The 144,179-nt window shown below is 36.8% G+C and overlaps 12 protein-coding genes and 1 pseudogene across 15 annotated transcripts; 9 read left to right on the forward strand and 4 right to left on the reverse strand.

Annotated features, from left to right (window-relative positions):
* Positions 1-3,000: 3,000 nt before the first annotated feature.
* LOC114936359 (uncharacterized) lies at positions 3,001-6,666 on the forward strand. The gene has a single exon (XM_085481303.1). It carries the CDS (start codon positions 3,001-3,003, stop codon positions 6,664-6,666), a length of 3,666 nt encoding a protein of 1,221 aa, XP_085337429.1.
* A 459-nt stretch (positions 6,667-7,125) lies between these two features.
* On the forward strand, positions 7,126-8,292 carry LOC146723715 (uncharacterized). Its single transcript, XM_085481304.1, has one exon. It carries the CDS (start codon positions 7,126-7,128, stop codon positions 8,290-8,292), a length of 1,167 nt encoding a protein of 388 aa, XP_085337430.1.
* A 28,400-nt stretch (positions 8,293-36,692) lies between these two features.
* Positions 36,693-38,339, forward strand: LOC146723716 (uncharacterized). The gene has a single exon (XM_085481305.1). The coding sequence runs from the start codon at positions 36,693-36,695 to the stop codon at positions 38,337-38,339; it is 1,647 nt and encodes a 548-aa protein (XP_085337431.1).
* A 409-nt stretch (positions 38,340-38,748) lies between these two features.
* LOC146723717 (uncharacterized) lies at positions 38,749-48,462 on the forward strand. Its single transcript, XM_085481306.1, has 5 exons — positions 38,749-40,248; positions 40,443-40,736; positions 44,041-44,394; positions 47,707-47,752; positions 48,248-48,462. Exons 1-5 carry the CDS (start codon positions 38,749-38,751, stop codon positions 48,460-48,462), a joined length of 2,409 nt encoding a protein of 802 aa, XP_085337432.1.
* A 5,679-nt stretch (positions 48,463-54,141) lies between these two features.
* On the forward strand, positions 54,142-57,224 carry LOC114936365 (uncharacterized). 3 transcript variants are annotated; one of them, XM_029309541.2, is made up of 3 exons: positions 54,142-54,341; positions 56,285-56,626; positions 56,945-57,224. In XM_029309541.2, coding segments are annotated over exons 1-3 (486 nt in total). In that variant the 5' UTR covers positions 54,142-54,199; the 3' UTR covers positions 56,947-57,224. The 3 variants fall into 3 exon arrangements, 1 of the variants encoding a protein (XP_029165374.1); XR_014924422.1 differs by lacking the exon at positions 56,945-57,224 and adding an exon at positions 55,574-55,677 and having other exon boundaries at positions 54,282-54,341; positions 56,285-56,350; XR_014924421.1 differs by lacking the exons at positions 54,142-54,341; positions 56,945-57,224 and adding an exon at positions 55,277-55,677 and having other exon boundaries at positions 56,285-56,350.
* Mocs2B (Molybdenum cofactor synthesis 2B) lies at positions 56,733-92,306 on the reverse strand. Of its 2 annotated transcripts, none has more exons than XM_029309540.2 (9): positions 92,166-92,306; positions 91,507-91,810; positions 90,876-91,062; positions 82,586-82,668; positions 80,774-81,021; positions 74,741-74,791; positions 74,520-74,601; positions 57,226-57,306; positions 56,733-57,119 (listed from the first exon to the last, which is right to left on the reverse strand). In XM_029309540.2, exons 1-7 carry the CDS (start codon positions 92,304-92,306, stop codon positions 74,530-74,532), a joined length of 1,086 nt encoding a protein of 361 aa, XP_029165373.1. In that variant the 3' UTR covers positions 56,733-57,119; positions 57,226-57,306; positions 74,520-74,529. The 2 variants fall into 2 exon arrangements, with proteins under 2 accessions (XP_029165373.1, XP_029165372.1); XM_029309539.2 differs by having other exon boundaries at positions 56,733-57,132.
* LOC114936360 (uncharacterized) lies at positions 60,120-62,939 on the reverse strand. The gene has a single exon (XM_085481307.1). The coding sequence runs from the start codon at positions 62,937-62,939 to the stop codon at positions 60,120-60,122; it is 2,820 nt and encodes a 939-aa protein (XP_085337433.1).
* LOC146723718 (uncharacterized) lies at positions 63,016-64,239 on the reverse strand. The gene has a single exon (XM_085481308.1). It carries the CDS (start codon positions 64,237-64,239, stop codon positions 63,016-63,018), a length of 1,224 nt encoding a protein of 407 aa, XP_085337434.1.
* Positions 67,075-69,852, forward strand: LOC146723719 (uncharacterized). The gene is given in 1 exon segment (XM_085481299.1): positions 67,075-69,852. A coding segment is annotated over 1 exon segment (2,448 nt). The 5' UTR covers positions 67,075-67,278; the 3' UTR covers positions 69,727-69,852.
* Mocs2A (Molybdenum cofactor synthesis 2A) lies at positions 92,247-92,828 on the reverse strand. The gene is made up of 2 exons (XM_085481300.1): positions 92,517-92,828; positions 92,247-92,312 (listed from the first exon to the last, which is right to left on the reverse strand). The coding sequence occupies exons 1-2, from the start codon at positions 92,794-92,796 to the stop codon at positions 92,308-92,310; spliced, it is 285 nt and encodes a 94-aa protein (XP_085337426.1). The 5' UTR covers positions 92,797-92,828; the 3' UTR covers positions 92,247-92,307.
* A 17,174-nt stretch (positions 92,829-110,002) lies between these two features.
* On the forward strand, positions 110,003-110,398 carry LOC114946428 (uncharacterized). The gene has a single exon (XM_029322907.1). The coding sequence runs from the start codon at positions 110,003-110,005 to the stop codon at positions 110,396-110,398; it is 396 nt and encodes a 131-aa protein (XP_029178740.1).
* Positions 110,399-120,217: 9,819 nt separating this feature from the next.
* On the forward strand, positions 120,218-121,063 carry LOC146723721 (uncharacterized; annotated as a pseudogene).
* A 7,146-nt stretch (positions 121,064-128,209) lies between these two features.
* On the forward strand, positions 128,210-128,614 carry LOC146723722 (uncharacterized protein F54H12.2-like). Its single transcript, XM_085481309.1, has one exon. It carries the CDS (start codon positions 128,210-128,212, stop codon positions 128,612-128,614), a length of 405 nt encoding a protein of 134 aa, XP_085337435.1.
* The last annotated feature ends 15,565 nt before the right edge of the window (positions 128,615-144,179 follow it).

Genomic DNA, 144,179 nt, shown 5'->3' on the forward strand with positions numbered 1-144,179 from the left:
AGGAAGTATTTATTGAGGAAACTATTAATCTAAAAGGAATATTTTCCTTATGGACCTTGGGAAGCCTATAGGCTTTGGGCTGGAGAAGGGAATCACTAAAAAATAAATAATAATATTCCTTCTTGTTTATGATGTCTTTTTTCAACCATTTTTTAAAAAAATTATTAAGTTCTTTTTCTATTTTCGTTGATAGATTATTTTTGACTATGTTATACGTAGAATCGTCTTTTAAAAGACTCTCAACTTTTTTTTATATAAAATTCTTTGTCTAATGCGACTGTAATACTGCCTTTATCTGCTCTAGTAAATAAAATGTTAGGGTTTTGATTGCAGAATTTAATTGTCTTTATGCATGAGAAGTAATTTCTCTTGTGTGTACGTTTTTTTGTCATTATTTTTTAAAAATAAAGAAAATTGTGGAATGGCAGCATTACGAATCGAAGTAAGATTTCTGATCCCGTTAGAATTACTCTCTATATCTTTAATGTATTCGTGTATGGCTACTTTTTTATTTATGTTAACTGGAAGACTAAAATCACCTCCCAATTGTAATAGATTAGTTACATTAGGAGGGATATCCTTATCAGTTAAATTAATAAACCATTTCTGGTTAGTTTGTTGTAAAGAATTATGTGTGGCATCACGAAAACTTTTAGCAGAAACAGTATTGTCAACAATATTTGTCGACAATCTTGTTGTTTTTAATTCAATAGGATCAATATTATTAATGTACTCTGTTTCATGTGATTTACGTAGCCATAGAAATTTTTTCTTATATATGAGATATAACTTTTGGTTGAACAAAGAAAAAGAATTGCAGTGATAATTAAAAATCTCCTGCCAGATATAAGATGGTAAATGATTTTGGAGAATTTGGAATTGCCTTGACCGTTTTTTATTGAGTGAGTTTAATGTTCTATATAAATCAAATATCTCTATGTTAAGAATTTCAGTTCTGATATTATGCAGCAAACCACGCATCTTATTTTTTGATTTATAGTGGTAGAAAACAAATTTATTGTTACAAAAATTACGCAAATGGTTGGAAAACAGACCATATCTCTTACATTCCTTTAAAAACTTCAACTTTGACATTGCTCTAATTATCGCATAATTAAAATTTAGCCAAGATTTTAAGTGTTTTAACGTTTCTAAACCAAAGCAATGATAAATAAAACTAAAATTAAACCGGTGGTATTTGAACGGATAATAAATCCTACGCATTATAAGGCCAGCGTTTATTAAAATTATTAAAATTCAATCCTTTAAATTATTAAATGTTAATTTGTGAACTTCAAAGTTTTTATACAAAAATTAAAATCATTATTATAATTATCAAGATTATAATTATTATCATTATTGTCATCTGTTTAGGATTGAGAAAAATTCGCCGCGCTCGATTAAACGAAAATTCACGGATCAGTCGAGAATTTAGGTAAAAGCAATTGCCGCGGGCCTAACACGGCAGCACCTCGCGGCACGCACCGCGGGAAGCGCCGCGGAAGCAAATTTTCGGCCAATTAGCGCGTTCCGCGTGTACCTCTCGCGATCAGGCGGTCGATAGCGTGATCGATGAGGGTAGCATTCCGTCGGAGACAGTCGTCGCGGAGAGAGAGCCGGCGTTGGTCGCAAGTCAGACTAAAGAATTCGCGTTACGGTGTAATAAGTGCGTGAATGTATTATCGCGACAAATACGAACAGATTTGCGCGGTATTTTGTGACATATCGAGAGTGAAGAGTTAACGGGTAATCGGATCTCGTTCGCGACGCAACATACACGTTCTCGCGACGAATTCGCCATTGTCTCGTGCATGCTACGTGCACGTGATCGAACATAACGAGTATTCGGATCCTGCTGGAGGATTCACTGCGATATTCGCGTATAGGTGAATGCATGTCGTGCATTCTCTCTCTCGCTCTTTCTCTCTCTCTCTCTCTCTCTCTCTCTCTCTCTCTCTCTCTCTCTCTCACTCTCTCTCTCTCTCCCGCGCTCTCTCTCACAATTGTCGTAGTACGCCGTCGCGACGAATTCGCCGTCGTATTGTGCACGCTGCGTACACGTGATCGACTCCTGCGAATATTTGAATCCTTCTGGAGGATTCTGTGTGATAGTTAATTGCATATAAATGCACGTGATCGAACATTACGAATATTCGGATCCTGCTGGAGGATGGAATGTCACATAATTGAAGACAATTATTAAGTCGCGTCAAATCATATGTGCGCGTGTTCGATAAATTATAACGGTCGTCCACAAGAGGACAAATTTGTTGTTGTACGATTCGCGATCGTGACTTTCAAATAAGACATTGTTTTTTCTTGCGACAAAAGACATTGGTGTCGATATCGAACAAACAGTTTTTTCTTTTGTGATCGCGAGCTTCGAAACGCGTACAGCAAACGCTTTCGATTCTCATATCGAGTTTTTGTTTTTTTTTTCTTTGATTTGTTTGTGTCAAGTCCAGGTGACTTTCTGACGTGTGAAATAATAAATTGATCTGTTTTTGTTCATCAACTTCAAGACTTCTTTTCAATTCGGCTTCCTGCGTAAATCATCAATCTCAGCGCACACATGGGTGCGCGATCACCCTATTAAGATACAGTCCACTCAACAATTATCCTATTGTCCATCCATCACATCTCTCATGAGATTCCTATGATTTCTCTCCAAAAAAAAAAGGGTGAAGGATTTGAAAGGCGGCGCGCGAGACGCGGCCCTAAAAAGGCCGAGCATGCTCGTTCGTCGCAGCTTCGCGTCGGACCACGGTTCAAGCCGCGCGTTCGCAACATTTGGTCCTTCGAGCCGGATTTGAGATTGGTGACAAATTGAAAAGTGAAAAACTCAAGTAAAAAACACAGTGACATTGCAAATACATTCAAAATCGGACATCATCAAACGCTATCAGTGCATTCAAAGAGAGTGACAGCTCGGTTCGTAAAAGACTAATTTGATTAAATTCAGTGTCGTTGAAACCTCAGTTGATTAAATTCAGTGTCAAAATGGAAGAAGCTCTCGCAAATCAACAAACTGCTTGCTATTCAGTTGCTCGAGCTCTCGACAATTTTAAGAAGATCGGTCGGTCAAATCTGACGGCCGCCAAAATTCGCTCGCGAATGACGAGCTTACAAGACACGTGGACACAATGTGTACGCAATCACGCGACACTGCTGCAGCTTGTTCCTGACGAGAAGCAATTTTCAATTCACTACTTCAAAAAGGAGACCTTCGCCTTCCACGAGGACCTCTATCAGGCAGCTATGGACTACATGAACGAGTGCTTGGAGGAGCTGGTTCCTGTCGTAAGTCGTGAGACCTCTTTCAACGCTTCGTTCGCGCATACAGACTCTGCGTCATTATCGGTCAAACATCTTCCTCCCATCAAACTGCCGCCGTTCACCGGTAAGATTGAGGAGTGGGAGACTTTTCGCGATCGGTTTCAATCGCTTATTATAGACAATCGCGAATTATCGAACTTCAGTCGCATGCATTTTTTAGTGTCAAGTTTAACAGGCTCAGCTCGCGATGCGATATCAGGTATTAAAGTCACCGCGGATAACTTCTCGGTTGCGTGGAAAGCATTAACAGCGCGTTTTGAAAATAAGCGCCGATTAATTGAGACTCACATTTCGAACTTGTACAATCTTCCGAAAATGACTCGTGAGTCAGCTGTCGAGCTTCACGCCTTACGCGATAAAGCCGAACAAGCGATCTCAACATTGCAACGTCTTAATCGTTCGCCGGACGATATAGTCAGCGACATGTTAGTTTATTTTCTCTCTCAGAAGTTTGATCCTGCCACGCGCCGTGCGTGGAAGTTAAAAACGAGCGATAACGAAAATCCGCCAACATACAAAGAAGTATTAAAATTTATTTTGTCGCGCGCTCTCGCGTTAGAGGAACTTCACCCTCGCGATAACGACAAGACCAAGTCACATGCGAAAGTGACTAGCGCAACAGCGACTGCGTCATCTAATACAGTGTGTTCAATGTGCAAGCAATCGCACATTCTCTCAAAATGTCCGCAATTTGTAGCAAAGAGTCCGATTCAGCGACGCGAATTGGTTAAGAAATTTCGACGCTGTTTTAATTGTTTGAGTGATAAACACATGTCGATCAATTGTCAAAGTAATTTCACATGTCGAACATGTAATAAACGACATCATTCTATGATTCATCTCGATTCGGACTCATTGCAACAAGTTACAAATGCGAACAATACGTCAAACGCGAATGACGTCATCGACAACGTGCCTAACGTTACGGCACTCTCATCAGTTACAATGACAACTGCGCCGACTCCTGTTGTCTTATCTACTGCAAAGGTGAATTTGCAGGCGCCTTCTGGACGCTCATTGGTTGTCAGAGCCTTGATTGACGGTGGATCAGAGCTCACGTTTGTGACGGAGCGCGTTGCTCAAATATTACGTCTCAAGCGTATACGAACGCTTACTTCAACGTCGGGAATAAGCTGCGCTGACACCGGTACATGCCGATCTGCGGCTCTGATTCACATCACTCCTCGCAAAAAATCGAAACCAAGGTTCACAACGGTTGCCTATATTATGAAGGCATTAACGAGGTATGCTCCCAGAAACGCTTCGCAATCGCAAAATTGGAAACATATTTCCAATCTGGAATTGGCTGACGATGATCCTACCGGATCAACACCGATTGATCTCATAATAGGATCCGATTTATATAACCACGTACTCGTTCACGTACGTAACGGACCGCTCGGTCAACCAGGTGCAATTGAATCGCATTTCGGATGGATCCTATCCGGAACAACCTCTATCCCGAATCACGTGACACAACCCTCTCATGTGGTAACTTCAACTCTCGTAATTCCGCCTGTTGAGAATGCGAGTCGCGTCGTGCAATCAGCTCAGTTAAATCAACGTTACAGTGTTGTCGCTCATTGTTGTTCTCTCGAAAATCAATTGTCTAAATTCTGGGAGGCAGAAGAAACACCTCAATCAATTGAAATGTCTCCAGATGACGAACAATGCGAAGAACATTTCAAACAAACGCATTCGAGAACATCGGATGGGAGATATATCGTGCGTCTGCCGTTTCGAAACGGCCCACCCATCGAAATCGGTGAATCTCGCGAAATAGCCGCGCGTCGGCTTTCGTCGTTACTTCGGAGAATTAATAATCAACCTGCGATTAAGCAGGAGTATTCTGAGTTCATGAGCGAATACGCACAGTTGAATCATATGAAAGTAATCGCACCGGTGGATTCAGTAAATTCACAAGTCGTGTACATCCCTCATCATCCGGTCATTCGAGAGACTAGTTCGACAACTCGGTTGAGAGTCGTATTTGACGCCTCATGCACAACCTCTAACGGTACCTCGCTCAATTCTCACATGTTTACTGGGCCTAAACTACAGTTAGATCTGCAATCGGTTTTATTACGTTGGCGACAGCACAAATACGTTTACTCCGCAGACATAGCGAAAATGTATAGACAAATATTGGTCGACTCGCGAGATAGAGATTATCAACGCATCCTATGGATAGATGAAAATTCGAATATTCAAGAACATCAACTCCTTACGGTAACATACGGTACGGCTTCAGCACCGTTTTTAGCTCTTCGAGTCATTAATCAGTTAAACGATGAAGGAAACTCGTTTCCACTAGCATCTGCAGTTTTAAGTGAGAACGTCTATGTGGACGACGTGCTGTTTGGGGCCGAAGATATGCCTCTCCTTAAACAGACTCGAGATCAAGTTTGCAAATTGTTGAAACGCGGTGGATTCGATCTTCGCAAATGGGCGAGTAACAAACCGGAGTTGCTCTCAGATATTTCATCGGATCATCACGGGCTCGCACAGCTTAAATTATTCGAGACTGACAACAATCTGAAGGTTCTCGGTATTTTTTGGAATCCGACACACGATTGTTTCCAGTTTCAAATTGAATTACCACAGACTCTCCCTTCTACAAAACGAACGATTCTCTCTACCATAGCCAGAATATTCGATCCACTTGGATGGGTCACACCCGTGGTTCTCAAAGCGAAAGTTTTTATGCAGAAATTATGGCGACACAAGGTAGGCTGGGACGACAATCTCTCAGAAGATCTCCTTTTACAATGGAGAGTGATTTATAAATCATTTCCTTATATCAAAAGCATAAAACTTAGTCGCTGGATTGGATGCGATTCAGATACCAAGAGCATCGAGTTACACGGTTTCGCGGATGCTTCCCAAGTAGCTTACGCCGCAGTAGTTTTCTTGAGAGTCACAACATTATCCGGTCATACAACTGTTTCGCTCCTCGCTGGGCGATCCAAAGTCGCGCCTATCAAACCGCTGAAAATCCCTCGACTAGAATTGTCAGCTGCGGTTTTATTAGCGCGCCTAATCGAATTCATAAGAAAATCTCTTCATTTCACGAAAATGCCAGTCCATTGTTGGACAGATTCGAGTATTGTGCTTGCTTGGTTAAACAAGCACCCATCTCACTGGAAAACTTTTGTCTCGCATCGCGTAACAGAGATTCAAACACGAGTATCTGATGGCATTTGGCATCATGTCAGTACACATGAAAATCCCGCTGACTGTGCATCTCGCGGTTTACTCGGCACAGAATTGAGCGCCTTCGACATTTGGTGGCGCGGATCTTCCTGGTTGAGTCTTAAGCAGGATGATTGACCCACATTCACAATAACGCCGATAGACGAAACACAGTTAGAAGAAAAATCGTGTCAAGTGCATCAAGTTAACGCTAATGAACCGTGGAATCTCACTACTCGATATTCATGGTGGCCGAAATTAATACGTATTACCGCCTACATTTACCGTTTCATAAAGAAGTGTAGAAAGAAACACACAATAGAATCGAACAACAAGTCTCAATCTCACGCTCTTACTACAGTTGAATTCAACGAAGCACGAAACTTCTGGCTGAACTTCATTCAGTTAGAACTTTTCGAAAACGAGCTCCATAATTTAAAGTCAAACAAACCGTTGCCTACTCACAGTCCAATTCTCTCATTAAATCCGTTCCTGGATTCTGACGGTCTAATTCGCGTTGGGGGGCGATTAGAACACTCGTCATTATCTTTCCAGTCCAAGCATCCAATCTTATTAGCCAACCATACGATCACTACCATGATCATCCGTTATACGCATGTTGTATCTCTCCATGCCGGTTTTCAATCCACTCTTTCAAAACTTAGACAAGAGTTTTGGATTTTGAGAGCAAGAAGTCTAGTAAAGTCGGTTATTTATAAATGTGTTCCGTGTACAAGAGAAAAGGCTCAAGTAGCTAGTCAGCTGATAGGCCAGCTACCTACAAGTCGTGTTTCGGCGCCCTCTCGAGCGTTTCTACATAGCGGTGTCGACTACGCCGGACCAGTCTTCACACGTGCTTCAGCCGGCCGAGGAATTACCTCGCGAAAGGCCTACATAGCACTCTTTATTTGTTTAGCCACACGCGCTATTCATCTCGAACTGGTTAGTAATTACTCGACTGCTGCCTTTCTTAACGCTTTTCAAAGATTTTGTGCGCGACGTGGATTACCAGAGGTCATGTACTCGGACAATGGCACTACGTTCGCAGGAGCAGACAAGGAGTTGTCGCAAGCGTATCGAGACGCTCAAAGCGATGTTAACTTTCTCAACTTCATCGTGTCAGATAACATCACATGGAGTTTTATCCCTCCCCATGCTCCACACTTCGGTGGATTGTGGGAGGCAGGGGTCAAAAGCGTTAAATACCACCTTCGTAGGATATTAGGAAATCACACCCTCACTTTCGAGGAACTTACTACCGTGCTTTATAAAGTTGAAGCATGCTTAAATTCAAGGCCCCTGTGTCCATTGACTGATTCGATTGACGATTTTGAAGTTCTCACTCCGGGTCACTTTTTGATTGGATCGGCAATCACAATCAATCCAGAACCTTCTGTTCTGCAAATCAATGAAAACAGACTGTCACGGTGGCAGTTGTTGCGACAGATCATGGAGCGTTTTTGGAAGCATTGGCACGCCGATTATATTAACACGCTTCAACAGCGAACTAAGTGGCGAAAAGCAAAGTCACTTATCCATATCGGTTCCATGGTTCTGATTCAAAATCCTCTTCTTCCTCCTTGCAAATGGGAACTCGGACGCGTAATCCACTGTCAACCAGGCTCTGACGGATTAATTCGAGTAGTTTCCGTCAAAACAGCGAACTCGGAATATAAGCGTCCCATAACTAAGTTATGTGTGCTTCCAATCGACGTTGATTCTGACGATTCCATCGAGGATCAGCCTCGAGTGTCAAGCAATTAACGATAATTCTAGTGTAAGTTAATTATACGATTCTAATTCTAATTACGTTATAATTTATGTAGCAAGTAAGTCAAGTTTATGTTCATTAGTTAAGTCAAAGCGTGCAAGTAAAGTCGCCAAGGCGGGCGGCGCTTGCAATCCTAATTTTAAGGTCGTGCGAATTAGTACGAACAGCGGATACTGTTGTTTACGCGATATGCGTTAAATGTTAAAATCCGTCTGCGATAACAACAGTGATCTTTAGAAGTCAACTTTAAGTCAATATTGTCAGCCGTTTCAGGTCTACAATTTCACTTTAGTGCGATCTGAGCGTAATCAGAAGTTACATCTCAGTATCTTATATATTGCATGGGATCAATCGTGACGAACAATCACACGCAATTAGTTTTCATTTAGCAAACCTCACTCACACGGGAGTGAACGATGCATCCTTGTGTAAGGTATACCGCGAGATCGAGTGGTTTCGAAATTCAAATTTCGAGGCGGGCGGTATGTTTAGGATTGAGAAAAATTCGCCGCGCTCGATTAAACGAAAATTCACGGATCAGTCGAGAATTTAGGTAAAAGCAATTGCCGCGGGCCTAACACGGCAGCACCTCGCGGCACGCACCGCGGGAAGCGCCGCGGAAGCAAATTTTCGGCCAATTAGCGCGTTCCGCGTGTACCCCTCGCGATCAGGCGGTCGATAGCGTGATCGATGAGGGTAGCATTCCGTCGGAGACAGTCGTCGCGGAGAGAGAGCCGGCGTTGGTCGCAAGTCAGACTAAAGAATTCGCGTTACGGTGTAATAAGTGCGTGAATGTATTATCGCGACAAATACGAACAGATTTGCGCGGTATTTTGTGACATATCGAGAGTGAAGAGTTAACGGGTAATCGGATCTCGTTCGCAACGCAACATACACGTTCTCGCGACGAATTCGCCATTGTCTCGTGCATGCTACGTGCACGTGATCGAACATAACGAGTATTCGGATCCTGCTGGAGGATTCACTGCGATATTCGCGTATAGGTGAATGCATGTCGTGCATTCTCTCTCTCGCTCTTTCTCTCTCTCTCTCTCTCTCTCTCTCTCTCTCTCTCTCTCTCTCTCTCTCTCCCGCGCTCTCTCTCACAATTGTCGTAATACGCCGTCGCGACGAATTCGCCGTCGTATTGTGCACGCTGCGTACACGTGATCGACTCCTGCGAATATTTGAATCCTTCTGGAGGATTCTGTGTGATAGTTAATTGCATATAAATGCACGTGATCGAACATTACGAATATTCGGATCCTGCTGGAGAATGGAATGTCACATAATTGAAGACAATTATTAAGTCGCGTCAAATCATATGTGCGCGTGTTCGATAAATTATAACGGTCGTCCACAAGAGGACAAATTTGTTGTTGTACGATTCGCGATCGTGACTTTCAAATAAGACATTGTTTTTTCTTGCGACAAAAGATATTGGTGTCGATATCGAACAAACAGTTTTTTCTTTTGTGATCGCGAGCTTCGAAACGCGTACAGCAAACGCTTTCGATTCTCATATCGAGTTTTTGTTTTTTTTTCTTTGATTTGTTTGTGTCAAGTCCAGGTGACTTTCTGACGTGTGAAATAATAAATTGATCTGTTTTTGTTCATCAACTTCAAGACTTCTTTTCAATTCGGCTTCCTGCGTAAATCATCAATCTCAGCGCACACATGGGTGCGCGATCACCCTATTAAGATACAGTCCACTCAACAATTATCCTATTGTCCATCCATCACATCTCTCATGAGATTCCTATGATTTCTCTCCAAAAAAAAAAGGGTGAAGGATTTGAGAGGCGGCGCGCGAGACGCGGCCCTAAAAAGGCCGAGCATGCTCGTTCGTCGCAGCTTCGCGTCGGACCACGGTTCAAGCCGCACGTTCGCAACATCATCATTATTATCATCATAATCATAATCATTATCATCATTATCATTATAATCAATATTATCATTATCATCATTGTTATCATCATCATCATTATCATCATTGTCATTATTGTCATTATTATTTATTTATAAATAATTATAAATACAAATTTATATTAATGTACAGTATAAATATATTATATTATAATATAATTATATATTAATAGGCGATATTAATTAATAAATATTAATTAGTTTATATGTTATTAAGTTAAATTAAATTAAAATAAATTAATCAAATTAAATTAAATTAAATTAAAATTAATTAATCAAACTAAATTAAATTAAATTAATTAATAAATAAATTAAATTAAATTAAATTAAATAATATTAAATAACATGTTAAATAATTAGTTAAATAACATATATTAAACTATTAAGTAACTATTAAATAACAGTGAATCATGAAATAATTTATACTAATAATATATATATAGGTATAATATTATTAATAATATTTATTAATTGTAATTAATATTTTTTTATTTTTCTTTTAGTTCCTTTTTATTTATATATTTTTCGTTTTCTTTCTTCTTCTCTCTTTTTCTTCCTATCTCTTCCTTATATTTTTCTTATATTTCGTTCGTTTTAACTGTAAATAAAAATGTTTACATATACATATTAATTTTATATATACAGGTTATTATTTTAGAACAAAAAGTGATAAATGCAAGGCCAACTTATCGAGCTGAATATTCGAGTTGTTCAATGAAATAACATTTATTTCATGTATAAATTATAAAGCTACAATGATTGAATATTAAAACTAACGCAAAAATACAGTCATTCTAAAATAAACGTTTCAACCGCACGCGGTCTTCTTCAGTATATTATTAAAATATAAAATCATAAAAAAATTCATATAATGTCGAAAATTAATTTTAGTTCTTCAGAGTCGAGAGTTTATGAGCAGTTAACGCGTGTTTCAGTCCATCATGTGTAGGAAAAATGTCGAACCAATGTTTGCCTCGTTATGATCTTTGATTTTATTCAGATCTCAAAAAGTTTCGTCGTTAATAAGCGAGAAATTAAAACGTTCCGTAGGCGCTGCGATTAATAAAAAATTTTTTTGTTCTTTAATATGTAGCATCTCAGAAATAAGTCTTTTATAATAATTATTTTCGTTGTCCAGAATCTTTACATTATCCCAATTAAATGTATGGTGTTCATTTCTTATGTGTTCAGAAATTACTGAATATTTCGTTGAGTCCAACCTAATATTATTTTTATGTTCTTTTAGTCTCGTCTGTAATTGCCTCTTCGTTTGGCCTACATAAGATGCATTACAATTATTGCAACTGATCTTATAAACCACATTCGAATTGCATGGATGTTTAGTTTTATCTTTCTGTGCTTTAATAATATTATCAAGTTTGTTGAGACATCTATATCCTACAATAGACTCTGTACTTTTTACCGAGAAAACAATCATTTCTGAGATTCTATTTATATACGGAATGACAAAGAATTTTTTATTAACTGAGTCCTTTTCTATAATTTGCCAAACGAAGAGGCAATTACAGACGAGACTAAAAGAACATAAAAATAATATCAGGTTGGACTCAACGAAATATTCAGTAATTTCTGAACACATAAGAAATAAACACCATACATTTAATTGGGATAATGTAAAGATTCTGGACAACGAAAATAATTATTATAAAAGACTCATTTCTGAGATGCTACATATTAAAGAACAAAAAAATGGGCTAAATTTATTAGAGTGTTTTAGAAAGCTCTCGTGGTAAACTATGGTATAAGAATATGTAATAAAAAATAGTAGGTTCCATTTAAGAAAGTGAAGGAGACCTTTACGTGACCTTCAAATAACTATTTAAACCAATAGTACCATCTTATGGCCCCCTCGAAACCATACAACTATATATATATATATATATATATATAATTTATTTACCTAAAATATATTTACCTAATATCATACACCTTCTTCATTCCTTCTCTTTCTTCTTTTCTCTATTTTTTCCGAATCCTCTTTTCTTCTTTTTCTTTCTTCTTCTTTTCTATGAATCTCCTTTTTCCTTTCTCTCTTTTTTTTAATTATTCTCCGTCACTTTTTTCTTTCTGTTATATATATAATTTATAAAATATAAATTAACATATATATATATATATATATATATGGAGCATTCCATACGACACAAATAGACAACTTTTTTCCCTGAACATTTTTTATTTGCTTTATTTTTTTTAATATTTTTGCACTTATTAAAAGTAGTTTCCAATAGTAGTTTCCATGATTTTTTTTAGATTTTTATTTTTATTCATACTTGAGTTATGTATTTCAAAACAATTTTATTATTTTTTTTCGCTTAATGAGATCCCTTCGATTTTTTTCCAAAAAATTGATAACATTTGAAACTTACATACAAAATTTTTGAGTCATAAGTGAAAAGGGGATTCAAATAACTTCGATTTTTTAACACCATTTTTTGCAATTTTTTTCCAAAAATCACATTCTTTAATTTTTTACATTACTCCAATAAAAAAGAAAGAGTTTACAAAGATAATAATACTTATTTTAAAGTATTAATAATCGAGAAAAAATTCTAATATTATTTAAAACTATTTTTTTGCTATTTTGCTAAAAAAATAATGTTTGTTAATTTCTTAGACGACTGGTATCAAAAAGAAAACTGTGCAAATAAAAGACATTAATTAAATAAAACATATTTTATTAGAAATTATAACATAACATTTATTTTTTAATAATTTAAATAATTTATTAAAATAAATTATTTTTTAATTATTTTCTTTTTCTCTGTTATAATTTTTAATAAAATGTATTATATTTAATTAATGTCTTTTATTTGCAAAGTTTTTTTTTCGATACGAGTCGTCTAAGAAATTAACAAACATTATTTCGACCAAAATAGCAAAAAATAGTCAGAAATAATATTAAAATTTTTTCTCGAGTACTAACATTTTAAACTATGTAATTATTATCTTTGTAAACTTTTTCTGTTTTATTTGAGTAATATAAAAAATTAAAGAATGTAATTGTCAAAAAAAAATTTCAAAAAATGGTATTAAAAAATTTAAATTATTTAAATTCCCTCTTTGTTTATGGCTCAAAAATTTTGTATTTAAGTCGCAAATGTTATCAATTTTTTAGAAAAAAATTGAAGGGGTCTCATTGAGGGAAAAAAAATAAATTCGATTAAATTGACTAAAACATTATTAAATTATTTTTAAAAATTTTTTCAATATTTGTTTAAAAAAATAATTTAAAAATAAAAAAATAACCATCTTTTCAATAGCAACATCTTTATTCTTCTTAGAGTAATAAATATTTGAAAATTTTTAATTTCATTTTTTTTAATTTTTTTTAGAAATTCATAACTCAAGTATAAATATAGAGATAAAAATCTAAAAAAATCATGGAAACTACTTTCAATAAGTGCAAAAACAAAAAAAATGAAGCAAATAAAAAATGGTCGATTTGTGTGGTATGAAATACCCCCCCATATAAATATAAATATATACATATATATATATATATATATATATATATATATATATATATACACAATATATATACACTTATTAAATTGATAAAAAATATAAATTTATTTACCTAATATTGTATATTTCCTTTTTCTTTCTTTCTGTTTTTCTCTTTCTCTATTTTTTTCAAATCCTTTTTCTCTTCTTTCTCTTTCTTTTTCTTTTCTATGATCCTCCTTTTTCCTTTCTCTCTTCCTCTCGATTATTCTCCGTCACTTTCTTTCTTTCTATTATATATATAATTTATAACACATGATCGTTACGATGGTATGAGATTGTAAAATACTACTATTTAAGAATGTCTAAATGTTTTCAAATCATGAAAACTACTTCCAATAAGTGCAAAAACAAAAAAATGAAGCAAATAAAAAAGTGGTCGATTTGTGTGTAGTATGAAATAGCCCATATAAATATAAATATATATATATATATATATACAATATACACTTATTAAATTTATAAAAAATAAATTTATTTACCTAATATTGTATATCTCCTTCTTCCTTCCTTTTGTTTTTTTCTTTTTTTATTTTTTCCGAATCCTCTTTTCTCTTCTTTCTCTTTCTTTTTCTTTTCTATGGTCCTCCTTTTTCCTTTCTCTCTTTTTCTCGATTAATCTCCGTCACTTTCTTTCTTTCTATTATATGCAATATAATTTATAACATGATCGTTACGGTATGAAATTGTAAAATACTACTATTCAAGAATGTCTAAATATTTTCATAAAAAGGCAGATTGTATAATATATAAATGTAGATAATAAAGAAAATATATAATAAAATATATATAAAGACAGATTTTATAATATATATATAAATATGATCCGCCGCTGGTTGCAAGAACCGCAATCGGAACGACCACAAAGTTTGCTAGGAATCGCTTAATCATCTGCCCCATCAGTAGCACATGTAAAGGTTTCTGGAAATGGATACAAATTCAACTTTTAATCTGCGACGGATTAAACATTTTGGCGCCCCTAGGCAGCGTACATTTTGCCGCCCTAGGCAAATGCCTATGTTTGCCTCTAGTGTTAATCCGCCGCTGAATATAGACAAAATAGAAAATATATAATAGAGAGATTGTAAAATTATATTACTACATAACGAATAGAAATGTATATAATATATTACATACATACTTTCCTATTTTCTTCTTTCTCTGTATTTTTTTTTAAACTTACACACACTATCTTTTATATATCTTTATATATAAGCACCGTCTGTCTGTATGTATGTACGCGAACTACTTCCGCATTTGTGAACCGATTTTCGTGAAACTGGTACCAAAATGTTGCAAATTTTTCGGGGGTGGCTGCTGTGAGGTTTTTTTTTTAAATTTTTTAATTTTTTTTTTCTCAGAGAAGGGTATGTATGTTTCTTTTTTTGCAATATTTCTGAATACATGGTATCAAAATGTTGCAAATTTTTTGGAGATAGCGACGATGCGGTTTTTTCAAGTGTTACACCTCCACCCACGCATTCACCCACACGCATGCGCATTTATGGACCAATTTTCACGAAATTGGTACCCAAATTTTGCAAATTTTTCTGAGAAAGCTGCTGTGTGGTTTTTTTAAGTTTTATCCCACTCACGCATCCACCTACGCATTCACACATTTATTCACAGACTTTTTTGAAATTTGTACTCAAATTTTGTCGGGGATGGCTACTATGATTTTAACAAATTTTTATCACCTTATTTATCCACCCACGCATCCATGCACTAATGTGCATACGCATTTATTGACTTGGTCACACCAAGAAGTAATTTATAAAAAATTTGTGTACGTGTTTGTGATTATGTGTGCAATTCGTGTAAATAAATCTTTAATTTGTATGCCTTGACCATAGTAACATTTAAATTCAATATTCTTATTTTATACATACATTTCCTTCAACTTTTTTTAAATGAATGTGACACATAATACGGTTTAACCAAGATGTTTAAAGAGAGCAGCGAAAATGCGTGCAGCTCAAATCAGCATAATGTAAGTAGATTTTAATTTTAGAGAGAGAGATAGAGAGAGAGAGAAAGGGAGAGTGAGAGAGAAAGAGAGAGAGAGAGAGAGCGTGTGTCTTAGAGAAAGAGAGAGAGAGGGGGGGAAAGAGAGAAAGAAAGAGAGAGAGAGAGAGCGTGTGTCTTAAAGAAAGAAAGAGGAAGAGAGAGAGAGAGTGTGTGTCTTAAAGAGAGAAAGAGAGAGATCGTGTGTCTTAAAGAAAGAGAGAGAAGGAGAGAGAGAGAGAGAGAAAGAGAGAGAGCGTGTGTCTTAGAGAAAGAGAGAGAGAGGGGAAGAGAGAGAGCATGTGTCTTAGAGAGAGAGAGAGAGAGAGAGAGAGAGAGATTATTAATTTAATTGTAGATATATATTTTATGTATTTTTTTAGAATAACATAAGTAGTGAAGCCGTTACAATATCAATGAACTGAATCATTATGATGAGCAAGACAGCACGGATAAAATGTCAACAAGGTAAAGAGAAATGGAAGAATTTAGAAACGGTAAATAAAAATTAATAATAATTAATTTAAAATTTTTTAAATCTTTTAATAAATATTTTGATTGCATAATATCTTTTAATTATATCTATATAAATCTACATTATACATATAGATATCTAATTAAATTTTTTTAAATTTTAGTGCTTGAAGATGGGCTCGATGACATTTTATTACAAGCAATAATTGAATTTGAAAATCAGGAGATAAAGAAAGAAGAATTGAAAGAAGAGGGGAAAAAAGATAAGAAACAAAAAAATATAAGTAATGATGAGAAGAATAAGAAAAATAAAAAAAAATAAAATTTGATATGTAAAAATATGAATTCATAATGATTCATTTCATTGATTTTTTTTCATAATAATTTATATTAATATCTATTTCTAATGTATGATTTAATATGTAATTTTTATATTTAAATTATACGTAATTATGTATTTACTATTATATATATCTATTTAATAAAAATATATTTCTATATATATATTAATTTATAGATATTTATCTAAAAAAGTAAAGTGTGAGAGTGAGAGAGAGAGAGAGAGAGAGACAGAGAGTGAGAGAGAGAGACAGAGAGTGAGAGAGAGAGTGAGTAAGTGAGAGAGAGAGAGAGAGAAAGAGAGAGAGAGAGGGGGGGAGGAGAGCGTGCGTGTGCGTGTGTGTGTTTTAAAGAAAGAAATAAATAAAAATTATTAATTTATTACAGATATATTCTATATATTTTTTTAAAATAACCTAAGTAGCGAAGCACTTTTTGCCGAAAATAATTTATTTAAGACTGGAGAAAGAAATAGATAACATAGTAGTCATCCACAAAAAAAATTAAACATTTATTTTGGTATAAATTTCGTGAAAGTCCGACAACAAATGTGGAAGTAGTTCGCGGTAATACAAAAAAAGAATTAATTATTTGTGTTAAAACGGATTTAATATAGGCTATATGAGGACCGCGCGAGGCGCGGTCCGAATAGAAAGTCCGAAAAGCTAGTCTATATATATAAGTACCGTCTGTCTGTCTGTATGTACGCGAACTACTTCCGCATTTGTGGACCGATTTTCGTGAAATTGATACCAAAATGTTGCAAATTTTTCGGGGGTGGCTGCTGTGGGGGTTTTTTTAAATTTTTATTTTTTTTCCTCAGAAGAGGGTGTTTTGCGAAAAATATTTTTTTTTTTCAAATTTTGTACGCCAATGTGTTTAGAATGTTCAGAAATATTGCAAAAAAAGATTTTTTTAAGTTTAATGATTCTTTTTATACCTTCACTTACCCACCCACGCACTTTCACATTAATGGATCGATTCCCTAGAAATTATTAATTTAGTATTAAATTTTTCTGAGAAGCCTGCTATTTTCTTTAATTAAATTTTACACTCACTCATGCATCTACCCATGCGCGCGCGTATTTATGGATTGATTTGCACGAAATCGGGACCAATATTTTATAAACTTTTATAAAAATGGACCTATTTTCATTAAATTGGTATCAAAATGTTGTAACTTTTTGGGGATGGCGAGGATTTGGTTTTTTGTTTTACACTCCCATTAACCCACCCTCGCATCTATCCACGCGTGCGCGTATTTAAAAAATGTTATTTTATGTAAAAATGTATGTAGTTATGAAAAAGTTTCTTTCAATTGTAAAAATTTTTTAATTACTTTTAGTGAGTTTTTATAAAAATCACCCCTTAGGTGGTGATATGAATTCTTTTAACATGTCATTTTATAAATAACTATCTATATATATAGTAGCTGGTTTTATATATTAAATGTCATCATTGATTAAACGAATATAAATCAATTTAAAAATACAATTATGGAAAAAAATAATATACCAAAAGAAATAGAAAAAGAAATTGAAGAATTTCAAAATGGTAAATATAAACAATAAGTTATTTATTTAAATAAAATAATATTTTTTATTTATAAATTTGTTAATCGTTTTATTTATATTATATTATCATATATAATATATAACCTAATATATTTTTAATTGAAAAATTTTAGTATTTGAAGATGATCAAATGAATATAAATCAATTTGAAAATACAATTATCGAAGAAAATAATATATCAAAGGAAATAGAAAATGTTATTATAAATAAAGCAAATGGATTTGAAATTACAAGTATATGATACATTTAATATATCTACAGAAATTGAAGAAAGGCTTTGAGGACCGCGCTTCGCGCGGTCCGAAAAACTAGTTTATATATATGATGTATTTTATTCTCTGTATTTTTTTTCTTAACTTACACGCACTATTACATATACGCAGCCAGTATGACAGTTTGACAGTCGTATCGTATAACCAACGTACGAGAATACAAGTAAAGCAAGTCATAGCGCACGAAATGCTCGACAACCAACAACCAATCGGCATCACAATAAAAAGGCAACAATACATTCGAAATATTGCGAGAATACATAACATGCACTTTTTAGAAAGGGATAAGGGGCTGCATACAATACACAATAAAAGGAACCGAATATAAGGAACAGAAAACAAGAGAAAAGAATAAAGAACAGTTCAATATGAAACATACGTAATGTAGTAACGCAAAATAGAAAAATTTTTGGTCTATTTATCCCTTTCGCTTACTCCTATATTGTGCACAGCCTTTAAACAGCACTTTTGTTATTACGATTATACATATTATTATTATTAAAAATGTTTTATTATTAAAAATTTTATTAAGAAAAATGATTCTCTGAGTAACATTGTTTCCTTGCATTGAACCAATATTTGCTGCTTGTCACATTTAAAGATGTCTTTTATTATCCATCCTAGATGATATCTTAACATCGCTGTTACAAGGTATATTTCATTACATTTATTTCAATTCTTTTTATCTGTTTAAATTGTTTGAAATAATGATAATTTGTTATTGTAATTTATTTAGTTTCTTATTTATTTTAATCCACAGAAAAGATCTTGCACTTTCACAAGTAGTTTTTTATACGTATCTTCTCTCTATTCGTATCATACAAGTTTGAACAGTATGTAATGGATTATTTGTTCCAAATAAATTCAGATTCCTATTTTAAAAATTCTACGTTTGCAAACATAGTGGTAAGTGTACATTAATAGATTTTATTTATATATGTTTTTCAATTTTTATTTATTCGCATTACTTTGTTAAATATATTCTTTGTGATGTATGTATATAATGTGACATATAAAATTATAACTTATTATTAACAATTTTTTAAATACTAATATTATATAAATAGAGTACATTTTCCAATAAATTTATTCACTAATATAAATGTATATATATTATCTACAGGGGCTGTGACTCATGCAAAAAAAAGAACACCTGATTGCTCCATTGCATTGTGTGACGTCCCGCCATTGGTCGAAACCCTAATTTTTTCGCGCTAACATCATTTCTTGCGAGAAACTATATAACCAACTATTTTGCGAATAATCTAACTTAGAATTAGACGTTTTTATCATTTATCGTTAGTAATACCAGCATAGGGAATCTTCTAGTTGTAACTAGTCTAGGGACTAGCAACGCGACCAATCCAACACAACAAGCGCATACCTATAAATTACTAGCCGTCGCCATCTAACGATTAGAACGATTGTGACGTCCCGCCATTGGTCGAAACCCTAATTTTTTCGCGCTAACATCATTTCTTGCGAGAGCCCATATAATTAACTATTTTGAGAATGATTTAACTTAGAGTTAGACGTTTTTATTATTTATTGTTAGTAATACCGGCATAGGGAATCTTCTAGTTGTAACTAGTCTAGGGACTAGCAATGCGACCAATCCAACACAACAAGCATATATCTATAAATTACTAGACGTCGCCATCTCTTACAACCCTAACGGTATGAACGATAAATGCAAAATATAATCAATGTGTGCAAATCTATTAATCAATGTGTGAATCCTATAATCAACATGTTTGAAATTGTATAATCTTATTTGTCATAAAATATTCCATAAAATCTTTTCTTTAAATTATAAGATAAAGAAAACGATGCGCCTCAATTGTAATTATATTTATGAAACCTTATTATTGATTCTTGCAACTTAGTATCAGAGATGTTATTCTCCTTTTTTTCAATATATTTACATAAATAAGGACATAAGATTTACATAAATTCCATGAATATAACAACATTTCACCGTAACTATATAAGAATATACCACGTTCTGAAATCATAACTATATAATTTAGCAATTATAACTTCGTTTCATTATATTGAAATTGCAACAACTAGAATATAGCAGAGAATTATATAGAGAACGATTTCAGAAACGTATAGAAGCTAGCAAGCGAACAATAGAACCTCAACGTGCGGCTACCGCTTGAACTTTTTTTGTCGGCCGGACCGCCCCCAATCTTGATACGATAAGCAACCCCGCGTCTTTCGGGATGCTAACACCTGCACGTCACGAACCTCGAGAATCAACAAATCATAGACTTTTACGACTTATTCTCTCTTAGATTTTCTCGTCGTCTATCACCTTATATGGTCATGATAGACTCTCTTGACTATATTTGGTCATAAGAAGAGCTCACTCGTTGCCTTCTCAGGACCCCCAAACCACTCCTTCTTTTATAAGAAAATGTATTATGATATCTTCCTAGAAAAGCGTTTTTCGTGGGAATCCTCCCACCCAAAAATTTGCACGCGACACCAAGATTTTTCGGTTTTAAGGGGTATATAAACCCTAGAAAATCTGGCCGGACGACGGCATTTCATTATAATCACGGGACCGCATTTCATCATAGAAAGTTACAGTGTACATTTTAAATTGTCGCTAGCCAAGAATTGCAGCAACAATTTCGTACCATCCTAAAATCATCATAACGATCTATAACGCGAATCTCGGAACATATAATTTTGTCAACGACGCCTAATCGTTGTAACCCCGCGTAAATTTGTAACTTAGTACATTGTTCAAGTCACGGGTTAGCCGTCGAACTCGCTGACTTCTTAACTTTTAAATCACGCACAATTTGTAACCGGATTAAAAGACGAATAAAGAACTTCAGAGCATCGTACGACCGAGCGTTTGATTTCGCCATAAGCACCCCACGACCGAGGTCCTTGCGAGGGAGCGAAGCTGGCCAGGCACATCACAGGTCCACGAAGAGTTCGTCGTCTTAAAGGTAGGAATCTGTTAAATACACAGATCATCCAACACTCCGACATTACATAAAAATTCGAACGAGTTTCGAAGGTCACGTAGATTTCCTTTAATCATTATCCAATCTTCTTCCAGTCATCCTATACATCAATATTAGATAATAGATTCTTACATAAATGCAAAATTCTCTAATCAATCCCCCGATTATTTTATACCCCCGAGCACTGAATAATGCACCGGAGAAAATTCTCTTATCAATCCCCCGATTATTTCATACCCCCGAGCACTGAATAGTGCACCGGGGAAAATTCTCTTATCAATCCCCCGATTATTTCCTACCCCCGAGCACTGAATAGTACACCGGAGAAAATTCTCTTATCAATACCCCAATTATTTCCTACCCCCGAGCACTGAATAGTGCACCGGAGAAAATTTTCTTATCAATCCCCCGATTATTTCATACCCCCGAGCACTGAATAGTGCACCGGAGAAAATTCTCTTATCAATCCTCCCCAAGAAAACTCGAGCTAACAAAATTGCATCTACTCTACTTTGGCCCAAGCGACAATCACCAGAAAATAAACCTCGTGTCAAATCGTGTGAAAAAGTTACCTTTTCTCCGGAGACCATAAAAAGATTGAAGACTTCATCTATTCAACTAAATCTTGACAATAAGCCCATAGCGAACAAAGGAACTTTCCCTCATACTGAGACCGAAACCTCGATCAACCAACCTCTTAATTCCCTTGATTTCACTACTCCTGAACTACCGAGTTCAATCGATTCTTTAATAGAAGAAACACTTAATTATTTTGATCTCGGACCCAACTTCCAAGAGTTATCACCAATCACAGACAAAGGAATTTCCCTTGACTCCGGAATAGAATCCTTGCCAAAAGAATCATCATTATTTACAGAACTGTGCGATTTAATGTCGGAAATAGAGGAGAAATCTCCCTGGACCTAATAAAATTCTTAGGAGAACAATGTCCGGATATCTCATTTAAAATCAATCAATATGCTAGTTATTTTAATTTTTTTGAACCATTTCTCAAATATCATCAGAATCTACTATTGAAGAAAATCGGAAATTAATTAACGAAGAAATTCATACGATAATAAGTATAATTATCGCTTTACTAACAGACGTTTTAGAGGGAAACATCGATCTAGACCAACTTCTCATCTGTTTAGATAACATTCCTGATCCATTACACACGATAAACGCGAGACTTCATGAAAACCGATAATTGTATAATTTAAATAATTGTCTAATAATAGGACCCCATGAGCGATTCTCAAGACCTTAGATTTGAGAGTTATATTATATTTTCGCTATTGAATCTACTAATTAACAACTATTTAAACGGGGAAATTACAGTCGATCAATTGATAAATTCATTAGATAGTTTAGAAAGAATTGCTAGTAGAAATCCTTTTTTCACTAGTAATTAGAATTCCCCATCCCCAACGTCCCAACACTCGGTCCCTAGTTCCACAGTATAGTCCGTGCTCTCGGCGTCCCTGAGGTATAGCCGGTGTAAGCAGGTTGCCTCATAAAAAATAGAAAGCGCCCCATTTTTTCTAGCCTAGAAATAGAGAGAGTAGGAAGGTCACTAAGACGTGACAACGATAAATGCAAAATATAATCAATGTGTGCAAATCTATTAATCAATGTGTGAACCCTATAATCAACGTGTTTGAAATTGAATAATATTATTTATGGAATAGTTCAAATGATGAATCGTCGAAATAAATATCTTAATCACACAATAGAGAATGAATTATAAAAATTAATAAATTCTTATGACCGATTATTTGTCATAGAATATTCCATAAAATCTTTTTCTTTAATTTATAAGATAACGTAATTCTATCCTACAGACGAAGTACAAATATTAAAAGATCAATCCTCCGAACAATTACTAATTGCAGAATTGTGTGATTTAGTATCACAAATAGAGGAGAATACCTCTCGGGAACAACTTCATTGTAAGGACTTAAAACAATCATTAAAGAATCAGTGTCCAGACAATTTACTTGAAATTGATCAATATGCTAATTATCTAGATATTTAAATATTTAAAGTATTTCTCCAATGTCATCAGAATGTACTATTGAAGAAAACCAGAAATTAATTAATAAAAAAATTCATACAATAATAAACATAATTATCGTTTTACTAACAGACGTTTTAGAGAGAAACATCGATTTAGACCAATTTTTCGTTTGTTTAAATAACATTCCAGATCCATCGAACACGATAAACGCGAGACTTCTTAGAAATCGATAATTTATATAATCTAAATAATTGTTCAATAACAGGACCCAATGAGGAATTCTCAAGATTCTAAATTCGAAAATTATATAATATTTTCGTTACTTAATTTATTAATTAATAACTATTTAAATGGAGAAATTACAGTCGATGAATTAATCAATTCATTGGACAGTTTAGAAAGAATTGCTAGTAGAAATACTGTTTAAAAACGCACTAGTACAAGTTAAATTTAGGCAAAATTACCGCGGATTATCTTTGCGAATCGCAACACCGCGCGTACACAATCCAAAGCGCCTATAGCAAGCGCTAATATGAGAACTGTAAATAACAACATTCTCGCTACGAAAAATAAGACGCTAATGTCCTTCGAGACAATTCTAAAATAATAACATGAAATTCTAGAAACATTTAGAAACTTCTCGGAAAACGTTGCTATAAAAGACGCACCCCAGAGCGACCGAGCGTATTGTCGCTCTCGCAATCAGACGCGTATCTGTCGCAAGTAGCTAGTACGATTTCGGCGCGTTTCTGACTTTACGTAGCTCGCGTATAGCCAGCAGCAACGCAACTTCTTCTCCGTAGCTCGCGGGATCAAAAATTAAACTACGGTTTATTTAACCAGTGTAAATAGCCTGTAAATAGTGTCCGTCTTAAATATACATTGTATGCGTCAAAAAATTCATTCTCATCAATCGCTTTCGCATAAACGTCCTTTTCCTTGTCGCGCTCTTCTCTCTTGAAACTTATCGCTCGCGCTTTTGCTCTGCTATCGAACAAATACTTTTCTCACTAGTAACTAGAATTCCCCATCCCCAACGTCCCAATACTCGATTCCTAGTTCCATAGTATAGTCCTCTCGGCGTCCCTGAGGTATAGCCACAGTATAACCATACCCAGTAGCGACAGTGAGCGTCGGCACCTTTGATGTAGTATGTCTCAACTCAGCAACGTCACGTGGTATGCCGCCATATTGCTAAGGGTAACGGGCGCTACGATTCAAATGTATGTACACACGAGAATAGGAATGCTTTTTTGAAGTTACACGCATATTGGGCATAATCCGACATGCTTCGATATTTTGATATTCATGTTATGACTATAGATATTCGATAACGCTGTCTCAGTAAAATATTAAAATAATATATAAAGATATAATATATAAATAAAATATTATAAACAAATATAAATATATTAAGCTGTGAAGCACGTAATCAAGTTATGTCCGATATATGTGTAACTTTATATGTAGAGGCATTCTTCCATTTCTTGTATATATGTAATATGTAATAAATATATGTAAACATATGTAATAAAAAATAATATCTTTTAATATGTAATTCAAATTTTATAATTCAAGTTATATTCAAAGAATTTATTAAAGAAAAAATATTTCTGCATAGATTCCTTCCTAAAAAAATTTACTTATCAAATAAGATAACGAATAAGTAAAGAGGAAACAATTAAATTTCAAGCGAGATTTATCGAGCTAATTATCTTATTACGCGATTTCTAGCACTATACAACATATAATAACCCGCTTACAGCAGCTGATGGCAGCCATGTTGCTAAGGGTATAAGTTCGCACATGCGCACTCAGATTTGAGACACGTTTAAATGGCCCACTGTCGCTACTGGGTATGATTATACTGTGGTATAGCCGGTATATGCAGATTGCCTCATAAAAAATAGAGAGCGCCCTGTTCTTTCTAGCCTAGAAATTGAGAGAGTAGGAAGGTCACTAGGACGTGACACTTGATTGTAAAACATATAAGGAATTGGTTGCAACATGCAGGTGATAAAATGCAATATCGGATGAAAAAGATGCAAAAAGAAGAAAGAAACAATGAAAATCAGCATTAATATTAGATAGCTTAAATATTAAGGGTCGACAGGCGACATGGTGGAGACGCCTATCGGCCGGCCGGGAATTACGGATTCGTTCATTTCAGATATTAGCCAAAATACTTAATGAATCTTATTAAATTTACGATATTCTTAATTAGTAGGATTGTCCGCAGGAAAAGAAAGATTGATTTTTTGGAAAAAAGAATATAAAATTCATAATATAACTTGGGGAGATGCGCAGCTAGCAGCGGGTAAAGTTGGGTTAGCCACGAGATCGTATTTAATTTATTATAAATTTTTAAGAGCAATAATGCAAAATTCGACTCTTTGTCTCCTTGCTTTATTATATAAAGAATATATTAAAAAATATTTCACGAAGCTACGTAACTTCTTTTTATGTATTATTTGGGATGAACAAATCTCACTAGATCTATACTCATGGGGAAATTTTCGTGATAACATACTGACAGCTTGACAAGGAGAGAGTATCATTTTATCTTTGTCTCTCTTGCATTTGATATGTGTAAAATCAGTATAAATACAAAAACCAATATATTACGCACACGAATGAGAAATATTTTACATCTGCTCATTATATATGAAAATATAAAAGTAATGCAAATTAAATTTCACATTTATTTATAATAGTATTGTGAGGTAGTAACACTATATAATAGTATTGTGAGGTAGTAACACATGGAAATCTTATAAGATGAATGCTGTACATCGATTAGCGTAATATTATGATTACAAGTCGCAATAAATAATTTTGCTAATATATTATTTTGAATAAAAATTTTATAAAAACAAATAAAAATAAAATGAATAAATTTTATTCATTCTTTGTTTTTTTCTATTATTTTTTCTATTATTTGAATAAAAGACGTATCGTATGTAATAGATAAATAATAATTTATATATATATGTATATATTGAAATTAATATATATATATTGTATATATATATATGTATATATAAATTTCAAAACGTAATTATATATTTATATAAATTATCTATCTATTTAATCTATTACACACGATACATCTTTTATTCAAATAATAAAAAAAATAATTAATAGAAGAAGAAAACAAAGAGAATGAAGAAAATTTATTAATTTCATTTTTTTTGTTTTTATATTTTTTTAATTTTTATTCAAAATAATATATTAGCAAAATTATTTATTGACTTGTAATCATATTATGCTAATCGATGTACAGAATTCATCTTATATGATTTTCATGTATTAACTACCTCATAATACTATTAGAAATTAATGTAAAATTTAATTTCCATTACTTTTATATTTTTATATATGATGAGCAAATGTAAAATATTTCTTATCCGTGTGCGTAATATATATTAAAATATAATTATTATATAAATAACCCATACACAGATTATTGCAATTACCATATATTGCAGCAACATTGCAATGTTGCAAGTTGCAATGCAACATTATAACGACATTGCAGAGATATAAGTGCACAAAATTCCAGCGCACTTGTAGCAACATGACATTAATATTTCGGAAATATTGCATGTAATCTAAATTCTATAATTTATATATTGTAATATATATAAATTAACTACAACGTATTTTCATTAATGATTTATTTACATTTATATACCTGTATATGCAACATTAGTTTATGGTTGCAATAACAATGCATTATTGCAAACTCATAACATATTGCAATATTCTTGTAATATTTTGTTGCAATCTTCCAAAAAGCGGACATTTTAACATTGCTGCAATTCAACAGCAATGATGTAGTAACATTTTGCAGTGAATTTGCAATATTGCAATATTGCGGTGAAAGATTGTTGTAATGTTTTTGCAATCTATCGATGCTGTATGGGAATTAAATAAAAATATATATAATAAATAATTTATTATATTCATAAAAAAAATTTATGTAATAAATTGTCTGTATAATATTTCACTTATTTATAAAATGTATTTTATAAATATAAATAAAATATAAATAAAATATAAATAAAATATTATATATATATATATATATAATATATAAGTTTATATATATATATATACACAGATATGACAACCGTTATCTTGATTTTTTCCGATTATTGATATTACATTGTATAACTCATTTCTTTCTCTCTGCTACATAAGTATACTTATGACGTGAAAGAACTTACGAATAACGTATGATGGCTCAATGCAAGAATATTTAATCACGTAAAAAACTTGAGTTCAAATATATCAATATCAATTTTTTTTATAATATATTGGAATATAGAAAATCATAGAAATATATTTTTTATATAGGCGATAAACTTAAAAATTTGATATTGAAAATATTTTAATCATTTTACAACTACACACACTATAAATATATAAATGCAAAATAATTCCGTAAATAAATTTCAAGTATAATAATAAATCAATTGCACACATGCACACAGCTGGTATGTAGATTTTTATTAAATTTATTTTTAAATTTATTTTCTGAATTATTTTACACTTATATATATAGTGTATGTAGTAAAAATATTTTCAATATATTAAAAAATTTTTAAATCGCCAAAATATATTTTTTTATCATTTTTCTATATTCCAATATATATATATATTAAAAGAAAAATTGATATTGATATATTTGAACTCTAATTTACTGGATGATATACTGAACATCCTTGCATTGATTAAACATTAATCAACGTTCTTTCACGTTATAAGTATTTGGAGCAAATTATACAATAGCATCAATAATCAAAAAGAAATCAAGAATAATCAACATATCCCTATATATACTATATATACATATATATATATATATAAGAGCGGCAGTGTGGCTCAGTGGTAAAGCGCCAGACTCGTAATTCGCAGATCGCGGGTTCGAGTCCACTGAGTCACGTAAACATGGAATATTTTTCCGCGCTGCGCTCACCACCGGGATCGGGGTTTATCTCGGTGGGAAAACTGGGCTCACGTCTTTCGGAAGAGACGTTAAACAGGGGGTCCAACGGTTGGAGAAGGAGGAGGAAAGGATAAGGTTGGAGAAGTAGCCGGTGCCTGCCAGGAAAAAGGAGAAATGGGAGACAAGAAGGAAGAGGAAGGAAGAGGGGGTAAAGTGGTTTAAAAAGGAGCGTAGAGGTTGGGAACGCTCCTATCAGAAAAAAGCGCCAGGACAAAGGAGGAGAAGGAGAAGTGAGGAAAAAGGAGGGAGGCAAGTTTCGGCAAAAAGGAGAAAAGGGGAAAATGGAAGAAAAAAGGAAGAAGAGGAATTGGAAACAAGGAGGAGGGAAACGGAAAAAGGAGGAAAGGGTGAAGGTGTGAGGGGACCAAAAGAGAACGTAAAGGTTCGGGAACGCTCCTATCAGAAAAAAGCGCCAGGGGAAATAGATTTGAAATTGTAAGGTGGTAGTAGAAGAGGATTGTAAAGGTTCGGGAACGCTCCTATCAGAAAAAAGCGCCACATATGTAACATTGTAACATATGATAGAGGAAGAGAGGAGGAATGTAAAGGTTTGGGTACGCTCCTTAAAAGCGCCTTTAATCCCTAAGGGGGCAAATAAAGCAATGAATGAATATATATATATATATATGTATATATATATTGATAAAATGTTACAAATAAAATTCAGAAAAAGAATAAATAAATGATCTTCAATTAAATAATTATCTTCATAATTTTATCTTATTCAAATTCTGAATTTCTTTCTAGCTAATATGCGACTATAAAAAGTTATTCATTATATTATATTATACTTATATTTTTCAGAGTATTAATAATACAGTCATAAAATATAATTTCTTTCTTTACTTGAATAATGACATAATATGTTATTTCGCTATAATAAAAAAAATTATTTTATTAAAATAAAGAAATGTTTAATTAAATAAAATTAAAATATATAAATTAATAAAAATTTAAAATTATAAGTTATTGCTAAAATTATAATTTTACTATAAATATAAAATTATAAAAACTATCAATATTGGTAATATTTAAAAGACGTATTTTTTGTATTTTACATTCTAAATTGTAGTTAAAATTATATATATAATAATTCTACTTAATTATTTTAGTTGTAATTACGTATAATCAAATTAAATAAATAGTAAATAAATGTGAACAATTATGTGTGTAAAATATGATGTATTTATTGAAAATGCTACAAATCTTTGATAAAAAAATTCCAAAAAATATATAATTAATTTTTAATTAAATAATTATTTATCACACGCGCGTACTTACGCACGCGCACACAAACACACACAAACACATATACACAGACATACACACACATGCACACACATGCACACACATGCACATACACATGTACGTACACACGCGCACTCGCACGCACGCACGCACAGTATAAAATTAAAATATCTATACTGATTCAAATTTTAAGTTATAAATTATTGCTAAAATTATTGATTAAATTATGCTAAAGTCATAAAATTATTATGAATTATTATAAAATTATAAAAAAATGTCAATATTTAAAAAATTTTTTTAAATACTAAAAGATTATCATTTTCTACATTGTTTTTACGTTCTTATTTGTAGTTAAGATTATATAATATCTTATTTGTAGTTAAGATTATATAATAATTATAGTTATAGTTAATTATTTTTAATTCAAAATTGCAAGCTGTCAAACGAACATTGCATCGCTCATCGTCGCGCACTTCACGTCAACTTGCGTCGGGAGATCGATCGCGTCGCCACGACCAATCACGATCGGAATAAAGCGCCAACAATGGGATCGCGATTTTCGGCAAACTTCTTGGTATCACAGAGATTTTACTGTAGGGACTGTAATGTATCTGTAAATCTTAAAATAAGAAATAATTAATTTACTATAATACTACTACTATATAATAACTGGAATATTAATAAAACAATTAACTGGAACATAAATGTATATACCAAAGTATCTTAACATTATTGACATATTATGCAATTTAGCAGCGTCAAGTTTTTTTAACAAAAATGTTTCTATTTTTTTTGGTTAAAATATTTCTAAAGACCAAATGTAACGAGTGATTATATGGTTGACAATAATATCAAATGAGATATATATTTTCTATCATACTCTTTAATCCAAATAAGATATTATTGTCAATCATAAATCGTTCGTCACATTTGATCTTTTTATATAATTTGCTGCGTTACAATATATGAGTCATATGTTTAATTAATTGTTGTTTGTAAAATATTTCTATGAAAAAAATTATTTAATAAAATAATCATAATAAGAAATTTTATAGTATAAAGGTTTTTATTTGTCGCAATTTTTGATATCATTAGTTTTTTTTTTTAATATTTAATCATTTTATACAATAAAAATATATTGTATAAAATTAAAATAACATTATTTTTTAGAGCAGTTTTTTTATAGTAATTTAAAAACACTGCTTTCTTGTATAACACTTTTTCACATGAGCACGTAAACTTGTCGCCTTTTTTTACCTTTGTTTAAAAAAGGTAAGTTTTTTATGGATTAACCTACATACATGTTACATGTCATCAAACCTGACACATAACCTAACATCATGGATCATGGAGCGACATTAATACAATCTAGCGTTGACTGCTCGAACAGTACATTTTCGCACACATGCGCATTGAGAAAGTCGACGACGATGACCAAAATTTTCACTTTTGTAGCAGAATAAGGTTGATAAGTAGATCTACAGTAATTACAAAAACCGCCGTAAGGAAAGCGAGAGCGTTCGAGCAGGGGATGAGTACGCAAATTGGAGAATTCGAAGGAGTATGGTTGTAGCGCGCAGAGAGAGTAGGCATAGTATTTCAAAGTACTCAAGTAATGAAAAGATTAACGAGTGCAAACTATTGTGAGGCATAGGAACGCTAGTGAAGGTGCTGGGTGTTTGATACATGCGAGCGTGCTTCGTGTGGGTGTCGAAATCCGCAAAAAGGAAGTGTATCAAAAAACGGAGCACAACCGGCGAGCGTGTCGGAGCTGTTAGACAAGGGGCGTGCGTGCCTTCTGGAATAATTTCTCGTATAATAAACTTGCTTCCATTACTGTTAAATAAAAGTGTTGTGCAATATCCTGTGGGAGTGTCCTGTAAACATTTCTTTCCCCCATTGGTATCCTACAGAAAATCAGAAGTGGGATCGGAAAAATCGCGCTACTGCGCCGAACAAGCCAGGGCGTGATCACGTGCCTTTAGCGTGCTCCAGGCGTGTTCCAAGAGTGCCGGGAAGAAAACACGGAGAGAAAACAACGCGAAAGAGAAAAAAGGTAAAAGCGAACTATAGACATTACAAAGGACTTATAGTGCGCGATAACATTACTGACCCTGAGGAAAAATGAGTCGTGTTCAACTGAAGTAATTAACCATAGAAGGACTACGCGAGGTGGCGCGTCAGTGTGGTATCGATACGCGGGGAACGCGTCCAGCGGTATTTGACCGACTTACCGACTTCTGAGCGAAACGGGTGGCCGGAACAAATCATGGTGCCGGGCCGAGCACCCTAGGCAACAGAGAGAGGAGGCAGCGAGTCCGGGTCGCCGAAGAATGTGGAGACGCAAGCGAGCGCGCAATTAATGAGCGCAATTACGAATCGCTTTGTTGCAACGCGGAATCATAAAACCGAGCATCTCACCGTATTGTGCGCGCGTGGTTTTAGTAACCAAACGGAACGGGAAAAAACGCATGTGCGTAGATCTGCGACCGTTAAATCAGAGAATATTCCCGCAAAAATATCCATTCCCGATTATTAAAGATCAGTTAGACGCATTACACGAAAAAGAGATTTTTACGAAACTGGATCTTCGGGATGGCTTCCATCAATTGGACGTCCATCCGGAGGATACACAATATTTCTCTTTCTCTACACCGAGCGGGCAATATGAATATGTAAAGATGCCATTCGGTTACTCCGAGGCACCTGCCGAATTTCAAAAGTGAATCCTGCAAATCTTCGCACCACTGATAAATAACGGGAAAATATTAATATATATGGACGATATTTTAATCGCCACCCGTACCATAGAAGAAAATCTTACCGTTCTTGAGGAAGTCTTGATAATATTGAAGCAATATCAATTGGAATTGAATCTGTCCAAGTGTCTGTTTCTAAAACGGGAAATAGAGTACTTGGGATATTTGGTCTCTGGTTGTGGAATCTCGATGAGTAAAAGACACATTCAGGCCATTGTTGATTTTCCGCAACCAAAAAACGTTAGAGAGGTGCGAGGGTTTCTGGGGCTAGCAAGTTATTTCCGAAGGTTCATACAAAATTACGCGATAAAAGTAGAGTCGCTTCAGGCTCTCACGAGAAAAAACGTTGAGTTTGTTTTTGATGGAAAATGTACGCGAGCATTTGAGCTACTGAAAAAAGAGTTAACCTCTCCCCCAATCCTAAGTGTGCATAATCCGTTAGCCAGTGCCGGATTAGGGCATAAGCAAAATAAGCTAAGCTTAGGGCCTCGTGATGCGAGGGGGGCCTCGTCTTCCCGAACGTATCGGTTCTGCAGCGACGCTAGAAGGGGGAGGCCGGGAGAGGCGAGAGGCGAACAACATGCAACGATAGTGGAGGGGATGCGCACAAATGAAAATCGCATGCGTGGAGTCACATGCGATTTTCATTTGTGCGCATCCACTCCTCTATCGTGTTGCTCGCCTTTCACCTCGGCATCACTGGCTCTGAGCTCTGCTTACCGCGGACGCTGTAATACGCGATACGCGCGGTCCCGCTAGGCAGCCCCTATGCTTAACGCGCTGCATAGCGCTATCTACTGCACAAGTGCATGCTCCTCCCGATGTTAGAGTTATAAGCGGCTGGCTTCTTCGCAGGATATCGCACGGTGTCCCCTTTATCTACGAGATTTTTACTTTTCATAAAAAATTACAATTTTTATTAGATTATTACATTTCCAATAATTTTTTTTACTTCTATCCCATATTATATTCACAGATAAAAGAAAACATACGTTATAAAAAATATTAAATACAGTTATAGTTATAGAGTAAGGGTGATTTCACAGGTTTCTTTTTTTTAAAAAAAAGCTTTTTCAATTTTTTTAACGACCTGTGAATCCATCATAAAATAAAGAAATTTAAAAGCGGTTTTCAAAAGAGAAAACAAAAACAAGAACTTGAAATACAGCTAAAAAAATTGTCTAAAGTAGACAGTTATTTTATGGCAATAAGAAAACAATCCCATGAACATACGGTCAAAGCAGTCAAGAAGAATATTCTGGCAGTAGTGCCAGTACATCTTCTGAAACTGTAACTAATGCAGATTTTGAAATTAAAAAACTTTCGGAATCTGATATAAATAAGGTAGAAAATACAGATGAGGACGAAGATATGAAAGAGCTGGAAGTGCAAGAAGTCCTGACGTTGAAACTGAAAAATACACTAAGGCCAATGATACCGGTCTTTGGATAGCATTAAATACTGATGATATCACAGATTTAATTCAAGAAGGTCCGGAAAATTATCAGCATCGAACAGGCCCATTTCTAAAATCAAAACAATCATTTCAAAATCAGATTAGATATTGTTCGGCTGGTCTCTTTCTGTCAACAAAAGCTAATGGAGAAAAATATTATAGAGAATGGCTAACATATTCGCCAACCACTGGTCGAGTTTATTGTTTCTATTGCAAGATCTTTTCATCGTCATCTGTAAAGCTAGCTAATGATGGTTTTAACGATTGGAGAAATCCAGCTGTAATTCGACAACATAAAAACTCAGAAGATCATAGATGTGCTTTACTTACATATTTGACGCGACGGCGAGGACTGAGCTTAAATACGCACCTTGATAAGCAAATAGAAATTGAAAGAAAATATTGGAGACAAGCAGCTGAACGCTTGATCGCAGTTATTTGCACATTGGCGGAACGTGGATTAGCGTTCAGAGGCGATATTGAACGTTTTGGAGCATTGCATAATGGAAACTATCTTGGTCTACTGGAACTTATTGCAAAATTCGATCCTTTTCTTGCAAACCATATAGAACAGTATGGCAACAAGGGTACTGGAAAATCTTCATATTTGTCTAAAACAATATGTAACGAACTCATTCATCTGATGGCTGAAAAAACGAGAACTTCAATTTTGAAAGACTTAAAAGAAGCTGGATATTTCAGCTTATCTGTCGACTCAACACCAGATCTTTCACACGTTGATCAATTAGCGGTTATTGTCAGATATGTTTTACCCGACGACGGTTTCCCAATCGAACGTTTTTTAACGTTGTTCGAAAAAGAGACGATCACAATATAGATAAATTCTCGCTTGATTTATAACTCTTGTTTCAAAGAACCAGTCCTCGGGCAAATAACATTTGCTTCGGATTCTAAGGAATTATTTTCCTTTAGTTTTTCTGACATTACCGTTGCTGCCGAAATCTGACAAACATCTCGGTGGTCGATCGTGATTGGTTGAAGAAATCATACGACCGACACCGAGTATGTTATTGTACTCGACTCGGTAGGAAATATTATCAAGGATTGAGCAGAATCGTCTCTGTGAGACGAACCTTGATAGCGTATGCATCATCCGGATTTTACGCGCGATCAGTACGGAAGCTCGTAGTTCGTACAATTTATCCGGGTCGGCTTTTGATCGGTCTAGAGAGCCTCGTCTTGTTAAATCAATGGTGTTATTCTAGTGTTAAATATATACGTTTGTTAATTAAACTCCATTGACTTATTATTATTATCCCACCCGGGACAAGTGACGAACCGGTAATAAAAAAAAGATATATATTAGTTGTTTTTAAATTAGTGTCTCACGCGTAAATCGAAGGCGGGTGAACATGAAATGGTCCTTCGAGCCGGATTTGGAACTTGTCACGCTAAAAACAGTACTTCGAGAGAACGATAGACGAGTGTGATTGAGACCGCTGCCGCGAGTGATGCAAGAAAGAACCGAAAACCGATCAGGTGATCGAAACTGACACGGTACACAAGTTGACTGTAAACAAGAAGACGCATTTCGTTGTTGCCGTGAAGAGTTCCGTGCTGTATTTTAAGGAAACGTCTTCTCGCGTGGAAAAGTAAAAAGCGAGTGATCGAACAAGACTCTGTGCAGATTGAAACTATCACAGTCAAAGTGCCCCTGGCGCATTAATAACGTTAATGTATTGTGCTCCTCCGCACACCATACACGCGTGTGCTCCACGTGATCCGCAAGACAGCATCGTAAAACTGTTGTCGCGCTCTTTAGTGCTTCACACAACGAAGTGAAATAATCGTGCCCCGTGGATCACGAACTTCTTCTTGGTGACCTGCGTAATCCGCAATGCCACTTTCAAGTATTGTTACCGCGTTCTTTAACGCTTCGCAAATTTAAGGGTGACTATCGCGTTCTTTAGCGCGTAACCTGAATAATTGCGCTCTGCGTAATCCGCCGAGTCACGCTCAAACACTATTTACGAGCTCTTTAGCGTTTTGCACAGCCTAAGTGCGATTGTCGAGCTCCTTAGCCGACTGAAATACGACGGTCAGTCGTCACTTTAACACTCTACCAAATCGCTCTGCGTTTGGTGAAGCTTTAGTGCCCAGCTGAGGCCCTACTTCTCGCTGTTATGTCGAGTGACCTGCAGGAATTGCTCGTCGAGCAATCTGCCACGATCACTTCGATCAAGCGAGTACTTTCCAATTTTAAAAAACTTGGCAAGGCGAACGTCACCTTATACAAGGCGAAGAATCGACTGGAAGGCCTGGAGACCTTATGGGAGAAGTGTCAACAGCTGAACGTCCGGCTTCTCCTCGCAGCATCACCCGAGGAACAACGAACGAACGGATACTTCACCGCAGAGGTCTTTTTCGAGGTTGAGGACGTCTATCAGCCGCGGACTATCTCGCTGATGTAATCGGTAAATTCACTCGATGCGAGTCGAACGCGGCTCAATCGGTAAGCGACACCTCCATACGGGAACCCTCTATTGCGTTGCAATTACCTCGTATATCTCTGCCGAAATTTTCCGGTAATCTAACGGAGTGGGGAAATTTTCGCGGAATCTTCGAGTCACTTGTTGCCTCTAAAGAAACGCTATCGAACACTCAAAAATTACATTACCTAAAGGCGAGTGTTACGGGCGACGCCGCGTTATTGATAAATCATATCCAGATAACAGACACGAGTTACGACTGCGTGGAAATTACTTGTAGATGAGTACGATAACCAATACGCTATCATCTTTGCGCACATTCAAGCCTTTGCAGAGCTGCCGATTATGAAAACCGAAACCGCTGCCGATCTTAAGAGGTTGCGAGATGTTGTTGCCTCGTCATTGGCTGCGTTAGATAATTTAGGCAGACCGGTAGATCAATGGGACGATTTGTTAGTTTTTATAATCTCTCAAAAATTTAGTCCACGCACGCGTAACGAATGGAATCTATTACGCGGAAAAACAAGCGCTTATCCGACTTACGAAAATATTCGTGATTTCATGACGTTGCGAAAACGAGGGTTGACGGATCATTATAAAAATATCGATTCTTCGCAAAATAAAATTAAAGGTTCCAACCGTTGCAGTTATAATCGCGCCTCTGTACACAGCGTGACCGCCGATAAATGTTTAAATTGCCCCGGCAATCATCGGTTAATGCAATGTGATGATTTCAAACGTAAATCAGTTGAACAGAGAATTCAGCTTCTCCGATCAAATAAATGTTGCTTCAATTGTCCAAAGGTCGGCCACTTCCCTAACGATTGTTCGAGTCAAAAACGATGTAATGTGTGCCGACGAGCGCATCATACGCTCCTACACCGGGACGTTAATGCTCAAAAGACGAATGTAAATTCTGTCGTGAATAATGTGACGCTCAACGCTCAACCGTCTGCTACTGCCTCTGAGGCCAAAGACGAGTCCGCTGTCGTCTCTGTTCAAACGATTAGCGCTCCGATAAAAAATCCACCGAATGTACTGTTAGCTACTGCGTGGGTGATTCTTCGCACGGTCGAAGGTCGTAAATTTAAAATACGTGCGTTATTGGATCAGGGTTCTGCCGTTAGTTTTATTTCGGAGTCATTATGCCAAACGCTGCGCACGAAACGTTACCGCGCGAGATTACTGGTACATTGCTTTGGTGAACAATACAGTGGCGTAGCGAAAGCGCAAGTACCGCTCAAGCTCGAGCCGTGTCAAACGCAAGGACCTTCTTTACCTCTAAATGCTTTCGTATATCAAAAAATAACGTCGTATGCGGGTTCTCGAATAAAACCTCTCGATTCTTGGCCTCACTTAAGTGGATTAAATCTCGCGGATCCCGATCCGTTTAGCAATCACCCGATTCATCTGATCCTCGGAGCAGACATATACGGCGCTTTGTTACTGCATGACGTAAAGCAAGGCCCAATCGGAACTCCAACGGCTCAGCTCACTAAACTAAGCTGGGTCTTATCCGGTCCCACCGGAACTTCTTCTCAAAGAACAGAATCGGTTCAAACGCTAAATTGCGTCCTGGACCCTCCGATAGATTCTCTGCTCCGTAAGTTTTGGGAGATCGAGGAGATTTCTTCCGACTCTCCGCTGTCAGAAGAAGATCAAAAATGTGAGTTGCATTTTAAGGAAAGTCATACGCGTGCCAACGACGGCCGTTATATCGTTCGGTTACCGTTCAAAACTGATCCTCCGCTTGAGATCGGTTCTTCATACGAAATTACCGCGCTTCTATATTCTAAATTAGAAAAACGTCTAGATCGAAATTACGATCTTGCCAAACAATATAACGAATTCTTGTCGGAATATGAAACAATGAGTCATATGAAGGCCGTTACGGATGACGATAAGCCACGCTTTTCTCCGGTTTATATCCCGCATCATCCGGTGCTCCGCGAGTCTAGCAGTACAACGAAACTTCGCGTCGTATTTAACTAGTAACGGCTCTACGTTAAATGATTATCTGATGACCGGACCTAAGTTACAACGCGAGTTAGCATCTATTATCCTGCGATAGCGACAATTCCGCTACGTGTATACAGCGGATATTGAAAAAATGTTCCGACAGATTCGTGTTCATCCGGATGATACGGATTTCGTACGGATTCTCTGGCGATCCGCAAATGATAAACCTATTAAAGCCTATCGATTATTAACGGTTACGTACGGCACTGCTCCTGCTCCTTATTTAGCCATGCGAGTTCTTAATCAATTAGCTCTCGATGAAGGACATGCATTTCCGAAAGCTCAATCCATCGTTCAGGAATTTATATACGTCGACGACGTGTTATTCGGCGCCGACGACGTTCCGGAGCTCAAAAAAAGCCGCGATCAACTTCAGTAACTAATGTCGCGTGGCGGTTTTCACTTACGCAAATGGGCTGCTAACGCGACCGAATTATTAGACGATATTCCGGCTGGCGAGCACGAATTAGCTGTCGAACGAAAACTCGGTGAAGACGATATGTTAAAGGTACTTGGTCTCACGTGGAGACCGCAAGAAGATTCGTTTCGCTTCCAAATAGATATACCTACTGCCGACTTTAATACTAAACGAACCATTCTATCATTTATCGCGAAATTCTTTGATCCATTAGGATGGGCATCTCCGATAGTAATTACCTCTAAAATAATGATCCAAGAGCTGTGGATCAGAAAATATGACTGGGATTCTCCTGTATCTGCCGAGTTATTAGAGCCGTGGAAAAAGTATTGCTCGGAATTTTCCAAACTAAATGAAATACGCATCCCGCGCTGGACTGGACGACATCGAGAAAATTTAGCTGTCGAATTACATGGGTTCGCAGACGCGTCGACCCGCGCATACGCTGCTGTCGTTTATTTGAGAATTCGTCACTCGTTCAATAAAATTTCAGTTTTATTAACAGCTAAATCAAAGGTCGCGCCGATTAAGACAATAAGCGTACCGCGAATGGAGTTGAGCGCAATTGTATTATTGACTAAATTACTTGAATGGGTGCAAAATTCGTTGAATTTGCAAAAAGCGCCTGTATACGGATGGACCGACTCGTCTGTCGCCTTAGCCTGGTTACAAGGCCATCCATCGCGATGGAAAACCTTCGTCGCAAATCGCGTATCTGAAGTCCAGACTCGACTCCCTTCGGTTCAATGGAATCACGTCTCATCGAGCGATAACCCCGCGGACTGTGCGTCGCGAGGTGTATCGCCGGCTGCATTTAGGGACTTTACGCTCTGGTGGCACGGCCCTGCTTGGTTGAGTTCTACGGAATCCGTGTGGCCAATTCATAAGCATGATCAAAATCGACCCGACGCTAATCGAGAAATCGTCGAATCTGAAATAAAACTCTCTTCCGTGTGTCATACTCGAGTCTCCTCGGAATGGGAGCTACCGCATATCGTTTCTAGCTGGACGAAATTAATTCGAGTTACCGCGCTCGTGAAACGATTTATTCAAAAATTAAAACGCGAATTTAGTGCGCCCAAAACGACGGAGTTGTCAGCTGTCGAGTTCAAGGAAGCTTCCCTTTTTTGGCTTCGGTACGTACAGCTCCATCAATTTCCGTCGGAAATTAAGGTTTTAAATGCGAAAGGTTCAATTCCGAAATCCAGCTCCTTGTCGACTCTCTGTCCTTTCCTCGGAGAAGACAAACTAATACGCCTGGGCGGACGGATCGAAAACTCGCCGTTGAGTTTTAACGAACGGCATCCCATCATTTTGCCGAAGCATCGCATCTTCGACTTATTAATCGCGCACGCGCATAAAGCCGCCCTTCATGGTGGCACTCAACTTACGCTACGAATTTTACGACAAAACTATTGGATAATTTCCGCTCGCACCAGCGTCAAATCCCACATTCATAATTGCGTAAGATGTGTCCGCGAACGCGCGCGTCCGTCGCAACAGCTGATGGGGAATCTTCCCTTTCATCGAGTCACCCCATCGCCCCCCTTCACGCATACGGGCGTCGATTACGCGGGACCGATGAGTATAATTCCAGTCGTGGGAAGAGGTCAAAAATCGAGAAAGTATTACGTGGTCGTATTTATCTTGCGACTAAGGCTGTTCACTTAGAGTACGTGGGCGACTACACCACTGCCGGATTCCTCGCTGCTTTCAAACGTTTCGCGAGTCGTCGTGGTCTCCCGTCAGACATTTACAGCTTCAACGGCACGAACTTTCAGGGCGCAGATAGGGAATTGTACTCCGTTTTTCAAAGACTTATCGCCGATCCTGAACTTAAAAACACCGTTGCCAACGACAACGTAAAATGGCATTTTATTCCTCCCGCCGCGCCGCATTTTGGCGGACTCTGGGAAACCGGCGTAAAAGGATTGAAGTTTCATCTTAAAAGAGTAACCGGCTCGCGTACATTGTCACAAATCGAGTTCGCTACGCTACTGTGTCAAATTGAGGCGTGTCTAAATTCACGACCTATTTCCGCATTACATGACGATCCGAACGATTTTTCTGCGATTACTCCGGGCCATTTTTTAATCGACCGCCCGTTAATTAGTTTACCGGAAGAGTCGAATTTAGAAATCGACTCTGACCGTCTCTCGCGATGGCAACAAGTACGCGCGATGCTCGAACAGATCTGGCGATCTTGGTCGGCTGATTATCTGCATACGCTTCAGCAACGACAAAAATGGCGCGAGAATCAACCGGATTTAAAGATCGACGAATTAGTGTTATTAAAAAATAGTCTCCTTCCTCCTTCTAAATGGGAACTCGCTCGAATAGTAGCGGTTCATCCAGGAAAGGATAGCCATGTCCGCGTTGTAACGTTACGTACCGCAAAAACAACTCTGAAGCGACCAATAACACAGATCTGTCGACTACCGATAAATGCGAATTATTAGCTCTTAGATTAATGCGCTCCGCGAAATGAAGATTTCGCTTGATTACCGTCTCAAATAAGACTATGTCGCGACGTCAAATTATGATTATGTAAACATAAGTACAATGTAATACTAAATTTCAGCGCCATACTCCGTTATCATCTTCGATCTATAACTATTGTACTTAATCTGTACCATTTCTGCAATCATGCATCATGTAATCAACTGCATATTTCTTTGTTTTGCAATGTTGTCTTAAAACCTCTCTAGATCGCTCAACCCTGAAGGACTGGACTTTAATCTGTTTGAGAAGTAATTATTTCGTTACCTATCCGGTATACGAGGCGAGCGGGATGTTCGAAAAAGAGACGATCACAATATAGATAAATTCTCGCTTGATTTATAACTCTTGTTTCAAAGAACCAGTCCTCGGGCAAATAACATTTGCTTCGGATTCTAAGGAATTATTTTCCTTTAGTTTTTCTGACATTACCGTTGCTGCCGAAATCTGACAAACATCTCGGTGGTCGATCGTGATTGGTTGAAGAAATCATACGACCGACACCGAGTATGTTATTGTACTCGACTCGGTAGGAAATATTATCAAGGATTGAGCAGAATCGTCTCTGTGAGACGAACCTTGATAGCGTACGCATCGTCCGGATTTTACGCGCGATCAGTACGGAAGCTCGTAGTTCGTACAATTTATCCGGGTCGGCTTTTGATCGGTCTAGAGAGCCTCGTCTTGTTAAATCAATGGTGTTATTCTAGTGTTAAATATATACGTTTGTTAATTAAACTCCATTGACTTATTATTATTATCCCACCCGGGACAAGTGACGAACCGGTAATAAAAAAAAGATATATATTAGTTGTTTTTAAATTAGTGTCTCACGCGTAAATCGAAGGCGGGTGAACAAACGTTCTTGCAATTAAATGATCACAGTGGAAAAAATATAGCTAATGTCGTACTTAATTATCTTGAGAATAATTGCAAAATTGACTTTAATAAGTGCAGAGGACAGTCATATGATAACGCTGCCAATATGTCAGGAATGTATAATGGCATGCAGAAAATCCTTCTGGACAAAAATAAATTTGGTGTATACATTCCATGTGGTGGGCATTCACTAAATCTTATTGGTCGTGCCGCAGTTGATTGTTGTTTAGCCGCGGTAAATTTCTTTGCTATTATACAGCAAGTATATACATTTTTCTCTGCTTCTACAAAACGTTGGACTGTTTTAAAATCGTGTTTGGTCTCTGACTCAACGGTATCTAAACGACTTTGTGATACTCGATGGGAGGCACATGCAAAGGCTGTTTCAACTATATCCGATGGTTATGAATCAATTATTGATGCTCTTCATTGCTTGTATACAAACGAGTATGAAAAAGGTGATACACGACGAGAAGCTGGTATTCTTCAGGAAAAAATGGAAGAATTAGAGTTTGTATTCATGTTAGAATTTTGGAATCGTATATTAGATGAGTTTCATAAAACAAGTAAAGCTCTGCAAGATTCAAAAATATCCCTCAGTACCTGTGCAAAGCTCTATTCATCGCTATTACAGTTTTTAAAGAAAAATCGAAAAAGTTTCGATGAATTTGAAGCTAGAGCTAAAGAACGTTTACCTGATGTGGATTACAAAGCTGAAAATCAACGTCAAAGACGTAGGAAACAAGTCGTTAACGATGGAAATGTACCTAATGTTGATGAAGTTCTTTCGACAAGAGATAAATTTTGCATATAAGTGTTTATTGTTATGATGGATATGCTTGAAACAAACTTACAGAAAAGAGCACTAATTTACCAAAATATTGCAGACAAATTTTCTTTCTTAGTTGATTTAGATGTCCGTGACAGTGAACTTCATAAAGGCGTAAAGTGTTTAATGAAAGATTATCCTGAAGATGTAGATATCAACCTTATCGGAGAACTTAAACATTTTCATATTTACGTGAAGATGCACCATGCCGCCAATAATAAAAATTTAAACCACCAGAATCTAAATCAAATAATCTTTAAAGATAAACTTAATTTAGCATTTCCCAATGTAGAAGCAACGCTACGGTTGTTTCTAAGTCTTATGATGACTAATTGTTCAGGAGAATGGTCATTTTCACGGTTAAAACGCTTAAAAAATGAATTATGCACCACCATGCTTCAAGAGAAATTATCAGACCTTGCTATTTTATGTATTGAAGCTGAAAAATTTCGAACTTTATCATTTGACGATATTATTGATGACTTTGCAAAGCTAAAGTCTCGTAAAAAATTTTTCTAAAAGTATTTTTTTTTTTAAATAACAACTAAAAAAAATATTAAAAAAGTAAAAAATAAAAAAATTTAAAAAGTAAAAAAAATTTTAAAAGTAAAAAATAAAAAAATTGTAAAAGTAAAAAAATTTTTTTTAAATTTAAAATTTTTAAAATACAAAAAAAATTTTTTTAAACTCCATCGTTAGATTCTCACCTTGACGCGGTGATGGAGCTTGCTCGACTAAGAGGAATCTTTTAATAGCGATATTTAAAATAGCTTATTATAGGGCTTTGGGACAGGGCCCACCTACCGTCGTAGCTTGGGGCCTCTGTATACCTTAGTCCGGCACTGCCGTTAGCCGAAACCGAACTACATACGGATTCAAGTAGCCACGGGTTTGGTGCGATATTACTGCAGCGGCAAAAATCGGGGCACATGGCACCTATTGCATATTTCAGTAGGGCTACTACTGAGACCGAGAAAGCCTATCATAGCTTTGAACTCGAAACCTTGGCAATTGTAAAGGCAATTGAACGATTTCATGTATATCTACAGGGCATTACTTTCAAGGTAATTACCGATTGTAACTCGTTAGCTTTAGCGATGAAAAAGATAAACATTAATCCAAAAATAGTACGATGGTCGCTGGCCCTGCAGGAGTATCGAATGGAGCTCGTGCACGCACCGTCTGATAGGATGGCGCACGTAGACTGTTTGAGCCGCAACGTCCTTACGATAACTCTAATCACTGCGGAGGATGAACTAATGTTCCGACAGCTAACGGATGTAAGACTAAAAGAGATAGCAGAGCGAGTGGAAATGGGCAGAGACAAGCATTTTTCGATAATTGATGGATTGTTATTTAAAAAGTATCGAGACAAGGACTTATTCGTAGTTCCAGAAGCCATGGTAAGTAGCATCATCCATCTGTACCATGATGACATGGGGCATGTGGGGATTGATAAAACCATGCACGGCCATTAGACCATTATTGGTTCCCCGGTTTAAAAATAAAAATTAAACAATACATCGAGAACTGCGTAAAGTGCTTGTCATATTCGCTAACATCCGGAAAAGGGGAGGGAGAGATGGAAATCTATGGAGGCGTTACGCCTTTTGAGACTCTACATATAGATCATTTCGGACCCCTGGAAGTGACGCGAGGCGGGTACAAAAACATCTTAGTGATCATTGATGCTTTTACAAAATTCGTATGGTTGTTTGCTACCAAATCAACGGGCGCAGAGGAAGCAATTACTTGTTTAAGTTCTTTGTTTAACACCTTCGGATATTCAAACCGAATTGTTAGCGACCGGGGTACGGCTTTCACTTCATCCAAATTCTCGGAATTCCTACGGGAAAAAGAAATTAAGCAGGTATTAACTGCAATGGCCTCCCCTTGGGCGAACGGCCAGGCGGAGTGAGTTAACCGGTTTATGAAAACAACACTAGCTAAAACAGTAGAAAATCCCAACGAGTGGAAAGAAAAGTTAGCGTTAGTACAATACATTATAAATAATACACGTAACAGAGCCATCAACTCTACTCCAAGCAAATTATTATTAGGATTCGAACAGAAGAGAACAGGAAATGAACATTTACACGAACTAATAGAACGACTAAAAAAGATAGATTACAACTTCGAGAAAGAAAGGGGCACCGCTAGAGCAATCGCGCAAACCACTAATAAAAAACTACAGGAATATAATAAAATTAAATACAACGAAAGACATAAAAAAATAACGCAGTATAAGGAGGGAGATCTAGTTTTAATAAAAGTCTTACAACACAAACCAGGGACAAATACAAAGTTAACCCTTAAATATAAAGGAGCGTACAGAATTAAAACTCTACTAAATAAAAACCGTTTCGTCGTTACCCGTGTGAAGCTGGCTCCCCAACATTTAAAAAATTAACTTTCTATAGCTCATTCGATTGCACATTGTTTGCACATGTATGCACATTTCGAATTTTCGTTTGCACACCTCTAATAAAAAAGTTATAACCAAAACAATTTTGGGGGGGCCAATTTCACAATAGCCCCCCCAATATGAGCAAATTTGATCCAAAATAACTTAATCAATAGATTTTCGTTTGCACATTTTGAAACAGGTCGAATTTTCGTTTGCACACCCTTAGTTTAAAAGTTATAAACAATTAAAAATCCGTAAAATGTCAAATACGAGTAAACAAGTTTAAAACGCGAGAATTGGATTCAAAATGGCATTAATCGAAAGATTTTCGTTTGCACATTTCGAAACAGGCCGAATTTTCGTTTGCACACTCTTAGTTTAAAAGTTATAAACAATTAAAAATCCGTAAAATGTCAAATACGAGTAAACAAGTTTAAAACGCGAGAATTGGATTCAAAATGGCATTAATCGAAAGATTTTCGTTTGCACATTTCGAAACAGGTCAAATTTTCGTTTGCACACCCTTAGTTTAAAAGTTATAAACAATTAAAAATCCGTAAAATGTCAAATACGAGTAAACAAGTTTAAAACGCGAGAATTGGGTTCAAAATGGCATTGATCGAAAGATTTTCGTTTGCACATTTCGAAACGAGTCGAATTTTCGTTTGCACATTGGCGTCGCTGGCGATTGTCTTAGGCATCCCCTCCAACGCGCAACGTGTGGAGGCGCGCGCTGCTCCATGCGTTGGAGGGGATGCCTAAGCAATCACCAGCGACGCCGCTTCTCTATATTCCTAGCGCTACGTACGCCCGAACTCGCGCTGTCTGGCAAAAGCGATCGCGCTTTTTTTGAGAACGTTCGCTGTAGAGTCCGAAGACGATCTGAGCGAAAGCGAGACTGAGCCGCAAAGTTGAATAAAATATTGCATTTCGCATTCGTGCGTATAATTATTTTGAACGCCCTACGTTTCGAAATAATATCTTGTTTGTTTAGCACTGTTATTTCAGCGTATTCAGCAGCTAAAAGACTTTCGAAAAGAATTTGAATATATTTCTTTTAAACTTATATCGAGAATTCGTCATTCTCTTTTCTTTTAAAAATTGTTTCTGATAATTAAAATAAAAAATAAATATGCCTCGTAAAGCCTGCGTAACAGATAATGAAATATTTGAAGCCATAAAAGATACGGACTGTTTTACAGTTTCAGGAGATCTTAAATCGCGTTCTGATCCTATATGGGCAGACATTTGCCGATCTTTAGAAAATAAAATAAAAATAATAAATCTATATTTGTACTTAAAGCAAAATAGAAATGACGTTCGTTTAGAGGATTATAAAGGCATTGCCACTGTACAAGATACAGAACATTTACTCTCTTTTGAGTCTCATAATACGAGTATAAATAACTCTAAACAAGACAAAAGTATTGAAAGCGTTAATAGTGATAGTGAACCCGTATACGTTCAAAATAGCAACGAATGTTCGACAATTTTATACAGCATAATTATTGATGCTGAAACATGGCAACGCATAAGTCCAAAAACAGTAACGTATAAAGAGTACGGTAGATATAACAATAAACGAAAATATTCGATATTGCAACGAGGATGGACGGATGTAATATCTAAATTATGTTGGTCCAAGACTAAAATTCCGTGCGTATATATTTTTAAAAGAGCGAAAATATATGATTCAACAAATGGCGCGTACCTTACAATCTTTGGTAAATGTAAAGATTGTTCTGCAACTTTTAACGCGCATTCTATAAAAAAACCCGAAGTAGGAAGCGGTTTAAAATTATTTGTAAAAACAGTGGACACAAGGGGAGTATCACATGAAAAAAAAGAGCATTAAAAGGTACGGAAAGAGCAGCAGTGCAAAAAGATCTTTTGCATAAAAAAGCAATTGTTTGGCGTCGCGAAATGACAAAGGAAATGGAGTATGGCGATCCTGAACCGAGTCATTTATATAAGACCGACGTATTGAGAAAGGCACGTCAAGAAGGCAAAGACAAGGAATTAGGTGTGCACAAAATACAACATGTAATTGATTCTATAAATAATTTAAAATATACTGTCCAGTATGCCGGTGTAATACGCGAAATCGGATTAGACAAATTTTATTGTATGTATTGGTCGCCGTTGCAAATGGATATATAAGGATCTTAAAAAGTTAAATAATCCTATATCCATCGACGCTACCGGCTCTCTCGTGCAAAAGATGAACAGAAGAAATAAAAGATCTGGTGCAATTTTTTTATACCAGGCCGTTATATCTGGAATAAATGGAATTGTGCCATTATTTCAGATGTTATCTGAAAAACATGATGCAAATATCATCCAATATTGGATGAGTGAGTGGTTGCGTTACGGAAAAAAAATACCGCATGAGGTTATAACCGATTTCTCATTTGCACTGTTAAATGCCGTTGCACGTGCCTTTAATAGTTGCAGCCTGGCACAATATATCAAAACATGTATAAAACATCTTAATTATGAGGAAATTAATATGCCAATATGTCGCATACGTATAGATATCGCGCATGTCATAAAAATGATTGCAAGATGGCAATGCTTCCGTGGAAAAGCTCCACAAATCAAAGACTTTTATTTACGATGCGTTGGATTTTTGACCACCATCGATTCAAAAGAACAATTTGAAGATATTCTGCACTCAATATTAATTGTAGCACTTAGTGAATGTGATGATAAGGATACTGCGTGTGCAAATAAACAGGAATTCCTTTTAGAAATAATACGCAATTTTATTATTGATGAAAAAGAAAATCTAGATGAAAAAAATGATTCCAATGACAATGACTCATTAAACGAAATAGATGTTGCAATAGAGAATGATAATTCGTCACATTTTGATAAATTATGCGCTAGTGCAAAAGATTTGGCTGCAAAAACGCATTCAGGTGAACGACCTAACGCATATTATTGTCCAGATTTCGTAACACCATTTATGGGATTTGCAACGTATTACGTTTTGTGGATAAATGTGATGGTGCAGAAAACTGAGAAATATTCTGTAGCTTCGTCGGCTAGATCAGAGGCCTAGTTTAATGATATTAAAAATATCACATTTAGCGACGAAAGCAAGTCGATAAGAGCCGATAAATTTATTATCAAACATATTCGCTCTATTGAAAGTATCTGCAAAATTGAAAGAGCAGCGCTTGATAATCGCGCTAATATACAAAAGAACAATTCCGTGGAAGTAAACAAATTAAAACAAGATATTCATCAAACTAGTGTTGAAACTGATATGTTAAATATTGAGACATATTCAGACACTGAAGAAAATTGGCGTGGTTTGAACCCACCGAAAAAATTAAAAGAAGAAGCCACGATAGACAAAGTTACAAGGAAAAGAGGGAAATATCTAACGGCTTGTCCAGATATAACATTCATTCACAATCGTCCTCTCCGTAAAAAAAGGGCGCTTGCATCCAAAATGGCTCGCTACTTCCACCAATTAAGATTGGCACAAAAAAATTACAAGCTCTCTCCACATGTCCTTTCGATTCTCTAATCGAATTATTAACGACAGCATATGTAGATTCCGTTGTCTATAAACAGACAGTAGATGAAAAATATAAAGATCTGATATTTTTTCAAACAATGCTAAATTACGCTATCAATGGTGTTAGTAATGCATTTTATTTTGAAAGGCTTTCTTATCTACTGACACTTTTTAACGCAGATAAAAGCGTTGTTGATTGTGCTTGCAATATCTCTACTTTCATTGCAAAAGTATTGATCGAAGCACCAAGTGTCACAGAAAAAAACACGTGCGTTCAGTGCCAGTATGAAGAAATAAAAAATATTTCGATAGCCGAGATTAATACAAAACCAATTCTTACGCATGGTCTACACAACGGATTGCAAAAATCTATAGATCTATTTTTCAATAAAGAAATCCTATGCAAAAATTGCGGTAATAAAGTACTCTGTGAAATAAATCCAGAGGCGCATTTTTTAATAGATGTCGAACATGCATATCATAGCACACTATTAGCTGAAATAGGATTTTTAAATGCACCTAAGCAAATACCGCTATCAGAAGTCCCACCGCATCTATACATAAAAAATCAAAAATATCAATTAATAGGATTAATTTCGTACAATGGTTCTACCGAACAACAAGCATTAGGCCATTATATTACTTATTGCCACAGAATTACGTACGCAGGCACATGGGAAGAATATGACAATCTTCGAAATAAGTATGTGTCATTGCAGTCAACAACAGCGACTCGTACACATGTAACACCGAACGTCCTAGCGTAAATAAAGTTAAATACGTAACAATTCTATCCACTCTATTAATAAAAACATCTAATAAACCGGATAAAGTAAATTAACACAAACTGCACACGCACGAATTTGCTGCAATACATATATATACACAGAAAATTTTTAACTTACTTACACACACACATATACGCGCTTCCACTATCTATTGCATGTACACGTATACACACCCGTGCACACACTGCACACACACGCACGCACGCACGCACGCACGCACGCACGCACGCACGCACGCACGCACGCACACAGAAGCGTAAAACCGACCGCGCAACCTCCACGTGGTACGCTTTGGATAATGCTAATGCCGGCGGCAGAGAAAAGAATGAGAGAGACCACGCCGCCGTTTTTCGTCAAACGCTTTTTCTAGGCTGCTCACTAGCGTCACGTACATCCATTTTACGAGCGTCTGGAACTACATGGCCACATCCACTTTCGATGTCGGTAAAAGAGTCAAATTTAGTTCATGTCCGTGCTACATCCACAATTGATAGACCAGAATACGACGAAGATCAGAGTTCAAGACCATATGTTTTCTTTTTTTTTTTTTAATAAATCAGAATTATAAATGAATAAAAAATAAGAAATAATAAATCAATTGTATTTATAAAAGATTTTCAATAATTTTATATTCATTTACAAAAATAACATCCCTGAAAATTAAATTGATTGCACAAAAAATATAAAAAATAAGAAAATAAATATTGAAAATAAAATAAATATATTTGTATAAAAATAACAAAAAATTAACATAATATTATAAAATAAAAATAATAAAAAAAATAAAACTTATGGAAAATAATTTATCATAAAAAAAATTTCTAATAATATATATTTAAATAAAATTAAATGAATAATTGGATAAAGTTCCGAATAGGTGAACCCTCCGATTTTTTTGAAACTACACTATTTTTTGTATTTTTGAACACTGATTACGAATATGATAATGAAAATTTGCGACTAGGTCATTTTCAAGGTCAAAACTCAAAAAAATTGACAAAAATATAACTTTTTAGACATTATTTTGATAAATATTAATGTAAGAAAAAAATGTTTCAAATAAAAGTTGTAGTTCTTGTAAAAATACATCATTTATGTCCTATAAATTTTTTGCGTAAAACTGATAGTTTTCGAAAAAAATTAGATAAGAAAAACCCTCTCAAACATTAATATATTCTTCGTTCTCAGCCGAACCCGGAGTCAACGACGAGGACGTGACGAAGAACTGACTCCATTTTTTTGTTTTTATAATTTTTATATTTTTTTATAATTTTTTTATAATTTTAATATTTTTTATAATTTTTTTATATTTTTTGTATTTTTTTTACATTTTTAATTGTTTTTTTTAACGCTTTTTTATTTTTCAAAACTATTTATAAAACGCTAAATATATTACTCCTTTCCCGGATAACATCTTTTAATATCGATAATCAATTGCTTGAAAGGATCTTGACCCAATCGTCGAAGTCGACGACGCCACATAAATTCACACAAATGATCAGCGATAGAACTCTTTTGAACACCACCGCGAGATAATTCACGACGCATCCAGCGCCAGGACGACTCAATATTCTGAGTGTGAGCATCAGTTTCCGGATCTACAAAAAATTCAGAATGATTCACCGTCTTGTGGACATATCCATGATGTTCCAAATCTATATATCCCTTCCAACAATCCGTATGGATCTCAGTCCCAGGCATCACATGTTTTTTTATTAAAGCTACAAGAGTATCTTTGTCTCTCTTGTTGTCCGGGCAAATTTCGAGCCGATAATTAGTAGCATGTCCACGGTGAATCATTCCGAGAATCCATGATCCCTCAACAACACGTCCTCGTTCGTACTTCCGACGACCAATCTTACACTCGTCAATTTCTATGATTCCACCTCCCAAAAGACCCTCTTCCTGAAACTCCTCATCAAGTGCAGCCATGCAGACTTCTCGACAAAAAGAAAATCTATCGGCTACAGTTTCACGAGATATATACTGCCCATCAATAATACTGCTTCCTCGAATCGTTTGATTAAACGACATATTGACAGAAAAACAGTACGTTATGAGAATACATGCCGCAGGAGAAATATGACACCTCTCGAACCATGTATCCTCTGCAACAGTCGCAGTATGTCGATACTTTCCTTTTTTCATACAAAGGAATCTTCCGCATTCAAGATCAGATTCTAGCAAATTCATGTATTTTTTATGATGACTGCAGAACCTTTGTGTTGGAATCAAACCAACTTCTCTCAACCACTGAAGAGTTGATTAACGATTTTGAAAAATAGACGCCAATAAAAACAAATTGTATGTTTTATCCATTTTTTTCGTAACAAAAAAAATTAAAAGAAACAACCTTATTAATTAGGCTCCAAAACTTTTATTCGAAATTTACGCTTTGCATATAAGTCGCAAAACTATATAAAACTATCTATAATTATAAACCTAGTTTTGCATCCGAAGCACAGAACAATAAGAGGTAGACCTTACTTTGCAAGAAAAGTCGCAAACCCATGTAAAGCAGTGTAATAATAAATTTTGCATCAAACGATGGATGATAAGCATTGCTTTGCATGAAAAGTCGCAAGATATGTGCGCGCAAAGAGTTTATATTTATTAAATCTTTACCTTACTAAAAATATGATGAGTCAACAATATATTAAAAGTATTAGGTACAGAAAATATTAGCAAGACCCCTACGCAACGAAAAATGTATCATGAATCAAAACTAGATAAATAGGTTTCCGTGGAATCTCGCTTCCCATGGAAAAGTGTTTGCGTGGAACCTCGCTCTGCGTGGACAGTTGCAAATCCACGTAGAACCTCGCTTCGCATGGAAAAGTGTATGCGTGGAATCAGTGGGTTCCACCCTCCTGCGGGGGGCTCCACTACCGTAAAACTAGACAAATAGGTTTGCGTGGAACCTCGCTCTGCGTGGAAAGTTGCAAACCCATGTGGAATCTCGCTTCGCGTGGAAAAGTATATGCGTGGAATCAGTGGGTTCCGCCCCCCTGCGGGGGGCTCCACTACCGTAAAACTAGACAAATAGGTTTGCGTGGAACCTCGCTCTGCGTGGAAAGTTGCAAACCCAAGTGGAATCTCGCTTCGCGTGGAAAAGTGTATGCGTGGAAACAGTGCGTTCCGCCCCCCCTGCGAGGGGCTCCACTATCGAAAAACTAGACAAATAGGTTTGCGTGGAACCTCACTCTACGTGGAAAGTTGTAAACCTATGTAGAATCGTATATGTATTGCAAAGTACATGCTTAGATGGGAGAACAGATATAAGATTTAGATTTCATCGTTTTTGTTGAAAACTATCATTCGTACGGTAAAAATTAATAGGACGTAAAATGTTTTTCTCTGTAAGATCTAAAACTTTTGTCTAAAATATTTATCATGATTTGTCGTATTTACTAAAATAACTGTTAAAAACTATAATTTTTATGGGTTTTTCTTGATTTTCACTATGAAAATGAAAGGTGCGCCAATTTTCACTATAATGTTCGTAATCAGTGCATCAAAATACGTAAGAATACTGAGTTTCAAAAAATCAGAGAAGAGCACTTTTTGGAACTTTACCCGCCGTTTTTAGTCTTTAACATCGATTTTCTCAAAAACTTTCAGTTTTACGCAAAAAATGTATATGGCATAAATGATGTATTTTTACAAGAACTACAACTTTTATTTGAAACATTTTTTTCTTACATTAATATTTAACAAAATAATGTCTAAAAAATTATATTTTTGTCAGTTTTTTTGAGTTTTGACCTTGAAAATGACCTAGTCGCAAATTTTCATTATCATATTCGTAATCAGCGTTCAAAAATACAAAAAATAGTGTAGTTTCAAAAAAATCGGAGGGTTCACCTATTCGGAACTCCACCCGAATAATTAAATATACTTTGAACTTTAAATTATACAAAAATTGTTATATAATATAATATATGTATATTAATATTTTTTATTTAATACATATACCACGTGTACAAAAATGTATATATATATATATATATATATATATATATATATAAGGTGTCCCGAATTTTGCGAATTAAAGTACCATAGAAAGAAAGTTTCTCGAAAAAGTAAATTAAGAAAATTGCATGGCAAAATAAATGCTCGTGTACAGATATACACATGCGCATACGCATACACACACTTCGATATTGAGATATCCGTAAGAATCTGTAAGAATTTTCGGAAAGAACATCTGAATGTGTGGTAGGGTAGAGGAGGGAAGAGATCATATTGCGAGCAATTGCGAGTCGACGTATCATTCGCTATCTTGATAACCTCGTGAGAGAAGTATACGCGCTGTTTTGTGTTAGTCGTGCTTCACGATTGTCCGTAAAGGATTTTACACGCAAAATTATCTGTAAAGGATTTTTTGTGTTTGTGTGCGAAGTGCGTTGTTCTGATAAGTGCAAAATTGTTTACGTTTCAATAATATTATAAAAAATAACAATAGTTATAAAAAATAAAGAAAAATGTCTAATCAGTGCCGTTTAGATACTTTTTACGATAAGTGCATGTATAAAAACTGTACGAGTTCAAGATCTCTAGGAAAACGTTTATATAGATTCCCATTGCAGACTGATAACAGATATCATTTATGGATAAGCAACAGCGGTAAATTTTTTATATCATCTTTAATTACATATTCTGCTATATTTTGTACTTGCATTTTTTATTTCTATTCAATTTTGTTTTACTTATATTCAGTTTGTTTTAATAATACAATCATAAGTATCAGAAAATTATAGAACATAAAGTTTATTTTTATATTCTATAAAAAATGTTATATTCTTTTTTTATATATTTTAATATTTAACTCTAGAATAAATATTTAATTTTTTTTATTATTTCGTGATAAATTCCTTTTCTTTCCTTTAAACTGAATAAATAAATAATTGATACTGCTCTTTATATTGCCTACTTTAAAGCTCTTTTGCACTGCCTTTTTACTAAATTTAGACTAAGACAACGATAATAAATAAAAATAAACTAAAATAAATGTAACCTTAATTAAAATAGATCTCAATAATTAAACATTTCATTATTTCGTGATATAATTATGTGCATTTATTTATTGTACTATTATCTGCAACTCGTGATATCTAATTATTTAAAGGTTTTATATGAAATATTCTACAATATATTTTGTATTAATTGATAAATAAATAATGTATTATTTTATATAATTTATATTAAATATGTTTGAGTAAGATTCATTTTGTTTTTGAGATGATATTTTGTATTTATTCACGAATTTCTGCAATTTATTCACACTAATTGCGCGTGTGCGTATACGACTTTTATTTTTGATGTTTAATATAAAACAAATATTATTGTACATAATATAGTTATTTAACATCAAACATAAACATTATACAGAATCGATTACTAAATCTATTAACACACAGTATCTGCATTAATTATACATATGTTACAGAATATTCTTTTTGTAATTTGCCTACAAAATTTGAGATAAGTTTTGGACAAAATTTTCGAATTAATTTCAAATATATAAATTGAATTTTTATGCTCTTGTTTATGATGTTTATGAAAAGTATTAATTTAATTTATTAATATTATTTTATACAATTAATGTTATTATTTTTACAATTATTATTTTACAATATTATTTTATCAAATTAATTTTTTTATTTTTTAATATTTCTATCAAAAGATTTTTAAATAAAATTAAGAACAAAAAAAGTGAAACAATATTGTGTTAAGGCTGTCTTTTTATTGCTCGCGATCTATCGCGCTTGAATTTAATCAGTACTGCGCGTGCGTGACTGACAAAATTATCGGCAACAGTGCGGACATGCTAGCATGCGTAAGTACATGTGCTTCAGTTGTTCAGTTGACGTGAGTCCGTGCCGTCCGTGGTCCGTGTCAGTCCTCAGTCAGTGAGCCTGGTCGGTCTGACAAAATTTGTCTGTTGGGTCATATTGCGATAGTAAGTACGCAACACATATCTAAAAATATTTTTTAATTTTTATGATATAAAAGTTTCACGTCGTGTGGTATAATCTAATGTTAGAATAGTAATTATAGAATTAATATTATAATTTTGAGTAATATTTATAAAAGAAAGCGACAATGAGATAAAAATAAGAGCGAATGAGATAAAACAATATTTTACGAAATCTATTACGTTTCATTCTTTTCGGTTAATAGCCTTCAGATTTGCTTGCTCAAGGAATTACTCGTGATCTTTTATCGAGATACAAGATAATAACATTTTGTAACACTAATTTTTGTAAAACTCTACTAATACTAATGTTTTAATAAATATATTTAATTTTATATAATAATTGCTCGTCAAAGGCCTTATTTAAGATACCGTTAAGATAATAACGTTAAAATCAGAACTCTTTCGAACGAGCGAGCAAGCTTCGATGAAATTTCTATATTCGGAATCTTTTTTCAGCGAGTAGTGTCTCGATATCGAAACATATCTCCTTCTCTCTCACTTTCTATTTATCTTTTTTTTCATTTTCCGACAACCGGCATCCCTGTTTTAAGTATTTATATACAGTATATTTTTTACAATTTTTTTTCAGGAAACTGGAGAGAGAATATTGGAATTCTCTCCGTTGACAAAACAAGTAACACCGATGATGACATCGTTGATGCCGATATCAACGATGTCGGCAGAAACTGTGTCAACAGTGGCATCGGTGACATCGGCATCAACGATGTCATCAACTATGATGTCGGCGGAGGCATCGACATCGACACCGGCATTGGCACCGGCATCGGCATTGACACCGGCGCTAGCACTGGCACCAGTATCAGCACTAGCACTGACATCGGCACCGGCGTCGACATCAATAGAAATACCGGCACCAGAGAAGGCACCGGTACCAGCGTCAACGGAGGCGTCAGCGCTAATAGCATTAAGTGTAAGTTACACATTTTATATAAATACAATTTATATTAAATATAAAATTAATCATATATACAGAATTGTATTTTACATACAATATTATTAGAAAAAATGCAAAATAATCCTTTTAAAACATTTTTTATTAAGTCATTTTATTATCTTTCCGGTTTTAATATAACTTATTATTATTTAATATAATTGTTATATTTATTTTTGTTATATATATATATATAATGTAAAAAAATTAATCTTTTTAAAATAATTATTACAATTATTACAATTTATTACGTTTTTTATTATTATTTACTATATTATATTTACTTTTTTGTTTCAGAGAGAAGATTTAAAAGGTCTTATTGATGCAGCTGTAAAATCTGCCATGAGAGGAGGACGAGGAGGAAAAGGACGCGGGATACGAGGAAGCAGAGGAAGAAGAAGGGGAAGAGGAAGAGGACGAGGACATGGATATCAAAGAACAGGGATTAATATTAATAATTATTATACTGCTCCTAAAACATAAAACTATATATATTTATATACTATACATATAACTCGCTATTTTATCACATATATGTAACTTTATATAAAACACTAATAAAATGTAATAAAATTTACCTTGGTCCATTCTTTAGCTGATTTACACGGCCCACATCCAGCTGTATTTAATATTTCCGTTAATTTTTCCCACAGTTCATCCTATAAACGTTAGAAGTTATTAATCGCAATATCCATTAAATATTATTTTAAGCCATATTACTAAACAAATAAAGTATAAAAAATGTTTAAAACTCATTTAAAACTTATTTTCAAAGATATTTTAAAAATGTGAAAATATTTGGTTCCCCTTTTATTCATTAAAAGAACGTTTATTTTAACGTCAATGTAATATAAATATTTATTTAACGTTTATTAAATATTTATTTTGTTAATATTTTTTGTTAATATTTTATTAATAAAATATTAAATATTTAATAAACCTTAAATAAATATTTATATTACAGTAATGTTAAAATAAATGTTTTTTTTTAATTTTAAAAGAAGGGACTTAATCAATTTTTTCACATTTTTAAAATATCTGAAAATGAGTTCTAAACATTTTGTTTGCTATATTTGTTTGTTACTTAGGAATATTAGTAAAAATATAATAAGGATAAGATATAATAATGAAAATAAGCAAAAAATGGTAAGTATTATAAATAGTAATAATTATTTTCAACCATCCGTTAGTCATAATATTTTCCCTTTATTTTCTTTTGCTTAAAATAATTTTTCTTACACAAAACATAAAATACATAAAAAATAGTAAAAAGACATTGATAAATATAGGATGGTATTAGAATGGATAAAAAAATCGAAATGCTATTTTTTATCCATTCTAATACTATCCTATTTAATTATCTTATCTTATAAGATAAACACTTTAGAGATTGAATATTTCAAGTAAACTAATTGTAAGTAAATTTCACATTAATGCATATAGATGTTTAATCATGAATACTAAATAAGTACACAAGACGAACAGTGAGTGAGTGAGTGAGAATGAGAGAGTGTGTGTGTGTGTGCGTGTGTGTGTGAGAAAGAGAGAGAGAGAGAGAGAGAGAGAGAGAGAGAGAGAGAGAGAGAGAGTTAGCCAACATAACCCCGCACGCTGCCGATCATGAATGTACTAAATAAGTACACAAGACGAACAGTGAGTGAGTGAGTGAGAATGAGAGAGTGTGTGTGTGTGTGCGTGTGTGTGTGAGAAAGAGAGAGAGAGAGAGAAAGAGAGAGAGAGAGAGAGAGAGAGAGTTAGCCAACATAACCCCGCACGCTGCCGATATGGCGGAGCGCCACTATCGCCATCTGTTGTAAAACGTGCGAGATGGACAAAATTACCACTACATGCATCTTGCATGTGTTGTGTACGTGTGATATATGTGTGCGCATGTGTTGTATACGTGTGAATACGTGTAGCACGATACTACTATGTATGCGTGGTCGATGATGATAATGATGATGATAATGATGATAATGATGATAATGATGACGGGGACGTTTCTTAATAGAAATTTTTCATATTTCGACTTTGCATTTATATATCTCTGCTTACAAATCACGTAGAGCAGAAATAAAGACACTTTTATTATATAATTCGAACTCAATCTATCGATTAAGTCTAGTATAAACTCGATTGCTTCAGCCATTATTGAGGATTCGAAATATTATAAAGACTCAAATGTCCGACTCGCGTTAAGATACACGGTGTCTCCGCTACGCCCTTAACTGGTCGCGAGACACTACCGTGTCTCTTGATGCAATTAACTATCACACAGAATCCTCCAGAAAGATTCAAATATTCGCAGGAGTCGATCACGTGTACGCAGCGTGCACAATACGACGGCGAGTTCGTCGCGACGGCGTACTACGACAATTGTGAGAGAGAGCGCGGGAGAGAGAGAGAGAGAGAGAGAGAGAGAGAGAACGAGCGAGAGAGAGAATGCACGACATGCATTCACCGATACGCGAATATCGCAGTGAATCTTCCAGCAGGATCCGAATACTCGTAATGTTCGATCACGTGCACGTAGCATGCACGAGACAATGGCGAATTCGTCGCGAGAACGTGTATGTTGCGTCGCGAACGAGATCCGATTACCCGTTAACTCTTCACTCTCGATATGTCACACAATACCGCGCAAATCTGTTCGTATTTGTCGCGATAATACATTCACGCACTTATTACACCGTAACGCGAATTCTTTGGTCTGACTTGCGACCAACGCCGGCTCTCTCTCCGCGACGACTGTCTCCGACGGAATGCTACCCTCATCGATCACGCTATCGACCGCCTGATCGCGAGGGGTACACGCGGAACGCGCTAATTGGCCGAAAATTTGCTTCCGCGGCGCTTCCCGCGGTGCGTGCCGCGAGGTGCTGCCGTGTTAGGCCCGCGGCAGTTGCTTTTACCTAAATTCTCGACTGATCCGTGAATTTTCGTTCGATCGAGCGCGGCAAATTTTTCTCAATCCTAAACATACCGCCCGCCTCGAAATTTGAATTTCGAAACTACTCGATCTTGCGGTATACCTTACACAAGGATGCATCGTTCACTCCCGTGTGAGTGAGGTTTGCTAAATGAAAACTAATTGCGTGTGATTGTTCGTCACGATTGATCCCATGCAATATATAAGATACTGAGATGTAACTTCTGATTACGCTCAGATCGCACTAAAGTGAAATTGTAGACCTGAAACGGCTGACAATATTGACTTAAAGTTGACTTCTAAAGATCACTGTTGTTATCGCGGACGGATTTTAACATTTAACGCAGATCGTGTAAACAACAGTATCCGCTGTTCGTACTAATTCGCACGACCTTAAACTTAGGATTGCAAGCGCCGCCCGCCTTGGCGATTTTACTTGCACGCTTTGACTTAACTAATGAACATAAACTTGACTTACTTGCTACATAAATTATAACGTAATTAGAATTAGAATCGTATAATTAACTTACACTAGAATTATCGCTAATTGCTTGACACTCGAGGCTGATCCTCGATGGAATCGTCAGAATCAACGTCGATTGGAAGCACACATAACTTAGTTATGGGACGCTTATATTCCGAGTTCGCTGTTTTGACGGAAACTACTCGAATTAATCCGTCAGAGCCTGGTTGACAGTGGATTACGCGTCCGAGTTCCCATTTGCAAGGAGGAAGAAGAGGATTTTGAATCAGAACCATGGAACCGATATGGATAAGTGACTTTGCCTTTCGCCACTTAGTTCGCTGTTGAAGCGTGTTAATATAGTCGGCGTGCCAATGCTTCCAAAAACGCTCCGTGATCTGTCGCAACTGCCACCGTGACAGTCTGTTTTCATTGATTTGCAGAACAGAAGGTTCTGGATTGATTGTGATTGCCGATCCAATCAAAAAGTGACCCGGAGTGAGAACTTCAAAATCGTCAATCGAATCAGTCAATGGACACAGGGGCCTTGAATTTAAGCATGCTTCAACTTTACAAAGCACGGTAGTAAGTTCCTCGAAAGTGAGGGTGTGATTTCCTAATATCCTACGAAGGTGGTATTTAACGCTTTTGACCCCTGCCTCCCACAATCCACCGAAGTGTGGAGCATGGGGAGGGATAAAACTCCATGTGATGTTATCTGACACGATGAAGTTGAGAAAGTTAACATCGCTTTGAGCGTCTCGATACGCTTGCGACAACTCCTTGTCTGCTCCTGCGAACGTAGTGCCATTGTCCGAGTACATGACCTCTGGTAATCCACGTCGCGCACAAAATCTTTGAAAAGCGTTAAGAAAGGCAGCAGTCGAGTAATCACTAACCAGTTCGAGATGAATAGCGCGTGTGGCTAAACAAATAAAGAGTGCTATGTAGGCCTTTCGCGAGGTAATTCCTCGGCCGGCTGAAGCACGTGTGAAGACTGGTCCGGCGTAGTCGACACCGCTATGTAGAAACGCTCGAGAGGGCGCCGAAACACGACTTGTAGGTAGCTGGCCCATCAGTTGACTAGCTACTTGAGCCTTTTCTCTTGTACACGGAACACATTTATAAATAACCGACCTTACTAGACTTCTTGCTCTCAAAATCCAAAACTCTTGTCTAAGTTTTGAAAGAGTGGATTGAAGACTGGCATGGAGAGATACAACATGCGTATAACGGATGATCATAGTAGTGATCGTATGGTTGGCTAATAAGATTGGATGCTTGGACTGGAAAGATAATGACGAGTGTTCTAATCGCCCCCCAACGCGAATTAGACCGTCAGAATCCAGGAACGGATTTAATGAGAGAATTGGACTGTGAGTAGGCAACGGTTTGTTTGACTTTAAATTATGGAGCTCGTTTTCGAATAGTTCTAACTGAATGAAGTTCAGCCAGAAGTTTCGTGCTTCGTTGAATTCAACTGTAGTAAGAGCGTGATATTGAGACTTGTTGTTCGATCCTATTGTGTGTTTCTTTCTACACTTCCTTATGAAACGGTAAATGTAGGCGGTAATACGTATTAATTTCGGCCACCATGAATATCGAGTAGTGAGATTCCATGGTTCATTAGCGTTAACTTGATGCCCTTGACACGATTTTTCTTCTAACTGTGTTTCGTCTATCGGCGTTATTGTGAATGTGGGCCAATCATCCTGCTTAAGACTCAACCAGGAAGGTCCGCGCCACCAAATGTCGAAGGCGCTCAATTCTGTGCCGAGTAAACCGCGAGATGCACAGTCAGCGGGATTTTCATGTGTACTGACATGATGCCAAATGCCATCAGATACTCGTGTTTGAATCTCTGTTACGCGATGCGAGACGAAAGTTTTCCAATGAGATGGGTGCTTGTTTAACAGCACAATACTCGAATCTGTCCAACAATGGACTGGCATTTTCGTGAAATGAAGAGATTTTCTGATAAATTCAATTAGGCGCGCTAATAAGACCGCAGCTGACAATTCTAATCGAGGGATTGTCAGCGGTTTGATAGGCGCGACTTTGGATCGCCCAGCGAGGAGCGAAACAGTTGTATGACCGGATAATGTTGTGACTCTCAAAAGAACTACTGCGGCGTAAGCTACTTGGGAAGCATCCGCGAAACCGTGTAACTCGATGCTCTTGGTATCTGAATCGCATCCAATCCAGCGACTAAGTTTTATGATTTTGATGTAAGGAAGTGATTTATAAATCACGCTCCATTGTAAAAGGAGATCTTCTGAGAGATTGTCGTCCCAGCCTACTTTGTGTCGCCATAATTTCTGCATAAAAACTTTCGCTTTGAGAACCACGAGTGTGACCCATCCAAGTGGATCGAATATTCTGGCTATGGTAGAGAGAATCGTTCGTTTTGTAGAAGGGAGAGTCTGTGGTAATTCAATTTGAAACTGGAAACAATCGTGCGTCGGATTCCAAAAAATACCGAGAACCTTCAGATTGTTGTCAGTCTCGAATAATTTAAGCTGTGCGAGCCCGTGATGATCCGATGAAATATCTGAGAGCAACTCCGGTTTGTTACTCGCCCATTTGCGAAGATCGAATCCACCGCGTTTCAACAATTTGCAAACTTGATCTCGAGTCTGTTTAAGGAGAGGCATATCTTCGGCCCCAAACAGCACGTCGTCCACATAGACGTTCTCGCTTAAAACCGCAGATGCTAGTGGAAACGAGCTTCCTTCCTCATCGTTTAACTGATTAATGACTCGAAGAGCTAAAAACGGTGCGGAAGCCGTACCGTATGTTACCGTAAGGAGTTGATGTTCTTGAATATTCGAATTTTCATCTATCCATAGGATGCGTTGATAATCTCTATCTCGCGAGTCGACCAATATTTGTCTATACATTTTCGCTATGTCTGCGGAGTAAACGTATTTGTGCTGTCGCCAACGTAATAAAACCGATTGCAGATCTAACTGTAGTTTAGGCCCAGTAAACATGTGAGAATTGAGCGAGGATACCGTTAGAGGTTGTGCATGAGGCGTCAAATACGACTCTCAACCGAGTTGTCGAACTAGTCTCTCGAATGACCGGATGATGAGGGATGTACACGACTTGTGAATTTACTGAATCCACCGGTGCGATTACTTTCATATGATTCAACTGTGCGTATTCGCTCATGAACTCAGAATACTCCTGCTTAATCGCAGGTTGATTATTAATTCTCCGAAGTAACGACGAAAGCCGACGCGCGGCTATTTCGCGAGATTCACCGATTTCGATGGGTGGGCCGTTTCGAAACGGCAGACGCACGATATATCTCCCATCCGATGTTCTCGAATGCGTTTGTTTGAAATGTTCTTCGCATTGTTCGTCATCTGGAGACATTTCAATTGATTGAGGTGTTTCTTCTGCCTCCCAGAATTTAGACAATTGATTTTCGAGAGAACAACAATGAGCGACAACACTGTAACGTTGATTTAACTGAGCTGATTGCACGACGCGACTCGCATCCTCAACAGGCGGAATTACGAGAGTTGAAGTTACCACATGAGAGGGTTGTGTCACGTGATTCGGGATAGAGGTTGTTCCGGATAGGATCCATCCGAAATGCGATTCAATTGCACCTGGTTGACCGAGCGGTCCGTTACGTACGTGAACGAGTACGTGATTATATAAATCGGATCCTATTATGAGATCAATCGGTGTTGATCCGGTAGGATCATCGTCAGCCAAATCCAGATTGGAAATATGTTTCCAATCTTGCGATTGCGAAGCGTTTCTGGGAGCATACCTCGTTAATGCCTTCATAATATAGGCAACCGTTGTGAACCTTGGTTTCGATTTTTTGCGAGGAGTGATGTGAATCAGAGCCGCAGATCGGCATGTACCGGTGTCAGCGCAGCTTATTCCCGACGTTGAAGTAAGCGTTCGTATACGCTTGAGACGTAATATTTGAGCAACGCGCTCCGTCACAAACGTGAGCTCTGATCCACCGTCAATCAAGGCTCTGACAACCAATGAGCGTCCAGAAGGCGCCTGCAAATTCACCTTTGCAGTAGATAAGACAACAGGAGTCGGCGCAGTTGTCATTGTAACTGATGAGAGTGCCGTAACGTTAGGCACGTTGTCGATGACGTCATTCGCGTTTGACGTATTGTTCGCATTTGTAACTTGTTGCAATGAGTCCGAATCGAGATGAATCATAGAATGATGTCGTTTATTACATGTTCGACATGTGAAATTACTTTGACAATTGATCGACATGTGTTTATCACTCAAACAATTAAAACATTCGTCGAAATTTCTTAAGCAATTCGCGTCGCTGAATCGGACTCTTTGCTACAAATTGCGGACATTTTGAGAGAATGTGCGATTGCTTGCACATTGAACACACTATATTAGATGACGCAGTCGCTGTTGCGCTAGTCACTTTCGCATGTGACTTGGTCTTGTCGTTATCGCGAGGGTGAAGTTCCTCTAACGCGAGAGCACGCGACGAAATAAATTTTAATACTTCTTTGTATGTTGGCGGATTTTCGATATCGCTCGTTTTTAACTTCCACGCACGGCGCGTGGCGGGATCGAACTTCTGAGAGAGAAAATAAACTAACATGTCGCTGACTATATCGTCCGGCGAACGATTAAGACGTTGCAATGTTGAGATCGCTTGTTCGGCTTTATCGCGTAAGGCGTGAAGCTCGACAGCTGACTCACGAGTCATTTTCGGAAGATTATACAAATTCGAAATGTGAGTCTCAATTAATCGGCGCTTATTTTCAAAACGCGCTGTTAATGCTTTCCACGCAACCGAGAAGTTATCCGCGGTGACTTTAATACCTGATATCGCATCGCGAGCTGAGCCTGTTAAACTTGACACTAAAAAATGCATGCGACTGAAGTTCGATAATTCGCGATTGTCTATAATAAGCGATTGAAACCGATCGCGAAAAGTCTCCCACTCCTCAATCTTACCGGTGAATGGCGGCAATTTGATGGGAGGAAGATGTTTGACCGATAATGACGCAGAGTCTGTATGCGCGAACGAAGCGTTGAAAGAGGTTTCACGACTTACGACTGGAACCAGCTCCTCCAAGCACTCGTTCATGTAGTCCATAGCTGCCTGATAGAGGTCCTCGTGGAAGGCGAAGGTCTCCTTTTTGAAGTAGTGAATTTAAACTTGCTTCTCGTCAGGAACAAGCTGCAGCAGTGTCGCGTCATTGCGTACACATTGTGTCCACGTGTCTTGTAAGCTCGTCATTCGCGAGCGAATTTTGGCGGCCGTCAGATTTGACCGACCGATCTTCTTAAAATTGTCGAGAGCTCGAGCAACTGAATAGCAAGCAGTTTGTTGATTTGCGAGAGCTTCTTCCATTTTGACACTGAATTTAATCAACTGAGGTTTCAACGACACTGAATTTAATCAAATTAGTCTTTTACGAACCGAGCTGTCACTCTCTTTGAATGCACTGATAGCGTTTGATGATGTCCGATTTTGAATGTACTTGCAATGTCACTGCGTTTTTTACTTGAGTTTTTCACTTTTCAATACGTCACCAATCTCAAATCCGGCTCGAAGGACCAAATGTTGGGAACGCGCGGCTTGAACCGTGGTCCGACGCGAAGCTGCGACGAACGAGCATGCTCGGCCTTTTTAGGGCCGCGTCTCGCGCGCCGCCTCTCAAATCCTTCACCCGTTTTTTTTTTTTTTATTGGAAAGAAATCATAGGAATCTCATGAGAGATGTGATGGATGGACAATAGGATAATTGTTGAGTGGACTGTATCTTAATAGGGTGATCGCGCACCCATGTGTGCGCTGAGATTGATGATTTACGTAGGAAGCCGAATTGAAAAGAAGTCTTGAAGTTGATGAACAAAAACAGATCAATTTATTATTTCACATGTCAGAAAGTCACCTGGACTTGACACAAACAAATCAAAGAAAAAAGAACAAAAACTCGATATGAGAATCGAAAGCGTTTGCTGTACACGTTTCGAAGCTCGCGATCACAAAAGAAAAAACTGTTTGTTCGATATCGACACCAATGTTTTTTGTCGCAAGAGAAAACAATGTCTTATTTGAAAGTCACGATCGCGAATCGTACAACAACAAATTTGTCCTCTTGTGGACGACCGTTATAATTTATCGAACACGCGCACATATGATTTGACGCGACTTAATAATTGTCTTCAATTATGTGACATTCAATCCTCCAGCAGGATCCGAATATTCGTAATGTTCGATCACGTGCATTTATATGCAATTAACTATCACACAGAATCCTCCAGAAAGATTCGAATATTCGCAGGAGTCGATCACGTGTACGCAGCGTGCACAATACGACGGCGAGTTCGTCGCGATGGCGTACTACGACAATTGTGAGAGAGAGCGCGGGAGAGAGAGAGAGAGAGAGAGAGAGAGAGAGAGAGAGAGAGAGAGAGAGAGAGAGAACGAGCGAGAGAGAGAATGCACGACATGCATTCACCGATACGCGAATATCGCAGTGAATCCTCCAGCAGGATCCGAATACTCGTAATGTTCGATCACGTGCACGTAGCATGCACGAGACAATGGCGAATTCGTCGCGAGAACGTGTATGTTGCGTCGCGAACGAGATCCGATTACCCGTTAACTCTTCACTCTCGATATGTCACACAATACCGCGCAAATCTGTTCGTATTTGTCGCGATAATACATTCACGCACTTATTACACCGTAACGCGAATTCTTTGGTCTGACTTGCGACCAACGCCGGCTCTCTCTCCGCGACGACTGTCTCCGACGGAATGCTACCCTCATCGATCACACTATCGACCGCCTGATCGCGAGGGGTACACGCGGAACGCGCTAATTGGCCGAAAATTTGCTTCCGCGGCGCTTCCCGCGGTGCGTGCCGCGAGGTGCTGCCGTGTTAGGCCCGCGGCAATTGCTTTTACCTAAATTCTCGACTGATCCGTGAATTTTCGTTCGATCCAGCGCGGCAAATTTTTCTCAATCCTAAACAATAATGAAAATAAGAAAAGAAAAAGTATGCAAATGGAACAAGTGCTTTATTTACAAGAAGAACAAAGTATAAAGAATATTGTATCAACATCTACTACATCATCTACGTCTACTGTTGTTAATGAAAATGTAATAGACGAGCATCCAGAATCACAAACTTTTGAACAACGAACAAATTCATTGCGATGCTATCAGCCACGACATTTAGATTTTAATTCTTCCATAGAAAATGAAGATATAATGGAATGGATGCACATTGAGCCATCTATGCATCAAAGAGTTCTTACGCCTCCTCCGTCTAATAATAATAATAATAATAATAATAACAATACAAATATAATAGAATCGGCGCATCTTGAGCCATCAATGCATGAAAGAGTTCTGTTTCCTCCGTGCAATAATACAAGAAGTACTAAAAATAGTACAGAAACAAATACAAAAAATGAAATAATACATAAGTTATGTGCAAAAGTTAAATATCTAAAATCTGAAAATATACGATTGCGAAGACAAGTAAGATATCTGAAATATCGTTTACGTCATATTCCACAAAAACGTAAAACGTCAAAAAAAGATAAACAAAAGAAAATAATATTAAACAAATTGGTAAACGAACAAGATCTAAATCCTGTTGCGAAGGCGATGATAAATTTGCAACTGCATAAACGCAATGCAGCATATACAGAAGAAGAGAAAAATCTGTCAAGACAACTATATTATTATTCACCTGCTGCTTTCTGCCGCTTAAGAAAAGCAGGTTGCAATTTTCCAGGGCAACGAACTATTAGAAGATGGCTGGAAGAATATGACGTACGGCCAGGATTTTGTGATTTTATTTTTCAAAAATTAAAGGAAAAGATTTCTTATTTACCAGTAGAGGAAAGAGTGTGTGCCTTAAAATGGGACGAAATGGCCATAAAACCTTATGAAAAATATTCGCAAAAATTAGATGAAATAGAAGGTCTTGTCGATCTTGGTCCTCTAGGAAGAAAATCAGAAAGATCTAAATGCGTATTTGTCTTTTGCCTAGACAGTTTAAATGCGCGTCACCCATGGCGACAGCCTTTAGCATATTTCCTTCCGGGAAAATGCATGAAAGCAGAAGAAATAATAATATTATTAAAAGAATGTTTAGACAGATTGAGTACAACGGGTGCTGATGTGCAACTTTTAACATGTGATCAAGGCACATGTAATCAAAGTGCGTATAGTGAACTCGGTATTGATGCACAGAGGCCATGTTTTATACATAATGGAAAAAAATATAACGCATCTTTTGATTTTCCTCATCTGGTAAAAAGATTGGCAAGTTTTCTTAGAACGCACAAAAACATTTATTGTGATGGAAAAATAATCGCATCGTATTCAGATTTTGAAATGACTTGGTATATTGACAATGCCACAAAAGGAGGCTCAAATTTATTATCCCATATAACAGAAGCACATATTCGTCCAAATAATTTCGAAGCGATGAATGTTAAAAGAGCTTTTCAATTATTTAGTCACACATTTGCAGCTGCAATAAGAACAGCTGGTAATGCAAAAGAATTAAATACGAGTACGTGGGAAGCTACAGCTGACTTTGCAACACGCTTAAATAATATTATTGATGCTTGTAACAGTTACAGCCTTAATATTACATTTGGCGGAAAACGACCATTATCCTTCAGAAATTCAGATATTGAAAATCTGTTAACAGATTCTATCGAATGGTGCTCAAGATGGTCAAAATCGGCGGAAAATCTAGTTCAAATTCTTTGTTTCAAAGGTTTTCCATTAACTATACGAGCTATTCTTGCAACTTATAAAAAACTTGCAAATCAATACGAAGGATTTGAACTTGCGACAGGATTGTGTAATCAGGATTCTGTCGAACATTTGTTTTCTAAATTGAGACAACGCGGAGGTTTTAATCCAAATCCAACCGCAAGAATGATCCGATTATCTATCAGACATATACTTTCCACAGGATATATTTAGACTAGCGACAAGGGCAATGTTCAATGTACAGAAAGTGTAACTCTTATTAATCGACCAAGTCGACTTGTTAAGACAATAGAAAATGTCATGAATACGAGCAATGCGACTGTAGAATATATTGAACATGAAAGTGAATTGCTTGACGAAGATGTTAGAATTCTTCTCGAAGAATATAATATCGAACAAATTGATAATATAAATCCGATTGATAGCAATTACAATGAAAATGCCATTGCATTTTTTGCCGGATTTGTGGCACGGCGAAGTATTGCTAAAAGTAACTGTGACGATTGCCGCAACGCAATGATGAAAACACCAATGGATGAACCTGCAGCAAATGAAAAATATATAGAATTTCGTGAATATCCAAATACAGATGAAGATGCTCCAACAGTAACAAAATTAGTACGACCAACAACTCTATACACAAATATTACTAAAACGCAATTAATGGCGTTTAATTGTACATGGCAAAGCCATTGGTCATCCACACAGATGCTTGAAAAAATAGTGATGGAATGTGTACATGCAACGAATCAAATTCATCCAGATTGGTTAGATAAAAATAACGAATGTTATAATCATCGGATGCAAGCATTAAAATACATGATTACTGTAAAAATATATTCCCGTACGAGATATAACAATCGTACTGCCAAAGTAGCTAGTGCATCATACAAAAAAGTTAAGAGGTTTATAAATAAATAAAAGTATATATAAGAAAAGTAAAAAATAAAGGATACTAAATGTAAGATCATCTTGAGCACTATTATATTAATTACAAATAAGAAAAAAATGATATGAAGAAAGAAAAACCACAAAGGTCTAAAATAATATCATTATTAATAATCCATTAAAAAAAAAAATATTTAAGAATTTTATATAAAATTTATTTAATAAATTTTATAAATATTTTATACATTTATTTATTAAATATTTCATATTTATATCTATTTTATATTATTTTATTATTAATTAATAGTAATTAATATTAATATATACATCTTATATTATTTTATATATATATAATAATATATAAATATTTATTAATTTTAATATTTAAAAAAATTAAGGTAAGGAATAGAAAAAACATAAAATAACGTGGAACGTAGTAAAAATTATCTAGAAAAAGAATTATTTTTTAATATGAGTATTTTCTATAAAATAATATAATTTCTTTATTTTGTAATTTTGAAAAAAATTTCTTCATTTTTTTATTGTTATATATATCTTGCATAATTTTGTCATTGAAAAGAAATATTTATACTGTGTATCATGAAATTACATTCATTAAAATATGTTTGCAAATCATGTTACATTTAGTAATGAGTATTATTTTCCTGTAATGAGAAAAATAAGCATGAATTTTTCAATTTCTTAGAAGATTGCAATCACAGTTGAAACAAATTACATAAATCGTTAACTAGCAGGTTTAATCACGGACTAAATAAAATATTTTTATGCAAACATGCTAAGAAATTGTAAAATCATGTATTTTCTGATTACTAATGACATATAACACGAGATATATATAATAATAAAATTTTAAGAAAGTACAGTAACACGGTACAATAAATGAAATCTATCGTATATGTATTTGTTGGCATACGGTATTCTAATATAATCATAGAAGATACATATGAATACCGTTAATAATATAGTATACAGTAAGTGATTTTGACAAATCACTTACAATAATAAGACGCCTTAACAGAAATAGATAACAAAAGACATCAAAATATATAACTGATTCTTTTAGTTATAGAAAATCTATATTATATGTAGATTTCCCGTGATAAGACCTGTTAGTTTGAGCGATTTATGTAATTATTTCAACTGTGATTGCAATCTTTACGTCATGCATATCTAAATGCCAACTAAAATACATATACACATATGTACCTAAATCTTTAATTACAATATATTATTAATTTTTTTAAACATGCATTCCACGTTAACATAATAAATATGATTAAATACAAATTATTTAACAATATCTTTTTTCACAAAATATATGTTTTATAATAATGAATACTTTTAATTACAGCTTTTTTTTTAGAGCGGAGGGTTTTTTAGTGGGTGAGAGTCCCACATACCCCCGTCGGACGGCCGATGGGAAATGCATAATGCATTTTTCCCTTCCTACAAAAAAAAAAAACTGATATATACAGGATTCCGAAATTCGCGAGTCAAAATAGTATAGCAAAAAAGTTCTTTAAAATAAATTAAAAAGTTTAAGCTATTTCTTATTCTAAACAATAAAATTTTTGAGGTAAAAAAATTTTAAATTGGCCAATTATAGATTACGATTTAATGGACACTTGAAGTGCGTAAAGTGCATGGTCACTACCCAAACAGCACACATATCCTAAAAACGTTCAGAGAACATCCTGAGGATGTTCGAATGTCCTCTGGATATCCTCTGAATATCTTTCGGATGTTGTGCTATTAGGATATAACATAATCGACTCACGGATAGGCGTCCGTTTAATCGTATTCTGTAATTGGCCAATTTTAAATCTTTTTACCTCAAAAAATACTGTTTGGAATGAAAAATGGTAAAAATTTTTTTAATTTACTTTTTCGAGAAACTTTCTTTTTATGGTACTTTAATTCGCAAAATTCGGGACACCTTATATATATATATATATATATATATATATATATATATATATATATATATATATATATACATTTTTGTACACGTGGTATATATGTATTAAATAAAAAATATTAATATACATATATTATATTATATAACAATTTTTGTATAATTTAAAGTTCAAAGTATATTTAATTATTCATTTAAATTTATTTAAATATATATTATTAGAAATTTTTTTTATGATAAATTATTTTCCATAAGTTTTATTTTTTTTATTATTTTTATTTTATAATATTATGTTAATTTTTTGTTATTTTTATACAAATATATTTATTTTATTTTCAATATTTATTTTCTTATTTTTTATATTTTTTGTGCAATCAATTTAATTTTCAGGGATGTTATTTTTGTAAATGAATATAAAATTATTGAAAATATTTTATAAATACAATTGATTTATTATTTCTTATTTTTTATTCATTTATAATTCTGATTTATTAAAAAAAAAAAAAAAAAAAAACATATGATCTTGAACTCTGATCTTCGTCGTATTCTGGTCTATCAATTGTGGATGTAGCACGGACATGAACTAAATTTGGCTCTTTTACCGACATCGAAAGTGGATGTGGCCATGTAGTTCCAGACGCTCGTAAAATGGATGTACGTGACGCTAGTGAGCAGCCTAGAAAAAGCGTTTGACGAAAAACGGCGGCGTGGCCTCTCTCATTCTTCTCTCTGCCGGCGGTATTAAATCTATCAATTATTATTTAAACCCACTTCTCTCGTTTTAAATTTGTTTACTCGTATTTGACATTTTACGGATTTTTAATTGTTTATAACTTTTAAACTAAGAGTGTGCAAACGAAAATTCGACCTGTTTCGAAATGTGCAAACGAAAATCTTTCGATTAATGCCATTTTGAACCCAATTCTCGCGTTTTAAACTTGTTTACTCGTATTTGACATTTTACGGATTTTTAATTGTTTATAACTTTTAAACTAAGAGTGTGCAAACGAAAATTCGACCTGTTTCGAAATGTGCAAACAAAAATCTTTCGATTAATGCCATTTTGAATCCAATTCTCGTGTTTTAAACTTGTTTACTCGTATTTGACATTTTACGGATTTTTAATTGTTTATAACTTTTAAACTAAGAGTGTGCAAACGAAAATTCGACCTATTTCGAAATGTGCAAACGAAAATCTTTCGATTAATGCCATTTTGAATCAAATTCTCGCGTTTTAAACTTGTTTACTCATATTTGACATTTTACGGATTTTTAATTGTTTATAACTTTTAAACTAAGGGTGTGCAAACAAAAATTTGACTTGTTTCGAAATGTGCAAACGAAAATCTATTGATTAAGTTATTTTGGATCAAATTTGCTCATATTGGGGGGGCTATTGTGAAATTGGCCCCCCCAAAATTGTTTTGGTTATAACTTTTTTATTAGAGGTGTGCAAACGAAAATTCGAAATGTGCATACATGTGCAAACAATGTGTAATCGAATGAGCTATAGAAAGTTAATTTTTTTTAATGTTGGGGGGCCAGCTTCACACGGGTTTCGTCGTTACCGATATACCGGGCTATAATTTGTCACAAAAGCCACTAAATACTATATTCTCCGCAGACAAAATAAAGCCGTGGATCAGGGCGCCTGAGCCTGAAGTGAAAGACGATACCGAACGCAACAACCTGTCGGAATAGCAACTCACCTCATTAAAATATAAGAAAACACGAAATAGGGCAAACAGATAAGAACAGGAAAAAAAAATCCTTTCTGAGCGTTAGAAATAAGTTATTGTCAACATTTAGAATAAATGCGTTAGTTTTTAAGTTAATCATATAGATTTGAAAAAAAAAAGAATATATAGTTCGAGGACGAACTAATTGTCAGAATGGCCGAAACTGTAGCAGAATAAGGTCGATAAGTAGATCTACAGTAATTACAAAAATCGCCGTAAGGAAAGCGAGAGCGTTCGAGTAGGGGATGAGTACGCAAATTGGAGAATTCGAAGGAGTATGGTTGTAGCGCGCAGAGAAAGTAGGCGTAGTATTTCAAAGTACTCAAGTAATGAAAAGATTAACGAGTGCAAACTATTGTGAGGCATAGGAACGCTAGTGAAGGTGCTGGGTGTTTGATACAAGCGAGCGTGCTTCGTGTGGGTGTCGAAATCCGCAAAAAAAGAAGTGTATCGAAAAACGGAGCACAACCGGCGAGCGTGTCGGAGCTGTTAGACAAGGGGCGTGCGTGCCTTCTGGAATAATTTCTCGTATAATAAACTTGCTTCCACTACTGTTAAATAAAAGTGTTGTGCAATATCCTGTGGGAGTGTCCTGTAAAACATTTCTTTCCCCCATTGGTATCCTACACTTTTATTATAAAGTCAAACTTTACATCGTAATATCTCTGTATATATAATACGTAGAGCAAAAGTAAAGACAGTTTTCTAATACAATTTAAACCCAAGCTATCGATTAAGTCTATCGAGAATACGATCAGTTCAATCCTTCTATGAGATCTGATAATATAAGATGCTGTCAAAAGTCCGACTCGCGTAAAGATACACGGAAGTACCTCACCACGATTTTGTGACTTGTCACGAGACACTACCGTGTCTCTTGATATTTTATTTTGATATATTTTTGACAAAAAATATGAAAAATCTCATAATATAATAATTTTTTGATAAACTTACCTTAATAACTTTTGCATAGAATAATGAAATAAATTGATTACAAGAAAAACATAGTTATTTAAAAAAGATAAAAATTTTAGTTACTTAAACATTGAAAATGTTATATTCAAGTGCAAGAAAAAGTATTATGAGAAAAACTAATATAATTCTTGCAATTTATTTTTAGAAATTTAATTTAAAAAAATTGTTATACATACTTAATAATTTTTATTTCGTCTTCTTAGCACATTTGTCTTCTAGTTCATATAATTTAAAATCAAGTTCTGCCATAGAATACGTCTAAAATGTTTACCAATATCATATTATATATAAAAACCAATATAATATAATTAAAGACGACAAATAGCAACTCAAAACACTATATAACTTATTATATGTATAAGATATACATATGTAGAAAATATTTAACAACACTTACTCTTTTTTGGAAACATGAACTACTCTTTAAGTTAGGGATATCCTCTGTTAGCTATAACAATTTAAAATCACATGTTACAATTATGGTATAATCAAAATTACTCAAAAAACAATTTTAATTAATAATTATTTTTTATAACATTTGATATATGCAAAATATATTTTCTTTTTATTGTCAGTCTTGTACATATATAGGGTGTCTTAAAAACTGGGAAGTATTGCAATGGAAAATAATTTAATTTGGAAAATATTGCAAAAAAAGTTCATATAAACATATGTCCGATATGGCCTTGTTTTCAAGTTATAGCCTAATATATTTTTCAATAAAATTAAGATAATTAAGGTTACAGCAAGTGCTCAAAATGACTACCTCTAACTTGAAAAAAGGCTTCAACACGTCTTATCATAGTGTCTGACTTTATCCAAAATTCCGGGAATTTCTCGAATTTCTATTGAAAAGAGAGTTTTCAAAAACTTGAAAACGAGGTCATATCAGACATATTTATATAAACTTTTTCTCTTATTTTTGTGTCTTAAATCCTCCACTGCAATACTTCCAATTTTTTAGGATACACCCTGTATATATTAAATATAAAAAAGTCTCTTCTGAAGACCTCCGTGAACTTGGCTCCTCGATTTTAATTTTTTCAATTTATTTTCTTTTTAATCGTTTGTAAGTCGTTGTAGATGATTGTTAGATTAATAAAAACGTTTGTTAGATCAGTCCTTCAAAAAATAAAAATTAAAAGTAGCCGTAAAGTTAGCCCCTACAAAATTAATTTTTGTTAAATTTACTTTATTAAGGGTTTATTCGATGTGAAGTTGTTCGTTGATCATGAATATGCTAATTTGAACGTTTGTTAGATCGTCGTTTCTTCAATTAAGACTAAAAACCACATTTAGTGATTTTCACGGAAATTGACCAACAAAAGATTTAGCATCGATTGACTCTTTGCAAGATTAAAATAATTATAAGCAGGGGGTTTAAGTTCACGGTTATTTCCACAGAAAATTACTAAATGTGGTTTTTAGTATTTATTGAAGAAACAACGATCTAAGAAACGTTCTAATTAGCATTTTCGTAACTAAGAAACGATTCCGCGTTGATTGACTCCCTGCAAAACTAAAATAATTGATAAATATAAATTTAACATATATAAGATAGGCAATAAGAGCCAAATCGCGGATGACAGTGCGTTATTCTAAACGAAACTAAATTTTTTCGTTAGAATTAAATACCTGTGCACAAGGCACCAAATTTTTACTTGGACACGGCCAAGATATAAAATTGGAATAATCTCTACAAGAGATTTTTAATTCCATGTATCCCCTATTCCCCCTAAAGAAATAAAGTGCGAGAGAAAAATATAGATCCGAAAGTCGCAGAATCGGGAATCGAACCCGAGACCTTTCGCTTGCCGGGCGACTGCTCTTCCAACTGAGCTATTCAGATCCTTTCGATTCTATACTTTTCTCTGTTATATATATTAATGTTGGTAAATAAACGCCTTTAAGCCAGCGTGTATAAATTAAGAGTTTAACTAGGCTCTGTAATATATAAATATAAATTTAACATATATAAGATAGGCAATAAGAGCCAAATCGCGGATGACAGTGCGTTATTCTAAACGAAACTAAATTTTTTCGTTAGAATTAAATACCTGTGCACAAGGCACCAAATTTTTACTTGGACACGGCCAAGATATAAAATTGGAATAATCTCTACAAGAGATTTTTAATTCCATGTATCCCCTATTCCCCCTAAAGAAATAAAGTGCGAGAGAAAAATATAGATCCGAAAGTCGCAGAATCGGGAATCGAACCCGAGACCTTTCGCTTGCCGGGCGACTGCTCTTCCAACTGAGCTATTCAGATCCTTTCGATTCTATACTTTTCTCTGTTATATATATTAATGTTGGTAAATAAACGCCTTTAAGCCAGCGTGTATAAATTAAGAGTTTAACTAGGCTCTGTAATATATAAATATAAATTTAACATATATAAGATAGGCAATAAGAGCCAAATCGCGGATGACAGTGCGTTATTCTAAACGAAACTAAATTTTTTCGTTAGAATTAAATACCTGTGCACAAGGCACCAAATTTTTACTTGGACACGGCCAAGATATAAAATTGGAATAATCTCTACAAGAGATTTTTAATTCCATGTATCCCCTATTCCCCCTAAAGAAATAAAGTGCGAGAGAAAAATATAGATCCGAAAGTCGCAGAATCGGGAATCGAACCCGAGACCTTTCGCTTGCCGGGCGACTGCTCTTCCAACTGAGCTATTCAGATCCTTTCGATTCTATACTTTTCTCTGTTATATATATTAATGTTGGTAAATAAACGCCTTTAAGCCAGCGTGTATAAATTAAGAGTTTAACTAGGCTCTGTAATATATAAATATAAATTTAACATATATAAGATAGGCAATAAGAGCCAAATCGCGGATGACAGTGCGTTATTCTAAACGAAACTAAATTTTTTCGTTAGAATTAAATACCTGTGCACAAGGCACCAAATTTTTACTTGGACACGGCCAAGATATAAAATTGGAATAATCTCTACAAGAGATTTTTAATTCCATGTATCCCCTATTCCCCCTAAAGAAATAAAGTGCGAGAGAAAAATATAGATCCGAAAGTCGCAGAATCGGGAATCGAACCCGAGAACGCGACTTTCCCGATTATTTACCGGCGTTTATTTACCAACATTAATATATATAACAGAGAAAAGTATAGAATCGAAAGGATCTGAATAGCTCAGTTGGAAGAGCAGTCGCCCGGCAAGCGAAAGGTCTCGGGTTCGATTCCCGATTCTGCGACTTTCGGATCTATATTTTTCTCTCGCACTTTATTTCTTTAGGGGGAATAGGGGATACATGGAATTAAAAATCTCTTGTAGAGATTATTCCAATTTTATATCTTGGCCGTGTCCAAGTAAAAATTTGGTGCCTTGTGCACAGGTATTTAATTCTAACGAAAAAATTTAGTTTCGTTTAGAATAACGCACTGTCATCCGCGATTTGGCTCTTATTGCCTATCTTATATATGTTAAATTTATATTTATATATTACAGAGCCTAGTTAAACTCTTAATTTATACACGCTGGCTTAAAGGCGTTTATTTACCAACATTAATATATATAACAGAGAAAAGTATAGAATCGAAAGGATCTGAATAGCTCAGTTGGAAGAGCAGTCGCCCGGCAAGCGAAAGGTCTCGGGTTCGATTCCCGATTCTGCGACTTTCGGATCTATATTTTTCTCTCGCACTTTATTTCTTTAGGGGGAATAGGGGATACATGGAATTAAAAATCTCTTGTAGAGATTATTCCAATTTTATATCTTGGCCGTGTCCAAGTAAAAATTTGGTGCCTTGTGCACAGGTATTTAATTCTAACGAAAAAATTTAGTTTCGTTTAGAATAACGCACTGTCATCCGCGATTTGGCTCTTATTGCCTATCTTATATATGTTAAATTTATATTTATATATTACAGAGCCTAGTTAAACTCTTAATTTATACACGCTGGCTTAAAGGCGTTTATTTACCAACATTAATATATATAACAGAGAAAAGTATAGAATCGAAAGGATCTGAATAGCTCAGTTGGAAGAGCAGTCGCCCGGCAAGCGAAAGGTCTCGGGTTCGATTCCCGATTCTGCGACTTTCGGATCTATATTTTTCTCTCGCACTTTATTTCTTTAGGGGGAATAGGGGATACATGGAATTAAAAATCTCTTGTAGAGATTATTCCAATTTTATATCTTGGCCGTGTCCAAGTAAAAATTTGGTGCCTTGTGCACAGGTATTTAATTCTAACGAAAAAATTTAGTTTCGTTTAGAATAACGCACTGTCATCCGCGATTTGGCTCTTATTGCCTATCTTATATATGTTAAATTTATATTTATATATTACAGAGCCTAGTTAAACTCTTAATTTATACACGCTGGCTTAAAGGCGTTTATTTACCAACATTAATATATATAACAGAGAAAAGTATAGAATCGAAAGGATCTGAATAGCTCAGTTGGAAGAGCAGTCGCCCGGCAAGCGAAAGGTCTCGGGTTCGATTCCCGATTCTGCGACTTTCGGATCTATATTTTTCTCTCGCACTTTATTTCTTTAGGGGGAATAGGGGATACATGGAATTAAAAATCTCTTGTAGAGATTATTCCAATTTTATATCTTGGCCGTGTCCAAGTAAAAATTTGGTGCCTTGTGCACAGGTATTTAATTCTAACGAAAAAATTTAGTTTCGTTTAGAATAACGCACTGTCATCCGCGATTTGGCTCTTATTGCCTATCTTATATATGTTAAATTTATATTTATATATTACAGAGCCTAGTTAAACTCTTAATTTATACACGCTGGCTTAAAGGCGTTTATTTACCAACATTAATATATATAACAGAGAAAAGTATAGAATCGAAAGGATCTGAATAGCTCAGTTGGAAGAGCAGTCGCCCGGCGAGCGAAAGGTCTCGGGTTCGATTCCCGATTCTGCGACTTTCGGATCTATATTTTTCTCTCGCACTTTATTTCTTTAGGGGGAATAGGGGATACATGGAATTAAAAATCTCTTGTAGAGATTATTCCAATTTTATATCTTGGCCGTGTCCAAGTAAAAATTTGGTGCCTTGTGCACAGGTATTTAATTCTAACGAAAAAATTTAGTTTCGTTTAGAATAACGCACTGTCATCCGCGATTTGGCTCTTATTGCCTATCTTATATATGTTAAATTTATATTTATATATTACAGAGCCTAGTTAAACTCTTAATTTATACACGCTGGCTTAAAGGCGTTTATTTACCAACATTAATATATATAACAGAGAAAAGTATAGAATCGAAAGGATCTGAATAGCTCAGTTGGAAGAGCAGTCGCCCGGCAAGCGAAAGGTCTCGGGTTCGATTCCCGATTCTGCGACTTTCGGATCTATATTTTTCTCTCGCACTTTATTTCTTTAGGGGGAATAGGGGATACATGGAATTAAAAATCTCTTGTAGAGATTATTCCAATTTTATATCTTGGCCGTGTCCAAGTAAAAATTTGGTGCCTTGTGCACAGGTATTTAATTCTAACGAAAAAATTTAGTTTCGTTTAGAATAACGCACTGTCATCCGCGATTTGGCTCTTATTGCCTATCTTATATATGTTAAATTTATATTTATATATTACAGAGCCTAGTTAAACTCTTAATTTATACACGCTGGCTTAAAGGCGTTTATTTACCAACATTAATATATATAACAGAGAAAAGTATAGAATCGAAAGGATCTGAATAGCTCAGTTGGAAGAGCAGTCGCCCGGCAAGCGAAAGGTCTCGGGTTCGATTCCCGATTCTGCGACTTTCGGATCTATATTTTTCTCTCGCACTTTATTTCTTTAGGGGGAATAGGGGATACATGGAATTAAAAATCTCTTGTAGAGATTATTCCAATTTTATATCTTGGCCGTGTCCAAGTAAAAATTTGGTGCCTTGTGCACAGGTATTTAATTCTAACGAAAAAATTTAGTTTCGTTTAGAATAACGCACTGTCATCCGCGATTTGGCTCTTATTGCCTATCTTATATATGTTAAATTTATATTTATATATTACAGAGCCTAGTTAAACTCTTAAAATAATTGAATTATAAGGGGGGTTCACCCTTAGTTCACGGTTAGTCAGAAAATTACTAAATGTGACTTTTAGCATTTATTGAAGAAATAACAACAACATTCTACAAACGTTCTAATTAGCATATTTGTGACGAACAAATAATTTTGTATCGAATAAATCCTTAATAAAGTAAATTCAATAAAAATTAATTTTGTAGGGGCTAACTTTACGGCTACTTTTATTTCTAATTTTTTGAAGAATTGATCTAACAAACGTTTTTATTAATCTAACAATCACCTACATACGACTTACAAACGATTGAAAAAATAAATTCAAAAAGTCAAAATCGAGGGACCAAGTTCACGGAGCCCCTCTGAAGCGTAGATAAATGTGAGTCAGAATATGCAATATAAAATTACTATACCCAAAATTCTTTGTATTCTGGTGATATACTTTCTAAGTATAATATTCTATCTTCAATATTCTTCAATCTTTCATAAATATCTTTGGGCACAGGTTTATTAATTCCTATTATATGTTCTGTTGTGCAAATTCTATCATCCAATACAGGAGAATAATTAGCAATATCAGAACTCGTATTATTTATCACTGATTTGTACAACATTGATTGATCAATTGTTTGAGGTCCCCATGTGTTAAATACTCGGTGAACTGAAAGTAATAAAAATAGATATATATCAGAACTATTCTTCAAGCATTTCATTTTTGACGGTTTTATAAAAAAGTTCATAAATTAATATTTAACAAAACTAAATAAACAATTCATCTGTAAAAGCTAATAAAAAGTAAAGATAAAAGAAGCAAAAAGAAAAACAATAAAAAAGATAAAAACCAATTTAAAATTCAAAATAAAAATAAAAATAAAAATAAAAAAATAAAAAGCTCGTGTACATTAATCAAATTATTAAAACATAAATTGATAATAGGCCAACTAAACGAGCAAAAATAAATTATAAGATTTTATTTATTTATTACAACATATCACTATTAAAAAACCCCGCAAACGTTTCGACTGTACTACAGTCTTCATCAGTACAAAAATAATAACAAATGATTACATAAAATCATAAATTTAATATACAAAATAAGTAACATACTCGATTGGATAATATAAAAACAGATAGCAATCAAACATGTTTACAATTAGTATCAGATGTCAAAACGCGAATATAAACTCATTTAATGTGTAAAATATAAATTATCAATTACAATTAAATATTACAAAACTTACGAAACGAAAAAATTAATTAATCGGTCAATATACAATAAGAATAACGCGGTCAAACGATTCACAAAAACATATTCGTCGTTTATAGGCGGGAAACATGCCAGTAAAATCGCTCATCATGCCAACAATTTTTTGATAAAATTTCTATGTTTCCCAATTTTGACGACCAATTCGATGAATAACGATTATGTAAGAAAAATTTTTGGATATTAATGATCTTAAAATAAGAACCGAACCGATTAAAAAAGATATAAAATCACTTACGAATTGTCAAAAAGAATAAAACGATCGTCCGTATAAGGTGTCATGAGTATGTTTGAAAGTCAGAAACAAAACTCATTAATATCCAAAAATTTTTCTTAGCATAATTGTTATTCATCGAATTGGTCGTCAAAATTGGGAAACAGAAATTTTATCAAAAAATTGTTGGCGTGATGAGCGATTTTACTGGCATGTTCCCCGCTTACAAACGACGAATATGTTTTTGTGAATCGTTTGACCGCGTTATTCTTATTGTATATTGGCCGATTAATTAATTTTTTCGTTTCGTAAGTTTTGTAATATTTAATTGTATTGATAATTTATATTTTATACATTAAATGGGTTTATATTCGCATTTTGACATATGATACTACGTAATTGTAAACATGTTTGATTGCTGTCCGTTTTTTATATTATCCAATCAAGTATGTTACTTATTTTGTATATTAAATTTATGATTTTATAATGTGATCATTTGTTATTATCTTTGTACTGATGAAGACTGTAGTACAATCGAAACATTTGCGAGGTTTTTTAATAGTGATATGTTATAATAAATAAGATCTTATAATTTATTTTTACTCGTTCAGTTGGCCTATTATCAATTTATGTTTTAATAATTTGTTTAAAAAAGATAAAGATGTATTGTAAAATATGTATCAAATAAATATATCAAAATCACACAAGCAATTACAATTTTGAACATTTGCATTTTACGTATATTACCTTTCACATGACTTTTGGAATCTTTGCGTCGAATAAGAATGGCATCTACTCTTGCACAAGAATTTTCATTATCATTTCTTTCACTGTAAATATACTGTTCGTTATTAAAATAATTAACTAGTTATAATAAATAAAAGCTTACACAATGCATTAACTAAATACACGTTTGTCTAGTTATAATTGTATCACCTCCAGGTGTACAGTGTACAGGTAGAGAATTAAATTGAGTAAGAAAATTCTCTACCGTTCCACAATTTTCGCGTTAATTAATGAGAAATTAATTTTAAAAACTTGACTAAAGCACATGAGTGTGTAAACATGTAATGACATCTTACTGTCACGCGATTATTATGCACAATATATAATTAAACGAGATTATTAAGGCTCCTGCGTCCTCGCTGGTAAAGTTAGATTCTGTCAGGAGCGAGAAAGCATATGCTGATAATTCTTAGATGTCATTTTCAAATAAAAACTTTTCAATGAAATACTATTTCAGATGGTTTAATACACTTTTAGTATACTTTGAAAACTTCTTTTTTAAGGAATTCTTTTTCTTTGAAAAATTCTTTCTCCTTGAAACTCAATCAACAATCGTACAATAATCGTGATATCAGACATGTAAAGACCAGACAAACTGGGCATCATATTACAATTATTTTACAGCTGTTGATTGTTTATAAAATGGGAAAAGAATAGTTTTCGAGATATTTTAAAAGTGTGCTAAAGCTATCTGAAGTGCTGTTTCACTGAAATATCTTTTTATTTCGAAATGGCATTTAAGAATTTTTAGCGTGTTTTTTCTGACGTCACAATTCCAACAAGTCGGCAAGACAAGAGCCTAAATACCAACGCTTCGTCACGTACCTAGTAACTGTGAAAAGACTCACTGTACCACAGTGAGTCTCTCCACAGTCTCTTCTCCCCGTATGCTTATAATTGCAGATTACTGATTTGTAAAAATTAATTTTTAAATCATTAATTATATTTATTGTGCAAAAATTACATTTTAATTAGCATGGAATAATGAGATTAATCAATTGGTATAAGAAAATTTACTATTTGTAATGTGCAATTGCATATATTTAAAAAAATAACTGTTTTTCTTATACCAACAACCAATTGATTTATTATCTCATTATTCTATACAGAAAATTATTAAAATAAAATGATCAAATAATAAATATATTATAAGATATAGTATATTTTTTATCAAAATGTGCCAGAATGAAATAAAATATCTCGTAAACTCTCCCCCCTCCCTCCCTCCCTCTCTCACATTCTTCCCCTCTCTCTCTGTCTCTCTCCCCCTCCCTCTTTTTCCCCTCTCTCTCGCTCCCTCTTTCTCTCTTCCCCCCTCTCTATTCATTCTTCTACTATTTAACTCTAATAATTTTTCACATCAAATATTACAAATCGTTTTATGTAAGGAAGTTTAGTAATTCTTTTTAAGAAAGTAATGATCTTAAAATCTCAAAAATTCTTTTACTTGGAATAAGATCATGTTTATGACAAGACATTCCTCTAAAAATCTTATAACTTGCGTATAAACTATTTTTCGATGGAAGCCTTGATTTTCGAGAAATTTCAATCTGAAAGTTAAAACGGAAAACCCTGTATATACAGAATGTCCCACATAAAGTGTTGTATATAAGCTGTTTTCTGTTACTGCTAGAGATGTTAACTTACATTTTTTTAATTAAATGGGACAAAGTGTCTGAAAATTTGATGGATTAAAAAGATCTTGGAAACTTTTAAGGAACAAAAGGGGAGCTCATTCATTTTAGTACAAAATATCTCATAAAATTAACTTTTTGATCATCCAACTCTTAACATTTTTGTGAATAATATTGTAAGAAATTAATTTATATAAAAAAAATTATATCGATTTCTATTTTAAAAAATAAGGGAGCTCCTCTTTTGTTCTTTAAAGGCTTCCAACATTTTTTATTTATCAAATTTTCACGAATCTTGTTCTATTTAATAAAAAAAAATCTTTAGCAGTAGTAGATAAAACATGTGGGATACTCTGTATATGGTGTTTCTAAATAAGTGTGAAAAATTTTAGATCATCCTTTGTTGAAAATTAAGAAGAGTTTTCCATATACCCCTCCCTATATATCCTTCTTACAAGTATTACACTCCTCCAAAGGGAGAAAGTGAAAGTTAAGTTTTAATCTTTTTTCTTAAAAACTTGATTTTACGAAAAAATAAATTTCCAAATCAAACTATCTCTAACACATATTTTTAGATTATCAATTCTACTGTTAAAAGTACAAAAAATTGAATAGAAGTTGTTAGTTTCATTTCCTTATACAGGGTGTCCGGTAACTAACGGACCAACGATTAGAAGTGGATTCTTTGGTCAATTTGGGAACGATTTTTCCTCAGCGAAAATGTCGAAAAAGGTCATCATTTTTTAAAACTGTCCAATATTTGTCATTATGTATCTTTATAACTAAACCTCAAATTAAAATTTTATTATAGTAAACTTTACATGAAATTAACTGAAGAATGTAATTATGTTAGACTTTTAACTCCAAAACGTTTAGTTTTCAAAAAACCCATTTTTTCCAATCGCTTATAACTCGAAAATTATTGACTTCTCAACATTTTTGCTAAGGAAAAATCGTCTCCAAATTGCCCAGAGAATCCGCCCTTAATCATTGGTCCGTTAGTTACCGGACACCCTGTATAACGATACGGGAAGATTAAAAAATATTAATATTCTTTGTATATTAATAAAAATTATCCATTAAATTTAATTTTTTAATTTGTTCAAAATTTGAGAAAAAAGTAAACTAAATATTCACCTTTTTTAGAAGAGTGTAAACTCCTCAAAGAAGGAGATATAGAAATATATATTTATATGAAAAATCTCCCTTAATTCTGGATAAGGAATCATCTTTTTTGCACCTATTTAGAAACATCTACACACACACACACGCACACAAGCACGCACGCACGCACGCACGCACGCACGCACGCATGTATATATATATATATATATATATATATATATATATATATATATATATATATAATATATAAATTTAGAGTGTATAAAAAGTACCCCTAAATATTTCAAAAACTAAGCATTCTAGAAAAAAATGTTCCGAATAAATCTTATAGGGCTCAAAATAAGGCATTTGATGGATTTTAACTTTGACCTAGTAGTCAAACTTGAAGGTCAACTTAATTTTTTAAAATGAAACTTCCTATTTTTTATTACATATATTCTTGTAGCTTATGTCGAGAGCTTTCCAAAACACTATAATAAAACATTTTTTATTAAGTACTTTTTGAGTTAGAAAGATTTAAAGTTAACAATTTTTTGACGTAAAAAGTAAGATATTTTGTAAAATATTCAGTTTTTGTAATTATACCTTAATACCTTTGTGCGCGAAATAAGTCACGTGTAAAGGTCAATTTCTTCACTTTAATTTCACTTCAATTTCTTAAATAGAACTACTTGTTTTTCATTACATATTTTATAGGTTATCTCAACAGCTTTCCAAAACCTTATAATAAAGTATTTTTTTATGGAGTACTCTTCTTTGAATTATAAATTTGAAGTTTGAAGTTAACAATTTTTTGACATAAAATGTAAAATATCTTGTAAAATATTCAATTTTCGAAAATCATGCCTTAATACTTTTCTGCACCGTATAATAATAAAAGCAATCAATTGGTTTAAAGAAAACACATAGTTGCTTTAAAACAGATGCATAAAATTTGCAACATATTTTTTCAAAAGCAAATGTGTATTTTTTTTAAACCAATTAATTGGTCTTATTATTCTGTGCACAAAAGTATTAAGGGATGATTACCGAAAACTACACATTTTACAAGATATTTTACATTTTGTGTCAAAAAATTGTTAACTTCAAACCTTTATAACTTAAAAAATACTTAAGGATGTATGGGAGATACAATCGGAGACAAAAGTACCCGAAATTCGAAAATTACAAATATTTGCATTTTGCAAGTCTTAAATAAAGTCATAAGTAACTGAAAAGAATAGTGGCAGCTCTAAGTTTTAATTTAGAAATGTAATTTTTTCATTCCGATTCATTTTTTGGCTGCATTTGTTAATATTATTATTTATGTAATAAAATTTTTGAAAGTGAATATTCCCTGAATTCAACTTGACGGAAATGAATTTTTAAAAGCATAAGTGAAGTTAATAATCGTTATAAAGTAATGAATTATGTTTAAATATGAATGAAAATGTAAATACATGTTATATTTATAAAAATTTTAACTATAAAATGTAATTATTCTTGATAATTGAATGCTTTTTGAAAACTGTTAAACGTGACAACACTGTCGCTTCTCATAAGTTGGCAGCTTTACGAGCTGTCAATTCCATGTCAAAAAAGATGCCAATTCACATTGTGCATAATTAAAGGCTATCTATACCGCTAAAAGTTTTTCACGCATTATGTCAAAAATAACGTATCGTTGGAAAGGAAAAATAGTATCTAAAAAAAACTTATGAAAAAAGAATCGCTCAATAAAAAAGTGGCGAGAAGAGAAGAAAAATCTCAAAAATGAAGAAAAAGTAGTGGATGAAATTGAGAACGTTATTGAAGAACAGTCTGATTTTAAAGACGGATAAAGTATTGTTGATTTAAAAATTCTTGGTCAACAATTATGGTGTATATCCTGCAAAAAAGCTCTATCTTTGGAATACATCGAAAATGAGATACGTCGTGGATTGGGTTCACAACTCATGATGCGATGTCATAAATGTCTGCTTCTCAATCAAATTACTACAGATAAGAAGCTATTATTAAATAACAAACGTGTAGTGCTCGTTTTGATATTAACTATAAAACTGCTTTAGGTAAATTTTAATATTTAAATAACAAACTTAATTATTCTAATTTTAATTATACATATATTTATTTTCTTGGATTATTTTCTTCTCAGGTGCTTTGCACGTTAGATTAGGATGGAAACATCTCTCGAAATTATTTGAAATGAAAACTCTAGAAAATATTTATAATGTTTCTGGCAGAGATGGCCTTCATGAATTTTTCAAGGAAAAACTTCAAAATAAAATTTTGAAAGGATTACGTAAATCTACAGTTCAAAAAATTATCGATTGGTTTAGTAAATAAATTTCATCACTTTTAATACTATATATATAATTATTTTTACTGTGTAAAGAGATTTTAATATGTAATACTGTGCATTTTTTATATTATAAAAAATGTATTTGTATAATATTAATAATAAATTATTATAATAATAAAAAAATTCATATAATAATAAATAAATATTAATAAATTAAAAATAATAAATAGTAATAAATTGGAAAAATTAATATAATACATATAATAAATTGGTTATTTTGAAATTTTTCAATTGTCGGTTTAATTTTTTAACAGTGTACGAGGGCAGTCCGATAAGTACTTAGCCTCATCGCCCGATGGTGCCAGTATCGCAAGAGAGTTTTACTATCGTGTAGTACATTCTCGTAGACGGCTACTGTCAAAATTTCAGCCGAATCGGACTCGTAGTTTTGTTTTCACCGCGTGTGGAAGCGGGCGTGTCCGCGGACTTTAGAAAAATGGAAAAAGAGCAATATCAGTCGGTGATTCGATTCTTGTTTTTGGAAGGGAAATCACCGACTGATATTGCTCTTTTTCCATTTTTCTAAAATCCGCAGACACGCCCGCTTCCACACGCGGTCAAAACAAAACTACGAGTCCGATTCGGCTGACATTTTGACAGTAGCCGTCTACGAGAATGTACTACACGATAGTAAAACTCTCTTGCGATACTGACATCATCGGGCGATGAGGCTAAGTACTTATCGGACTGCCCTCGTATATATAAATTTTGTGATATATATCTATATGGAATCTCTGCTGCTTCCAATGTTGCCGCACTTCTACAACCAATGTCAGAGAAATAAGAAAAATAGCCAGAATTTCAATAAATTTCAATCATTTTAACCATTTCAATTATCATTTTCTTCTAAACGATTTAGTGAATGTTAGTGTAATATTGCAAAAGTGTTCCTTAAAGTTTCAGTTGTATATATAAAAAATTTGAAATATATGGTACCATTTTTTGATACTTTTAACGTAATAAAATCGTTTACAGTCATAAATCTTCATAAAATATATGTAAAAGTAGCGGAAATTGCGGAAATTCAAATTGCAATAACTTTTAAATGGGTTAGTGAATTAATTCCAAATTTTGACAGTAGCTTTAGTATTAAAGTGGAAACGATTTGTATAATTTTCATGAATTTTGTATCATTTTTAGATGTCTCCCATACATCCTTAATAAAAAAATATTTTATTAAAGTGTTTTGGAAAGCTCTCGAGATAAACTACAAGAATCTGCAATAAAAGGGGGTTCTATTGAAAAAAATTAAGTTGATCTTGAAATGCCCCTCCTTTGTCAAAGTTAAAATCACCGTCAAATGCCTTATTTTGAGCTCTATAAGATTCATTCGAAACATTATTTTCTAAAATGCTTAGTTTTCGAAATATTCAGGGGTCCTGGTACTTTTTATACATCCTGTATATACAGGGTAGACCATTTTAATCAATACACGCGAATATCTCGAAAAAGAGTTTTTTTCAAAAAATGTTTTAAATAAGTTTTATGGCTTTAAGAGGGAAAATAATGGCATTATTAATTTAATTGTAGATGGCACTATTTTAGAGATTTTATTATGACGGCCATTTTTTTAAATGAAAGTCGATATTTTTTTTAAATAAAAATTATAGCTGGCAATGAGAAGAATTCAATGTTTTTCTTTTTTTTAATTGGATCATTTTTCACTGAGATACAGCGTTTCAGTTATAAGTGAAAAATGTCCACGCTCACACAGTGTATTTTGTAATTCCAAACCACCTTTCATTTGTGTGCGTGTGTGTTGTTCCTATCCATTATCTGAACTGATTCTATTTAATGGTCAACTAGCTCCAGACCAATTGACACGCAGTTTTCTGCGCTTAGCATTACCCAGAATAAACGACATGGATGTGGCGCAACTTTCATCTCTTTGGGGTGCTTTTTCGAGATATTCACGTGTATTGATTAAGATTAAAATGATCTACCCTGTATATATATGTCCCCTTTCTAAAAAAAAAGGCATATTATTGACATTGTCGTCGCTTTTTCGCGATGCTAATTGGCTGTTTTGATTCGCGGTTGTTATGTGGTATATTCAAAGCATCGAGCAACTGTTGAGAGGGTTAACAGTTTGACAGTTGTCAAAATAAAATTAAATGAAATTTAATAAAGATTAAAATTAGATATTTAAAGACAAGGCTCGTGTAATATTATAAAAATAAGATTTAGAAAGACAGGGCCAACCTTAACGAGCATATTAAATTAGTTAGAGATGTAATGTCAACACATAATGAAATTACAATTATTAAAAAGTTAAATCTCACACACATACACACATACATTACAAAAATACGAATAATAACGCGCGCGAAGTGCGCATTTGTATTGTCTAGTATTATATGTATATACGGTATTGTGCTTAGATGATTTCAAAATTAGCTAAATAAAGATAAGATAAAAATATGTAAATTTATCTTAGATAAGGTAAAGATAATTTTGTTTGAAATATATCAAGTTAAAAGATAAAATTATTTAACGATTAATTTAGATAATTTTCTAAATAATAATTTTTAAAACTGTTTATGTAAACACAGTTATAAAAAAATGTAAATTATAAAAGGGATATAAAAATATATGTATTCATATTTTTATTTATAAATTTTTATTACTTACTGCTTAAGTTCTACTATTTAAGTATTTTTATGTGCTTTGATTCTAAACCAAAATTATCTGAAAATTATTCTAGATAATTTAGTAAAGATATTTTTTTCATCTAAGATGCAGATATAGAATACATATTTTTATTATCTATATAAAGATAAGATACCAAAGTTTCATCTAGATGGTCATCTAGATAATTTTATTTAGATGACAGCAAACACTGTACACGCGCACGCACATGCACACATACGAGATGATCCATTTTAATCTACGAATATATATATATATATATATATCTTCCAAATATCTCATATAACATTCATTTTTCCATGATCTTTCATTCTTTCATGCACAAAATAATGAGAAGTCAATTGGTGTAAAAAAGTTGTTTTTACGAAAAAATGTAACTACTAGTTGTAATTTGCACCATATTATATATATACATATATAATTTTATGTACTATAATTATTAAATGCAAATTATGCAATAGTTACACATGCAATTTTTGTATTTTAGCAATAATGAACAAACCTGTGACGACAAAACTCTTGCACATTTACACTATTTACTTGCTGACGTTTCCGTTCAATAAATGATTCTATCCTACGATTCAATTCTTTTGAGTTTGCTTGAACTTGTACAAGACGTGGGTCAATAATAATTTTATCCGATACTTCATTTATATTTGCAGCTGCCATAACATCTTTACTGTTCAAAGCTATAGATCATATAACATTTTTTATAATATACTTTTATATTATTAATTACATATATTATTAATATATAAAAAATATATGTATATATAATATACATAATATATAAAATATATCAATAAAAATATATCTCATTCAATTCCAGATATTTAGTATTATATTATGTATTGTAGATATTATTTTTAAAATTCTTGCAACTTTACTAATATTGAATCAAAAACAAAATCATATGAATTTTTTGTAAAATACATTGATATAAATTAATGTTTTCATTTACTACTCATATTTATAAATGATATGAATTAATTATATAGAATTTCCTTGTTTTTCTATTATAATATAAATATTGATTTTACGATTAAAAAATATAGTTGCACGGATGTATTGCATGCTATTTGAAAGACATGCATTTGTAAAAGTTTAAAGCTAATGGTAAAAAAATTATTTACTATTTATCCATGTACACTCTTTGTTTTCCTTCCATTGTGTTTCTCCCTCTTTATACACTTCTTTTTTCCAAATAGGCACTGATGCTTTTAACGCATTAATAGCATATTCCACTGCTTTCAATGATTCCTCTCTATGAGGAGAGGAAATTGCTATTACAATACTTGCTTTAGATATTAGTACTTCTCCAATACGATGATATATAGCAATGCCTTCTACATTCCATTGTTCACGAATTTTGGTACAAATATTGATCATTTCTTTCAAAGCCATTGATTCATATGCTTCATATTCTAACTTGACTACCTAAAAATTATATAATCGACTTTAAATTCACAAACATAACAAGAGTATTATTTACTCATTAACATTTATTTATAATATTATCAATTCTGTTAATGACTCTCTAAATAAAAAATTTTTATTCTAAGTAAATGAAGCATTTATATATCATTTTTATATCTTTATATTTATATATATTTATATATATTTATATATATATATATATATATATATATATATATGTTTTATATTTATATATATATATATGTGTGTGTGTAAATTTTTTTATATATAAACAGCCTATTATATATGAATATTAAAAATTTTTAATTAATTAAAATTATAATTAAATTTTAATTAATTATTATAATATACTTACTTCCTTATTTTCAAAATTATCTCGGGTAATTCCAATAAAGGTAGATATTGCACCACAATTAGAATACGTTACTAAATCTATAATTTCCGTAATATTTAATTCCTCGTGTTGTAACTTAACAAAATTTTTTGATGTTTCCATATTATCCTATAAAAAATATTAGTAATAATTTTATTTAATTATTTATTGTATCATAGTAAAATTTAGTTCAACCAGCTTCATTTAAATTTTAATAAAAATATACGTCTTTTTGCATAAAACAAAGGTGAGGTTTAGTTAGGTTAGATTGGATTAGGTTCAGAAAAATTAACGGAAACTTGATATTTACAGTACTTGTTATAACATACAAACCTCCGCTAAGTGGTGGGATTACAGCAATTTGATCCTTTTCTGATAACACGAGAATACTATTTGGAACAACAAATTCTTCGTTTATAGATAATAATAATTGATTGCGTATAGCTTCCAATTGAAAAGTAGAGATAATTTTATCAAAAAGATCAGTAGAAGACAGATATCTTGATATATAAATTTTACATTCCTTATTTCCAGTTAGTTCACGTGCTTTTGCAAAAAATAACACAGTAATTTCTATTTCCTTAGCAATCTCATCTGTACTTTTACTACTCATCTCTTCTTTTTACTTTTTATTATTAGTACCATAGACAAGAATTGTATAGAGGTTTGTTCGCATCGCATGCCCCAACATGCTCGAAAATCGACATGCGGATGTAACCCGTCATTTTTCGAAACCGCATTTTTGTGCGCTACAAATCCTTCTGGAAATTACTTAAAAAATGCAATTGTATTTCTCAATATTATTATTATTCATAATTTATAATTATTATAAGGACGATTTTACTAACCATACTAACATATAGGGTCTTCTTAGTTCTAACTAAGCGGCTCAGCCAATCGGACAGCGTCACTAGACTATACCGGTGTCACGTCCTAGTGACCTTCCTACTCTCTCTATTCCTAGGCTAGAAAGAATGCAGCGCTCTCTATTTTTTATGAGGCAACCTGCTTACACCGGCTATACCTCAGGGACGCCGAGAGCACGGACTATACTGTGGAACTAGGGACGAGTGTTGGGACGTTGGGGATGGGGAATTCTAGTTACTAGTGAAAAAAGGATTTCTACTAGCAATTCTTTCTAAACTATCTAATGAATTTATCAATTAATCGATTGTAATTTCCCCATTTAAATAGTTGTTAATTAATAAATTCAATAGCGAAAATATAATATAACTCTCAAATTTAAGGTCTTGAGAATCCCTCATGGGGTCTTATTATTAAACAATTATTTGAATTACGTGAGTTATCGGTTTCTGTGAAATCTCGCGTTTATCGTGTGCAATGGATCAGGAATGTTATCTAAACAGACGAGAAATTGGTCTTTTATTGTTTGTACTTCGTCCGTAGGATAAAATTGTTCCTGGAAATTATTTTTTTCTACTTGCGATACTAATTCGTGTAATTCCGTGATTAGTACCTGGTCTGAAGAATCGATTTCTGAACTAAATTTATTAGATGGTTCGTTTGGCAAGGATTCTATTCCGGAGTCAGGGGGGATTCCTTTGTCTGAGAGGTGATAACTCTGGAAAGTTAGTTCTGAGATCAAAATAATTTAGTGCTTCTATTAAAGAATCAATTGAACCTGGTAATTCAGGAGTCGTGAATTCAAGGGAATTAAGAGGTTGGTTGATCGAAGGTTTGGTCTCAATGTGAGAGGGAGTTCCTTTGTTCACTACGAGCTTATTGTCAAAATTTAGTTGAATAGATAGTCTTCAATCTTTTTATGGTCTCTGGAGAAAAGGTAACTTTTTCACACGATTTAACACGAGGTTTATTATCAGGTGACCGTCGCCTGAGCCAACGTAGGGTAGATGCGGCACGGTCAGCACGAGCCTTCTTACCTGCTCTATAATTACGTTTCTTTCGATATTTGATCTTTTGTTTTAATGTTTTCATTTATAATACGTTATGGAATAGTAGGAAAATGGTTATCAATTTAATATAAGGATACTAATGAGGAGGATATACTGAGGGAGATCGCGTTAATTGAACCAAATCCAATTTGCTAAAGAATTTATCAAAATAACATTTGTTAAATTATTGACTCATGGTATTGATCTATTAGGAAGGAGAAGGTGGAAGGGAAAAAAAACTATATCGGTGCGGCAAGGCGCGCGGCATAGACAATAGAGTTCTCGGAGGTAGAGGAAAAAACTATATCGGTGCGGCAAGGCGCGCGACATAGACAATGGAGTTCCCGGAGGTAGAAGAAAAAACTATATCGGTGCGGCAAGGCGCGCGACATAGACAATGGAGTTCCCGGAGGTAGAAGAAAAAACTATATCGGTGCGGCAAGGCGCGCGACATAGACAATGGAGTTCTCGGAGGTAGAGGAAAAAACTATATTGGTGCGGCAAGGCGCGCGACATAGACAATGGAGTTAAAGGGTGTTGGTAGGGGAATGGCTTTTGGTGCGTTATTCAGTGCTCGGGGCAATGGAAATATGAGAATGAGAATGAAAGGAATTATTAGAGTAATAACAGGAGTTCTGTCTTTATACTAGAATCTATCATCTAATATTGATGTATTTTCTTATCGATAGGATAATTAGGAAGTGAATGGATAATGCTTGAAAGAAATCTGCGCGACCTTCGAAACTCGTTTGAATTTTTATGTAAAGCTGGAGTGTCGGATGATCTGTGTGATTAACAGATTCTTACCTTTAAGACGACAAACTCTTCGTAGACCTGTGATGTGCCTGGCCAACTTCGCTCCCTCGCAAGGACTTCGGTCGTGAGGTGCTTATGGCGAAATCAAACACTAGGTTGTACGATGCTCTGAAGTTCTTTATTCGTCTTTAAGCCGGTTCAGTGGCGGATTAAGCATTTTGCCGCCCCTAGGCAGCGTACATTTTGCCGCCCCTAAAAGCAAAAAAAAAAAAAAAAAAGATTTAGTACAAAATATCAACAATTTTCTGTTACCCCTGCATTAGCTGGTGAAAACGTAATATATTTTTAAATATTTTCACGACCCCAGAGTGCACCACGAGGAGGTTTGCAGATAGGATTTTACACTCCTTTTTTTTACTTTCTTTATTTTTTTTTACTTTTTTATTTTTATTTCTTTTTTTATTTTTTGTTCTTTTTATCTTTTCTTGTATTTTTAATTTTTTTATTTCTTTTTATATTTATATTTTTTTAATTTTTATTTCTTTTTATCTTTTTTACTATATTTTTGTTAGTTACTTGTTTTTATTGTAATTGTTTCTTTCTACACTTCTTTGCTACAAAGTCACTGATTAATTTCTTAAAATCTGTTGAGATTGTTAGATCACTTTCAATTGTCAGAATAGAAAAATTATTTAATTGGTCATCAACCAAACTAGTCCTTAAACAGTTTTTGATTCTTTTTAACGCGGAAAATCACCGTTTGGAAGAGCAGTTTGTAGCCGGCGTGCAGACAAATATTCGACAAGCTATATCGACATTTGGATATATAGAATGTATATTTCGAGTTCGAAGAAGTTTATTATAACTTAAAAGGGAATGTCTTTTATTTTTGAGTATATTGGTACTTTCCAAATACGCTCGAAAATGTAGGCATTCGTCAACAAACGATTCTTCTAAATCTAAAGGGTAATACTGTTGTAATTTTTTAGCCTTATTTATTAAATCCGCAGTTGATATCGAAGTAATTTTAGATAACCATTCAAATCTTTCAAAAATATCTTTATATGCATTACCTCTACGTTCTAATTCTGAACTTATACGGTCTATTATAACAAAAAATGTATCTCGTCTAAACTGTTCTTTACCACAGATTTGTGACATTTCTGTTTCAATTTCCGATATCTCATCAAATGGAAGTTTACGCTTTCTTTTTCGTCTTGTGTCGAATTCATAATCTTCGACTTCAGATTTTTCCTTTGCTTTCTCTTCAAACATATCAAATAAATTTCGTAGTGAATTAATGTATCCTGTTAATGAACTATAAAGTTCCACAACTGTTTGTATGTCAATATCAACACTTTGCAATTTTTTGCTAGTTATTTGAAATCGATCCATTATTGAGTTCCAAAATACAGCCATAAAGACAGTTTCAAATCGACTCATTTGTTTCAATAGTCCTGCAGCTTCACTACGAGTAGCCGGTTTCTCGGCAGTATTTAAATTTATTGTATTTAAAGCTTTAATTATGGAATCCCAGTTTTCAACTAAACTGCGAGAAGCTTCCGCTCGAGATGACCATCGAGTATCAGACATTCTTTTTATTACTATATTGCCTGGTTTTAAAGTGGATAACAATATCTCCCACCGGTGAGTTGACGCAGAAAAAAATGTGTAAAGATGCTGGAGAATTGAAAAAAAATTACATGCTTCATGACAACTTTCTGCTGCGCATACGCCAATCAAATTTAAAGAATGCGCAGAACATGGCACGTATAGCGCATATTGATTTTTATTTTTTATTCTTGCTTGCAATCCATTATATCTGCCAGACATGTTACTGGCATTATCATAGGACTGCCCTCGGCAGTTGGCAATGTCCAAATCATAATTAAGTAACGTAGAAAAGACAGCATCAGCTAATTGTTCAGATTTATGACCAGTATTTGGTAAAAAACAAAGAAAACGTTCTACCGGCATACCATCATTGTCGTTTACATATCTTAATATAAAAGATAATTGATCAATATGCGATATATCGGGAGTTGAATCAACGCTAATTGAAAAATATTTGGCTTTCTTTACTTCTGTAATAATTTGTGCACGCACTTCTGTTGCCATCAATTGTACAAATTCATTGCACGTTTGAAAAGAAAGATAAGAGACTACCCCGCGACCTGCATTTCCATATTTTTTTATATGGTTAGCTAAAAATGGATCAAATTCCGCTATAAGTTCAATTGCCATCATGTAGTTACCATTATGAAGTGACCCAAATTTTTCATCCTTGCCTCGAAAAGCAAGTCCTCTACTCGAAAGTTTTTTCACAACTGACACAACTCTTTTCAATACATTTGTCCAATAATTTATTTCTTCTTGCAATTGAAATTCTAAATCAGCATCAATTCTCTCAGAAATCTTACTTCTTTTTAGCATTTTAAGTTCACATGTTTTGTGCTCAGTTGAATTTTCATGTTCGCGCATTCGAACGAAGACATTTTTCCAGTCATTGTAACCATTCGTTGCCAGACTGGAGGTTCCTCCAAATAATCTACACGGGGCACAGAACACAACTCCCTTGCTTTCTGAATATATAAGATATTTTCTAGGCATTATCTCACCATTTAGAAGACGCCGCTCAAAAACATTTTTTGTTAAAGTACGACTTATATTACCATAATATCTTTTAGAATTCCCAAAATCGACATCTATATTTTGTTGAATATTATGTGTGGATAAGTATTCAATTGTAAAATCATTCAATATCCACTTTGCTGGATCATTACTAATTATCGGAAATACTTCTTTGTTTTGAATTTCTGAATTATACGATTCATAATTTTCTGTAATTTCATGTGATATATCCACGTCTATGCAATCGTTTTCTGAATTACGCGATTCATTATTATTCGTAATTTCGTGTGATTTATTTACGTCCATGCAATCGTTCTCGGAAGTACTGGAAGTAGTGGTAGTCTCTGATGTGCTTGCAACTAGAAGATCAGTTTTGTTAATATTAACTATTGTCATAACGTTTTTACTAGGTTCAACGTATTTATCATTACTACTATTTGTAACTTTAGAATTATTTTCAGATAAAACAAATGAATCTAATTTGCGCATTTTAGATAAGACCTCATTTTCGCGCTCTTTCTTAATTAATGCATTTTTTTTATATTGATATCCACTTAATTTCTTCCTTCCGGACATATTTATAAATATTTTAACCCGCCAAATTCGGGTCGTCTCAAGTTAAAATTTTTAACTGTCCAGAAACCAGAAACGAAAAACTCAAAATCTTGAAAAAATGAAAACTATATTAGAGTGATCTACTATAACTTTGCAATTTCGCAATTTTCAGAGAAAATATCTTATGACAATAAAGGCTTATGGATAATAATCCAGAATCATTGAGGAAGCGCAGGAAGCCTCGTTAATAAATTAAAAATTGAAAGAAGGCATGCAGAAATATCGAAAATATCGATGTTTTAAATAACAACCAATGTTCTGCGGCGAACTAAATGATATATGTCTCGCGGCGGCAAATTATTGCAGTAGGAGTAGAAAGACAAGGAAGAGTAGGAATCGGTCGCGCTGATCGCGCGTCGCATTACAACAATGCTCGGAATTAAAATGAGCGTCGCTTCGTCGCTCGTCGCCTAATATCTCCCCACTACCGCCTACCGCTCGAGGCTTGAACCGGTCGTCAATGGCTGCGTTCAGCAGACAGAGGCGACAGAGCAGATCAGTTAGCGCTCAGTGATTCTTTAATATAATTGGTTCTTGCATTTAGATTTTTGTTAGATCTAAGTGCAGAAACCAATTACAATAAAGAATCACTAAGCGCTCATTGATCTGCTCTGTCTGCTGAACGCAGCCATTGGTATTGGTAGAGTCGTCGGCGGCTCGGCCGTCGGCGGCTCGATCGTCATCGGCTCGGCCGTCGAGCCTCAAGCGGCCAGAGGCGGCGAAAATTTTCTGTCTTCGAAAATTTGCCGCCCCCTCCAATTTGCCGCCCTAGGCAAATGCCGATGTTTGCCTCTAGTGTTAATTCGCCCCTGAGCCGGTTACAAATTGTGCGCGATTAAGAATTAAGAAGTCAATGGAGTCGACGGCTAACCTGTAACTTGAACAATATACCAAGTTACAAATTTACGCAGGGTTACAGCGATTAGGCGTCGTTGACAAAGTTATATGTTCCAAGATTCGCGTTATAGATCGTTATGATCTTTTTAGGATGATACAAAATTATTGCTGCTCTCCTCGACTCGCGACAATTTAAGATGTAACTCTTATGATGAAATACCGTCGCGTGATTTTAGGATGGAACAAAATCGTTGCTGCACTTTATGGCTAGCGACAATTTAAAATGTACACTGTAACTTTCTATGATGAAATGCCGTCGTGTGGCCAGATTTTCTAGGGTTTATATACCCCTCGAAAACGAAAAATCTTGGTGTCGTGTGCGAATTTTTGGGTGGGAGAATTCCCACGAAAATGCTTTTCTAGGAAGATATCATAATAAATTCTCTTATAAAAAAAGAGGGTGGTTTGGGGGTCCTGAGAAGGCAACGAGTGAGCTCTTCTTTTGACCAAGTATGGTCAAGAGGATCTATCTTGACCATATATGGTGATAGGCGACGAGAAAATCTAAGAGAGAACAAGTCTATGATTTGTTGATTTTCGAGGTTCATGACGTGCAGGTGTTAGTATCCCGAAAGGCGCGGTCCGGGCGACAAAGAAAGTTCAAACGGTAGCCGCACGTTGGGGTTTTATTGTTTGCTTGCTAGCTTCTATACGTTTCTGAAATCGTTCTCTATATAATTCTCTGCTATATTCTAGTTATTGCAATTTTATATAATAAAATAAAGTTATGATTGTTAAATTATATAGTTATGATTTCACAATGTGATATATTCTTATATAGTTACGGTGAAATGTTGTTATATTCATGGAATCCTTATTTATGTAAATATATTAAAAAAAGGATAATAGCATCTCTGATACTAAGTTGCAAGAATCCGAGTAGTTTCAATCATTGATAATAGTGATAAAGATAGTAAGGTTCCATAAATATAATTACAATTGAGACGCATCGTTTACGTTATCTTATAAATTAAAGAAAAGATTTTATGGAATATTTTATGACAAATAGTCGGTTATTAGAATTTATCAATTTTTATAATTCATTCACCATTGTGTGATTAAGATATTTATTCAGACGATTCATCATTTTAACTATTTCATAAATAAGATTACTCAATTTCAAACATGTTGATTATAGGGTTCACACATTGATTAATAGATTTGCACACATTGATTATATTTCGCATTTATCGTTCATACCGTTAGGGTTATAAGAGATGGCGACGACTAGTAATTTATAAGTATGCGCTTGTTGTGTTGGATTGGTTGCGTTGCTAGTCCCTAGACTAGTTACAACTAGAAGATTCCCTATGCCGGTATTACTAACAATAAATAATAAAAACGGAAGTTTTGAGACTTTCACGGCCATTGAAATCATCAATGCAAAAGGCTTCCGGATGGATGCCGCGTGGTTTAACAGCATAATGCCGACGTTTCGCAAACGTTGCAGTTTGCATCTTCAGAGCTGAGAGCTCCGATATTGAGCTTTCTTGGGTTGTGGTCCTTATATATATTATGGGAGGTTTTTCATCTACGGAAAAGTATTCCGTAATGACGCCGCCTAGTGGTGTGAATGTATATTAAGGGCAGTGTACCAAATAAGGTTTGTTTGATAACCTACGGAACAAATTATCAGCCAAGTAGAAACAGCTATCTTCCACCTTCCTGCTGAAACAAGCAACGATATTAGAAATCGAATTACTAACGTTTTTCACAAAGCCAAACTTTCCAGTCAAGATATAACCAGGGAAGAACGACTAGCACTCCGTAGTCTCAAACAGAATAGTAAGATTATTGTTCTACCGGCAGACAAGAGAAACACCACGGTAGTTATGGACAAAAATGAATACTGCGACAAAATCAAGGCCATGCTCTCAGACCACAATGTCTATAAAAAACTTAAACGCAACCCGACTTTCAGCATAGAGAAGAAAACTTCTTCCCTTCTAAAAAAATGCAGGTTTCCCTCCCCAAACAACTAAAAAGCTAACCCCTTGAGACTCTTCAGCCCCCAGACTTTATGGTCTTCCAAAAGTCCATAAAGATTCAGTTCCATTACGCCCTATTGTCAGTAATATCGGAGGACCCACTTATCAATTAGCTCAGTTTCTTGTCAAACCTCTCCAAACCCTTACAGGACTCAATGATTCCCACATTAAAAACTCAACAGACTTTGTGAGCAGGATTACCAAACTCAAAACAAAAACTAATGACATTCTTGTCAGTTTTGATATAGTATCTTTGTTCACGAATGTTCCAGTACAAGACACTCTAGATATTATTTAAAAATTTGAAAATATTGACTCAAATTTTTTCCCATTAATAGAACATTGCCTAACCTCAATCTATTTTCAATTTCAAGGAGAGTTCTATGAACAAACCTCCGGAGCAGCAATGGGATCTCCCATTTCACCTATCATTGCAAACATTTTCATGGAACATTTTGAAAATAAAGTCCTGAAAAACGCACCTCTCAAACCCTCTACATGGTTTCGATATGTTGATGACACTTTTGTCATCTTGAGTCATGGCAGAGAAACGCTCCCTCAATTTCTCGATTTTCTAAATTCTTAGCACCGCAGTATTCAGTTCACAATGGAAATAGAACAGAATAATCAGCTCCCCTTTTTAGACGTGTTAGTTAAAAAGAACGAAGACGGCACCTTAGGCCATCGGGTTTATCGAAAACCAATACGGACCGTTACCTCCATGCCACCTCTCATCATCACCCGGCTCAGAAGAATTCTGTCATCAGTTCATTAATATACAGAGCCTTAACAATTTCTGAACCAACTTCCCTGAATGAAGAATTAGAACATCTCAACCAAGTCTTGACCAAGAATGGGTACAACACCAAAGACATCCATCAAACAACTGAAAGGCTGAAAAATAAAATCTCCAGTTCTACAAATATGAGTGTATTAAGTGAAAAAAAAGAAGAAAAAGCAGATAAAAAATGGACGATCCTTCCGTATCTTCAGGGTACAACAGAACGCATTAGCAGGATTCTGGGTAAACACAATATCAAAGTAATTTCCAAACCTCAAAATAAGATTGCGCAACTACTTCCTAATCCCAAGGACCGGAGACCGCACTTAGAAACACCAGGTGTATACAGGATTCCTTGCTCCTGCGAAAAAGTGTACATAGGAAAAACTGGGAGAAAGATCAGTACACGAATTAAGGAACACCAACGGAGTGCCAGGTACTGCCATTTTAGTCAATCAACCTTGGCAGAACATTGGATGGAAACGGGACACTCGGTACAATACGACAAAGCAACCAGACTAGCTCCCTCGCAAAGCTATTTCGCCAGAAAACATCGTGAAGCTCTAAAAATTCTGAAACATCCCGACAACCTCAACCACAACAAAGGTTATCAAACAAACCCTATTTGGCACACTGCCCTTAATATACATTCACACCACTAGGCGGCGTCATTACGGAATACTTTTCCGTATATGAAAAACCTCCCATAATATATATAAGGATCACAACCCAAGAAAGCTCAATATCGGAGCTCTCAGCCCTGAAGATGCAAACTGCAACATTTGCGAAACGTCGGCATTATGCTGTTAAACCACGCGGCATCCATTCGGAAGCTTTTTGCATTGATAAATAAAAACGGTAGTGATTTAATCAACCAACTCTGGCAAGTTAAGTGATCTTTATTTAATATTCACGACGTTTCAACCATAGGTTTCGGCCCTTATCAAGTGCTACAATATATAATAATAACAATTATTAAAAAGTTAAAAATTAAAAAGTAACAAAGTAACTGTAATAAAACAATAAATATTTCCACACATTAATATGTAAACCTACCTAAAACAACTTTTTTTTTATAAAAAACTTAATTTTTGATCTTAGAATGTGACAAGATATGATGCAAAACAATTAACTATATTATTGTGTCGGTTTCAAGTTCTTTATATACTCATTACTTTAATTAAACTAAACGACCTTTATTAGTTTTTCGTAAACAATATTTAGATTATCCGTGTCTTTTTAAAAATTGATTGTGTTGTCAAATTTTTTGATAAAAAACATCTTCGCGATTTCTCATTTTCGTACATATTTCTTATGATGTAAAATTTCAGGAGCGGACCAATCAAAATCATGACCATTATCCAATTTGTGATTACTAATGACTGAATAATTATTATTGTGTACCTTAATGTTATTAAAATGTTCTTTTATGCGTGTGCCTAATTGTCGTTTAGCTTGACTGATGTATGATGAAGAACAATTTGCGCAGTTAATTTTGTATACTAGTAGTATATGGGCCACTATAGGCCGTCAAAACAAACCCCCATTCCTCGGCCGGCCCCCTGCTGTGTCAGACGGTTTTTTATGGTGTGCCAGACAATGACACCTGTTGTGAGGGTCGGTGACCCAGTTACAGGTGTCAAAACTCAGTCCGGACACGTGGTCCTGCTGTGACAGTTGTCAAAACTCAGTCCGGACACGTGGTCCTGACGTCTGAAGGGGTGTGGGTAGACAGAATTTTTTAATCGGAAATTGGTCTATTTTTTATCAGGGGCATTAGTCTTCGGCTCTACCTATACTTGCCGGCACTCTGATTGAGTGATTTTTATTTTGGAAGGATAGAGGAAGAGTAGGAGGGTTTTGGAAAAACCCGACAAAATAGCGAGTCGTGGTATACCGAGGCCACGTGGAGGGCCCCCCTCGTGGATCACCACCTTGGCGTGGTGGGGGGGCTCACCCTTCGCAAGGGAATAGCCTTGCGAGGGGTGCTAAGAGTGGTCCGTACCTTCCGAGGTACACTGCCCCCGGTCTGGGGGGCACGCCCTCCGTCTCTGGGGGCTCTCCTTCGGGGGGTGGAAGATTTCCACCCCCTGGGGAGACGGGGCCCACTTCCCCGTTAGAGCTTCGGCTCGTATGTGGTAAGGGATGGCGACCCGGAATTCAAACGCCCGGTGGCATGGCACCGTTAGGAGAAGGGACTGCACGGCGCTTCGGCGCTTCCCTTCCCATCATGCTTTGTGGCCCGACACGTCTGTCGGGTAGGCGGCTTTGCCGCCTGGGGTTTCCCTCTCCTCCGTCCTGGGGGGGGGCTTGTCTTGGGGTTTTTCCCGGGGGAGTTTCCCCTCTGGGAATTGGGGGGGTGGGCTTCGGCGGCGGGGGCCGCTTTGGAGGGTGCCGCGCGCGATTACCCGAGGGGCTTTGCCCGGAGGGGCTCGCGCCGGCGGAGGGATCGACGTGATCACCCAAGGGGCATAGCCCGGAGGGTTTACCCAAGGGGCACTGCCCGGAGGGGACCACGCGGGTCGGCCGTCGAGGCCGCTCGGACATATTCCGAGGCGGGGCTCGACGGCGAGAGGGAAGTCACAGGGTGATGGTCGGAGAGCGTGCTCTCGTCCCAGTGTCCCTGCGACTTGCCATCCTCGGGCCGCTCGGACGTTTCCGAATCCGGGCCGAGGATGGCGGAGAAGGCGCGTTGCAGTTACCCGAGGGGCATAGCCCGGAGGGGTTACTTAAGGAGGATAGCCCGGAGGGTGCCGCGGCCGCCTGCCGCCGGGGCCGCTCGGACGTTTCCGAGGCGGGGCCTGGCGGCGAGAGTAGATATCCCCGGTCGGTCGGGACCGTTTCCCCTTCCGAACCGACCGACCGGGGAGGCGCATACCCCTTCGCCGAAAGCCTTCGGCGAGGGGTAACACGGTAAGCTGGTCGCCACGGCGTGTAGGGCAGGGCCGGGGAGCGGCGACCCTGTCCAAAGCGTCCGTGGGACCCCCGGGTGGCGCCGCCCATCACGGTACCCGCACGGTCGGAGGTGCGGGACCCCTGAAAACCCGTGTGGGCGTCAAATCCCACACGGGTATGTAAGGGGCTCGGGGTCAGGCCAGGATGCGGTATCCCCCCGGCCAATGACGTACGTCCCCTCCCCGGGAAAACTTGGGGCCCGGCCTTGGGGTGTGGCCGGTCATGTTTCGGGGCACCCCTTGGCCGGTGGGGGTATACCCTGGGGGACAGGAGCCGTGATGGGAAAGTGGGAAGAAGAACAAATGGATCTTAATACGACTAATATAAACCAAAACACGGATGGAAATAAGGAAGAGAACGGACCTATGGTCCAAGACAAGAAGGACTCCCCTATTACGCTAGAGGATCTCATATGGACGGGTGAGCCGCTTAAAACGCTCTCGATACCCGTAATACTCTGTGATACGAAGGAAAGCGTAGACTCGAGCCTTTCTGCAACCCTGAACCAGGGAAACAAGAGGAGCCCCACCAGGACAGAACGCGCAGGCAGAGCCCTAGCCCGAGAAAAGAGAAGGGCCGCGAGGACCGAAAGGGCCAAAATATACTCGAGGACGAGAGGAACAACCGACACGGAAAAAGAAGGGGACACTGACGCAGATACGGTAGTGGACACCACAGAAGACACAAACTATGAAAAGGAATACCCCCTCTCCCTACAAAGCCAACAATACAGGCACAACAAGAGGGAGAAACAGGAACGAAGGTGGAAACTCACATCTGAAATTGATGAAGAGCAAGCATTGCCGCAAATGAAGAAACACAATAAACCAGGCCGTCCAATAACAAACGGAAGAGGCAAAGAGATACAGAGAGAAAAAGAGGCCAGGAAAATAGAGAAGGAGGAGCGCCTGGAAAGGGAAATCTTGGATCCCACATACGGACCCCAACCAGGTAAATCCTACAACAAGTTCCTGGAACTGATAAGACGAGTTCTGCCAAAAACCGATCCCCGACCTAGAAGCGATTGCTTCAGAAGGAGCGGCTGCGATATACAAAGTCGCAGTCAACTCTGGGAATATTAAAGGCACGCTGATTAGGCAAGCCAAGGAGGCAGCTGCAGATATGTGCGCGACAACAATCACCCTAGCCATAAGGGCGCAAAACCCGATGGAAACGCCAGTGGAAAAGCAAATTCAGGAACTGCGATACTGGGTGCACCAGCTGTTGATGGGAAAACAACAGTTGGAAAAAGAACTGGAAAAGGAACGCAGCAGGAAATCCCGCAAGAAGCCCCACTGGGATACTTCAGAGGAGGAAAGAGAGGAGACGCTCAGCGCAGACAACGCCAGAGTCAAAACGAGGAGAAGGAGAAGGATTGAAGGGGCCCCACTTCCGCTCAAAAGCAGAAGGGCCCCACCAACCCAAAGAATAGGAATGCTCAGGGAAACCTCACTTCCACCAGTTGGTGGGGAAGTCTCCCTAAACGAGGATGTAGAGATGCGGGGAACCTCACCTCCACCATACGGTGGGGAGATCCCCAGCACCTCTGGATTAAAAAGAAGGAAAAACAACAAGGTAGGAAAGAAAATAAGAAAGGAGGAAAAGATGGAAATAGGATACGAAGAGGATGTCCCAAGACCCACCGAGACATACCCCTCAAATAAACAAGGAGGAAGGGAAAATACATCCCTAAAATCAGGAAACCTGCACATCTCCAAGGGAAACATGGAATACACGATCCCATGGGAAAGTGCAGAAAACGAAGCCAGAGAGAGGGAAGAGAACTCTAACTGGATCGCCAAAATAGAAGGCATCATTGAAAGAGTGCTCGATAAGAGACTAGGATGCCCGATCCCTACCTACGGGGATAAACTTAGAAATAAAACAGAGGCAACATTATCGGGAGGACAACCAAAGGCCGCCAAACCAATAGTGAAGAAGGTGGAAGAAATAAAAAAGGCAGTAAAAATACTGCCCACCACCCTGAACCCACCGGCCCGTGTAGCAACTTCAAGAACCCCTCTACCCAAACTAAAGAGAGAGGGGAACACGAAGGAGAAGAAGGCAACACCCAGGCAAGGTAATAATAGGACGCAAAAAGAGGGGCAACCCCAAATATCGAGAAAAGTGGAGAAACCACAAATCCCGAACAGAGCGGACGAGCAACAGAAAGACACCACCACATGGAGCGAGGTGGTGTCGAGAAGAAAGAAAAGAACGGAAACCACAATTACGAAGAAGACGGAGGCTGTAGAGGCAAAGAAAGGAGCGGATAAAAGAGTGACAAACCCTGCTCTCTCTAAACCCAATATACAGCCAAAAACAAATGGCAAAAAGAAGGAGCCCAAGAGAGCGGCTGTCACCATTACGTGCCCCCCCCCCCGGTACATACGAGGAAATCCTCCGAGAGGCACGAATGAAAACGGACACAAAGGGCCTGGGAATCGAAGGAGCCAGAATTAGAAGAGGAGTAACTGGCTCCTACATCTTTGAAATTCCCGGGCCCGACGGCAACGAAAGGGCCGATAGAATCGCTCTAGGACTGAGGATGGCACTGGCAGGTAAAGAGGGCGTGAGAGTGCAGCGCTCAACCAAGATGGCGGAGCTCAGACTTCGGGGGCTGGATGAGTCAATACAGACCCCCGAAGTCAGAGAGGCAGTGGCCAGAGCTGGCAGCTGTGAAGAGGAGGACGTACACACCGGGGAAATAAGAAAGACCCCCGGTGGTATGGGAATTGTGTGGGTTTGCTGCCCACTAAAGGCAGCGAACCACATAATGAAATCGGGATCTGTAAGGATCGGATGAGCAATCGCGCGCGCGGAGATGCTGGAGGCCAGACCCCTCCAGTGTTACAAATGTTTGGAAGGGGGCCACGTGCGCGCGAGATGCCCCAACAACACGGACCGCAGCGGCAGATGTTACCGCTGCGGAGAGAAGGGACACGCGGCACGGAACTGCACAGCCGACGTGAAGTGCCCGGTGTGCGCGGACAAGGGACTGCCCGCAAATCACAGAGCGGGCGGCAAAGCGTGCACACCGGTGCACAAAGGAAAAAGGGGTGTTCCGCTTAACAAAGTGATGGAGCACCCCAGAGGAACAGCCCAAATGACCGTTCCAGTTGCCCCCCTTATGAGCCTCGAGGAGCTCAAGGAACAAAGGGCTCTTCGCTCCAGAACAAGGGGGGAGAAGAGGGAAGAGGAGAAGCTCCCAATGAAAGGAGGGAGAAAAAAGAAGAGGTTGCAAGAGGACCTGAAGGAAGGAAACCCCGCTGCGATGGACACAACGGGGCCCGCGGAAGCAGCAGCAAGAGAAGATGGCCTGTAATGTACTACAGGCCAATGTAAACCATTCAGGGTCGGCTCAGAACCTCTTCGTACACACAATGGCGGAGAGGGACTGTGGCCTGGGGATTGTAGTGGAGCCGCACCGCGTGTCAGATAACTGGATAGGCAGTGCGGACGGCTCTACCGCGATCGCCCAAAGGAGCGCGTCTAACTCTCCCCCGACAGAACCATTAAGGTCGGGGGAGGGCACAGTAACAGTAAGATGGGGGTCCACCATCGTTATTGGCGTGTATCTCCCGCCGAGTCTTAGTAGAGAAGACTTTTGCGGGAGACTACACGCCATAGAGGGACAGATTGCAGAGTACCACCCCGCCCCAATAGTCGTCGCCGGGGACTTCAACGCCAAATCAGGCGTTTGGGGCTCCCCGCGCGATGACTGGCGGGGTGGTCAAGTTCTGGATTGGGCGGCGCGGTGTGGGCTCCTCCCCTGCAACAGGGGGAGTAGGTCCACATAAATCATAGATCTGACTTGGGGCACTCCCTCTGCCTCGAGGCTGGTGAGCGGATGGGAGGTGCTGGCGGAGACGGAAACAATATCAGACCACAGATATATAGAGTTCTCCGTCAGCGCCTTCCCCCGCGAGGTAATAGAGCGCCGCCGCGAGAAAGAATCTGTCTCTCGAAGGTGGACCCTAAAGAAGTTAGATCAGGACGCGTTCCTGGCCGCAGTCGAGGCGGCTCTGATGGTTAGAGGAAAGAAAGAAGGGGGGTTCAACAACAAGAGGAGGAAATGGCATGGCTGCTACAAACTATTAGAAACGCATGTAACGCAGCCATGCCCAGAAAGAAAAGGAAACCCCCCCGAAAAGCTTATTGGTGGTCGGAGGAGATCGCAGAGGCAAGGCGCTCCTCCGACCAAGCAAGAAGGTTGGTCAGGAGAAGGAAAAGACTCGAGCAGTCAGACCCCGAAAGATATCGGGACGCGTGGGACATCTACAAAGAAAAGCGAGATGACCTACGCGTCCTGATAAGGAAAGCAAAGGCGAGAGCCTGGGAGGAGCTGCTCTCCTTTCTGGACGAGGACCCGTGAGGGCGCCCATATCGCATTGTTTTGAAAAAACTGAAAGGAGGAAGCGCCCCTACTACGGAGTCCTTGGACCCCCAATTTGTTAGCTGAGTCATCGAAACCCTGTTCCCGCGGGAGGAGGGTCCAAGCGACCCAATTCCTGAGCGGCGGTGGGAGTGGGACGAGGAGGCTATGGGAGTCACAGAGGGAGAGCTCCGGGACGCCATCAGGAAAATAAAACCCGGAAAAGCCCCGGGTCTTGATGGCGTCCACGGGAGAATATAAGCTCTCGCCTATCAGGGTCTAGCTGGACCCATGCGGAGGATGTATAACAAATGCCTCCGCATGGGTCGTTTCCCACGAGAGTGGAAGGAGGCAAGAGTAGTCCTCCTTCCCAAAGAGGGCAAGCCGAGGGATGCTCCCTCGGCGTATAGGCCAATATGCCTGATAGACGAGGCGGGTAAAATTCTTGAAAGAATAATAGTGGACCGCCTCGTCTACCACTTGTCCCGGGAAGGACCAGATCTGAGCCGGGATCAATACGACTTCCGGGTCGGACGATCCACGATAGATGCATTTCTTCGGGTTCGTTCGATTTCGGGAGCCGTAACGGAGGAAGGCGGGGTGTTGATGGCGGTATCGTTGGATATATCCAACGCCTTCAACACCCTTCCATGGCACCGGATAGGGGCGGCCCTAAATCACCACGGGGTCCCCCAATATCTGGTGTCAATCCTGGCGGATTATTTCCGGGACAGGCAACTGGCCTATACAGACAGAAATGCCGAAGAACAAAGGCGTCAGATGACATGCGGGGTTCCACAGGGATCGGTACTCGGACCCCTGCTGTGGAACCTTGCCTATGACGCCGTTTTTCGGCAGGCCCTCCCCCTGGCTGTCACACCGTGTGCTATGCGGACGACATACTGGTGATGGCCGGGGGGAACTCGTGGGAAGAAGCGACCGCTCGAGCAAACTTAGCGGTGAACCGTGTCGTGCGCTTGGTGAGACAGATGGGTCTCAAGGTGCCGCCCCAAAAAACCGAGGCCATCTTTCTTCACGATGGCTCTCATGGGGCGCCGCCGAGAGCCCACATCTATGTGGAGGACACCCCGGTTGAGGTGAGGGCCTGTTTAAAATATCTGGGCCTTCACCTTGACAGCAAGTGGACCTTCAAGGAACACTTCCGCCAAATCTCCCCCAAGGTGGAACGGGCAGCTATGGCTTTCCAACGTCTGCTGCCCAACCTCGGGGGACCGGGCGGAGGTGTCAGAAGGTTGTACGCCGGAACAATTCACGCCATGCTCCTGTACGGGGCCCCAGTTTGAGTAGAAAAACTGGAGGCCGCCCGCGGCCCGAGGAATGCACTCAGACAGGTGCAAAAGCGGGTGGCCAACAGGATCTGCAAAAGCTACCGTACGGTGAGCTGAGCGGCGGCGGGGGTACTCTCAGGGATGCCCCCGGTGGAGATGCTCGCCCGCATGTATGCAGACGAGTACAAACGTACACAGGAGTATCAGCGGGCGGGCGTCGCAGTAACGGAGGGACTCGGCGTACATTGAGGGTCCACACCCGACGGGCGCTGATCCAAAAATGGAAGGACAGCCTGGCAGACCCGACATTGCCGGGCCAGCGCACCATCGGGGCTATACGGCCAATTGGCTAGACAGGGCCAAAGGAGGGGTGTCATTCCACATGACACAGGTACTCACCGGACATGGCTGTTTCGGTGAGTACCTGAAACGGATCGGTAAAGAGCGCACGATACGGTGTCACCACTGCGGTCACGAGCGCGATATCGCCCAGCACACTCTAGCGGAATGCGTTGCATGGGCGGGGGAAAGCTCGTGACCGCGGCGGGAAGGGACCTGTCATTGCCCTCAATAGTAAGGACAATGACAGGAAATGAGGAAATATGGAAGGCGTTCTCCTTCTTCTGCAGCAAAGTCATGCTGCAGAAAGAGGAGGCGGAAAGGGAGAGAGAGAGAAAAGGAGAAGAGAGAGAGGGAGAAGAAGAGGAGGGCGGGGACGTCCCTCCTCTCTCCCCGACATCGGCGGGCCCGCCCGTTAATGGTGTCGGGGATTGGGGGGCGCCCCAGGCAGACGAGGGGGAGGAAGAAGAAGAAGGAGGAGTATCGCAGATGGAAGGGGTGTCTCCCCTCCTCCCCCTCCACCCTCGGCGGGCTTACCCGCCAGGGGTGGCGGGGGTCGGGGGGGATGCGACCTCAGAAGGGGACGGAGAATGGTGGACACGGGAGGCGGGGCCGGGCCCTCTCTTTCCGCGCCGTCGACGAGCTCGCTCGTTTGTGGCGGCGTGGAGCGGGGAGGGTCCGTCCCAAACATACCTGCGTCGAATATAGACGCAGGATGAGGCTTCGGGGGGGGGGGGCTGGGGACAACTAAGTCCCGAGGATCCCCCCCTGGAGCCTCACGAGAACCGGGGGCGCGGACGCATCACCCCACGGGGGGTGCGTCTACGCGCCCGGCAGGGAAATCCCCTCGGTTGCGGCCAAATCTCAACTCCTAAGGGAGCGGAGGGAGCCGCAGCCGGGGGGACCAAGGGGGGGCCACGTGTCCCGGGCGGGTGGGCATTGCCCGCCTGCTGGGGGCGCTTGGGTTCCTCTCAATGACGACGACGTGACGCGTGGGGCCCTCTCACCGGGAGCCATGAGACACCGGTGGGAGGGCAACACCGTCCACGGAAGGGGGCTCCCCTAGTGGAACGCCGAACCGGATCACCCTTTAGGGGGCCCGGGGGATGCGACCACCGGGGAGGCGGGGGGCGATGGCTCGAGCGGGAGTTCTCGAGCCATGGCCCCGCCCCCCAAACTCTTTGGGAGGGTGCGGCGCGAGGCCGGTGTTCGCCCTGCGCCGTAACCGCGAAGGAACCGCACAGTCATTGACTGTACGGTCGGGGAGGGGTCTCGGTCGCAAGGCCGAGTCAGCTCCCCGGAGACGGCTTGGCGGGGGGGCGGCGAGTTGGCATGGGATACCAGCATCCTCGCAGTCCCCTATCCAACGCCCGAGCAGAACACCCGCTGGGGTTTTAGTGAGGTAGGTCTTGGGCCCCCTGGTCGAACCATCCGTGGCTCGATCAAGGGGAACAAGGAGTCCCACATAACCCGCACCCCTACCCGGGGGTGCGTGATACCATGACGGTTTCCCCAGCGTCACAAAAAAAAAAAAGAAGCCACGTGGAGGGCGACTACGCAGCTCGCTCTTCGAACTCTCTTACGCGAGGAAAAGAGGAAGGGTCGTCGGAGTGACAGCGATGAAAAAGATTAGCAAAAAAAAATACAGACTCGCACTGCTAGCTTACTAGGCGTAACAAAGAAAACAAAGGAAACGAAGAAAACAAGATATACAAAAATTACAAATGCATCTTCTAACGTCTGACCGCGATTTTGCTTGCTGTATACGCGATATCGAGTGTTGAAAAAATAAAATAAAATTATTTCCGATATACAGGGACAGGATAGAGAAAAAAATATATTGAACAATTTGAAGTAAAAGAGATCGAATTTTTATTTCGCTATGAGGTAAAGGATAAAGAATGTAGGAAAAATATAAAATATAAAATATTAAGTAAAAAGTTTCACACAAAGTTTATTATTATTACTAATTCAGGATGTTACATAAAAGTTAAAAGCGTTACATAGAAATATGTTATTAAAAAATTATTGAATTGAATATGTTTTGGAAGCGTTTTTGCGACTATCGCTCGCCTCGACTTATTGTCTGCGCGAGCGAGCACACAGCTGATCAACCAAAAAAAACTATATACATAAACACGGCTTGTTATTGCCCACGCTCTGATTTCGTGTTATTTCCCTTTTTTTTCTCCGAAACCGGCGGGTTCCTGCGATCCGACGGTCGATTCCGAGTAAGTCTGCGCTCAGCCGTCTAGGCGACCACAAGTCAGTGATACTCTATCGAAACAGTTTTCGCTCTGTATTCTCCGAAAAGTGCGTCCACCGAATACCTTCGAGTTTGCGGATCTTTGCGCTGTAGCAATTTCAACCCGCTCCCGTTGAAAGAAGGACGAGCGAAAGACTACCAGACCAGAGGAACGACACTATAATTATTATTTAATTAATAAAATTAAAGGGAGCCTGCGAAAACCAACCCGGCTATCGTTAATCTTCCTTAACATTCCTTGCCCACAGATCGTTCAATAAACGATTAAAACCACACAGAATATAATATTAAAATTAGAAATTACGTTTTTATTTTAACGGAAAAAATATAAAAAATGTACATAAAATTTATTTTTCTTATTACATATTACAGACTCATGTTCTTACTATTATTAACGCTACTATATTACAAAATTTTACACAAAAAATATTTCCTAATACGCGTATAAAATATTTGTACAAAATGCGAGAGAAAATACAGGAGAAAAAGAATATATTTTTATAATAAATATCCATACGGGTATGAATATCTGTTATTGATAAATCTACGTTTCACTAATACCGGTGCGCATTATTTCGTTTCGTCCCGCGTTAGAATTTCATGAAACGCAGTACGACGAATGGCGTTGAAACGCAGATTTATCGATTGTCTCATCTTTTTTTTCTTCGTTATCCTCGTTTTCTCGTGTTTTTTTTTTCTCGCTAATATCAATTTTTTGATACTATTAAAATTAACACGCCGCGAGTTTTCGTAATTGAGAGTTATACCTTTAACTTTGCAAGTTTTGTATATAACTCCGTCGGGTGTTCGCACAATGTAGGCGTAAAATTTCGGACCGCCGGACACGAATTTATCGATGTAACTACCGCGGCCGTAGCTCTCGAGTTCATCGATCATGTCGCCTAAAAAATTATCGGTACGAGGTTCATATTCATTCGGTTCGCCGGTGCTCACATAAATGCGAGAATCGATATCGTAATATAATACATGACGGTCTAAACGCTCTAGATAATCATATAATTTTAGCCGCGCTTGTGCAGTCGTGTATGCGGCTATCACAACATTAATTATCGGTGAGGGTACGACGGCCTCGTGTCTCAATCGCTACGAAACATACATTGCCTCGTCGTTTATCGGCAATATATCGATTATCTCGTGCTCGGGACTTGTTAATAATAACATAAAACGTCGATGCGACTTAACAATTTCGGTATTTGACAAATTGGATCGTTGGCCGAATTTTCCCCAAAACGAATTTAAGCAGAGCTTAGCAACCGAATGTAAACCGGGATTTTGCGAGATGTTACGCTTATCGAGAACAATACCTTCGATTTTCTCGTACTCGCGCAGGTATTGCTCTTTAGCATCATCGTCCGCGCATTCACTTGGCCATCCGCTTGCCTCCTGTTTAAGTTGTAAAAACGAGTTTATATATTCGGCGAACAATCCACCCTGCCGTGTTTCGCGATTATATCGACTAATTTTATATTGCCAAATTTCATTTACTTTAGTCACGAGATAACCTTTTTCGACGGCCTTGCGTAATTCGCAACTCACCCACGTACCCTCGAATTCCCGTTTGCTAGGCTCATGCGTACACTCCGTTTGCGAAAATGTTTCACAGCAACTACGACACAGTGCGAATAATAATTTTCCGTGCGCGCGATACGGGAGTACCGGATAAAATAAATCGCGCGGAGGTAGTATCGTACAGCGTACAAAATCTTCGACGGTGTCAAAATTATAATTCGAAGCCGTACCGATTAAAGTTGAACATTCATCACCGATATAAATGTCGGGATGACCGATAGGGAAAGCACCCGTCTTCAATACATATGAATATAACGAACATACGTCTACGTAGCGTATTTTCTCTGCATCTGTGATTTTACAAAGAGTCGCGATATTTCCCGTGCGTCCACCGAAAAATGCGTTGCGAGGATCGAGCGATGCTGTTTTCACCATCGGATGACTTTCAAGAAATTCGCGCATCTCACGATTATCCCGCATTTCTCGATCAAAGCTACACTCCCACTTTTCCGTCAGCGTGTACCCCTACTGCCGAAATCGCTACGAGATTGCGAGAGTTTGCTCGTATCGCGAGTTAATCGTATCTCTACGTTCCTCAGCCGATGAAAGTGGTCTATTGCGATTTATCGGAAAGCACGACGTACATCCGTACCAAAAGCAATCGTGGCATTGCAACACGTGACGCGACGTTACTCCCATTTCCGATGTTTCTTTATAATAACCATCGACGAGTGTGCCGTCGATCGTACGGTATTTGCGCGCACGCCCTGCGTGGTTTATAGGATGACCGAGCTCGCGCTCCTTCCATACCAACCACTGTAGAGCTTTGCGCGAATGTATGTTAGTTTTTCTGTATCCGCCCGCTGGAATGACGCCTATCGTATTCGGCTGTAAGAAGTTTTTCCGGAAAACTGTCATACACGTTGAAGCAATAGTTGTACATTCCTCGAACGGACATTCATTTCCGCGAGCTATAAAAATTTTTCTAAACGCCATGCACGCTCGTCGAAGTATATCAACATCGGTATGACAATATTGTACTATCTCGCGTTGAAAATCAAACACGGTGTTTTTTAACTGCATGTCCGTATGCCACGCGAGAAAGCATTTGCGCTCTTTCGATTTCATGGTTTCGGGAGAGTAATAATGCAAGTCGGGTAATGGCCCGATATACATTTGATTTTCGATAGTATTGAATAAATGCGGAAAAATGCCTTTACCCGATGTATCCTTCAGCCCAAAAGCCTTCGGCAAATCAGATAATTGCATTGGCATATAATTCACGCTATCGATAAACTTTGTATGTCCAACTATTAATACGACGATTTTTGTCCCGTTCAAAATCACTTTTGGCACGAGATTGACATGATTTTCTACAATATATTTCAAAATAAATTGAGCGTCGAACGCTTTCACATTGTGGGCTATGCAAATTATCTGTTTGAAATATTTCGTCCTTCGCGTAGCAAAATCGACAAAATATTTCACCGGATCATTACGAAATCTCGCACTCCGCACCAACGACAACGCACGGAGATATCATTGTTTTGCGCGCACGCTTCGCAAATTTGATGCGCGACGCAAAGTGTCGAGATGTGTCTTTTTACGGATGTCGTACCTTCGAGCGTCTCGTCCTGTCGTGTTTCAAAATCATAAAACACGAATGCTACGCGTCCCTTTCTATCTTTATATGCCGATTTGCTCGCTTCCTCGTTATCAATTATGCTTTCTTTCTCCTCGACGGATACACCTACCGTCACCGTCGTCGCTTCTACCTCCGGAGGATGTGTCGACGACGACGGCTCGGTAGAAGAATTAACGTCGTTGCAAAGAGGTCTTATATAACACAAATGATTTTGAGATTGCTCCGAATGGTATAATCTGCAGTAGGAAACGCCGCATTGCTTTGCTTTCGCTTTAACTATACATCCGCATTCATTGCAAAGTCGTATGATGCTACAAACACTCGCGAGCGATTTACCGTCATAAGATTTTTCCCTACGATGACGCTCGAAACACGAAACACCGAGAAGCGTCGTCGGAGTGTTCGCACGCCAGCGCGATAAAACATCGCGGACATTTATTCGAGCACCGGTGACCGCCACCTCTATCGTTCCGGAAGCGTGCATTACACGTTACACAAAAATTACGAGAAGCAGCGGCTCTTAAATTTAATATAGAGTTAAAATGGCGCGAATTCTCATAATACATAATATTTAGTCGATGAGAGGATTCACGTTCGAGAGAAGCGAGTATCGCTGTACCGTTATATAGTACGGTTTCGCGCCGTGACCGAAAGTAGTAAAATTATATACAACGATAGCGACATTGTCCGCGGCGAGATATCGCTGGAAACGCTCAATTTCATGAATTCCGCAATCCTCTTCGGGAATTATTACTCCGGCTTTTCTAGTTAATTCCAACGCCCATTCGCGTTGTAACTTCGATTGCGGGTGTCACTCTATTCCATTTCTCGTGCAATTCTCCCATACGTATATTAACGCGTTCGCAATAAATTTGCGCTACTACGAGGGAGCGCGGAAAATACAAGTTGTCGAAATTATTTATTTCGATTATTGAGTGTTTCGCGATATTTTCATGCGTTAATGCAACACGGCCGCGACCTGAAGGAACAGCGATGTTGAAAATACGTATGTTAAACTGCTCTGCGATATCAAGTCCTCCCGCGCTCTGTGCTACCGTGGTCACAAGGCCCCAAATATCCTCGTGAGTCAAATCGCGCACCGGACGAAAGGATAATTTCGCGGGACCGTGCGATAAATTCGTCGAATTGAATGATAAACCTACGTAATCTCCCGGTTCGCTCGAATTTATCGCATACGCGTGAATTTCGCGAAACGCATTTTCCAATGACCGATAAATATTGCCGCCTTCAGGTAACTCTCGTATCGCGAAACTTGCTTTTCTCCCGACTATCCCGAATTTTCTAAATCGCCGCGCGTTTTCTCTAATTAAATTGATATAATTAAATCTATCTTCGACTTGCCAGTGTTGCTGTTGTTGCTGGCGTCATTGCTCTTCTTCCCCCACCTCCTCTTTACCCTCCTCCGTCTCCCGGGAAATATCGTCGCGATTTTCTGCAGTGTTGTTCGCTCCACCGCCTCCGCCTCTTTGTACTAAAGAAAAAAAGAAAATTATAAAATTGAATATAAATTATATAAAGTACTGTTATATTGCTTTTATTTTTATGTTCGAATTTAATCTTTTACACAACTATTGACATTATTATTTGACGAGATAACCCACTTTTTGGCGATATCCGGTCTCGAGTAACGCTTCCGTATTCTCAAAGCCAATATTCCGGAGAATAATCAATCGGAAAGCGTCGAAATACTAAAAATTTAAATTTATTTATTACATTCGAACATAAAAATTTTAGAAAAAGTAAAATAATTTGGTTACCTGTCACTAGAGGATCATCTTCTTTGCTCTCGCGATCTGTTTCTTCCTCGTGAATTTCTTCTTCTTCTTCTTCTTCTACTTCTTTCTCCTCCTCCTCGTCTTCCTGCTCCTCAAGTGACTCTTCTTCTTCCTGCTCCTCAAACGCTTCCTCTTCTTCCTCCTCCGGTTCCTCTTCCCGCTCTATTGATATTATTATAACATTAGAAATTTTGTTATAAAAATAATACATATATATTTTACAAGTTTTGTATATTTAAAGTCGGTCGTTTTGTAAACCTATATTTTTAAATATCACCTTACCTGGTGTAAATATCGCGCTATCCGCCGAGCTTACGTCGATGATAGAATCGTCCTCGTTGTCGTCGACGACATCGTCGTTAGCTTCGTGCATAATGCTGTTAGCATCATCGTCGTCGTCGTCTGAAACAATATATTTATACATTAAGTTTCTTACTATATTTTTTATTTCTTTTTAAAATATTTTATTATTTCTTTAAAATGTTAACTTACCCGCTATATCGACGACAATTGTAACCGGATTTTCCGCCGGTAGTATTCGCGCTCTCCCTAAAATATTTAATTTTTAACAGTAACCGTTATATATATATATATATATATATTTTTACAAATAATTATATATTTTATTCGCGTATAAACTTACGTGAGGGTCCTGCCTCGGACTCTTCTGGCGCTCGTCTCTTTTGAGAAGGACGAATTATCGCGAGATTTACTGGAAAGTTCGCTACGGATTATTAATAACAATTTAAGTTTATAATTCAATCACCGGCACGTTAAAAGTATATAAAATAATTACCTCTTATCTCCATTCTTCGTTGGTTCGCCAGCAGATAAGCGGCATATCCGCCAACATCCTTTTCTTCGTGTCGCAAATCTTCGCGAAACGCAATAACTTCGGCGGCGATGTTTAATAATTCCACATTACCCCCGAAATGCTCCAACCTGTACAGAACTCCGAGTAAGGAGTTTGAAATCGAATACGCGAATTTCTTGAAAATATAATTATTTTCCCGATCTTCTGTCAGGTGGGGCAGATACGTCTCCGGCTTTATCTCCCGCGATAAATTTGCTGCCAAATTTATACACGTAGATATCAGCATTTTCGGAGCCGACATTTTACTCGCACTTAATTCACAACACGTGACAATATCACAAACGCGTACGTTCGAGAAACTGACAAGTATCTCGAACAACGTCGAACTTAAAATGCACATTTTCTTCTGTACTGTGGGAAATTTATACTTCACTTCCCGTCGAAAAATTCGACATTTTTACCCCGTTTAGATTTTGAAAGAGCGAGAGAATCGAAAAAAAATTTCAATTTTCTCGCTAGTGATTTCTCCGTTTTTCACGAAGGAGGGGGTGAAGAGTATTCTTAATCTAGTTTACTCACCTATCGGATGATGCTTTTCTTAAAATCTGGGTGTTTCTTAAAACTAAAATGTTTCTTAATTTGTCACCTACCTTCGGAATGTGCTTTTTTTTCACAAGTAGGCGTGACAGAAAAATTTTTAGTTATTTCATTGGCGAGCGTCCATTTCCTTTGTGGCAAATATTTCTGATGGTGTTATTAAGTTTTACAACTAGTTTCTCACTGTAGTTCGGAAAATCGTAAAATATATTTTTTTTATTTTACGAGATACAATAAACTTCAAAAAATCAAAAGGATTGATTTTTTATCCCGTCATATATTGGTGCATGTATTAAATCTCAGACCTTTTTTTTTGACGACATTTAACGATACTCCAATCTTTATCCTAGTCACGCGTTCTCGAACTCGTAAACCCCTTGCTATATTTTTTAAGGATAAAAAATATTTTCAAATCAAATCTCCCAAGCGTTTTTTTTTGTTTAATACATGTTTGTTTAACCATAAGAATTTGATTTGACATGAAAAATTGATTTTTCGTTTATTCACTTACATACACAGATTTTTCTTTCGTCCTCTTCTCGCGTTACATGATCTTGTTTCTAGAAATTTCTAAATATTTCTAGAAATTTTTTATTTAACGCGTACAGGACTGAACATAAAAAATCGTAATTTTTCACGTAAAATTCGTCTTCCTCACTTTTATTTTTTTAATTTTTACGGAAGAGAGAGAACGGCAATATAAGCGAGTCGACAAGCCGTTTTTCCGCATTTATTCGAGTTCGAGTGTGCAGAAATACAAGTTCAAGGTACGAAGAAAGATATCCTCGCAGTTTTGCCATTTTACCGGATTGTCTTGACTATTCGTGAAATTTTACAAGTAAAAACAATGGTTACGCGCAAGGAAGTGACCAGCTTTACGAAATCCGATTGCAATCGCGATATTCGCAAGATAGCTAACAACGACGGCATCGACATCGATAACGCCAGAAGTCACGAACAACGTTACTTATTGTTATCGACGACGTACGGACTTAATTCTTCTCACACTAAGAAGATACATGTTGAATTGCAGTGGAAGAACGATGGCGGCTTTATGCTGATTGTTAAATTAACGGGCAATTACGCCGAAGGAATTTGTTTCGACGTCAGCACGTGGGATCAGTTTCAAATCAATATGGAACATATGAATCTATACTTGAATGAGAATCTAAACATTAAACCAGATCCTATTATTATCGAGAATATTTCGATTATCTTCACTACTGCTTACGGAGCGAGGGTTGTACTGGTGGCATACAAGGAAAACAAGGATTATGCAACGAAAGATAAAGCGAAAGAAGAAGAAGAAGAAGAATCTCAATCGCCGTCGAAGAAACGAAAAACTTACGCAGTTACAATAGTGTTGCAGAAAACTACTTTTCTCGGCTTGGAACATATTAGAAAATGCGTGGATGCACATTTGACGCAGCTAGTTTCCATAGTCGACACTGTTGATGCAACTGCGAGATATTTAATTAACGAAATAGAATTAAAACTTCCCTCGTCTTACATCGATCGTGAAATTATAAAACTTACTATCAGAGGCAATTATCAGGTAATTGAACATAATGTACAAACGCAAATAAATAACTTAACATTTTTAGATGTTTACTTTAACATTGTATTTGTAGAATTACTTACGCTTTGATTTAATGAAATTCTCCGTATTATTTTGCTAAAACGCAAATCTTAATTTTTTATTAAAAAAATATCGCTAATAAATGAAACTGTTTCTATCTTAAATCTGAACATTTTCTTTTAGTCTCCTCCTCCTCATCCTCCTATAATATTGTTTCCTTGAGTTTTACTGCGAGAGTAGAACATCGCACTGTAGTTCGATCCTCGAGCTTTAAAAAACGAGCTTATTATTTCCGTCACAAGCGAATAGCATAGGGAAAAGCATCGCGTACAGAAGCTCATCAGCAGCGGTGCTCGGAAAAACGCTGGTGCGAGCTCACCCCCGCGGAAACGCTTATTCGCGTCACTCCGCGGCAACGTATCGGCTAAAATTCGCCGCAGTATTCGCCCGTACGCGCGGAAGAAAACGCTGGCGCAAGCACGCGGCCGCCGGTGGGGCCCCCGGAGCGTAAAGATAAGCATATATTCTCCTTCCTCGCCAAACCTTTTCTTTAATATTTTTAAAAAGTCACGCGACACTTGCGTACATTTTTAAACACATTTACACTCACACTCACACTCACACACACACGCGCGCGCATTTGCTCATGCATTTACACTCTTACACACGCACTCGCACGCGTGCGTAATAATTACTAAATTTCACGCAGCAATTTTTTCATTTATGAACTCGTAAATATAATCTAAATTAATCATTTCGCGAAATGGACGCGCGCTGGAAACATCCGTAGACGTCGATCGTCTGCGCACCTACGGGATGCGGAAAAACGATTTTCGTGAAAACTTTTCTTCGCCACTTATCCGACATGTCCGATGTTCGATTCGAGAGAATTTTATTTTATTACGCCGAATGGCAAGATGCGTATCAACGTCTTCAATGCGACACGAGTAAAAATAAAGAAGAAGAAGTTACAAATGATATACATAGGAACGGATACGGTAATACTCTGTTAAAATAAAAAAAAAATATAATCGAATTTTGCGAGGGATTACCGCGACCGGAAGATTATTCCAGCGATCCGCTATCTTCAAAATTAGTTATAATCGACGACCTTATGAGAAAATCATCATCGTGCGACACTATCGTATATCTATTTACTAAAGGAAGCCACTATAAGAATTTCAGTGTTATACTCATCTCGCAAAATCTTTTTCATCAAGGCCGAGGCCAGCGGGATATATCTCTCAACGTTAATTAAATAATAATTTTCAAAAATCCGCGCGATCGCGCTCAAATTCGTCATCTCGCGCGTCAAGTATACCCCGACGATCCGAAATTTCTGGAAGAAGCTTACTACAATGCTACCTCACGACCTCACGAGTATTTATTGCTCGATCTGAAACAATCGACTCCAGTTGAATATCGATTTCGCACGTGTATTTTTCCCAACGATACGACACATTACGTCTATATTCCTCGTAGATCGATAAATAGAGCAGTAACGGAAGATGTATAAAAGGGCTGCATTTACACGTGAGACTTGTCAGTTGCGCAATTTTATCGTAATGGTAACACACGAAGAAAAGGACAACAAAGAGAGACGTCGACGTCGTCGAAAAAATTCGTCCGCAATAAAGGTCGCCAGGCGGTCTATCGGCGAGAGAAACGCCTGCCTTTTGAAAACTCTGTTATATAAAAAAAAATCAAAGGACGTCATTTTTACGCACTGCCGACAATAATCTCGTAAAGTGTATTCAAGTGTTATAAACTCAGCACTGAATCTATAACTGAGAAACTCTTTTTTGGTTGACGTAGAGACAGGGACTCCTTAAATTTAACTAGAAATAATTTATCATGTATAAAGCGTCACAATTTATTTGTAATGACAATTGTCGCACCATTAAATTAGTCAAATTAAGAACAAAATAATACACTTTTATAGTAGTTATCAAATCAATTGAGTTATACTGAAAAAAGATATGAATATTAGTAACGTTATAGTAGATGGTTAACACATGACATAATATTAATGAATCGTAAAGGAAACTAATGTAAGAAATAATCCTTGAATCGAGAATACAAGTAACGAACACTTATTATAATGGTAACGATATAGTGGACTGTTAATCAATGACATAAAATGAATAATTCTTAAAAGAAACTAAAGTAAGAAGTAATCCTTGAATAAAGAATACAAGTAATGAACACTTAATATACTGACGTCTTAAAAAATTGATGTATATATATATATATATATATATATATATATATAGACAAGAGTTATTGAAACAAGCATAAGTAAACCATAAATTCTTATAATTGAATAGTAAGTAAAGAAAGAAAGAAAGACGCAATATGTAATACGAGTATATATCAAAGAAATAAAACATATGAGATTGATCTCTCAATCGAGAGACAAGAATTGTAACCAAGACATATATATGTAAACAAGAGGTGATGAAAAACTTATAGAAATATATAAATTCTTTTAATTAAATAGTAATTAACGAAAGACAGACGCAATGAGTAATACATATAAAAGAAATGAAACATATGAGATGGATATCTCGATCGAGAGGTCAGAATTGTTCGCAAAAACCTCAGAATGAGAAACCATTAAAAACATGTTATATAAAACAGTCACGTCATCACCATACAACAAAGAAAAGGACTTGATTGAAAGAATTGAGATGGGCTTCTGGATGTTTGTACGATGAATCTCCTCAGATTAGAACTCCTTACATGAATCTAAAAAGATAGAAATATTACTTCATCGCCCAACGAGATCTTCTAACCAGAAGCCCCCGTACTCGCCTTAAATTGATCCTTTTTACTTATCTTGAATGATCCGTTTGAGATTTTTCTACGTGTGCAGTAGACAACGCATTTTGAGAATTTCCGATCGCCCTCGATCCTCAGTACTTTTGAAACGGCTTCAGATTTTCCTCAGTTAAGCAATTCTTCGTGAAATATTTGGCAAGTGGTCTGAATAATGTCCTGATCCTGAGAATGGTCTCCTTGAGAGACACACCGTGACAGCAAATGTGCGACTAAAACTCTCTCGATGCGCATCAATCAAGATGGCCACCAATCCTTTCTCTTGACTCGACAAGACTCGACTCGACAAAGAAGAGCCCTCGAGCGCGAGAAGAAGCGCTAACAGCGCTACTCGTTGAGAGATTCAGGAAACAAAAGTAGAGGTGCTCATGCTCACTGTCAAGCTGCCGATTCTAATTTGCAACGACTGGCATTATTTCTTAACATCAAGAGTGTGTTTATAATACGCTCGAGGGAAATGTACCGCTCGAGAATCATGAAAAGTCACGTTTAGCCAAGCATAAATCTATCCTTCGACGCATCGCAGTAAAACGGGGCAATTGGAAAACTAAAAGAAATTTGTTGGTACTACGCGGGGGATTTTTACCCTACCTTATTGCTCCATTGTTAAGCGCTATATTAACCAGGGTTATCGGTGAATAAAAAATATATAGCGCTATAAATATCGATCTCTCTCTGGGTTAGACAAAAGTTATAAAAATATTTGACACGTTTGTTCGTCATACGGAAAAATGGAGAGAGCAAAAAAAATGGTACTGATTTCTACGGAAAATCTCGAAAGAATGCGGCAAATGCAACAACGTCAAATACAGCCGGAAATAACGGAAACATTGTTGAATAATTTGCCAAAGAAAAAGAATACAACGATAACGAATGAGGAAAATGATAATAATAATAATTTCAGCGAACTCCTGGAACCCCCTTATCGCGACTTGACGCGGAAGGCGAAAGATGGAAATTGTATAAAGAAGTACTTCAGCGCTATCTTCATTTTGTCCGAGAAGCGAAAAAGCGCTTGCGCGACGATACGAGCAATAACTCCGATGACGTTACTAATGTCAACGACGACGACGACGATTAGCATAAGGATATCGAGTCGCGCACAGATGACGACTTTATGGAAATACAAACTCATGATAATATATGGGATAAACGCGGACTCGTGACTATAGACGGTGTCGTTGTAGAAGGGTCGAAAATTGGCGATCTTATAAACGACGCGATACGCGAGAGAAAAACGGTAAAAACAGTCGGAAGAATTCAGTTTGCTCAATTGCTGAATGACATAGGTGCGCCATCCGGTCTTATAGGAAATCGCGATTTGATGACTATGCACTCGCGTAGATCTTCGCATATTAAAAAGTCACTACTGCGCGGAAGCTCTACTCCGAAAACTTCGCTCGCGCATTCAAGATCGTTGAGACGAAAGTTAGACGAGACCGAAGGAGACTCACAATCGGTGTATTTATCCGTCACTGACGACAGTGACAATAATAAAACATTAAGTGACGGGGGGAATTCTTCGCCTGTGAAAAAAAAAGGTTTATTTTATTGGCGCAAATTATAATAATGGAACTCGAAAAATTATATTACGTTCCCTCACATTACGCTGGTTATTCCGCAACGGAGAATTTATCTCGAGCTGCTAAACCGAATTTTACGCGTAACGATGTCGTCGAATGGCTTAAATCACAGGATGCATATACGCTACATTGTCAGGTGCGCCGACAATTTCCACATCTATATTATAACGTGTCAAATATCGACGATTTATGGGAAGCAGATTTAATTGATATTTGTAATCTCAAGAGTTATAATGACGGATATTCTTACTTACTGATTATTATCGATGTTTTGAGTAAGTTTGTTTGGATAGAACCATTACGCGACAAAACAGCTACCTGCGTGACAAAAGCCTTCCATCGTGTACTTTTGAGAAACAAAGAGCGTCGACCTGTCTACCTGCAGACGGATAAAGGTAAAGAATTTATAGCTCAGCCTGCACAAAAGTTCTTGAAAGAAAAAGACATTCGTTTTTGCGTGGCGCGTAATCCCGATGTTAAAGCAGCTGTAGTTGAGCGTTTTAATAGGACACTCAAGGAACGGATGTGGCGTTATTTTACTCATAAAAATACGCGACGTTACATCGATGTTTTACAGGATATCGTTCACGCTTACAATCATACCCGACATACCTCTATTAAAATGCAACCCGCTGCCGTCACGCGGGAAAATGCCCGTATCGCGCGTGAAAATATGAATCGGCGCTGGAAAGTCAATAACGACGACGACAACGACAACAAAAAGAAGCACAGTGATAAACAGAAGGCTAAATACAATCAGGGAGATCTCGTGCGTGTCAGTAGGGCAAAAGTAGTCTTTGAGAAAGGATACGAGGCAAAGTGGAGCGAGGAAATATTTCGAATTCACCGCGTTCTCGAATGGAGAAAACCTCGCGTATACGAATTAAGCGATTTAGCGGGTGAGAATATAGACGACATATTTTACGAACAAGAATTAACTCCGGTCAATAAAGATTTGCAAGGGGAAGAATTTATCGTCGAGCGGGTAATAAAAAGCAGGCGTCGCGGCAACAATAAACAATTGCTAGTTAGTTGGCAAGGATATCCCTCAAAACTCGACTCTTGAATACCCGCTTCGAGTTTAAGATCTTTGAATTAAAAAAAAAAAAAAAATGAGGGAAGACGAATTTTATATGATTCTCCCGAGCAACAGTAGCATGCGTTACTTCCCGGAAAATACAACCACGTGCTTCATCACCAAATTACCCCAACGTATAGAATTGCACGGGCATTGGGAAGTAGCGCTCACGGAGATTCAGTTTCAGTGTAGTTTTTTACATTTACGCGATAATGAAGGAATAATCAGATTTATCGATATCGACAAAAACAATAAATCAGTTAAAGCTATGAGAACTCAAGTACCCGTGGGTATTTACTCGAGTATGCGAAATATTGTCGCTGGTGTAAATTTCGCAGCTAAATCTGTCGATTCGCATATCGTTTTTCATTACGGCGTTTTTGTGGGTGGTAAAGTTTACATAAAACTTAACTGTAAAGAAAATGGTTGTAATATAATATATTATATAAATTTTTCCGACAAACTGCGTCGCATACTCGGTTTCGATATACACGTTAAGCGTAACAATCTTGTTCAACTCGATAGCGAGCCCGCTGTACCTATCTCGTTGCCTGCGTGGTTTTATCATGAAATCGGTATGAAGATACAATATAATGACGACGACGAAAAGCTCGTTAAAATCGAAAGTAGCACCGTCATACCCAACATTTTACCGTTGTGGGTCTACGATGAAGAAATACATTCTCTGCTATTTTACGAACTCAATTCCACACGAATGCCGACGAACCGGGTAGTTTATTGCACGGTATTCCCGACAAACTCTTTGTTTATTGTGACATTTGCGAACTTTATATCACTGGCGATGTGCAGTCTCCTCTTCTTCGAATAGTTGCGCTCGACTCGCAAAATGATTACGCGTTTGCATTAACTCGGATAAAACATTTCTCGCTCGCTCAATACATCACGCTGCGACAAACGTGTTTCCGTACAATAGAAATAGATATAAGAGATCATCTGGGACAAAGTATACCATTCGAATTCGGGACGCTGACGGTGACATTGCACTTTAGACGTATCTAATATTGTAAAAACATTCGCTGTCTATGACAGAGAAAACGAGAAAGGGAAAAGAAAAGAAAAAAAAATTTATTCGTTCGTTCTCTGTCGATGGATTATTATTCGGCATATTACGACGAATTACAGAAGGGAGGAGCTCGAGGTGGTGGAATTCCGAGAGTTTTCGTCGGATCGCCCTATCAACGCGGGCACGGTATCGGGAGTTTTCTCGGAGGATTATTCAGACGCGTGTTGCCTTATCTAGGCGTTGCCGCGCGGGCTGTCGGTAAAGAAGCTTTACGCGCAGGTGTTAATATAATAGAGGATGTAAAAAAATAATACGCCGCTTAAGGTAGCGACTAGACATCGTTTTGAAGAATCGCGTAACGAATTCAAAAGACAAGCTAAAGAAAAAATAACTAGTCTCATGAAAAGCTCGAGATATAAAGCTGATGCGAAAATGCACGTAGCGCATTTTCCTTTTGTCGGGCACGATAAGCGCATCGTTAAACGTCGTCGCGCGAGTAAGAGAAGTTCATCGAAAATCAAAACGAGAAAAAAGAAGAAGAGTACAAAATCTACGAAAATACGAGGACGAGGAAAACCCGTGCGGGTGTAAAAAGACTCAAGACATCGGCGAAACGACGTAAAATTAGCAAGAAACGTACCGTATCCGACATATTTTCTTAAATAACGATATTTTAATTCGCTCACATTTAACCACGACGAGGACGACGACGACGAAACAATCGCCGAAGAATAAGTATGTCTTTTCTTCATACACATTTAAGCGAGTGCTTAAAGAGTGAGCTCGATCTCTTTTCTTTACCGCCTACGCAAACCAGTATCGAGAATTCGCAATGGATTTATTACAAACCCGTGACCTCTCTCTCGGACGATTCACCGATAGAATTCGTAGTCCCGGGACACGGAGAAGAATATCTAGATCTTACGCATACCCTGCTGAGTCTTCGCGTGCGCGTGAAATCAGGCGACGATTCAACGGCTCGAGCTCCAGGAACGAGCGGCAGCGCTGGCACGGAGAGCGTCGCAGGCCCCGTAAATCATCTACTTCATTCCATCTTCAATCAGGTCGACATGTATTTCAATCAAAAGCTCGACCTCCAAACAACGCTTACGCGTACCGCGCGTACATCGAGGCATTGTTAAATTATTCTTCACCCGCAAAAACTTCCCATCTAACGTCATGTCTATGGGACGCGGATACACTAAGTCATATGGACGATTTGCTAGAGTCGAAAAGCAATACCGCTCTCGCAAGACGCGCCCATTACATTCGAGGCGGGCGAGCGATAGATCTTATAGGACATCTCCATTGCGACGTCTTCAATCAAGACAAATTCTTAATTAACGGTGTGGAAGTACGTCTGAGTCTCGTCCGCTCGAAAGATTCGTTTTGCCTCATGGAAAGTAACGGTGCGTCGAAAATACATATTCTCGATGCTAGCTTACTAGTGAGAAGAGCGAAAATAAGTCCTGGCGTGTTACTCGCGCATGCTAGAATGCTGAGTAAAGTTACGGCCAAGTATCCGCTTACGAGAGTCGAGGTTAAAACATTCACGATTCACAGTGGCGTTGCAGGTGAATCGTTAGATAATGTAATACTAGGCTAATTACCGAAACGAATAATAGTAGGATTTGTTAATAATAAAGCATTTAATGGAGATAGAAAATTAAATCCGTTTAATTTTAAAAATTACAGTATAAATTTCTTCTCTCTGTACGTCGACGGCATGCAAATTCCCAGTAGGCCATTACAACCAATTTTCTCGTCGGAATAACCGTTTTACGTCGATGCTTATCAAACACTCTTCGCGGGGACGGGTATCCATTTCTTAAACCAGGGAAATTCTATAAGTAGAGACGATTATTCCAAGAAATACACGCTTTACGCTTTTAATCTCACACCCGATTTGTCTGCCAATTGCGCCGGGCATTGGAATCTCGTGAGACATGGCAGTTTACGATTAGAAGTACGATTCAAAAAGCTACTTACCGAAACAATTAACTGCATTGTTTACGGCGAATTTGATAATGTAATTGAAATTGACTCGTCGCGCCAAGTCATCGTCGATTTTTCCGATTAAAATTTTTTTCGCCGCATTTACGACTCTCACGTCACAACGTGTAGCCTATTCAAACTTTTCTGTATTTTTTTTTTACCCCCTCTCTTCTCTTCCATTTTCATTCGTCGACGAGTTTTACGAGAAGAAAATCTTACGATGTTACGAAAAGAAATAGGTAGTTTCCTTTGAGACACGCGCGTTGACGGTTCGTGAAAAGCTTAAACCTTGCCTTTAAGAAGCGTAGAAATTTTTCATCACAACATGAATATAGTCATTGACATACAAAGCTTTCGCGATGCGGACGAGAAGTTTCTACCTTCTAAGGAAATCGCGGTTGTCGCAATTGACGCAGCGATCGTCGACCATTGGATTATAACGGCTCCGTATCCGTTTGAAGAATTACCCGAAAAAGTAAGGCGGCAAAACACATGGCTCACGCAAAATCACCACGGCATCGAATGGTTCGACGGCGACGCTAATTTAAAATATTTTACGTTGCGTTTACGAAAAATTATAAGATACTCGAGGCACATATACGTCAGAGGCAGCAAAAAAGCATATTACTTACGGAATCTACTTTCCAGAGAGATATATAATTTAGAAGATATCTCGCCAGCATTCAAAAATCTAACGGCGGAGGGAGAGTACGGACAATATTGCACGCATCACGGATTTAGAAAAATTTTTCATTGTGCATTACATAACGCTTACAAATTAAAGCGCTGGCTAGTGGAGCAAAATAATAGCGGCAGCAGTGATATTCTCAGTGTTAGCCAACCCACTAGTTGTAGTTTTCTCGAAAATTTTTAATTGAGCAGTGACGACGACAACGACGACAGCGGATACGTAAGCGAGAAAACCTGCTACGGTAAAAATTACTTTGTTAGCAGCGTAAATGATAACCCTGTTCTAACTCATAATATAAAAACTCGACCGGATAGTATAACAGAAACAAAAGATTTGTCAAGCGTCGAGCAGTCAATTGAGAAAAAAGAAGAAGAAGAAGAAGAAGAAGAAAGATTTACGGAGCGTAAATCGTCGTCGTGCAGAAACGTTACAGCGGGAGAAGTAAAAACTGCAGTTATAATACCAGGATCTGTGCGTTCATCTTTGCGTCAAAAAAATGAACACTTGCGAAATTCTACGGGTATTGCGTCATATCGATGTCAAGCATGCGGGAGTTTATTCTGCCGACAGAGTTCCGAGGGTGTGGACGAGGTCGACGGCTATCGTCGCTAATACAGACGATCATAATAGACCTGGTGAACACTGGGTCGCCTTTTTCCTCGACGAACATGGAACAGGCACCTACTTTGATAGCTACGGACTACCTTCTCTGGAACCAGGATTTCTCCTTCGACTTCGACGAAACTCCGTCATCCATTGATGGAATACTCGTCAACTACAAGGCCTTTTTTCACAAACTTGCGGACATTATAGTTGTGTATTTCTTTATTTTATGTCTATCGGATACGATCTTAATCGATTTCTTACTCTTTTTATCGAAAATTGTACACGCAACAACAGATTAATCGTACATTTATTTCAAAAAATTTTTTTTCCGCTAAAATAAAAACGTAATTTCTAATTTTAATATTATATTTGTGGGATGGAGCACGGTTTTCTGTCCGCTCCACCCGTTATATTGTTTTGCGAGGGTTTTGATGGACCTTGGCGATGCCCGTGAAAACTCGGGCGTGTTGACGCGATCGCGAGCGACGAGTTAGTCGGAAAAAGACCGTGCGAGCGAACACATGTAAAAGATCGTGACGAATGCCGTCGAGGCCACATATATATATATATACCCATTCCTTCTAAATTCTGTATTCGCGTAAATCTTAATAAAATATCTATATTACATTTTATTTGTGGAAAAACAACCATTTCTGGATTTTCCATCGAACCTAGTAAATTCATATCCCACAAGTAAATTTTTGGGGGCTCGTCCGGGATTACGCATCGGATGGAAGGAGGCGGGTTTGAAGGTGGTGTAATGATGAGCGACGGCGGAACCGCACGGAACGATGGAGCGAGAGACGTTGTGCAGGCGGACGCTATGACGATTGTCCAGCTTAGAGACGAGTTAAGACGACGAAAATTGAGGACGACAGGCAACAAGGCTGATCTGGTGGAGCGGTTTCGGGCGGCGGTGTTTCTCGAGGGTCAGGAAGACGGAGACGAGAGTAGCGACGACGGTGGTGTGCGCGGTCAGGTGGATTGCGAGTCTGGTGATGAGTCGGAGCTCAGTGATGCGTCGGAGGATGGCCAGAGGCAAGGGTCGTCGCAGGAGCCGTTACGGAAACGTGAGAGGTGTTTATTGACATTCAAAGACGTTGAAGATGCTATCGATACATTTAGCGGTGATGATGGCAAGAACGTTAAGCAGTGGATCAGAGATTTTGACGAAACAGCAAGCCTGTGTCAGTGGAACGACGTGCAAAAGACGATATATGTAAGGAGACTTTTGCGTGGATCAGCGAAGCTATTCGTAAAGTATGAAGCACGAGGGAAGACGTGGAAGGACATCAGAACTGCCTTGAAGCGCGAGTTTTCCCAGAAGACCAATAGCCACGATGTACATTTTTAATTACAAAGGAGGAAGAAGAAAACGGATGAGACGTATCACGAATACTGCTATCAGATGTTGGAAATCGCCTCCAGGGCGAAATTGGAAATCAGCGCGGTAATACAATATATAATAGATGGTATAGCGGACGATGAGGTAAATAAAATTGTTTTGTACGGCGCGAGAAGTATTTCGGACTTGAAACATAAATTAGATATATACGAAATAATGAAAATTAGATCTAGGCATTCCAAGACGGAGGATCGGAAAAGGAAATTTATACGCGCGGAAAACGATAGTAAGCAAATTGATAAACGGTGTTACATTTGCGGCAATAAAAATCATTTGATCGCGGAATGCCCGGTGAAGGAAAAAGGCGTTAAATGTTTTCGATGCGGCACACACGGACATGTTGCTGCTAAATGTCCTACGGTAGAGAACAAACAGACGAATAAAGAAAAAAACTGTAACGCGACGCAGGGTGAGACGAAAAGTTGTGTAAAACCGTTGCGATAAACTCGGTCGAGTTATCGGCTTTAATCGACACCGGGAGTGACATCAGTCTGATGCGCGCGGATTCTTATGTTAAAATCGGAGCGCCGGCGTTAATTAAGAGGCAAATGAAATTTCGCGGTGTTGGCTCAGATGAAAATGTAACATTAGGTGAAGTATATGTTAGCGTTTGTGTGGACGGATGTTTTTTCGGCGTAACATTTCACGTGGTCCCTGATGCGCTGTTGCAGCACGCGATTCTTATCGGAACAGATTTTTTAAATAATGTCGAGTTGCAAGTAAAAGAAGGTGTCGTTAAAATTTCAAAAACTGCTGAAGCATTTTCCGAATTGCCTGCTGTAAACAGGATCGACCTTGGCGATGAAGTAAACGATGTAAACATAGAGCACATTATGGATCGAGAGTGTAAATACGAAATAAGAGAAATAATATCGAGTTATAAACCCGAGAAAATTCGAGACGTAGGTATCGAGCTAAACATTGTGCTGAAGGACGAGACTCCTGTATACCAGCGTGCTCGTAGGCTGGCTGTACCCGAACAAAGGACGCTTGACGAACAAATACACAGATGGTTAGACGAGGGCATTGTTCAACAATCGTATTCTGATTATGCCAGCCCGGTCGTGCTGGTTAAGAAAAAAAATGGTGCTACGAGAGTATGCGTTGATTATCGGAAACTTAATGAGAAAATAATAAAAACGCGGTATCCTTTACCAATTATAGAGGACCAGATTGATCGTTTGCGAGGAGCTAAAATTTTTAGTACAATAGATCTCGAGAATGGTTTTTTTCATGTTCGCGTGGCGGATGATAGTCGCAAATATACGGCATTTATAGTTCCAAACGGTCACTACGAGTTCTTGCGCATGCCTTTCGGTTTAAGTACGTCGCCAGCATATTTTCAAAAATACGTCAACGCAGTATTTGCTGACTTAGTGGCGAAAAATGTCGTGTCAATATATATGGATGACTTGATTATTCCATCAAAAAATTGTCAAGAAGGATTATTACACTTAAAAGAAGTATTACAAGTAGCAAGTTCGTACGGGTTAAGGATAAATTGGAAGAAATGCCAGTTTTTGAAAACTAGAGTAAATTATCTAGGATTTATTATAGAGGACGGAGACGTTACACCTTCCGACGAAAAAACTAACGCGGTAAAATATTTTCCCATACCGAACGATAGAAGAGCGGTGCAAAGCTTTTTAGGGTTGACTGGCTATTTCCGAAGGTTTATCCCGAAATATGCATCTGTTGCACATCCTCTGACCGAATTGTTAAAGGAGGGAGTTAAATTTTTTGTTGGTGACAAAGAGACGCGCGCGTTCGATCAGTTGAAGGAGGCTTTGGCGAGAAGACCTATTTTACGAATCTATTGCCTGAACGCGGAAACGGAGCTGCACACGGACGCCTCGTCACAAGGTTACGGGGCTATTTTACTACAAAGAGATAGCGAAGATCGTCTTTTTCATTCGGTGTACTACGCAAGTGGCAAGACCACCGATAGCGAAGCAAAATTTCATAGCTACGAGTTGGAAGTTTTAGCAATTATTAAGGCGTTGCGAAAATTTAGAATTTATTTGATAGGTATACCGTTTAAAATTGTAACAGATTGTCAGGCGTTCGCGCAAACAATGAAGAAGACGGACGTCTGCACGCGGATTGCACGATGGGCTTTGTTCCTGCAGGATTTTCAATATGTTGTCGAACATCGGCCCGAAAAGAGTATGCGACATGTCGATGCGCTCAGTCGAAATGCATTGCCAACTGCAATGCTCATAACGGAATGTCAGGAGGGCATCATTGCAAGGCTGCAAAAAAATCAAGCAGAAGATGAGGAGTTGGTAGGCATCCGAGACCAAGCAATAAGTAACCAAGCGGAGGGATACGTTATTAAAAAATGGACTTTTACACAAGAAATTGAACGGAGATACGCTAATTGTAGTTCCAAAGCTAATGCAAAACAATATTATACGACAAGCTCACGAGCGTGGCCATTTCGGTCCAGACAAAACGGAGAAGCTGCTAAAGATGAATTATTGGTTCAAGGGAATGCGTAGTAAGATCGAAAAGATTGTCCGAAATTGTATTAGCTGTATTCTGGCTGAGAGAAAATCTGGAAAACAAGAAGGCTGCTTACATCCTATCCCAAAAGGTGAAAGTCCGCTAGATACGTATCACGTGGATCATTTGGGTCCCCTGCCGTCTACACAAAAGAAGTATCGTCATTTATTCGTAGTAATCGATGCTTTTACGAAATTTGTCTGGTTATACCCCACGAAATCCACAAGCGCAGCCGAAGTATTAGACAGATTGACGCAACAGAGCGCTGTTTTCGGAAATCCGAGAAGGATCATTTCTGATCGAGGAACGGCTTTCACTGCGAATGACTTCGAAACTTATTGTAAAAACGAAAATATTGAGCATATCACTGTCGTTACCGGAGTCCCACGAGGAAACGGGCAAGTTGAGCGGATTAACCGTATTCTGATTCCAATGTTGACAAAGTTGTCAGCACCGAATCCTGCTCAATGGCATAAATATGTAATGAGAACTCAGCGATATCTAAATAGCGTACCTTCGAGAAGCACAGGCGCATCGCCATTTTATCTTTTATTTGGCACGCAAATAAAGACGAAAGAAGATCTCATACTTAAGGATCTTCTTGAAGAAGAAGAAGCTGCGGCATTTTTAGAGAAACGTAGCGAAACGCGACGACAAGCAAAAGAAGCAATCGCTAAAATTCAGGAAGAAAACAAACGGAGCTATGACAGAAAGAGAAAAGCACCAAGTATATATAAGGAAAATGATTTGGTTGCCATTAAACGGACACAAGGCGGACCTGGTCTGAAGTTTGCTGCGAAATATTTTGGTCCATATCGGATTAAACGAGTTCTTCGGAATGATAGATACATAGTGCAGAAGATTGGCGAAGGAGAAGGTCCTCGTATGACATCCTCGGCGGCGGATCACATGAAGCCTTGGAGCGATTCTTCTGAAGACGCTGTTTTGGAATAGACATCTGAGGCCAGAAGTCGTCGGATGGCCGAGTGTGGGATGGAGCACGGTTTTCTGTCCGCTCTACCCGTTATATTGTTTTGCGAGGGTTTTGATGGATCTTGGCGATGCCCGTGAAAACTCGGGCGTGTTGACGCGATCGCGAGCGACGAGTTAGTCGGGAAAAGACCGTGCGAGCGAACACATGTAAAAGATCGTGACGAATGCCGTCGAGGCCACATATATATATATATATATATATATATATATATATATATATATACCCACTCCTTCTAAATTCTGTATTCGCGTAAATCCCAATAAAATATTTATATTACATTTTATTTGTGGAAAAACAACCATTTCTGGATTTTCCATCGAACCTAGTAAATTTATATCCCACATATTCAATTCAATAATTTTTTAATAACATATTTCTATGTAACGCTTTTAACTTTTATGTAACATCCTGAATTAGTAATAATAATAAACTTTGTGTGAATCTTTTTACTTAATATTTTATATTTTATATTTTTCCTACATTCTCTATCCTTTACCTCATAGCGAAATAAAAATTCGATCTCTTTTACTTCAAATTGTTTAATATATTTTTTTCTCCATCCTGTCCCTGTATATCGGAAATAATTTATTTTATTTTTTCAACACTCGATATCGCGTATACAGCAAGCGAAATTGCGGTCAGACATTAGAAGATGCGTTTGTAATTTTTGTATATCTTGTTTTCTTTGTTTCCTTTGTTTCCTTTATTACGCCTAGTAAACTAGCAGTGCGAGTCTGTATTCTTTTTTGCTAATCTTTTTCATCGCTGTCACTCCGACGACCCTTCCTCTCTTCCTCGCGTAAGAGAGTTCGAAGAGCGAGCTGCATAGTCGCCCTCCACGTGGCCTCGGTATACCTCGACTCGCCATTTTGTCGGCTTTTTCCAAAACCCACCTACTCTCCCTCTACCCTTCCAAAATAAAAATCACCCATTATTATGCACCCTCCCTCCATACCGCATTACCTCGATACCCTACGCGCCGAGGCTCGTATGTATGTCATAAATTCTGCCTCTATTTGGAACTCTTGCTCTCCTAGACATTCCATTGACTCTCCTCTTTTTTTTCACACACACCACTTGCACCGATGATCTCGGAATACAGTTTATGAAGAAACCTCCACCAAAGGGCGCAAAGCACAAGAACTTTTCTCGATTTCGATGGGTATATAAGCTCTGCGGTCCTAGCATCTGCGCGGTATAATTATACACGGCATATTACGGCACACTAGATACTGCATCTCAATGTGTCATTCTAAATTTCTGTACAAAACTTTGTCACGCGTTTGCCGTCGACGACGTTGACTTTCTTCATCAATTCTTGATCGCGCATAGTTTGTAAAGTAAAGAGAGTTACAATAAAGAACTTTAAAGCATTGAAATCTGTGTACTTTTGATTTTGCTACGCGCATCCCGAGGTTTTCTAAGGGGGTGACGGCAAGTGAACGTGCTGCAGATTGACGCTATAAAAGTTCATCCAACGCAAGGTAAGTACCTTTCACACCAACAAAGACTTCTCTAATACATTACTTGCATGAGAATCTGAATTTTGTTCAGAAGTCGCGCTAGATCAATAATTATCATCATCCTATTATTATTCTCCTGTGCCCTCTTCTCTTATTCTTTAATAATCATCAAGCAGTGCAAAATTCTGTCTTCTGCCCTTGATGATTTTCAGCCTCTTTCCTTTATTCTTTTATAATCGTCGGGCACTGCGTTCTGTTCTTGACGATTTTGCGCTTTCTTTCTTTATTGTCGAGCACCTTTCTTTCGTCTCGTCAATGCTTTAAATAATCCTTGAGCACTGCGTTCTGCTCTTGATTATTTCGCGCCTGCTCTATCTATTCTTTTATAATCATCGAGCAGTACATTTCTGCCCTTGATGATTTTGCGCCTTTTTCCTCTATTCTTTTATAATCGTCGAGAAGTACATTTCCGCCCTTGATGATTCGCCTTATTTTTCACCACCGAACATTCTTCACCACCCGAGAATTACCCCTTTACTTCCCCTTACTACATAAAACCAAATAAATATTTTGATCTAGACGCATTCTAATTAATTTAGATAAAATATCTCTACTTGGTAACTCCATTGTAGATGCGCAACCGGAAAGCTAAAAACGAACGGCGAACTAAACGAAACCATCAAGCCGGCGTAAAAATTCGTGCAAAGCACGTAGCCTCGTGCCTGCGTTGGTTAACACGCAAACAGATTACTAATAAACTTCGCATCAAATCAATCCAGACGGTTTCGTTCCCTCGATACATATTGCGCAATTTTTGGAAAACTAGCATTTCTCCTAACTCTACCAATTCACAAGCAGCTTTAACACCCGCGTCTAACAGAATTAAAACTGAGCCTACGAAAAGCCACACTCCAGACCTACCGGCAGCCACTTCAAATCTATTAAATTACCTCGAATTAAACCGAAAATCCAAATCTAAAGAAGATACCTCACAAGGAGAGTTATCACCTATCGATGTAAATACAAGACTAAAGGACCAATTATCAGAGAGACATACGGAAATAGACCAATACTCAGCATATTTGCAAAATTAAATTAAGTAACATCTGTATACTCATATAAAATACTCAATAAAATAAAATAAAACTATCTATTCGTTAATTTCTATTCAAATGAGACCTAAATTTTCGGATAAGACTGTACAAAAACTCAGGAAAGTAGGTCTTTATTCTATTATCGATGTTATTATTGGACTATTAATTGACTTAACTACAGGATTAATAGATACCGATTTGTTTACAGTCCTCGTAGAAAATCTTCATATTCCCAAAGGGAAATTAAGAGTAAAAATTATAAGATATCCTGAGGCCAATTTTGACTTCTTTTACTATTTATAAATGAATTGCACAATTGTTGATAGAGCTATAGAAGAGTTTATGCTAAAATTGTTATTTAAAGCATTAATTAGCGTCGTTTGTGATTTTATGACGGAAGATTTGACCGCCGTGATGAAGTAATCTCCATTTTAGGAAACTTCAAGAATTTTACACGAGGTCTCACCACGCCTACTAGTGACTTAAATTCCCCATCCTAGTGTTTTCCCAGCCCCAGATCTCCAACATCAGTCCTAGCTCTCGGCGTCCCTGGGGTATAGCCGGTGTAAGCAGATTGCCCCGCAAAAAATAGAGAGAACCAATTTATTTTATTGAAAAAACTACAAGCTTTCCTTTTTCCAACACAATTTTTGTTTTCTCAACAACTGCATGCATTAAAAAATGACAGCTGAGTAATTTCAGCAATTTTTTACGGGGCACCCTGTACATGTCCTGTAAAATGATTATATCTAGCATCCAATTTTTTATACCTCCAAAGATGAAAAATGAATTAATTTTATCCTGCGACTTATCGATGAAAAAAGTAGTTTAAAAAAAAAAAGCCTTAAAAGATTCTTCCTTGACAAAAAGAGATACTTAATGTATACAGATACTTAATGTAAACTATACCGACGAAATTGACGTGAAAAGAAATCGTATGCATACGTCGAAATAAATATAATTCTTAATATTATCTAGAATTTCAACTTACGATCTATCTTTGCAAATCTTTTCTCTCTAGCTTAAGCGTAGGAAGAGAGAAGAACTGTCGTCCGGACGTGACAGAATATAGTGCTTGATACGCGTATCAAATGATTGATGTAAATATGGCCTAACCTGCGTATGCTAGTATAATCTAGTGATTTAATAAAAGATACGCCGTGGTTACGCTTGTCACGTCAGAGAGAAGAATGAGAGAGGCCACGCCGCCGTTTTTCGTCAAACGCTTTTTCTAGGCTGCTCACTAGCGTCACGTACATCCATTTTACGAGCGTCTGGAACTACATGGCCACATCCACTTTCGATGTCGGTAAAAGAGCCAAATTTAGTTCATGTCCGTGCTACATCCACAATTGATAGACCAGAATACGACGAAGATCAGAGTTCAAGACCATATGTTTTCTTTTTTTTTTTTTTTAATAAATCAGAATTATAAATGAATAAAAAATAAGAAATAATAAATCAATTGTATTTATAAAATATTTTCAATAATTTTATATTCATTTACAAAAATAACATCCCTGAAAATTAAATTGATTGCACAAAAAATATAAAAAATAAGAAAATAAATATTGAAAATAAAATAAATATATTTGTATAAAAATAACAAAAAATTAACATAATATTATAAAATAAAAATAATAAAAAAAATAAAACTTATGGAAAATAATTTATCATAAAAAAAATTTCTAATAATATATATTTAAATAAATTTAAATGAATAATTAAATATACTTTAAACTTTAAATTATACAAAAATTGTTATATAATATAATATATGTATATTAATATTTTTTATTTAATACATATATACCACGTGTACAAAAATGTATATATATATATATATATATATATATATATAAGGTGTCCCGAATTTTGCGAATTAAAGTACCATAAAAAGAAAGTTTCTCGAAAAAGTAAATTAAAAAAATTTTTACCATTTTTCATTCCAAACAGTATTTTTTGAGGTAAAAAGATTTAAAATTGGCCAATTACAGAATACGATTAAACGGACGCCTATCCGTGAGTCGATTATGTTATATCCTAATAGCACAACATCCGAAAGATATTCAGAGGATATCCAGAGGACATTCGAACATCCTCAGGATGTTCTCTGAACGTTTTTAGGATATGTGTGCTGTTTGGGTAGTGACCATGCACTTTACGCACTTCAAGTGTCCATTAAATCGTAATCTATAATTGGCCAATTTAAAATTTTTTTACCTCAAAAATTTTATTGTTTAGAATAAGAAATAGCTTAAACTTTTTAATTTATTTTAAAGAACTTTTTTGCTATACTATTTTGACTCGCGAATTTCGGAATCCTGTATATATCAGTTTTTTTTTTGTAGGAAGGGAAAAATGCATTATGCATTTCCCATCGGCCGTCCGACGGGGGTATGTGGGACTCTCACCCACTAAAAAACCCTCCGCTCTAAAAAAAAAGCTGTAATTAAAAGTATTCATTATTATAAAACATATATTTTGTGAAAAAAGATATTGTTAAATAATTTGTATTTAATCATATTTATTATGTTAACGTGGAATGCATGTTTAAAAAAATTAATAATATATTGTAATTAAAGATTTAGGTACATATGTGTATATGTATTTTAGTTGGCATTTAGATATGCATGACGTAAAGATTGCAATCACAGTTGAAATAATTACATAAATCGCTCAAACTAACAGGTCTTATCACGGGAAATCTACATATAATATAGATTTTCTATAACTAAAAGAATCAGTTATATATTTTGATGTCTTTTGTTATCTATTTCTGTTAAGGCGTCTTATTATTGTAAGTGATTTGTCAAAATCACTTACTGTATACTATATTATTAACGGTATTCATATGTATCTTCTATGATTATATTAGAATACCGTATGCCAACAAATACATATACGATAGATTTCATTTATTGTACCGTGTTACTGTACTTTCTTAAAATTTTATTATTATATATATCTCGTGTTATATGTCATTAGTAATCAGAAAATACATGATTTTACAATTTCTTAGCATGTTTGCATAAAAATATTTTATTTAGTCCGTGATTAAACCTGCTAGTTAACGATTTATGTAATTTGTTTCAACTGTGATTGCAATCTTCTAAGAAATTGAAAAATTCATGCTTATTTTTCTCATTACAGGAAAATAATACTCATTACTAAATGTAACATGATTTGCAAACATATTTTAATGAATGTAATTTCATGATACACAGTATAAATATTTCTTTTCAATGACAAAATTATGCAAGATATATATAACAATAAAAAAATGAAGAAATTTTTTTCAAAATTACAAAATAAAGAAATCTTAAAAAAATCATAAAAATGAAAAGGTCAGGCCATGTTCAAAAGAAGGCACTCAAAAATTTAAACGATCTAATAATAAATTATCACGAAAAGTAACTGATATGTTATTCAAGGTGCCAGTTCAAAGTGAACATACGTAAAGTGTATATTATCTAAATTTAGTAATAATATATTACCATGAAAAATAATTGTGATATTTTATTCAAGGTGCAAGTTCACATTGAACATACATACATATAAGTAAAACTGATTACAATTTGATTCTAGAAAATAAGTGCGATATGTTATTCTTAGTGCACAAAATATAATAGTCGTTTATAGAGATTTGATTTGAAATTCATACTAGCCCGTACAATGAAAAATAATTGCTTGTAATTCCAGAGTACCAATTTGTTAATTACTCAGAAAAATAACATGGCGGCCTGCTCTCAAAAAACTATGATGTTTCTCGATGTCCATTTAGAAATAATGTCGAAGCTCTTACAGAATAATTACTACAACATTTGAAGTACGAAAAGTATTACATTAGAAGAAGATTAGATTAGAATAAGGATTCAACGTATTTTTAAAAGCTCTACACACAACGAAGTGAATATACAAAACTATATACAAATACCTTTTTCTTCTGTGTTTCTGAAGAAAATCTTTTAAATAGAAAATAGTGTCTTGCGATCATGAAGAATAGGTTTTAAATAGCAAGGTTTCATTTGACTTATAATTTTCGATATTATTCACTTAATTAATATGTAATTTTTTATTGTATATTACGACAAATAATCAGTAAACTTTTTAAGCGTATAGCTTTATTGTACTTGACCTGAGAACTGTACATTTATAAATTTTACTTAATATACACCCGTTTCGAGCAACAAGGCAAAGTTTTCTAATCAATAACTTACTCCCTGAAAATACGGTATAACACAAATCGGAAGTTGATACGAAAATTCGAAATTTTACTAAAGAAAGATTGGAGGTTTTTAATTTATACAATTTTCACAACTCTTATTTCAATTATTTATTCTACCCATCGAAAGTTTTTTGAGAGCAGGCCGCCATGTTATTTTTCTGAGTAATTAACAAATTGGTACTCTGGAATTACGAGCAATTATTTTTCATTGTACGGGCTAGTATGAATTTCAAATCAAATCTCTATAAACGACTATTATATTTTGTGCACTAAGAATAACATATCGCACTTATTTTCTAGAATCAAATTGTAATCAGTTTTACTTATATGTATGTATGTTCAATGTGAACTTGCACCTTGAATAAAATATCACAGTTATTTTTCATGGTAATATATTATTACTAAATTTAGATAATATACACTTTACGTATGTTTACTTTGAACTGGCACCTTGAATAACATATCAGTTACTTTTCGTGATAATTTATTATTAGATCGTTTAAATTTTTGAGTGCCTTCTTTTGAACATGGCCTGACCTTTTCATTTTTATGATTTTTTTAGGATATCACTTACTTTTTAAAGTACAGATATATAGAGCAGCTTTCTATAATAGTAATTCATGTATAAATTAATAGTAATTCAAGTATCACAAATATATGTATTTTCGATTCTTATCACATAACTTTGTATAAGTAACAATTTATGCAATACAGTTCAAAATAATTGAAATATATGGTATATATGTACATATATAAAATATATAATTATATTATAGTATACATATATATTTTATTTAATCATATATGTAAATGTTTGTATAATTGTAATAACTTTTAACGATACATTGCACATTTATTTCAATTGCAACAGAATGAATTTATATTCTTGTATGAATATTGAAAATAAAGAATGGGCCCCTCCATCGCCCATTCTCGTGAGAACGCAACCATATATTTTTCTTCGTCTCTCCGATTTTAACACGACATACATATTTATGTCTGATAATTTTTTTCTTGATGATACTTTTTGAAATGTCATGAAGCCTAGGTCAAATTAGAAACTTATTGCACTCGTTTTAACGCAGCGCTTACAGCAGCTTTTATAAAGCGCCAGAGCAGCCGATATTTTATTTTGGCGCTAACGGCAACTTTTATACAGCGCTAGAACAGTTGATGTTTTAATGTAGCGTTTACGGCAGCCTTTATACAGCGCCAGAGCAGCCGATGTTTTATTTCGGCGCTTACGGCAGCCTTTATACAGCGCCAGAGCAGCCGATGTTTCATTTCGGCGCTTACGGCAGCCTTTATACAGCGCCATTATTTAATCTGTTCTAAGAACAATATGTATGCCCCTTGTGCTCCTTTGGGCCATTTTTTCTTGAACACTTCCATATCATTAGAATAATACCATTCCGATTTTGTGTCAGCTCTCAACATACACGTGTAGTGACCACGATTCATTTCTTCACCTTCGTGAAATATAGCGCTTATTACCTTGTACTTTTTTTCATTAATCGTGATATTACTCGTCGGCATGGCGTTAATCCGATTGTTGATAATTTTTTTAGAAGCACCGTTTACAAAAGTATATAAATTGAGCTGTATTACTACGACGGATAAAGTTGATTCGATTACGGTTTTCCTTTTCAACACGGTACCCTTACATTCGTTACAATTGCCGTTTATCGTTTCCCATTTAGAAAATTGACAATACAGAATAATTATA

This window comes from Nylanderia fulva, unplaced genomic scaffold (assembly GCF_048542155.1).
Source record: "Nylanderia fulva isolate GAGA-0341 unplaced genomic scaffold, ASM4854215v1 Scaffold172, whole genome shotgun sequence".
Taxonomy (NCBI): Eukaryota; Metazoa; Arthropoda; class Insecta; order Hymenoptera; family Formicidae; genus Nylanderia; species Nylanderia fulva.

Bases quoted from the DNA above. Each gene is read 5' to 3' on its own strand.
- LOC114936359 (XM_085481303.1), top strand. From the start codon at position 3,001: ATGGAAGAAGCTCTCGCAAATCAACAAACTGCTTGCTATTCAGTTGCT.
- LOC146723715 (XM_085481304.1), top strand. From the start codon at position 7,126: ATGATCATCCGTTATACGCATGTTGTATCTCTCCATGCCGGTTTTCAA.
- LOC146723716 (XM_085481305.1), top strand. From the start codon at position 36,693: ATGAAAACCGAAACCGCTGCCGATCTTAAGAGGTTGCGAGATGTTGTT.
- LOC146723717 (XM_085481306.1), top strand. From the start codon at position 38,749: ATGTCGCGTGGCGGTTTTCACTTACGCAAATGGGCTGCTAACGCGACC. The intron at 40,249-40,442 runs GTAAGATGTGTC...CTTGCGACTAAG, and splicing joins AATCCCACATTCATAATTGC to GCTGTTCACTTAGAGTACGT. The intron at 44,395-47,706 runs GTAAGTAGCATC...CCATTATTTCAG, and splicing joins TCGTAGTTCCAGAAGCCATG to ATGTTATCTGAAAAACATGA.
- LOC114936365 (XM_029309541.2), top strand. From the start codon at position 54,200: ATGTCTAATCAGTGCCGTTTAGATACTTTTTACGATAAGTGCATGTAT. The intron at 54,342-56,284 runs GTAAATTTTTTA...ATTTTTTTTCAG, and splicing joins TTTATGGATAAGCAACAGCG to GAAACTGGAGAGAGAATATT.
- LOC114936360 (XM_085481307.1), bottom strand. From the start codon at position 62,939: ATGTATAGACAAATATTGGTCGACTCGCGAGATAGAGATTATCAACGC.
- LOC146723718 (XM_085481308.1), bottom strand. From the start codon at position 64,239: ATGATTCATCTCGATTCGGACTCATTGCAACAAGTTACAAATGCGAAC.
- Mocs2B (XM_029309540.2), bottom strand. From the start codon at position 92,306: ATGGAAACATCAAAAAATTTTGTTAAGTTACAACACGAGGAATTAAAT. The intron at 82,669-90,875 runs GTTTGTTCATTA...GTATATTTACAG, and splicing joins CAAGAGTTTTGTCGTCACAG to TGAAAGAAATGATAATGAAA. The intron at 74,792-80,773 runs GTATAGTAATTT...AAATTGTTATAG, and splicing joins CAGAATACAAAGAATTTTGG to CTAACAGAGGATATCCCTAA.
- Mocs2A (XM_085481300.1), bottom strand. From the start codon at position 92,796: ATGAGTAGTAAAAGTACAGATGAGATTGCTAAGGAAATAGAAATTACT.
- LOC114946428 (XM_029322907.1), top strand. From the start codon at position 110,003: ATGGCCGGGGGGAACTCGTGGGAAGAAGCGACCGCTCGAGCAAACTTA.
- LOC146723722 (XM_085481309.1), top strand. From the start codon at position 128,210: ATGTCTTTTCTTCATACACATTTAAGCGAGTGCTTAAAGAGTGAGCTC.